The sequence below is a fragment of the Lepisma saccharinum genome, chromosome 14 (genome assembly GCF_977018435.1).
Source record: "Lepisma saccharinum chromosome 14, izLepSacc3.1, whole genome shotgun sequence".
NCBI lineage: Eukaryota > Metazoa > Arthropoda > Insecta > Zygentoma > Lepismatidae > Lepisma > Lepisma saccharinum.
The window spans coordinates 44311710-44440598 of NC_139242.1; the positions used below are offsets into that span (position 1 = coordinate 44311710).

The following is a 128889-nucleotide window of genomic DNA, read 5'->3' on the forward strand; positions in this document are numbered from 1 at the left end:
GAAAATGCTAATGAAAGGTTAGATGTTGACAATTTGTATGCTATTGACCACTAAAGTTGTAGTTGATGCTAGTATATTAATATGTAGGGGTGTGCGGGACAGAATTTTTTTGGTCGGGACGGGAAATTTTTTTATTCCCGACATTCGGGATGGGAAAAATTCGCCATTTCCCAACAAAGACGGAAAATTTCCCGAACCTCTGAAAATCTCAAATTCTACGCGTCATTTACAATTTAAGTGATTGTTTTTGCATTTCTGGAATAAAAACAAACAATTTCCGATCAGTTCTAGACACTTGCAATGCCGAAAACGTCTAGAATTAACAACTATTTAAAATGACCATTCGGTATTTTCAGACTGCTCGGGATCCCAAAAAGTCTGGATCGGGATGGGGAATTCATTTCCCGATCCCGGTCCCGAGTTTTCGGGATCCTGCACACCCCTATTAATATGACTTGATCTGACAGTTGAAAGACAGCCTGCATACAGTTGTGTCAATAGATATGAGATAGTCACATTATAATCAAAATAACACTACGACAATCATATCAGTGATCAACGTGATCTAATTTCTGAAATTCAGATTTTGATGCCTAATGCATGCCAGAACTCAATTTTAGAGACTGTCATATTGCTCTTCGGCTACTTTTTTCCTTCTTGCTTCATAAATGGTGTTTAATTACAGCCTAAAGTGACCAGACATCCATATTAGTTCAGAGTCCCTTTTTTGAGTCTGTCCCAATTTTTTTGGAACTTAAAATGGGATGTCAAAATGTCCCTTTTTTTTGTGGTAATGATAAATTGGAAAACAAGGATTTTTCATCACCATTTATTGTCAAAATGCAGCTGGATATTTAAATACAGAGGAACCTCGATTTTACGTTTTTTTAGGGGACCAAGCTGACAAAAATGTAAAATCGGGGAAAATTTTATAGCATTTTGCTCTATTGGGAGCATGAATGTTGAATGTATAATGCGGAAAAGTGTAAAATCGGGTTCCACTGTAAGTGGATTGTACCCTTGAGAGTTTACAAGACTTCAGTTGAATAAAACTTAAGGAAGGAATGCCTGGCTGAACAGCAATAAAATAAAAAAATAAAAACAATTTCATTCGGGAAGTGGCTCCATTACCTATTATAGATGATACTGGTCTGTACAATGAGTATGTACATATTAAGCAGTACGTAATGCAGAAAATATTGGAAAAACATCACCTAGCGATTGTTGGGTAGAAATTATTTCACAATTTCATGTCAACAATGTGCCATATTCCACTTTTCTTAAAATATTGAGTTTCTTCTCTGTTCACCTGGAACAAGTGTTTTCATACATGAATGGGATGTGGACAAGTGATAAGAATGCTCTTTCAGTACAAACTTTGAAATCTATGTTAATTAATTGGAGGTGCATTCCGAAAGTCTTAACAAAACAAACGCACTAAACGAAAATAACTCTATTCGTGAATCTGGTGAAACCCGTTATTTTACAGACTTATGGGACACACTAGGCAAAAGTGCAGGAGCAGCTTTTTGTTTGGAGAAAGTTTCCACATGGCGTCCAGCGGAAGGAATGTCCTTATGGCAAAAATAAACTCTACTGTGCACACTGTTACTCATTTTAATCACATTCTAAGAACGGTTAAGACATACTCATCTTGTGCATGTCGCTTCATATCGCTATCTGTTAAAATTATAATACATTTTCCGAACTAGTGCAGTTTGAATCCATCAGTACGTGCGTTGTCTGCAACCAGCAGACGATTCTCACCAAACAAACCAGCCTTCTGGCCAGTGTGTTTGGTGAATCTCGTTCTTGCACGAAACGCACAGAATGAGATTTTTGGGACAGCATAATGAAAAACACGGAAGCACTTATGGGACACCAAGTTACCATAACTCGTTTAATGTGTTAAACTCGAGTGAATTTCGGAATGGTCCCAATGTGAACTCTAATCACATGTGTGTGTGTGAACTTTTACAAAAAGTTGTTTGAACAGAAGGATGTACTGAAGAAGATACATTCATTGGCAAAATGTCAATGAATGACTAATTCTGTAGTGCATATCGCACATAGTACAATGCAATTCATTGAATTGTAGACCGCCACGTTCGTGTTTGAGCTATCAGAAGTGAGGCACTCATGGCCATTTGAAGCAAGTGCACAACAGTTTCCGTAATAATTTCAAAACTTGATTTACTTACCAGACTTATTCAAACTATTCACCTTCTGTGCGCACACATTTTTGATACATCTTTATTAAGACATACTACATCGTAAGCTGGTGAAAAAGGAGGGGGTGGTGGTGTAGAAACTGAACAGTTTTTACCAAGGTCCTGAAAGTAGACATGAGACTGAAGTGATTAGGGTCCTTATTTTTAATTGTGGCGCCTGTTTATTAGTCTGGCGACTGTAAAGTGATAGGGAACTTGTTACGTATTGTGTTTTTCTATGTATTCAACTGCAAAGTGTGTTGTGGCTCAGCAAATGTTTCCTACTGCACAGTGTGTATTTATTTATGGTTCATGTGTGTTAACTCAATCAAAACATTAAGTTCAAAGGCAATCTGAAACAAGATTCCCGGGTGTAAAGTTCCATGTTGTCAAACAGTCCACTGGGGTAGATTAAATCCAATGTGGGGTAAGCTAAAAAATGCTGTATACAAGTCAAATCCACACACCCTGGAAGAACTGAAACATAACATCCATCAAGAACATTAATCAACGGGAACTGCAGAGAGTTTTGGGTAACTTCATCAAGAGGTGTGAAAAATGTGTGGACAACGAAGGTGGCCAGTTTTAGCATCTTCTTTCATAAATTGGTAATGTGGTGTTTGCTTATAGCAATTATCATTTTAAAAGCTCCACCACATTCTCCTCGTTGAATTCACGAGGAGTTTTGCGTCAGTGTACCAGACCCTCGGATCTCGATGTCGGGCAGGTAAGGAGAAAGCCACGGCTGCGGGCGATGTTTTATTCAGAGATAAAAGCAGTGGCAGTAGTGGCATACATACGAAAGGAGCTCTCTTCTTCATGTTCGCACACTGGCGAAGGTGATCGGATCCTGGTCTACACATGGATTTGACTGTGCCGTTTTGACTGCTGGTTTCGACATGGAATAATTAAGTATATTTATATAATTCATTTTGGTTTGTGTTAATGTTTTAGTTTCCTATGATTTTCTGGAATAGTTTGAATTATTCATTTTTGTGCATCGAGACTTAATTCATTTATTCCATGCAACCACAGTACAGTCTAAATTCAATAGCTTGATTTCTAGAATATCTCCGACAAAAGAACATAAGGTTTTCCGATCACCTAAACCAGTGCCATGCCAGAATATCTATTTAATATGTGTGCTTATCTTCATATGTTTTAAGGGTACATATGCTAAATAAATTATTTATTACGCATGTGTGTTTTACTATATTCTACGTACAGTTATATTTGTGAAGGCGTCTCTGTCAGTTATTGGGGAAAGTTATGAATTGTACGGGGATTAGACTGTTATAATAAATTGCCACAAAATTGAAGTTCCGACGTTTTGTAAATGTTATTTTTTGTTGATTAATGATTCCATATATATATATATTGGTTTATTCTAACATATACTTTACTGAAGCAATAATGAGGGATTAAGATAAAATCGTAACTATAAACCATCTTGTTCTGTGCATGTTGAGATTGGATCCGTTTTCGTGGCTAGACGACCACGAATATGGAAACCGATAGCTAATCGCGACTGCTCAAGAAAAGTGGAAGGATACTGTATGCTTGGGATCGGGTGCTCGAGATCCACGATATTTTGTGAGTCAGCATAAGGGGTCAAAACTTGATACCTCTGTGGTTATAACTGGATATTATATTTTGGATGAATGATGATTTTGCCACGGAGGTAATACCTATTTCGGTTTTGTTTTTTTTTGCTTCCAAAATTTTACCACTTTACGTCACAGTAAGTAAAAAAATCACTCTTTAAACTAGCTACGGAAACTTGCGCACTTGATTCATGGATAGTTTACAATGCCATCATATGGCTGTGAGCACCTCGATTGCCAATAGCGCAAACACCGATGCAGCCGTCTACACTTGAATGGATTGCTCTGTACTTACTTATTCATTTAAGTAATTGCAAACAAATATTTATGACGAAACAGTTTTTATATTAAAATGGGTATATTTTGCCATCCTCTTTTGTCCCATTTTCCTAATTTTCTTGTTTACAAATTTTGCCACCTTCCTCCAGCCTCGATCACTTTTGAACAGTAACCACTCTATGGAAGAAAAAAAGACACATGTCCTTTACGTATTGAAATAAGTCCTACATGAGTTAAGTTAAATTATATATCAGTTATTGTATGTTTCCATGTTGCTGTATTGATATTCGAAATTAAGTAGTCGCAAGAACAAGAAGAGTCTCATGGAAACAGACTTTTTTTCCCCCACGCATATTCAGCTCATTTACAGAACCACACCATGAAGCATATTGTAGCAAGATAAGCAACTACCCTGATGAAAGGGATTCTTACCAAATTGTTATAATCTGTTGTAGTCAGCTCTTTTCAGGTGCCCCCCAATTAAATTAAAGCTGGTGTCACTTATGAGGGGAAGTCAGTCAACAGAGCCCAAACGACCACCGGAAAAAAATCACCAAAATGAATACAAACATATGGTCTCAGGCAAATTCATACTTCAATCATTTCGCGATCTTGCCCCTACCATGAGTCATCTAGTTACATACAGCAATTAATGTGATTAATGAACTATTTATATTATTCAAGTAACATTTCCAATTTTATATTGAATTGGTAAAATATCAGTTATTGGTAAATGTTATATGGATACTATAGAGATACTAGCAAACATTTCACATTGGCCCATCCTTAAATTTTCATGAAAACCCACAAAAAAAGATACAAGTTCAAATATTATAAAATTTCTTCTATTCTTCTAAGAGCCCCATTTCATCTAGGCATAGGTGCAGGCAGGCAAGTTACGAAAGGAGGTGGTTCCAGAACTCTAATGACCACACACTAGTGGGTTCTATCCAAGATGACTGGTCTGTTGGAGAAGCAATGATTCGTACACAGGTTTCGTTGGGGGTAAAAAAAAAAAAAAAACTCAAAATTATTTTGTATGGATATCACTGAACAAAATATAATGAAAAATTATGCTAAAAATACAAATAATGTAAATGTTACTCATGATTTTTTTCAGATCAATATGAAATAAATTACAGATATTTACCTTACATTTCGTAGAAAAGAAAATGCAAAACAAATTAAATCCTGATATGCTCAATGTTGTTAAAGTAAGCATATCAAGCCATAATAAAGGAAAATGTTTTTACAGACACACATGTACATACTTTAGAGAAAACCTATTACAAATAAAACATAATGGAACAAGGATAGTATGATATGTCATATTAATAGACCCTACAATTATGCCTGACAAGTAGAACAACTTCTTTTTAACACACACAAAATGAAGAACATTCACTCCCACTCAAATTCTCAAGTCTTTGAATGAGCAGTCCATCCTGCAGTCAGGGAAGAGGTCAGCACTTAGAACTGCAAATACAATGCTGATAAAAGGACAAACGTTTCTTCTTATCTTCTGGCTTCACTCACTGATCAGTTGGAGCCATTGCTCTGGCCTGCGCACGAACTCTTTTCTCATACTCAAGCCTGTTCTGGCTGTAAAGAAATTATTACGGATATAAAACTTGATTACTTATTACACAGTTAGGTTATGTTAGGTTAGGTAAAAAAAAAGATCAAATGATCAGAACTGGATACTATTAAATCAGAACGTAATTTAATAATTCTACTACATTTCGAGAGAGCACTTTCTCTCTCATCTTGAGGTAAAAACTGCATTTTTGCCAGTGGTGGGAACCAAACCTACGACACACCCACGAGTTACTACAAATTCAATGTTCAGCTATTCTCATATTTGGATTGTTTCAAAGATGATAGCACACACCAGACAAATTATTACAGGTAACAAAGACAGATCTCTCTTAAGCAGAATCCAGCCCAAAATAATCAGCAGCTTTCAATATATTCTAATTATGCAGGTAAAATCTGATATGGAAAAAAAATACCCAAGAAACACATGCAATGGTAACAATCAATACCACCACGGTATGCCTGGGTGTACTAAATAAAACTTAGATACAGTGGAACCTCGATTTTACGTTTTTGGTGGGACCAGTTAAAATCAAGGCACATGTAGAATGGAGGAACATTTTACAACATTTTGCTATGTTGGAACCATCAAGACTGAATGTATAATATGGGAAAATATAAAATTCGGGTTCCAGTGTACCCACCATACAAGGCTCTGTGCATTGCGACATAAAGTACTAGTACAGAATCTGGACTATAAGGCACAACCCAACAATGCAGTACCACAGAACCTACCTGCAGCAGGAACAGAAGTTAAGCCTCCCCACACAAAGTTAAACACAAGAGGCAACCCAAATGTCACCAAATCTTCTGATGAGAAAACAAGAACCATTCTATCTGTCCTAATACAGTGGAACCTCAATTTTATGTTCCCTGGTTTTACATTTTCCTGCATTATACATTCAATCTTGATGGTCCCAATACAGAAAAATGTTACACAATTTTCCTCGATTTTACATTTTCCCAAATTTTAAGTTCTATCACCTTGGTTCCCTGAAAAACGTAAAATCGAGGTTCCACTACACATACTCTAAGACCTAGAGATTTTCAAGGTGAAATTTCCAAAAATTCAAGGCTAATACAATTAATTAGTATTAACACTTTGCATTAATCATTTACAAATAGTTCTCTTCTATATGGACATGAAAAATCACACTAATGTATTTTATGTGAAGTTCAATAAATCAATATTTGTACTAATTTATTAACAGTAATGAAGTAAAGACTGGAAATTGTTTATGCTCATTCAAAATAATACTTCAGAAAATTAAAACACTTTAAATAATCTCAGGACTCAAGGTCCACATGAATAACAGGTGACTCGTATACATCCTAAAGGAGAATCACACACAGTTCAGTTGAATTTTGGAGATAAAGCAGTTCATAGCTTAGAAGACTTGCAAACATGGTTCTAGCACCATCACATTGTTGTGTCTGCTAGGCACTGAAAAATTATTTGATTTGCAATTAATCTTGCCAAAATAACAATAGAATACTATGTTTTCTAGGTAAAATATAAAAGCAAAACTGTCTAGATTTCATGGGAATTATTTGAATTGCTAGGTGCTGTAAGTATACACAGTTTTCCATGGTGGAAAATCTTTAGGTAGTTGTCTCCATTGACATCCTGTTTTCATCACATAGCGGATTGCGTTAATAATTGTTCTAATATTATGTTTTCTTGGTTTTTCTCTTTAGGTTCAAAATATGGCTCTATTATCTTCCATTCTTTATCACTTATATCACTTGGGTACATTTTAAAATATATCCTTATACCACACTTCTTCTCTGCTTTCTACTCACTTTGAAAACATGCTCTAAGCGCTAGGTCAAGAAGAAGCCTGTATCTCCCATTGGAGCTATTGAAGTAACACCTAAAGGAAATACATCTTCAACAAGAAACTTTTGTTCCGGTACTACACATAAGTAACGGCTGAGATTCCAATCTAAAATCTTAAATGGTGGTATAATAATAACTTTTCTTGGGCTTTTTTCAATAAATTCCAGTGCATCTATACCATCCTGTATACCATCTGCAACATCCCAACCTCTTGGTTTATCTTGCGGAATCTTAAGCGTAACAAGTGATACAACTGCAAGCTCTGAAAGCTTTTTTTTCAGCATTTCTTATCAGTGTCTGTGAGCAACTGAAGTGGTTGACTGTGATGGATGCATCACTGAAATTATTTTTCCAAAATTGTCGCCAGCCAATGAAGCCAGGGAAGTCAGATGAAATAATAGTGAAACCAAGATTCTATGTTCCTCTGTTTTACATTTTCCCACATTATACATTCAATCTTCAAGGTCCCAATAGAGCATAATGTTACAAAATTTTCCCAGGTTTTTCATTTTCCTGCATTTTAAGTTGCACTCTGAATGAAAATGATGACATCAATGAAATTACAAATACGCAGATACTTTTTGATACAGACACCACTGGATTGGCCAAGGGCAAACCTTCAGTTGCCCTTCAAGGGCAACCTGTGTTGCATCAGTCTTAATCCTATCTAAACACAAAACTAAACTTTACTGTAGAATAATAATAATAATAATAATGAACATCTTACCAGTAAATGGTGTATGCCTCTGCCTGAGCAGGATCTTTTATGTTAGGCTCATTGAGCAAGTCTTGGATGCCTAGCAGAATCTGCTTGATTGTTATGGCTGGTCGCCAGTCCTTTTCTTCATCAAGCAATGACAAACACACGGTACCTATCAAGATAAACAAATGGTTGCAAGTATCTGATGTTTAGACATTCATTTATGATAAGGAAGCTTCAAAACATACACGAATGAAAATATTAGATGTAGGAGCACTATCAACAATGTGTGAATGGATGTATAGCAGAACACAGAATATTAAATGCTTCCTGCGAGTGACAATCTTTTTATAACTCAAATGTCTTGAGTTATATACAGAATGAAATGAATGGTTATTTACCACCTAAAACAAATAGCTCTTCTAGCTGCTGTTGCAAAAAGGATAAAGAGAAGTTGGTTGCCTCAAAACTTTTCTTGTGAACTGATGGAGAAATGTTCATTTGGAAGAGTTCAATTTAAACTGTGAATTATTATTATTAAAAAAATTAATAACACACTTTTTTCACATCTTTTAGAACTCAATTGCCACGTGTAAAATCATATAAAATAATTATCAACTTTGTAGCTTTATTTGATTTGTGCAATGAAAAAAAAAATTGATTTTGTGCTGGCATCTATGAATGAAAAATACAAGCTCATGTATGGCCAAGCTGTTCTTATGGCAAGGGTGTATAGTGTATGCATCTATTTGCCATCCTAGAAGAGGGACACTGCCCCAGTCAGAGGGTGCACCGGGATTTTGCTTGGTGGGTCAAGTTCACTACTACCCTTCTGGGAGGACCCAAATTATACAGAAGGATGAGGAAAGTGTTTGGTTTAAGATTGGTGAAAAATAATAATGTTTTCCTTTTATACACGAACAATGAACAATAAGAAGAAATTATTGAGAAATGCAATGGTAACAAAACCTAATTCTAAATAATAAACCACTTACTTCAAAACAACATATCTTCAGAGCACATAGCAGCATAGAACATCCATAACAAGCATATTTTAGTAGCTCAACCAACCCCCCTCCCCCTGGAAACAAGTGAATAGTGGTCCATATCTCAGGTTAACTGTAACCCAATGGTTACACATGCAGATGGACATATTATTATGCACACAAGACATAAGAAATACAATATAAACAAAGTCATAAAGCAAATGTATGCAATGGAGAGAACAAACATGTAGTACATGAGAAAATAATCACATAACGCTTGAGTATTTAGTCACAATTTACACTTTCAATCAAAATTTGAATAATTAATTTTCAATTGACTTCAAAAGCAAATATTCTTAACAGAACAAAGTTGTTACACGTCGACTACCCCATTAAGAAATGTCAATAAAAAAACTAACAGCTGCCACACCCACCTGAAGGGTATACATTTACGTGGAAAAGAGGAGGCTCAAATTTGCACTTTGGAGGGCTTGATGGATAATCGTCCTTGAAGATCATTCTCAGTTTGTACAAACCTCCTTCCCAAGGTGTCTGGAATGAATGTGGAAAATGAGTACAGAATTTTCACTTTTACTACCCAATCAATAGGGACGTGAAGATTTAGTTTTATTTTTCCCTAAATTTCGATGTAATTTTTTATTGCAATTTGGTGTTTAGGTCAAAATTCATTGTTATTTTTGCATGTCTCTTTACTGTTCCTTCCATGTTTAAGATTTTCACATTGTTCAGTTCTGGAAAAGTCCGACAAAGTTTAGTTTTAATGACACAAACATATATAAATTTAAGGCTTATCTTTGTGAGAAATGGCCAGATTTCTTGCATTTGGAAAACTATTTCATCTCATCGACCAGCCACTAAATATATAATAAACACTAAACTGCCAAACTGCAATAAATGAAGGGTGACAATCTCTTTTGAATTGAACATTCACCAGCTAGGTCAGGACTCTCTTTGAACAGAAGAAGTGTTATCTCCAGTTTACATGGCATATTTCACATTAAAGTAAAATTCGGATTTATTCTGAAAAATGGCATACATAATTTGAATTATTTACCAATTCCGAAACACCAAAAATTGCCTCTTTAACCTACCCAAATATATTTTAAACACTTTATTGTTCTTTCCTAAACTTTTCAGTGTTATCGTTAAAACAAAAACTTCACGTCTCTACCAATCAACTATTTAGCAGCATTTCCTGAAAACTAAATATTTACCTGAACATATACATTGACAGTCATTAAAAATTAAAAGTAATTTAAAACAACTCAGCAGCAATAACATTATGTAACTTTCATTTAATGAACTGGTCTTGTGAATAGTAAATGTCATGATCAAAGTAATATAAATCTGATTTTTAAATTTATACAAATAATTGTACAAAACTTGAAACTGCAATTTGCAGATATTATGTAATTAGAACAGAAATTAGAACCTGTATCAAGATATCACAAAAAGGATTATGCAACATCAATAGTGTGCCAATGAGTTCCCACAATGTGCATTTTCTTAAATGAATTTGAAAAATAATTTTATAAATGCACATTATTCTTTTCTTCTATAGCAAAACCCCCTCACAATCACATGAAAGGTTTCTATAGCAAACCCCTCACAATCACATGCATCCAATGAAGGAGATGAATGTGCACATGCAGCACCCCCCCCCCCCACACTCACAGAGAGAGAGAGAGAGTGAGAGAGTGAGAGAGAGAGAGAGAGAGAGAGAGAGTAAGTGAGTGAGTGAGTGAGTGAGTGAGTGAGTGAGTGAGTGAGTGAGTGAGTGTGAGAGAGAGATATAATTCAAATTCTTCACTAAATATTTGACATTCTGTATTGGATTTGTACACTAATGTATCAGTTATCTGTTCATTGGCAATGAATTCCATTCAAATACAGATGAGCAAGTAAAATTGGTTTGTAAAGCAAGAGGAAAACACTGTATCACTTACAGACTTCTTTCCTGGAATGGCGCATTCCCAGTTCATCAGATTCAACGATGCATCTGGATTCTTCATTGGCCTTGCAACAAAACCCTAGTAAAAACGGAAATAAGAATTCAATTATTTTATCACATCACAAATATGATGTATAACATAATATGTGAGCATAACTATAGTGACCACAAATAAAAGAACCTTCGGCCAAAATATCCCTCGCGCACCTTCTCCTTGATCTGTTCACCTTGGGCCATAAGGAAGCCTGCTCCACTCTGCCCCTCCCCTCATGCGGAAGTACGATGCACAGGAGCCTCGGGTCTGCGCAGGCTCTTTTGTCTGCGGTTCCACTATACAAGTGAGTACTTACTGAACAAGAACTCAAATATACCAGTGGATAATATGAGTAAGATGATACGCATAATGAAGTTGATAATTCTCAGATCTATCAATACTGGTACTTCAACATAGTAGCAATATCTTAGTGTGCGTGATGAAAAAAAATATGTTAAACTGCTTATAACAACCATAAGTTAGAAAAAAAAACTCTACAATGCGACAATACATACATATAAGACTTTGAAGTAGGTGTGTACATTAAAAGCAGATCCAAACACAAGTCTCTTAACTGAAGAAAGTTGTAATTCCAAAATATACGTACGAATGGATGGTCCTTCCTCCAAGCTTTTCGTTCTTCAGCAAGCCTTGCAATGGCAATGCCTGACATGTTGGTCCTATCACCTGTTCAGCAATCTGTTCTATTTCACTTCCTGCAAAATACATAAAATCTCCTACACTCTCACAAATCAAATCAAACATTATGTAGCAAATCAGTCTTAACCACTACTGCTGCATTTGAAGAATAACCTTAGACAAAGAGGGACTCTGTACTACGGTACCGGTACCCCTCTCAGATTTTCTTCATATTTGGCATACTCACTAATTGAGGCCTCCTAATCATGAATCTGAAGTTAAAAGTTGTCGGAAACGTCTAGAAATTGCAAAATAAGTTAAAATAAGGCATTAGTTTTCGGAATAGAAACCATCGATTTTCGCAATTTTTTTTGTTTTACAATGAAATATATATATTCCTGATATTACCACGACACCAAATTTTAAGTATGTTTGCCTAACCTAACGAAAACTAACCTAACCACACGTCAATGGTTCGCAATTATTTTGCAATTTCTAGACGTTCCCGACAAATTTTAACTTCAGATTCGTCATTAGCAGGCCTCTATTAGTAAGTATGCCAAATATGAAGAAAATCGGACAGGGGTCCGGTCATCTTAAGTCATACCGCTTTTCTCACGAAAATAATGTCTATAACAGTAATTATTCTTCATCCTTTTTTGGCTTCTGTAACACACAGTATGGCGGGCACAGCATTGTGGATCAGTGGGTGTATGGTGTTTCCAACCTTCTTAAACGAAAAATGCCCCACACACCATTGACGGATAGCCCCAAATACCATTCACGCATAGCCCCAAAAACCATTCACAGATAGCCCCAAAAACCATTCACAGATAGCCCCAAAAACCATTCACAGATAGCCCCAAAAACCATTCATGGTTAACCCCCAAAACCATTCACGGATAGCCCCATGAACCATTCTGGCAAGGTTAGGTTAGGCAAACAGTTAAAATTTTGGGTCGTAGTAATATCAGGAATGTATATATCGTTTTTTCATCTTGTTGCAACACAACAGCGTGGTTGGAAACACTGACAGGAAGTTATGTCATCAAACTTGTGCAACATCCGGCTCTCGTAAAGGAAGGAAAGAACAGCAACAGCAATTGTGTGTTGGAGAGATATTTCTCGTGAAAAACACATGAATTTCCGCTCAAGCACATTCAACAATAAAAGAAAATACCTTCAGGAACTATCTAAATGCTAGAAAAACTCATTTCAGTAAGCACTTTCTTGTGTAAAAATGAAGAAATCCGTTGTTCGGAGATGCAATTGTTACCCTAACAACAATCTTGTACGCCTATTGTAATTGGAGCCAAAGCTCTGTTATAGGTGAAAATAAATAAATAAATGGGTAACAGTATGGTATAGGGAAAACACATTTCTTCAAATTGACAGGAGAAACTACTTACGGAACTGAGTTTCTGTAGACTTTTGAAAGCTCGTGGCAGTGTTTTCTCCCTTCGTTCAACTTATTCAGCCAGTAAATCATGTATTTTTCGACATTAATGTCTCTCCGATGCACAAACGCTCTTGCCTCCATTATGTTCGACTACGTGAACCAAATGTTCCGTGCATTCTATGACATAACCTCTGGTCAGTGTTTCCAAACTCGCCATTGTTTTGCCAGAACATGACAATTTTAACTGTTCGCCTAACCTAAAAGAACCTAATCTAACCTTGCGTGCATGGTTCGTGGGACTATTTATGAATGGTTTGTGGGGCTATCCGTGCATGGTTCAAGGGGCTATTAGAATGGTTTGTGGGGCTACGCATGCATGGTTCGTGGGGCTATCCGTTCATGGTTCATGGGGTTTTCAAACCCGGAAAAAAATACAAAATGAGTAACACAAAAGTAGGTATTTTTCGGTGAAGAAGGTTGCAACACTGCAAACCCACTGATCATCGACAATGCTAGTCAAGATTTCTCCGCCATATTGTGTGTGAGAGGAACGAACAATAATTACTCGATATGTGTAAAATTGAAGCTATTTTCGTGAAAGAAGCAAAATCCCACCTTAAACAATGTTTCGCAATGCATAATAAGTAAGTACGAATGTAAAAAATGACGAAATGAACGAGTGAAATGTTTTTTCTCTATACTATACTGTTACCAAATAAATGTGTAGTCATTCAGATTGTTTGTCCTTAGAATGATGTATGCATTTATTGCACCAGTCTTCAAAAAGGTGAACAATAAACACAGTGGCCACCGTTTAATTTCTCTAGCCACAGTAATCTGCACTCAACAACATCGCTTCATTATAGAATGTTTTAATTTCGGACTTCCTTGACTCCCATGCTTTCATAAATATTTCCATCCTAGTGCATGGAAAAAAGGAGAGCCCAAGTTCCTTTTGTTTTATTGCATTTTCATCATGCTACGAATGCAATTTTTACATGGTTTGATTTCGATTTATGTCTGTTAACACATACTGTGGACTTTTAGCGATCACTTAATATTTTGTTCAATATATGCTATCGTGGTTAGGTTAGGCTGGTTAGGTTTGGTTCCCTTAGCATTAAAATAAAGTCACTAAATGCATTCTACTAAGGTTCCGATTTACTTTTACATTCATTCCCACGCTTCTACGATATTTACTTTCGCTTGTCGACGGAGAATATCTTGTCCATGAGAAGTGCGTAAGGTAATTTTCAAGTTGTTTTTTCAAGATAAGTAACTTTTTTCGAATCCAAACAGCGCTCATTACTTTAAGGAAGGTTCAAATTTCGTGTGACAATGATTTCCAAAATTCTACGATAATTAATCTTTGTGCTAGGAGAAATCATAAAACAATCGGAACCGTTACCTATCGAAAGGAGAATGACACACTTGTCACTTCTTTTTTTGTCAAAAAATATATTTATAGGTATTTTGAGGGAGGAAAAGGCAGGAATTGCTACTCAGATTCCCCCAAGAAAATTTTTGAAAAGGTACACACAAGCATTAAAGTCTGAAGGAAGGTTCAAATTTCGTGTGACAATGATTTCCAAAATTCTACGATAAATAATCTTTGTGCTAGGAGAAATCATAAAACAATCGGAACCGTTACCTATCGAAAGGAGAATGACACACTTGTCACTTTTTTTTTGTCAAAAAATATATTTATAGGTATTTTGAGGGAGGAAAAGGCAGGTATTGCTACTCAGATTTCCCCAAGAAAATTTTTGAAAAGGTACACACAAGCATTAAAGTCTGAAACAATGTTGTACCAATTTATTCCGCTTACTAATGATATAAGGTAACAATTTCATAGATCGGAGATGAACGTTGTCAACCTTGGAGAAACTCATTTGTGTAAAATTTAAGAAATGTCTCTCCGATGTATGAAACTGTTATCATGATATAATACTTCTCAGAGAAAAAAAATGAATACAGTAGTCACACAAACAACCAGACTGGATCTCGCAATGCCAGCGTGTTGCTCGAACTGATTCTTGTATAAAACCTTATGAAGAACAATTAAGCACAGCTACACCAACTCATTCTAGGGAAAGATGCTGAAAGGTTAGGGTGACCATCCGTACTGATTTTCGCAGTACAGTCCTTTTTTTTGATGGGCTGTTCTGCCGAATGCGAAGCCATGTATAAAATTAAGATATGTCCTTTCTTTGACATATGTCCTGCGAAATGTCCTGATTTCTACTCCGGCCTCCGAAGTCCAAATATTTATTTTCTATTTATATTTTCTTTTGTTTTTTCCATGTCAACAGTTTATGCAGTACATACTTTTCTGTTGTGTTCGGGCTGGAGAGAATGAACATCCGGTTAGAACAATGCGTAGTTACCACGCCTGAGAGCAGGTTGTAGACAGTTGCGAACAGAAGGGCCAGGTGGCGCCGATCTCTCCAGTTGTTGCGGGGTGCGTAGAGTGGAAGTCTCGTCGGGCGAAGATGCCTCCTAGGAGGAAATGTGCATTTAATTCAGAACTGAAATCTCTTTATCCATTTCTTAAGAGAGTCAAAAGCAATAGTGATGTTCACTGTGAAAAATGTTCAGGTGAGTTTTCAATTGCAAACAGTGGTAGGTCTGAAATAACACGACATCTGCAAACGGCAAAACACAAATCTGCCGACGCTGATGCTGCTACTCTTTCTACATTTTTCGAAACAAAAATTTTGGGCATAAAGAACAAAAATTGGCAGCAGCAAAAGAGTGTTTTGCATTTCATACAGTGCAACATAATCAATCGTTTCATTCTACAGACTGCAGTTCGAAACTTGTTAAGAAGTGCTTCGAACCACAATATGCTTGTGCAAGAACAAAATGTGAAGCGATCGTAACAAATGTGATAAACCCCTATGCAATTGCAGGGCTTCAGAAAGAGTTGGATCAGGTAAATTACATTACAGTTTACACAGATTCGTCGAACCATAAAGCTACGAAATTGTTTCCATTGTTGGTGCGCTACTTCCTTCCTTTGAGCGGAGTGCAAAGAGATAAGAAAATGATTCTTATCTCTCTGATGAAATTTCAAATGTAAGAGCGTATGCTACTCTTGAAAAACTGAAAGCATTGAACACTGCTCAAATGAGAGTAGATTTAAGATGGGTTGAGATATTCAAATATTTTCAGGAAAAATGTATTTCCTTTTATCGGTATTTGTTATTGTAGAGTTCAGTTTGTGCCTTCCAGCCACAAATGCACCCACTGAGAGAGTTTTCTCATTAATGAATAACATGTGGACTACTGAGAAATCTCAATTGAAAACTGAAACTCTGAAACACCTGATAATAACTAAATATAATTTCAGTTGTACCTGTAGTGAATTCCATGATATGGTTGTGGAAAATACAAAGTTATTACATGCTATTCACTCGAAGCAAAAGTACAGAACCATTAAGGATGATACTTAAATATTGGTACATTTGATTATGAAATATTTGTTAATTTGAAGTTATTGGAATTGTTTTAAAGACCTAAAGTGTAAGTGACATGTTCTCAACAAAATTTTGCTCACAACTGTAGTTTGTTTAATATGTCAAATTTTACATTTAGTTTTCATTTTTGTTTTATGCCACTCATATACTTTGGGGATTCATCAAATAAAAGAATAATTATTTTTAAAACTGTTGTCCTTTATGTCTTTCCTTTTTTGAAGAAAGTTTGTCATGGTATGTGTGTGTACTGTTTTTTGCTGGTAAGGATCTGGTCACCCTATGAAAGGTATAGGAATTGACAGCTTGGTATGGGGTAGTGTCTAGTTCTAGAAGTTCGGAACCTCTTGGTCTCACAGAACAGACTCCATTCTTTCTCGGGTTAAATGTCCCGTTTTATTCGATAACAATTTACCACAAAACAAAACTAAAGAAGATCTACCACACACCAAAGCTAAGAAAATCAAATTTCAAAAATTACCTGTTTTTAATTATCCGTGTTTTGTCAATTCTTAGAGAACAATTTTTTTGTAAATGTTATTTTATTCACAGACACATTACAATAAATCCAAGCAAGTTATTTTAAATGGCACTTGACATGTTTGGGATCTCTGATCTACATCCAGACGATCTCTAAGAATTCGCAAAATCTCCTCATACTTAGCACCGGTGTCCTAATTTCCATTCATTATTTCATTGCTTGCATCAGTGATGGATTCATCATCCCATCACTTTCATCAGTCACTGACACTGATGCGATAAATGTCATTCTAGGCGATTCATGGGGTGTGCTGTGCGGGACCGAATTTTTTTGGTCAGGACGGGAAAAATTCGCAACTTCCCGCAGGTCAATAACCAGGAATTCTTAGTAGGGGGAGCGAAGTCAATCCTAGAGAGGACAAATTTTTAATATATTGTGTTGCATTGGCAGATATAGCAGAATACAGAGGGGAACTTGCCCCCCTCCTCCAAAATTGATAAGTATTAGGAAAGGGATGATATCTTTAAACTTCCACGAACAAAAAAATGTTTCAGCAACATCAAATAACAATATTTCGATAATGACCTTTCGGACTACCAAAGAATACAAAGATAAAGTTTACCTATTCTATGGTTTAACATAAACAGGGAATGTCTCTACTTTATATTTACAGGTCAATAATGTTAATAAACGATTAATATGTACCAACAGCTTTGGGCTTCTCTGCAGAACTGATTAAGGAAGTCATTTATAAATGTTTCCCTCTAGTTTCCAGTATGCAAGATTTTTACGCCCAAAGGAATCTAACGAGAATCCAACATTATGCAAGAAAAATCGAATTAATTAAATAATAATGATTACATACTATCTACACTTTGATGAATTGTATAAAAATTTATAATACATTTCTTGTAGGCTTACTTGCTAAAACATTAAAACATGGGTCCCTTACCCCACCACGGATCCTATTTGCTTCAAATCAAAGACTCTTGCATTACTACAGACCAGGGGCGCCGACTTGTCAAAATTATTGGTGGGGCTCTGATCACTGAAATAAATTAATGAATGACTCTCTCCCTTTTTTAAGTTTTGGCCTCAGTGTTCGGAATCTCATAAAAGCCCATGAATTCCTTAGAAATATCATTTTTTTCACAGTTCGTATGCAAAATATTAATTGTCCACGGATGGATACTATGTCACAAGTTTCGTCAACCATAAAAGCAAAAGATTCAAGACTTTTAATATCTGCTACCACGGAGCGCAAAACAGATCTCCCTAATATATGAATGATCTCGTTCTGAATGTCATGTGAGAGTCATTTGTAGCCCGAACGTCCCATCCACTCTCCTAGTTCATGCACATCGTCTTCTATACTCATAATTACAGTAATAAGTCATGTGTTTTGCTGTCTCTGGTCATAGCCCCCCCAAAGTTAATGGTTTAGAGGTCTCAGCCCCCAAAGTTGATGGTCTAGATTCTAGAACATTTCAAATGTGTATTTAAAGTTAAGTTCCTGTGGCACAATTCAGAGTAAACTTTACAACAGAAGGAAAATAATATATTAGATCCTCTTAAGCAAAATTATTTTGAGCTCTGCCCCCACATCGTTAACATTGGGCGGCTCGACCCCCCCCCCAAGCCCCATGGAGTCGACGCCTATGCTACAGACAATGTTTGCCTACTGGTTACGTTAACCATTTTGCAAAATATTGTGTTGTTGAAATACAGGTGTTTGACACGCGACAAATAGGAATCCCCCGATTAATCAATGACTTCTTGGATTACAGTGTCATCATTAATATTTCATATCAAGTTTTTTAGAGGGAAATGTTGTATCCTCTTTACATTATATAAAATACCTGCCTCCTTCGCCTTACCCGATTTTCGCGGAACAAGGTCTCTGGGCCGCTTATTGCCACCACTTTTTGAGCAGAAGCGTACAAACCCCTAATATCAGTTTTTTTATGCTGATACTGATATCTGCCAGTCACAGAATGGCTTAAGATATATGAATAAAATTAGAAGAATCCACTCCATAGAAGACGATGGTTGGTTGGTTGATTTGTTGTTTTAAGTCCACTTTATGCACAGTAAGGCTAATTGGGACTGGACCTACAGTTTAAAGTGGGATCCGAACCACTTGTGCCTCCACCGGGTATCGAACCCGGGACCCCTTGATTACAAGGCGACGACGCTACCACTGCGCCATGGGGGAGGCCCCCATAGAAGACGAGTTGACATAATTATTTGTCAAAAAATTAGGTTGTGCCTGAGATACTTTAACAGACAACGTCTGCTGCAGACACAATGTAGTAAGAAAATAAATATAATATAATTTGAAAGATTTTCAATCGTATTTATTTCACTGCAGCTTTTTTCTACTTGTCATTTTCTTGGACCTATATTCATAGGGTGCCGCCTGATAACACCGACAACTTTCACAGTGTGTACAGGACTTCAAGCAAAGCAACTTTTCTCAATCACTATTTGCTCGTCTAATTTTTCTTTCGATATTATGGTATCTTCTGTCCTTAATGTATGCAATTCCATTGTAAGCTTCGCAGTTGCAAATGTCATTAATTATTACTGCCGTTTAAAATTCTGAGAGCAATATATAACATGCTAAGGGAACGATATCATGCAAACAGTCAGGGTTAAAACTTAACTTTTCCTTTAAAATGGATATCATAACACGCACCTATGTTGCTTATCATATTTGATGATCTTGCATAGAGAAATGATTCATAAGATTTGAAATTGATGTTTACACTCCCAGGCACGTATCTATAAATATGTTTCGGGGGGTCCGATCCAAGTGTCTCAGGAATAGTAATAATAATAATGTTTAATTGAAAATAATTAAATTAATACTAATTACAATACATAAATTAATATTATGTTAATATTACACGAATAGATAAATAGGCTGTATAAGAATAGAGATATAACAGCGCATATTCATTACGTAGCTTACCTGTAGTTAAGATCGGAATAATTTACATAAAAACAAATGCCCTGGCAATGAAATTAATGTCAAATAATAGACGAATGATTGAATATTTATCGAATAACAAAAATGATGTTACATGTAGTTGGAGAAAAGTAAGTTTGATTAATATTTTATGCATATTATTTTGAGTAGTAGGGTAAATAAATCTTCTTTGTAATGTCATTAAAAGCCCTATGATCCCAATATAATCCTTGTCTTCCAATAAGTTCAGAGGAAATTAATAACCATCGATTTTGCAACAAATGTTAATATTGGTCAGTCTTTCGGGGGGTCTGGACCCCTCGACCCCCTAAATACGTCCTTCCTGTTCTTCAAAGCCGTATGATCCAAATATAATCCTTGTCTTCCAATAAGTTCAGAGGAAATTAAGAATCAAATGCTAAACGAGTATATTTTCATTTCATTTTCGTACTTAATGAATCTTTCGGGTGTGCGGTGGGTCCGAACCCCCAAAATACGTCCTTCCTTTCAGAGTAAATTATACAACAATGCATAAACGAATATATGTTTTCTATTACTTAATTTTAGTACTTGATAAGTCTTTCGGGGGGTCTGGATACTCCCCTAAATACGTTCTTGTACAGTCCATATGATGCTTAGTGTAACCCGTCAAACTACAAATTTCATCGCTTTCTAACCGAAATAAGGTGAAACACTATCCCATTTTCATCGTGTTTGATAATAACTTGAGCCAGTAAGCTGTCCTACATCTTTCACTAGCCGACCTCCATGGTGGGATGGTTATATAACACACTACGAAGCCAGGGGTTCCAGGTTCGAGCCTGGGCATGAGTGTTCTTTGTGAGACGAGAATTTTTATCTAAAGAGGGGAGTTAAGTACCAGGACAAACGTGCCAATAATAATAATAGTAATATAGTGGTGGTACTGGTAGTAATAATAGTAGCATTAAAAGACGTTATTATCGTCGTAAATCATGCAAAAGGGGGTAGAAGTCTGTGCTAAAGAATTTGTGTTTGAACAAATGATTTGAAATATTTTTCCAACACGTTCAATTTCATATTAGCCATATAATAATGGAAAACAAGCACACAAACTGTATTTTTGAAAGACAGAATATGCATGACGAACATTATTCTTTTTGTACATATGACACGTATAACTTTCATGTACAACATATGCAACATGGAGCGACGTAAAATAAGAAAATATATATGCAATATGTTAACTCTATATTGTGTACGTATTCAAAGTTTCTTTAATATATATACATTATTTAAATACATTACATAATCAATTCATCCGCTCCTTTTCCTCAAAAGAATTGTTTATGCATTTAAGCAGCAACAATCTGATCTGGCCTTACTTCTCTCTCGGATAATTTAGAATGCATTATACCAGGTGGTTATAATTAAAGTGACGGAGTTCAGAGTGGTACAGCAGGGGACAGGGACGTCGTTAGGCGGGGGCCTGGAGGGGCTTTGGCCCCGGCAGTTGTAACTCTGGCCCCCGCAAACAAAATTTTGATGGATTAAAAATTATCCTAAATTAATACTACATATTATTTTCTGGTAAATTTGTAGCAGAGTTGGAAACACTGTTCCGAAGAAAATCTTCGGAAGCAAATGTAGGACAGCAAAATTCCACCCTTTCCTTGCTTACCAGATTATAACCAAGGTCATAAAATCTGCCTGCTTCGAGGTTAATACCCTTGCCCTAAGTTCCTGGAAACCAGAGATCCGACCCTTTTGTTGCAAATGACCCTTCCAATACAGATGGAATCAAAGACTCCGCCGTGGCCGAGCGGTCAACAGTAGGTGGTCGAGCGACATAGGCTATGGAGAGAGTTCTCCAGTACAGACATTGTTCTGAGATTTAAAATTGCTGTATGCTTCAGCTTCAGAGCCACAGATTAGCTTTGTGTTCTTGCTTGCGAGGAAGGTCTGCTATCGGGTTCCTACGGTCACTGTGTGTTTGTTCGTGTGTGGGAAGAGTTCTAGCGTTGTTGTGCATTTCCATCTTGAATGGATAAATTTATCAAAACCGGATATTTTAAAACTATCTCAAAACATGTGGAAGATGACGGCAATGAAGAGGGTGTTGGTCCAAATTCTGACGTTCCAACATTAGACAAAACAAGTGAATGTACTAATGTGAAAACAATTACTGATCTTGGGGTAGATAATCCTAGGCAACCACTTTTGCAAAACTATCCAAATACTACGTTCGGAAAGCGAAAGCGGTCATTTCAAAAACACTGGTTTGCATCTGCGCCGTGGCTAGAATATAGTGTGGAACTTGACACATCCTTTTGTTTTCCATGGCGTAAATTTGTCACAGATTCAGGATATGCAGAATCAAGTTTCAGGAAAATAGGGATTCGCTACTGGAAGAAGCCATGTGAAAAAATTAAGGAAAACGAGGAACGTCCTATCATCTAAAATGCATGGAACTGTGGGCGAATTGCAAAGTGAGTAACAATCAGTTTTGTAAAACAATTATATGTGTGTGTGTGTGTGTTCGTAGTTTAACTTAAATAATGAAATATGTATATGTCTGTATATCGAGTGTTCAAATTGAAAAAATGCTGAGGAGAAAAGTCATATCAGCTTCCCTTTTCAAATTTTGAGATTTGTACCTAAAACATACGGACTGATGGTTCAAAGTAAATAACACAAATTTTCCAATCAATGTACAAGAGTTCAGTAATCACAGATGTCGTATCAGTGGACTTTTATTTCATATCAGAATTATTTTTCTTAGAGGAAGGCAAATTAATCAGGCAATATTTTCGCATCAAATACATATTGTAATTTGCAAACCAACAACAGTATTAATTTTAATGTAAAATTCAGTACAGAAACTGACAATTTATATGCTGATATTAATGTAATATTTAATTGAAGTTGAAAGAAATGATTACGTCAAATTCTTAGCAATAGCAAAATATGATCGAGAATATTTAAGAGGAAAATTCTTCACCTGGTCACGAGTTAAATTAAAAATTTCAATTTGAACACTGGATGTACAGTAGAGCGTCGATTATCCGAAGTAATTGGGGGACATGGGTGTTCGGAAAACTGGTTTGTTCGGATAATCGAACTGTACATGTTTATTTGCCAAAAAGAAGTACTGTACAGTAAATTTATTCATAAAAACAGGCATCTCTTTAAGTATGTATTACAAAGTAACGTACAAAGGCAACTTTAGTAGGAATATATAGTATGTGGTACAGTTTATTAAACAAAAAATATGTACATATTACATACGCATTTTGCATGAACAATACACACAGTACACAAAATTAACGTTTAAAAAAATCCTTTATTTTGGTCTGTCTAAGCAAGCCTACACGCTTACGAGCAGCTAAGTCACGTACTTTTTTCATTACAGATATCTGAAAGTGAGCGAGTACACACTTCGGTTAAGCGGTCGTTCGGTTGACCGACGTTCGGATAATCGACGCTCTACTGTACTTTGATTTTCGTTTCCTGATTTTACATTACTTTACTGACACTTCTAGCTAATGTCAAAGATATGCCTGGGTTCGATATCTAGTGGACGCACATAGTGGTTTGGATCCAACTTTAAACTGTACGTCCAGTCCCGATTGGCCTATCTGTGCATGAAGAGGACTTAATACAAAAACTCACGGACTCGAACTTAGATCAATTTGGGACAAAATCGTAATTCGGTAGCTAACGTGCTCAGCCACTGAGGCGGCTAGAATTCAACAGGTTTTCATTTTGGCTATTTTACCTTTTTTCCTACCTCGTAGGTTAATTTTTACAAGTCGATGTGGATGGATGAATGATGGACGGATGGAAAGGTGATGGGAGCATAGACAAACAGAATGAGTCACCAATGGCTGGTGGAGGTTTGAACATGGGATCTCTGATTCCGTAGCCCTTTACGCTTACCACTCCGCCACGAACACTGGAATAAATTAAATAAGTAATGCCATTGTTTAGAATGGATGTCGGGGAGAGTGGAAGCCTAGCTAATAACAATGTACACTAATGCATTGTTGGCATTGCTAGCAGATGTTAACGGTCTACTGATACCTCACACAACGGAGAAATAATCTTTACCTATATTTGCATTGTTTTAAAAAATATATATAGCACTGACGAACGAAGGAACAAAGCTAATCTTTATGGTGTAGAGCAGGAATTTCCAAACTTTTTCGTTTCGCCGCGCCATTAGTGTTTCAAGATTTTTCCACGGCGTCCAAATCAGAATGTAGGCCTATCTAATACTTGCTTTGATTGATTGATTGATTGATTGATTGATTTGTTGTTTTAAGTCCACTTTATGCACAATAAGGCTAATCGGAACTGAACCTACAGTTTAAAGTGGGATCCGAACCACTATGTGCCTGCACCGGGTAACGAACCCGTGACCCCTTTATTACAAGGTGGTGACTCTAACACTACGCCACCGGGGAGGCCCTATCTAACACTTGTAACGCTCTGTTAGTGTTCATAGGTTGCTTTCCTTAAGTTAAAAAATAAACATATATTTCAAATTCCGAAACATTTTTTATGTAAAATGTTCTAAATAAGAACATGTATTTGGAGCAATCATATCAATGACTGAATTTCAGTGAAAATATTGGAACACATCTTGCGGCGGCCCCGTACGCCTACCAGGGCGCCCCAGGGCACACTTTGGGAACCACTGGTCTAGAGATTACAATTTCTGTAAAACTGAGTCCGAGGTTTGAATCCTGAAGGAGATATTATTTTCTTTCACTATTACAATAACTGATCCCATTGTCGTCGTAATCAAAAATAGTTTAAAGTCCATTTTATGCTCAAATAGATTAATTGGAACTGGATTTATAATTTAAATTTGACTCCGACCCATTGTGCAATGCGTCTCCATCGGGACTTGAACCTGGCACTCTAAGTTACAAGGCGACGTGGTAAACCACACCGAGGATGTCCGCCGTGGTACGAGGGTCACTATTTATATTTTGAGCCTAACAATGAAAAAACAGGAATTTGGCATTGAAAACTGCTTTATTGTTTTTCGATGTATTCTCATTTATGGTCAATACACTTTTGCATTCGTTCGAACCATTTGTCAAAACAGTTTTTCCAATCTTCTTGAGACACCTCCATAATATGGTTTTTGAACGCATCAACGGCGTCTTCCGCCGACGAAAATCGTTGTCCACGCAATTTATTCTTGACATTCGGGAACAAGAAGTCATTGGGTGCCAAATCAGGACTGTACGGCGGATGACCCATCGATTCGATTTTTTGACTGTTCATAAAGTCGGTTGTTAGACGAGATGTGTGACAGCTGGCATTGTCTTGATGAAGAATGACCCGACGGCGTTTGTTTGTTTTCCGTATTTGACCGAAGACCTCTGGCAAACAAATTGTTGTGTACCATTCAGAGTTGACCGTTCTACGTTCCTCTAAAGGCACAGTTGCCACATGACCAGTTTTCCCGAAAAAACAGGCGACCATTTGTTTCGATATGCTTCGAGCGCGAACAACTTTTGTTGGATTGGGTTCATCTTGAAACACCCATACAGTCGACTGCTGTTTACGTTCCGGCTCATATGCATATATCCATGATTCGTCACCTGTTACAATCTTATATACGTCTTTTGAAGCACCACGATTGTATTTATTGAGCATTTGTTTGCACCAATTGACGCGAACGTCTTTTTGAGTTTTTGTCAAATTGTGTGGGATCCAACGAGAACATACCTTTCTCACAGCTGAATGATCATGTAATATTTTATATATGCTGGTGGAACTAATGCCTATGGTTGCCTCAATCTCACAGTATGTCACATGACGATCTTGCAGTGTTCGGTTTTGCACAGCATCAATGTTTTCTTGAACAACAACTGATTTTGGACGACCTTCGCGAATCTCGTCGGTGAGCGAATGGCGGCCACGATTAAATTCGTTATAGGGGCTATCCACGAGTAAACAAAAACATATCGAACGGCACAATCGATTGTCGAACTGTAGCACAACAACTTCCGGTTCACGGCGGCCGGGTAATTCAAGCGCGTACTTGTGGCATTTCTTCTCGTTTTGTATACCGGATGAAATGGATCATATAAAAGCACTTGACGACGAGGAGAATAAGAGATATCAGGGCAAAGTAGAGGCCTTTGCATATCAATTGGATGAGCAACTAGAAGTAATACGGCATTATTCCAAGATGACATCCATTTGCTGATCGTCGTTTCATTGGCGATATTTGTAGCCTACATATTAAATAGAAAGTAATTTTTCCTACAGAGCGAGAGCGCTTAAATGCATACATTTATGTTTTAAGTGAAAAAGTACGAGATGTACGGACATATAAAAAACGGAAAAAGGAGCTTCTTTTCTTCTTTCTTCAGTCAGGACGAGTCAGAGGGATGCGATAATGCACACTTGCTGGTTTCGTTCTCGTTTGAACGCAGAAATACAAAACGCTCATTGTTATTTTAAGTCAATTTTCTGCTATTTGTGTTAAACATGACGATGAAGATGAATAATAAACTGGAAAAATTAATGATGGGACAAATACAATGACACACCATTGCCTCACCATGGTGTTCAAACCTAGGACCTCTTCTCCATCAATGTTGATTTGATTGATTGAGTTGGTGTTTTAAGTCCACTTTGTGCACAGTAAGGCTAATCGGGACTGGACCTACAGTTTAAATTGGAATCTGAACCACTATATGCCTCCACCGGGAATCGAACCCGGAACCCCTTGATTACAAGGCGACGAGGCTACCACTGCGCCATCGGGGAGGCACTCTATCTATCAATGTTGAAAAGATTTCCATTACAAAAGACGAAAATTAATAATAGTACCCGCATTTAATTCTCTGGCTACACAAAAAAATATTTCCTCTGGTTGCACAAAAATTTATTTCCTCTGGTTGGTTACACACACACAAAAAAAAATCTGGTTACACAAAAATTTAATACAGTTCGTGTGTACTTCAAGAACTTAACGTGTAACCTATCTGGCCATGACCGAGCATCTTTTGAAAGGAAAAGTAATATTTTTGCTCATATCACCAAAACAGAGAGAAAATCGAGATTTGAATGATTTCTCTTCTACTTTTAATGAAGTGCAAGTGTTGCGGGACGCAAAATTTTTGATTGGGAAGGAAACAGGACGGGGTATTTTTAAAGTCCTGATGTTCAAAACGGGAAAAATAATGCTATTTCCCGACTAAATTGGGAGATTATAGGAGCGGAAAATATTCAACATTACCCGATACTAAAAAATAATAATAATAATAATTATACACACAATTTTACCCTCGGGTGATGATTTATTTTGCATTTCTGGAATAAAAACTGCTAATTTCAATAAATTTCGGACATTTAGTACAAAAAAAAAATATGTAGGGAACGCATAATTTTTTCCGAAGCCTGGATCGGAACGGGATTGTTTTTCAGGTCCCGACTTTTTGGGTTCCTGCACATCCGTTGTCATTACTGCGGAGTCTACTCCTGCTAATGAGCTTCCAATTTTCACGCCTGACAGCTTGAATGCAATAATTTTGGCACCTAGATCTCGAGGAAATGGATGAAGAGAGATCCATGAAAGATTATTTAGCCCTGATCGTAGTTTACATCCTCCTTGTACACACCCATTCGTTCCTTTCATACATGACACAATCTCAGCTCCCTTTAGCGGCATGTTGTGAGCCTACGAACCGGAAGTTGTTGTGCTACAAGTATGGCGTCCGCGCGAAGGCACTTCCTTCCGGTGGATAGCCCCTATACCAGCGTTTCACAGTGGCAAAGGATGGGGCTTCATCGCCAAATGTGGAAGTAAGTTGATCGATGCGCTCTTGTCTTGATAATCCACGTTGAAAATCGTAAACAATCATCGCACGAAAATGTTCACGAGTTAATTCCATTTTATTGTTGTCGCGCAATCTCCAAGGCAACATAAACAACACAAATCAAGCTATTGACAAAACATTTGAAGTACGTTATGGTCAATAACGCCAGACGATTCCATGCAAACGTCAAATTGCGCCTAAATTCAATCATTGTTGCCAAGGCTCAAAATATAAAAAGTGACCCTCGTAAACGTGACGTTATAATAAATATGAAAAAATAGGTGTGAAACTGAAAAAGAAAGGTAATAACAAGTTGATATTTACTACCTATTTTTTGTGGTTTTCGAAGTTGTCAAATTTTGTCATTTTTGGCGCCAATTTACCTGTCTATTTAGCATGCTTTGTGGCTATTATAAACCCGCTCCCTACTGATAACACGAACTCAAGACAGAAATAAACAAGTTTGAAAACACCTACTTCAGTGTCTGTGCATGATACTTGCACAAACCATCAACGTTGTTTTGGGAGAATGCAGGGTGCAAGTTAAGAGGTGCACAATTTTCGAAATTGCCGCAAAAAAAGTGGCACGCATCTATTTTTCCTACTACATCTCGAGGCACTGGTGTACACATGGGGGAGCTGATGCGGCTATAACTCTCCCGAAATTTCTGTCTTTGAGCAACTTTCAAAAGGAAGCTTAAAAGTGGTTAATTATGAAATATGTTATACTGTCTCTCCCCCTCCCCTCTGAAAAAAAAACCTGCACACGTTAGTGTCTAGAGGAGAGTTACAAATCACTAGCATAATTTAAAGTGCTGTTTGCGCTGGAATACTACTAAATGTGTTAGAATTTAAATTTGACAATAATTTCAATCTTAAAAGCGTCATTATTATTATTATTATTAATGTTTTTATAACGTCCTATTATTGTTATAATTACGTCCCTGCCTAAATTCACAGTCAGAAATAAGATTGATTGATTGATTGAGTTGTTTTAAGTCCACTTTGTGCACAGTAAGGTTAATCGGGACTGGACCTACAGTTTCAAGTGGGATCCGAACCACTATGTGCCTCCACCTGGTATCGAACCCGGGACCCCTTAATTACAAGGGAACGACGGTACCACTGCGCCATCGGGAAGGCCCAGAAATTAGAATAAAACGCGATCTTCTTTCTTCAGGAAAGCAACATCTTGACAGGCGGCACCAGCACAAAGCTTGAATGGAAACAATACAACAAGCTTGTTCAACAAATGTTGGCGAGATGGTTGCGGACAACCAAAGGCGGCACTGCGTCCCAAATACTCTCTGAACTGCCCGTCATAAAATGTTCCTGCGAGACCTATTTCTAATCTGTGGTCGTCACTGTATGACTAGACCCCTTTGTGTCGAATCTGACAAATTGCAGGGAGCGGTCTTTCTTGCTTTAAGGGATTAAGGGAAGGAAATGGCAATCAAATGGCAGGGAAGACTTATCCCTGGGTTGAGTTATTGTACCCCTGCTGTTTCAGTGCACCGTTTCTGTAAGGCAATACGCAAATACGGTTAAATTTTCCCTTCCCCAGTAAACCTTTGTTTTCGATTCATTTTGTTCATTCTGCTAGATTTTGCTTCTATCCAGGGTGCCAAGTACCAGAACAGTCCAATGACCTCGCTGCCTTCGAGCAAGCAATAACTTTAGTGAGGAGGTAGGAGGGCTTGGGGAGGGAGGAGGGGCAGATGCAAGAGGACGAAGAAAATGTAGCAGTTTACTTACATGATGACTCGCGAAAGTATTTGTTATTGCCTGTTTGAAAGAATGAAAGGTATGAAATTAGTAATATTTTCCTTGTTCGCTTCGCTTTCAATATAAGCGTTTCTAATAAGTAACAAGTTATAATGGTTACCCCAAAAAACTGTGTATATATGTGCGTGTGCGTAATATGATTTGTTAATGATGACGTACTGGATACCAAATAATGAAAAAAAGTAAAGTAATGTGCTCCCCTGTGCTTTTCGCTATGCCATGAAAGCGTATAGGGATGTGTAGTTAGGGCTCCACACTTTCTTGATCACGGCCGAAGGTGCAGGTGATGTGATCAATCAGCACCACGTTCCTGGCCTCGTTTACCTGCCAGAGTTTCCTCCATGTACCCACTTTATACGTACGACGCTGGGTGGGAACCGGAGCCGCTCGAACAGGTGAAAAAAATCCCGGTATCCTCCAGAATGAATAGGAAAGATCCTACACAGAATAATTTATCAGTTTAGCACTTCCACAGAGGATATAGTTTCGATAAAAAAGAAGAGGTTGTCATTGAGACAAGCAGAAAGTAAAATACATTAAGGAAAACTGTAAAGTAATAGTTTAATAGTAATTACATAAATTGATTTGCTTACTGAAAATTGTTGAACTCTAATTTTTATTTGACCTCCAGTATTCACATATACGTATATTATATACACTTCTTAGTAGTTTAATATATCAATGCACTATATATGTAGCAATATTATAATGTAATATAATATTATATATATATATATATATATATATATATATATATATATATATATCTCTGTGGTGTGTGTATGTGTGTGTGTGTGTGTGTGTGTGTACATTACACACACAGAGTTTTTACCTTTACTGTCTGGAAATATTTACATAGGAACAAATTTCAGATTTGGCCCCCCCGAACTGATCAACCTAGCTACGTCCCTGGCAGGGGATGTAATGAGAGTAGCAGTCTGAAACTTCGTAGATATGCTAATGAAGCAATGCGCTCGCGAATTATGAAAAAAGTTCCAATTCTCGCCACCAGGGTAAAAAATGGCGCTGTAAGCAGTCAAAACTTGGTATAGTTACAGGAAAAAGGCACTATAAATCGCAGAAAACAATACCCTTTGTAATAAAATATCGCTACAATTTCACTATTCGAATTACATGAACATTACTAAATTAAAAAGGAACAAGCGTCACCAACAACAACCAGGGAGCTCACACAATGGTTAGGCAATGTCACCGACTTTGAGGTCGGAGTTACGGAAAATTCCACGTTTTGACTGCTTACAGCGTCATTTTTTACCCTGGTGGCGTGGAACTATTTTTTTTATATAATTCGCGAGCGCATTGCTTCATTAGCATATCTACGCATTGCTTCATTAGCATATCTACGAAGTTTCAGACTGTTACTCTCATTACAGCCCGTGCTGTACCACTCTGAACACCGTCACTTTAATTATAACCACCTGGTATAAACGAATCATATTGAGATCGAAACGAGCAGGAAAATTTTTAGATCCAAATATTTGCAAACCGAAAACAATGTTGGTTTAATGTGGCGCAAATAATTTCACGAAGAGCTATGGCATTTTCTTGAACATTTTTTTCATTTAGATCGTTTTGGCTCCTAGGGCTGACTCCCGCCGCCCCCTAGCTTTGTGTCTGAACTTGGACTATAAGAATAGCAGATATTGCGTTTGCGAGCGAAACGAGCAAGAACATTTTACGAAATGTACTTTTATATGTATAAAATTTGAAATCGAAGGGGCAATTGCCCCTCTGTGCCCCCTGCAAGTGCCTTTAGCCGTCTGGAAGAAAATGCAAGAAACACTAGAAAACTAATTCCATCTTGAGTATCCATTTGTCCTGCTATTACTAGATTCTGCTAGTCATGTTTGCCCCCTAGATTGTACTTCATCCAAGATTGGGGGACAATGCCCCTGCTCCCCCCTGTTGTTGCAGCATTCTTTGTGTCTTCATCAATTTCACGTCATCACTCATTGTCACGAATGTTGCACATGTGGCAGAAAAGCAACGCTAAGTAACAAAAATCAAATATCCACTCCCTCCCCAGTGGCGTAGCGTGATTCTATGAAAGGTGTAAGGCTTCCTTAGATAAACCTGACCTGAATATTGGATAAAGAAAACCCAAAAACATTTTAACTAAATAGAATCTATTTGAATCTAAGCCATGTATGGGCATACTCAATTTCAAACACAAAATGCACACACTCTATGTTAACAATAATAGCATATGTATTACTTAATGAAACTTCTCATTTATACTGTAACCCGATCCGACGATCCATTAGTCTGAACACCTCAATCACGTCGTCGTAGAATCGGGAGTTTCTGGTCAATGTCTTTGGCAGCTCCTTTTCAGTCCCAAGTCAGATTTCCTTGCCTGAGTCTGTGTGCTGCTTTGAAATGTATGAATCCTCTTCAGTGCAGAAAACGACCTTTCCACCGACGAGCTTGAGGCAGGAACAGTGAGGAACAATTCTGTTAGTTTGTACATTTGTTCAACAGCTTCATTCAAATGGGTAGTACGCAAGTACTCATGAAGTTCAAACACACTCTTTACTCGATATTCGGCTTCAGAATAAATTACCTGTAGCTCAACTTTCAACTGGTAGCAATTGAAAAATCTTGCATACAGCTTAGTTTAGGACACAAACTCTTCTTCTGGAAAGGTCATGTCATATTTTTATTCTTATTGTAGGAAACGCGTAGAATACAATTTGCAAATGCAAATGCATTCGAGAATATTACTCATTATCATGGTTACGATATTTGCGCACATTTTGAAAAGCATATCAAGCAACTTAGTGAAAGGAAAAGGTAAAAAAAAATCTGTAAATCATAACGCTAAGTATTATGCGCATGCTTTAACATTACGGGTAACTGGGATGCACGCGCCAAACTTTGCGAGCGCTGCCGGATCTAGGATTGCCAGACATTCCTCTTTTATCGTTAACCTCGCTGCTTCTAATGGAGGTAATATCCAACATTAAACCATCTCGTTTGTGAACTTAATAGTTAGTTTACACATTAAAAATGACACCCGTTTTGTTACACCTCCCGTCAAGCATTGTTGAAAAAACACGGGAGTCGAATTTCCTTGTTCTCTTCCGACCCTGGCAAGCATATGAGTCATACGCAGCGGCAACCATGCCAACGTAAGCTTCGCCTGTCTGGGGACAGATATTCTCGCCAGTTATCACCCACTGGTAATGCGCATTACATCTGGCTCAGAATCGGGGTGTCCTGTCATTGGTTGAGAAGATACTACGTAAGCAAACACACCCGCCATGGGCGAGTCCAAATCATTTCTTCCATTCACCTACACGTAAGTCCTCTGAAGAAGCCTTACAGAGAAACAACTCGAATCAAAACAAGTCCTCAAATATTTCGTTAAAAATTCTACTTGCAGCCTGATATTTCTGTGTGTGTTCAAGCGATAAACACGGGAATGAAATAAGTTTTCTTCAATAATTTCAACTTGTAAGGTGGACTTACAAGCCTTACGTGGGGACTACGCCGCTGTCCCTCCCTCTATCACATGAATCGCTATTACCAAAAGGTAGACTTGTGAAAGAAAAGATTAATGGCCGCGTGCACCAACGCCGATTATTTCGAAGTTCAGATGAACGGGATCAATTTTAATCCACTCTATATGAACTTGGTTTAAAGATTTGCATTGCACCAACGATAAACGACGTTCAGGAGATTCCGTTCAACTGATCCGAGATTAATTTGTAAGGCTATACCTGATTGGTTGGCTAAAACAAATGACAATCAAAACCCAATTGAGTAATGTGATGTGTTAAAGTATCAACATGTAGGAGAAGAACATAATTTGGGCTACAAACTTCTCTGAATTTGAGAGATGTACTAATCAACCTTGTCAATATGTAAAAGGATGTAGTGGAGTGTAAAAAAATAATAATATTAAAAATGAACTGACGGCACAACACAAAAGGACAGGTTTGGCATGTTTAAAACAAAAGTGTTTAAAACACACGGCTTTGTTTTTTTACAAATGTTTTAAACGTTTAAAACAATGTGTTTTAAACATGTTTTTTTACAAGTGTTTAAAACACATTTTGGTGGTAGATATTTTATAGTCTGTGATAATTTCTTTGTTTGGCAACCCTGTTTTTCATTGAATCTGTGTAAATTAATCCGTGCTTTACAGGTCTCACTTATCGCACAACACTTGGGCAACCTTATGTTCTGACGTCACGGGAGAAAGCTTTTTAATCTTAGGCTAAATGCCTATGTTGTTAGGTTAGGCAGGCTAGCTATGTATGCAGAAGGTAGCAAAATTGTTGTGCGACAAGAAAGACCCATGCTTTACTGTAGAAATCGAAACCTCTCAGTTCCTTGTTTCGTATCGTCCTGCGTGGTTTTGATCATGACGTGATTTTTTTTCTTTTGCGATACGATTCATTGGTCTGTATAACTGAATGAAGCGCAGATGCTTACTTTTGGTAACATAATTTTGTACTTCGAAAGATAAATTCATCTGGAGAATCTATTATGACACTGTAGGTTGTTTTCTGCTATATAAACTGTTCAGGCAGCAGAAAATGTTTCACCGTGATTTTTTCAGGACGAGGAAAGTAATTCTATAATATTTAGTTTCTTGAAATTTAGATGAATATAAATCCTAACCTACTTCAGTAGTGGCGGAAAAAGGAGGGCTATTACCCACAACTTTTGTCCCTGCAGTCACGGGCGCCAACTTGTCAAAATTATTGGGAGAGCTCTGATCACTGAAATAAATTAATTAATGACTCACTCTCTCCCTTTTTAAGTTTTGGCCTCAGTTTTCGGAATCTCATAAGAGCTAGGGGTGTGCGGGATCCCGAAAAGTCAGGACCGGGATCGGGAAAAAATTCTCGTTCCGATCCGGACTTCGAGAAATGATTTCCCGAATTTTCGGGATCCCATGCAGTCGGGAAATACCGAATGCTCATTTGAAAATGTCGTTATTTCTCGACGTTTTCTGCATTGTCAATTTCTGGAACTTACCGTAAATTGTTAGTTTTTAATCCAGAAATCATTTAAAGTAAAAATGATGTGTATAATTCGAGATTTTCAGAGCCTCGGGAAATTTTGAACATTTCCCGACTCAGTAGGGAAATTGAAAACTTTTCCCGTCCCGATCCCGTCCCGCACACCCCTAATAGAAGCCCATGAATTCCTCAAAAATATCATTTTTTTATTCACAGTTCGAATGCAGAATATTAATTGTCCACGGATGGATATGTCACAAGTTTCGTCAACCATAATGGCAAAATATTCCCGACTTTTATTATCTGCTACCACGGAGCGCAAAACAGATCTCCCTAATATATCAATGATCTCGTTCTGAATGTCATGCGAGAGCCATTTGTAGCCCAAACGTCCCATCCACTGCCCTAGTTCATGCACATCGTCTTTTGAAACTCTTTTTTAGTAAAAATTTTAACAATACTCATAATTATATTCTTAGTATACACTAGTAATAAATCATGCGTTTTGCTGTCTCTGGTCATAGCCTCCCCAAAGTTAATGGTTTAGCGGTTTCAGTCCCCCAAAGTTGATGGACTAGAAAATTTTAAATGTGTATTAAAAGTTAAGTTCATGTGGCACAATTCAGAGTAAACTTTACAAGAGAAGCAAAATAATACATTAGATCCTCTTAAGCAAAATTATTTGGGGGGCTCTGCCCCCACATTGTTAATATTGGGTGGCTCGACCCCCCCCCCCCCCCAAGCCCCATGGAGTCGGCGCCTATGCCTGCAGTAGAGGTGTGCGGGATCCCGAAAAGTCGGGACCGGGATCGGGAAAGAAAATTTCCGTCCCGATCCCGACTTCCGGAAATGACTTCCCGACTTTTTTGGATCCCAAGCAGTCTGGAAATTCCGAATGGTCATTTTAAAACGTCGTCAATTCTAGACGTTCTCTGCATTGTGGTTTTGTACCAGAAGTGCAAAAACAAGCAGTTAAGATGGAAATTAAGGGTAGAATTCGAGATTTCAAGAGCTTTGGAAAATTTCGAACACATCCCGTCCAGAAAATTTTCCGACTTTTTCGGGAAATTGAGAATTTTCCCCGTCCCGGATGTCGGAATTTAAAGAATTTCCCGTCCCGACCCAAAAAATTCTGTACCGCACACCCCTACCCTGCAGTGTGGTAAACCTTGGGCCCGTTCCGAAAGTCGCACGAGTTTAACGCGTTAGACGAGTTATGGTAACTGGCTGTCCCATAAGTGCTTCCGTGCGTTTCGTGAGTTTCATTATGCTGTCCCAGAAGTCGCATTCCGTGCTTTTCGTGCAAGAACGAGATTCACCAAACGCACGGGCCAGGAGGCTGGTTTGTTCCGTTAGAATCGTCTGCTCCTTGCAGACAAAACGCGTGCTGATGGATTCAAACTGCACTAGTTCGGAAAATGTATTATAATATTAACAGACAGCGATATGAAGCAACATGCACAAGATGAGTATACCTTGGCCGTGTAATTAAAATGAGTAACAGTGTCCACAGTAGAGTTTATTTTTGCCATAAGGACATATCTTCCGCTGACGCCATGCGGAAACTTTCTCTAAACAAAACGCTGCGCCTGCGCTTTCTCCTAGAGTGTCCCATAAGTCTGTAAAATAACTGGTTTCACCAGATTCACGAGCCCAGTTGGTAAAATTTTCGTTTCCCCAAAACGTCTTTTTTCAATTTTATAGGAGAAATTACTTACCGAAATGCGTTTATTTATACTTTAGGAAGGTCTTGGAATTTTGTTTCTCCCTCGTTGAATTTTTTTTGGTGTTAAATCATGTAATTTTCGACATTAATTTCATTCCGATGCACGAAAGCTGTTCCCTTGCTGTCCGTCTACTACGTGAACCAAATATTTGCGAGCGTTTCATGACGTAACAACCGGTCAGTGTTTCCAAATACGCGGTTTTGTAACTGTGTAACAGTTATAGAACGTAAATAAACCTGCTTTACTGTTCATCATTTGTCATAACGAACTTGCGACACCATGACGTGCAAAGGATGCGTGGTGAAATTCGATGGGGTTCAAAATCCAGTACAATTTGTAACTCAACATGGAATTTTAAGGAGGGATTTGACAATTCCGGGAATTTCTTCATTTTGTTTGAAATTCGGTATACTCACCAATTTTGGCCCCGTAATCACGTATCTGCAATTAAAATTTGGCGCTCACACGTGGAAATAGCAAAATAATCTCAATGAAGTTCGTATTTCCACACCCTCGATTTCCGAATTTCCCGCCGGTTCCGGGCTCGGCCCCTGGGGTAATCGACTTACCGCCCCCAACCGCTATCGCGGCCCCGCCTCCGCTCCGTCTACCCGCCTGTTTCTATAGACTCCCTGTTAAGGGCATGTTAGAAATTGGCCGGATTCACCTGCACCCAAATAAGCGCCAGCAGTTAAAATTTGGCGCTCACACGTGGAAATAGCAAAATAATCTCAATGAAGTTCGTATTCCCACACCCTCGATTTCCGAATTTCCCGCCGGTTCCGGGCTCCGCCCCTGGGGTAATCGACTTACCGCCCCCAACCGCTATCGCGGCCCCGCCTGTTTCTATAGACTCCCTGTTAAGGGCATGTTAGAAATTGGCTGGATTCACCTGCCCCCAAATCAACGCCAAATTTATACGTGAGCGCCAAATTTTAAGTGCAGATTCGTGATTACGAGGCCCAAATTAGTAACTATCCCAAATTTCAAACAAATCGGATAAATACCCTGCATTTTAACAAGAGATTCATGATTAGGAGGCCAAAATTAGTTAGTATACCGAAAATTAACAAAATTGGAGCCTTTCTCTATATTGTCAATTCGCTCCGAGTAGGTGGGAAAAAAATCCAAAGTTCGTCAGACTTTTTCTTTGACATCAAATGAGAGTACGAGACGTGTATTACCTATTTCACATGGCCGTGTGCACGAACGAAGATCAAATTTTAAACTCGGATCGGGAAGGGATCACTGGAAAATTCCATTGCACGAACACGGTTCAACACTTGATCGCGATCTAGGAACATCAAAACGAGTTTATCTTCTGATCGGCCATTCGCGACCGTTTTGGTGTGTGATCCTGGTTCACGGTACTGACGCGTCGACTGCAGGCAGTTGTTTCTTAATGTAAAAACAGCGGAAAGTGATATCGAGGGCGTGCAAACGCTAGAGATCTTGGATGGACAACGCTGATAATTCGAGAACTATGTAAACTGAAAACTACCAAAATAATAATAATAATAATTTGTAGTTCTGTGGTGCAAATTCGTAATGTTTATAAATACTTTACTTTCTATCCCAGAACACAAAACATATATAAATGTCATATCATGCAAGGTAATTTAGAACACAGCAATGTTTACGGTATTGCTACATGGTGTTGGAAATATGATTGTATAAATTTACGAAAATATATGTTACTGGCTATTTACACGACACGACAATATAAATATATAAAGAAATGAAAAATCAAATACTTACCACAGTACAGTAATAATAGAAATAATAATAATAATATATCTTTATTTGAGCGGGCGAGGATCAACGTACGCTGTTCTCTCATGCATTTCGTAAGGCATAAAAGTCCCGTAGAAGAAGGTTCCATGCTTTCTCCTTCTTTTGTATTGTACCGTCAGTTCTTTTTTAATATTATTATTTTTTAACACTCCACTACATCCTTGTACATATTGACAAGGTTGATTAGTACATCTCTCAAATTCATAGAAGTTTGCAGCCCGAATTATTTTCTTCTCCTACATGTTGATACTTTAACACATCACATTACTCTATGGGGTTCATGATTGTCATTTGTTTTAGCCAACCAATCAGGTATAGCCTTACAAATTAATCTCGGATCAGTTGAACGGAATCTCCTGAACGCCGTTTTTCGTTGGTGTAATGCAAATCTTTAAACCAAGTTCATTTAGAGTGGATTAAAATTGGTCTCGTTCATCTGAACTTCGAAATAATCGGCGTTGGTGCACGCGGCCAACAATCAGTTGCTTTGATTTATTTCAATCACTTATCGCACAACACTCTTGCTACCTTCCGTTCTGACGTCAGCAGACTCAAGTTTATTTTTAGGCTAAAGGTCTATGTTGTTATCAATATCATTAAAATTTCAGTAACCACCAAACGTCTCTAATTCCCTTATTTTCGTATTTTTCCCATTCATACTTAAGTATTCTGCATACTAGAACCTAGATATTTTGCTATGAAGAAGATCGCAACACTGCATAACCACTGATCATGGACTACTCTATACCGCGTTTGGTAGAACCTGTCCCGCTTCCCGCGCTAGGGAGCGCTCAACAGTTTCCGTGCTGGGGAAAGTCAAAGCCAGGCAGCCAATTAAAATACGCAACGTCGCAACAGCGTCTACGTAAACGCCTCTCTTCTGGCTTTCATTCGCTCCTCGCTGCCCAGCAGACGATTTTTTCCTCGTTTCTCATTGACACCGAAACTGTTGAGCGCTCCCTAGCGCGGGAAGCGGGACAGGTTCTACCAAACGCGGTATAGTCAAGATTTCTCCGCCATATCGCGTGTAACGCAAGCAAAAGCGAACAAAATAAAAATACTCGATATTTCGAAAATTGAGACTATTTGCCTGCAAAAAACGAAACGCGAAATAGAAGAATCCTTACGAATGCAGAATATGTGAGTATCAATGTGAAAAATACGAAAATAAGGGAATTAGAGACGTTTGGTGGTTACCGAAATTTTAATAAACTGTCCTTGTCGCCATTGTACTCATAAAAATGAGTATTTTTTTTATAACAACTTTAACGACTTTAACTATAATTTACTGGGAAAAGGTTGAATTTGTTTTGTTATAACATGTTTAAAACATGCTTTTTTAAATTCATGTTTAAAACAAAAAAACATGTTTTAAACAAAAAAAACAGTTTGTTTTGTTCTTTTTAAAGAAAACACAAATTTTGCCAACCCTGCATAAGGAGTAGAAAGCATGGAACCTTCTTCTACGGGACTTTAATGCCTTACGAAATGCATTTGATTTTGAGAGAACAGCGTACGCTGAACCTTGCCCGCTCAAATAAAGATATATGATTATTATTTCTATTGTTACTGTACTGTGGTAAGTATTTGAATTTTTCATTTCTTAATTCTTATATATTTATATTGTCGTGTCGTGCAAATAGCCAGTAACATGTATTTTCGTAAATTTATACAATCTTATTTCCAACACCATATAGCAATATCGTTAGCATTGCTGTGTTCTAATTTACCTTGCACGTAACATATGACATCTATATATGTTTTGTGTTCTGGGATGGAAAGTACAGTATTTATAAACATTACGACTTTACACCACAGAACCAAAATTATTATTATTATTTTGGCAGTTTTTAGTTTACATAGTTCTCGAATTATCAGCATTGTAGGCTACATCCAACATCTCTAGCATTTGCACGCCTTCGATATCAGTTTCCGCTCTTTTTATATTAAAAAACAACTGCCCTGCAGTCAGTATCGTGAACTAGGATCAGACACCAAAACGGTCGCGAATGGCCGATCAGAAGAGAAACTCGTTTTGATGTTCTTAGATCGCGATCAAGTGTTGAACCGTCTTCGTGCAATGGAATTTTCCAATGATCCTTTCCCGATCTGAGTTTAAAATTTGATCTTCGCTCGTGCACACGGCCATAAGCAGTTCAAACTATAGCAACACATCAACACATTCAAGAAAACATCGAAATACATGAGGCACCTTTAATACAAGACTACTCAAAATGTCACAACTGTTCTAGATACTGAAAATTGCGAAATCATTTTCCGAAGTCTGAATCTGGAAGGGAATTTTCCCCCCAATTCTGTTCCTGTGTTTAAAAAAGGTGATAAAATGAACTGCAATAATTACCGTGGAATTTCTCTACTCTCAACAACATATAAAATATTATCTAACATTCTTTTAACAAGACTAACCCCATATGCTAATGAAATTACAGGTGATTATCAATGTGGATTTAAACGTAACAGATCAACTACAGATCAAATTTTTCACATCAGACAGACACTTGAAAAAAAGTGGGAATATAATCAAAATGTCCATCAGCTATTCATTGATTTCAAAAAAGCATATGATTCGGTCAAAAGAGATAAATTATATAATATATTAGTAGAGTTTGGAATACCTAAGAAGCTTGTTAGTATGATAAAAATATGCACCAGTGAAACAGAAAGTAAAATTCGTGTGGGTATTAATATGTCTGACAAATTTACAATTCATGATGGGTTAAAACAAGGAGATGCATTATCTCCATTGCTCTTTAATTTTGCCTTAGAATATGCTGTTAGGAAGGTAAAAGAAACTAAAGAAGGACTAAAATTAAATGGTGTGACTTAGATGTTAGCATATGCAGATGATGTAGACTTACTGGGGGATGTTGTGAATACAATTAAGAATAATGCTAAAATATTTTTCAAAACTGCTAAAGAGATAGGTTTGGAAGTTAACAAAGAGAAAACTAAATATATGCTTACAGGCCGAAACCAAGGGTTAGGGAATAATCAAAATCTAATTATTGATAACAACTAGTTTGAACCAGTTTCCAAATTCAAATACTTAGGAGTAATATTAACAAATGAAAATTATATTAAAGAGGAAATAAAAGTAGGCTTAATTCAGGAAATGCATGTTACTTCTCTCTTCATAAACTTTTGTCTTCTCGTTTAATATCTAAGAAACTAAAAGTTAAAATATACAAAACAGTAATTTTGCCTGTAGTATTATATGGATGTGAAACTTGCTCCCTTACATTGAAAGAGGAACATAAATTGAGAGTATTTGAAAATAAGATCCTTAGGAAAATCTTTGGACCTAAAAGGGATGAGGAGACAGGTGAGTGGAGAAGGTTACATAATTTAGAACTACATAATTTGTATTCATGTCCAGATATATTAATAATAATTAAATCAAGAAGACTTAGGTGGGCAGGCCATGTGTCACGAATGGGAGAGGAAAGAGGAGTTTACAGGATTCTTGTTGGGAAACCTGATGGTAAGAGACCTGTAGGAAGGCCAAGACGAAGATGGAGGGACAACGTTGAGATGGACCTAAGGGAAATCGGTAGGGATGGAAAAGAGTATATAGAACTTGCTCAAGATAGGGAAAGATGGAAGGCCTGTGTTGCTGCAACCATGAACCTTCGGGTTTAAGAAGGCTAGGGAGTTAGAGTTAGTTTTAATTCTGATACGACATTATACGGAATCCCACACACCTAAATAAATCACAAGATCCATAAATGTCTTTCTTATGTTGCTAGTGTAATACAGGATATAATTGTTTAAATTAGTGAGAATTCCAGGTAGGAATGTGTTCTGTATTTTTCACAAAAGGCGCAAAGCATGCTCTCAGGGGGGGCAGTTGCCCCCTGCCCCCCTCTAGCTCCGGGCCTGACTTCCCGCAGAAGTGGAGAAAGTTTCGGGACGGGGAATGTTCGAAATTTCTCGCAGGTTAAACCATGACGTCATCATTTTACACCGGTGATTGGTGTTGAATTGTAGGCAATTTAACAAATTTTTCTCTTGCACCGACTGTGCTGGATGCTGCTGCCATCTAGCTAGTTGTACTTTTGCAGTAATCTTGTGTGCTTTGTATTAGTGATGGGTTCAAGCCGTTCATTTGTGCGAGTCGACTCATGAGCGCTCGCTCACTGAGAAGAGTCGTTCAAATGAGTCGTTCAAAAGAGTCGCCAAGCTTCTTTTTCTCGAAACACATGCCTGAAGAGGGGGAAGGGGGTAGGTGGTGTTGAAGCAGATGATTGTATTTAAGTAAACGAACACAACGTACGTCCTTCAAGATTAATAAATTGTATTGCATTTTTGTGTATGTGTGTGTGCGTGTAGCCGACTAGAAGGCCAAGATTCTGAAGTAATCGACATTTGATCTTGCCACAGAAGTTCCCGGGATCTAGTCCCGGTCTGGGCAAGGATATTCTTTACGAGTGTCCCTTCATCTATATCATCACGCATCATCCTCATCGTCGCGATTACTTAAAATTTGAAGAAAAGCGGCATAAAATAAGAAAAATGCAAATACGATTCTGTATGTATGTGAATTGAATATACATATATGTGTAAACAGTAAACACACACACACACAAACAAAATTTATACTTTTTTTTATACACATACTTGTTTTCATTACTCTGCCTCATGAGTGAGATTTTCTATATTTGTATCTTGTTTCAGTTTACATTTCATGCTGCGGATAATGCAAATTATGCAGTACGATAGCATACACAGAAATGCTATATAATTATATCAACCTTTTATTAGTAATAACGTGCATTTACATATTCTTCCTTTTTTGCATTCGATCACTGGTTTTAATATCGCAACAAAATGCACTCCAGATCTGCGCTGCGACACATGCTTGCATTTCCACGAGCATCGCTCGTTCACGACTCTTGAAACAGCACGAAGAGTCACAGCACAGTCCCACGACTCTTTCCCCATCATTCGTTCACGACTCGCGAGTCGGCACGAAGAGTCATTAAGCACCTTAGCGACTCTTCTCCTCCCTCATCGTTCACGACTCGCGAGTCGGCACGAAGAGTCATTAAGCACCTTAACGACTCGCTCGCCTTAGCGACTCTTCTCCTCACTCATCGTTCGCTCGCGAGTCGCGAGCTCTCTTACACAAGGCGCGGCGGTGGCAGTCTCGCCAGCAGACTGGATCTACAGTTTAAAGTAGGATCCACCCGCTCGCTCTCCGCGGATGGCTAACAGCTGTGTTTAAGAAATATATATCGCTCTTGAACATTATCCATGTCCATCCCATATCCATGTTTTTGTTGTTCTACAGTCATTCAATATAAGTTTCTGCCAATATCATAATGTATGATCGAATTTCTATAAAGCGGGCCAAATTATACGTATGTATTTTTTTTAATGTTGCTTTCTACTAGTAAAACACCTTAACACGTAGGCTCACCGCAGATGGCCAACAGCTGTTTATATCACTCGTGAACATGACCCATGTCCATCTTACGTAGTTGTTCCTAATTCTGCAGTCATTCAATAAAAGCTTTTTTGCAGTATCATGTACGATGAGATTTATGATTAAACTTCTATATTTATTCTTTAATGCTGTTTTCATTAGTAAAATATTTACACGTTAATGTTAATGAAATATTTCACGTCATATGAAAACGATTTTGTCAGACAATGTTTAAAGTTCACTTTATGCTCGGGATTGAAGCTACATTTTAAACTGGGGGTCTAAATCACTGGGCAAGGTGCCTCCACAGAGGATCGAATCCGAGACAGGAAGCGATTTCCTTACCAGGATTTAACAAGGAATGAAAGGATGGCTGAATAACATAAATAAAACATACTCCATGGTGCATGTTCTTTGTTTCTTGGTTTCTATGTTGGCCAGCTTGAAATAATCTTGGAGTGACAGATAAGTGGTGTCGGCCTCCTCAAAGTAAGCCTATTGACACCGAAAGTTCCGGGTTCGAACCCCAGCCCAGAGATGAGTGGTAATCTGTATTTAACCTCTTGTCAATTACTCTAATCACCATCCATCCTCCGTCGTTGCCTTGTAACGATACCTGGTGGATCCCACTTTAAACTGTAGATCCAGTCCCGATTAGCTTATCTGTACGTAAAATTCATTCATCCTCGCTGTCAATACTAAGTAATTAGGTATAAAAGATGCATAAAATACAACAAAGCGTGTTAGGCAGTTAAAATATTAAAACTGAATTAATAAATTATAAAATATAATTACTGCATGCTAATTTATAAGAAATTATAGCATTTTAAAATTTGTTTGTTCCTTAATGGGAAAATAACTAGTAGCTTATTTCTTCTGTTCATTCTCATGTTAACAGATTTGTTTTCTTGGATAAATAAAATTGAACGTGTAAATTAAAAGGTTTACATGTGCACGAAGCGGAAGAGCAACTCGATCGAGTATCGTGGTGAGACAAGATGACTTGGCACATCGTTTCAACTCGTGAATGAGAATGCATATCTTGTTCGTGATTTGATTTCAAGTTAAAAACACCTGTCAGGTCTTGTTCGCTTATCGATTTCAAAGCATAAATCGGTATCGTTACTCCAATGAGACGAGATTCTCGGACAGTACATTTTACACAGAGTGTCTCTCATCATCTCACCAACTTTGGAAGGGTTGGCCCTGTTTTCATTGCGATTTTGTAATGCCCTGCTACTTGTGAAACTGATTCACTTCCAACAATTTCAGTCGCCTCTGTGGAGGAGTGGTTAGAACAGTGCGCTAAGAGGAATCTCGGAATTGTGTGTCACTTCATCAATTTCATTATATCATCACTGATTTTCATGTTCGCGATTAGCCAAAGTGGCAGAAGAGCAAAGCCTGGGCAAAAGTGGTATCCCGAGCCGCTATGTGTTTCCACCGAATATCGGCCTCAGGATTCCCTGCCCTCGTGCCGCGATGTGCTAACCACTCCGCCACGGGGGCCGGCCCTCCCCATCACATCTCTGTTTTATACTAAAGGCTATGATTGAATATGAATGTAAAATTTTGTGTGCGTCACTTAGGCTATTTTGCACCCTTCACTTTATACGGGATCCAGCCCCTTACCAGAACTAAAATAACATAACTGTAATGTCCTGTAGTAACTAAAATATTAAAATAATCTGACCGGTTAAAAGCTGAGGCTGTAAAGGCACTCTGCACACATAAGGACAAAACACAGGACAACACACACACACACACACACATTCCTACGAAAATTATACTGGCCGTAGGTATAGACGCCAGAGCCTCGTTAGTCTGCAAAATGCAGTCCAGGGTGTACTATGTGGAAGTGAGGTTGACAATTGGGTGTACTACGTGGAAGGATCATCCCTTACATCCCTTAAACTATATTTCTCGAGACCCTTGATATGCTAACCACGCCGGCATACATTATAGAATACTTGAGTTAGTTTTGTCAATATTAATTTTATTGATTGCATTTTTGTTTTGCAATGATTTTGCGCACTGAATTTTCATATTTATCTTTGCTTTTCATTTGTGTTTTACTTTTATTTTGTATATAATGCTGCGTTTCTATTGGTGTAAATTTGTGATTCGTCTCTAATAACGTTATCATTTCAATGTGACTTAAATTTTAATCTTCTAATCTCACGTGTATAATATATAAGTATATGTATGTACACATGCATACAGAGAGAAAGAGAGGGAAATTGCATGATATGATCGTTAGAGGGGAAATTCCCACCGTTGCCCGCATAATTTCAAATTTGTTCCTTGTATTACACAAAATATATTAAATTAATGTTATAACAAATTGAATATCTATTATAGATCGGATTATAAGAAATTATGTATAACTGCGTGTGTGAGCGTGTGTTTGTCTCTCAGGTTCTTTATTAAAAAATCAGAAAAACAGAACATAATGTAGTATTCAAATATAAAAAGACCTTCATTTCACGAGTCCACTTATAATTAATTCATTATCATGTGGTTTGTTCTATTAGGTAATTCTTAACTGAATATAAAAAATTGTAAGTTATAATTTTTGTTTTAATACGTTTGTTATTTTCACTAAAGGTTTATCATTTGAACTTGTGCTTGCTGCTTGTATTACGTCATTTTTGGATTTGGAGTAACATAAAACAAAAGGCGTTTATTGTCTTTGATCTTGCTTTAGAAAAATAATGATTGGTTGATTGATTTGGTTTATTTTACTTCGCCTTTCTGTCACTTTTTTTGGGTAATCGCGAAGATCAAGATGAGTAATGAGGTGTACTAATCACTCCACCATGGAGGCCGGCGCTTTAGAAAATAATTAAAAGTAACAATCGCTTTCCACACTAAGTATTTTGTGTTGCAAATTATAAATTACTGCCTCCCTTTTCTGATTCACTTTAATAGCATAGTGGTTAACGCTGTCATGTATTAAAATGGTTTGCTTGGCAAAAATTGTTATAAGTCCACTTTTATGCTCCAATAGGCTAATCGGGTCTCCCCGATGGCGTAGTTATAACGTCGCCGGTAATCAAGGGGTACCGTGTTCAATACAAAGTGGATGTTCGGATCCCACTTTAAACTGTAGGTCCAGTCCCGACTATCCTATCTGCACATAAAGTGGACTTAAACAATAACAACTCAAAATAGGCTAATCGGAATATTGTAATCAAGAGGTCTGTGCCTAACACCTTCCCAAAATCTTTACAAGACTCCCCTAATATTTTTTACTAACATTTAATTTCTTGTAATTTTAGCGCTAATGGTTTGGCCGAACTTGAAACTACAGGACAAATTTGTTGGCTGTTCTTCGCTGCCCGTCATGGGCTGAGGTTGCGCGCTGTCTCTCTCTGCAAACAACACTCGCGAGTCGACTCTTTCCTTCGTTCAAAGAGTCGCTAAAGTGTGCCACGACTCTTTGAACGAAGGAAAGAGTCGACTCGCGAGCATACTCCTTCCCCTCTCATCGTACACGGCACGTTTCAGCCAGCTTTACTCAACTAGGGGTAGGGAAAAGGAACAGAGAGGACCCCCCCTCCCTCTCCTCTCCAGTCCCCATTTGCTGCCTGCAGAATCGACTTGCTTTCTTTAAAAAAATTCCGGTCGCCAGGCGAGTATACACTTGCGCATGCGCCTTCCTCGCAAAATTCGTGGAAAGGAGAGGGAATAATGGAATAATAGTTGCTTGGCGGGCGGAGGAGTCGTGGCACACATACGACTCTTTGAACGTGTCGTTCAATTCTGGTGAACGAGTCGTTCACCGCTCACAAGAGAGAGTCGTTACTTTTGAACGACTCGTTCACGAACGACCCATCACTACTTTGTATTTTCGTCTCGATCTTCTAGGTTCGATTTAGTTTACAAGAGAATGTTAATTTTTGCAATTCTTCCTAGTTCAAATATTACTGTACACTAAGAATAAGTAAGTGTTTTAAAATTAGTTCGTATAGTATTGCTACTTTGCAAGTTGTTCCTATGTAAAAAAGGTGAAGGGAACAAGCTTGGCGCGTTATTTTTTGGCATGTTAAATTTTTCAGTAGTAATTAAGTATAGAGGAGCAAACGAAACTAAACTAATACACTTGTCTGTTACTGATCCAAGTTTGTTCATTTTTCACATAGTTCGATTTCTATTTATATCTGTTAACACATGATCGTTTAGTGCTTTCTTACTGCGAGTTTTTTGGAAATTATTTGAAATTTAGCTCTCCGTTGATTGCTTTGTAAAGTGGGTACATATTTTTTTGGTAACAGCGATTCCAGGGGCGTAACAAGTCTCGTGGGACGGCCCCCAGTTACTGCTATTAGTGACTATCTAGGAATATGAAAATATCGTAATTTTACCAAACTTCGGTATGGTCCCAAGACCTCTCACTCGTTTATTTCGGCATTTTTAACATTCGTACTTACCTATTCGGTCACCTATGCATTGCGAAAGATTCTTCAAGGTGTTATTTTTCTTTGTTCACGAAAATAATTTCAATTTGTGACATGAGGAGTAATTGTTGTTCTTCCTTTTTTGCGCTTTCGTAAGACTCAATATGGCGAGGCAGCTTGACTAGCGTGGTAGATTATCAGTGGGTATGCAGTGTTTCCAACCTTGTTAACCGAAAAATCCCCACGAACAATGCATGGATAGTCTCAACGAACCATGCATGTGTAGCCCCACAAACCATTCACGGATAGTCCCAATTCATGAATAGCCCCACGAACCATGCACGGCAAGGTCAGGATAGGTTCGGTTATGTTAGACAAACATAGTTAAAATTGTCATCTTCTTGCAAAAAAAACTGCATGGTTGGAAACACTGACAGGGAGTTACATCATGAAACGTTTGCAACATTTGGTTCACGTAGTGCAAGCAAATGAAAAGCAACCACAATTGTGCGTCGGAGAGATATTTCTGTTGAAAAATACATGATTTCCCGGTGAAATAGATTTCACGATGAAAGAAAATACCTCGACAAACTTCTACGAAAGAAAATTCCTCGACAAACTTCTAAATGCTACAGAAACTCATTTCCGTAAGTAGTTTCTTGTGTAAAAATGAAGAAATCCGTTGGAACCATTCCAAAGCTTTACATTTTCTTTTTTATGAAGATTATGTGCTGCTAATTGTAAATAATATAATTCTGGAGCGCGGAAATAAGTATTTTCAACTGTACAGCCATTTGAAGTTAAGACGTAGTGCGAGGTGGTTGATGTGTTCAAATTTCCCACCGAATCCAGGCTGCACCCCTGGGGTGATTAAGTTACCGCCCCCTTCTACGGCCCTGCTTCCGCTCTGGCGCTCTGACTACCCACTTTTCTATATAGAGTCCCTTTTGAAGGTATGTTAGAAACTGGCCGGAGCGATGGAGGTCATGAACATGGTTTCGGAAAATGATTTCCAGCACGGTCTCCAGCAATGGAAGATTCGTATGGAGCGGTGAATCGATAGTGCAGGGGAGTACTTTGAAGGGGATAATGTTCATATTGTACAAAATAACCACTAAAGGATTTTGTAGCAACAGTCCGGTTTTTTTTTCTAGCCACACCTCATATGTGGTGCAAAGGGATTTTGTAGTTAGGTTAGGCAAGTCTGGTTTAGGGCTTTTAGTATTCTAATATCATCTATAAATACCTTAGTGTTTTAGCATTACAATAATTATCCTAAATGCTTTCCAAGATCTCATGTTGGTGCTGGTCTCAAGCACAATGTACCTCTGAGCCTTGTGTTGGCAGTATTCTGTGAACGTCTTCTGAATGGGGAGTGGGTGTGCTTTTCATTGATAAATAGGACTCTTAGGAAGTTCAAACGATGGTAAATACTTTCTGAAAGCTTCCAATTTACTTTCACAATAATTTCCACTATTCTAGAACTCTTTGTTCTATGAACAAAAAATGTCTTGTCAATGAGAAGTGCGGATGATTGCATGAGGTACTTTTTACATTTTTTTCCTAATAAATTGCACTTTTCAGAAGTCCAAAAGTAGTAATTACTTTCACCAAGGTTCAAATTTATTGTAACAAGTATTACTACAATTCTGTAATTCTTTGTCTTTCTCCTATGAAACTTTTAAGAAACAATTAAACAAGCGGAACTGCTACTGAGTGACTAGCTTCATTAGGTGGTGAAGTTATCTTTTTTTGAGCTAATTTTACCAGCTTTTAAAATGTGGATGCACACATTATTTAGTTGTTGGCATGTATCAAGTTTATGCCTGTGTTAATTTATGTGGGTAACGGGTACTTTTTCCTCTGTGCACTGTGGAGTTGGAAAAATACCACAAGGTGTTCCATAAAGAAGAATTTAATTAATTTGATCATGTAGTTGCACAAAAGGGATACTATTGGATTAATATTTGTTAATTAGGTTAATAATTAACATATTTGGTAATTGACAACGAATCACACATCCAACCTCCATGGTGAAGTGGTTAGCACAGCATGCTACAACACCAGGGGTCAGCTTTGAACTGGGTGTTCTTGTGAGCATTACATCATCAGTTTCATCATATCACTCATCCTCATCGTGAAGATTACCCAAAAGTGGCAAAAAAGCAACGTAAAGTATCTTAATTCAGTCAATTAGCCATGTTTCTCAATAGAGTTTCTTCACTTTACTTTATTGCAAACTTCTTTCCCATATTCTTGCAATAAATTTTTCTACATTTGACATATTTCTTGCTCCGATTCATCGTACCTTCCTCCTGCAACTTACAAAAATAAATTTCTTGTTTGTAGTTGCAGAATTGTACACGTTGACAATTTTTATTAATTTTTTTTCTTTCAGTTTAACAATTTAATTTTTCAGAAGATTTCAGAACCTAGGGAATCTGGTTACACATTGAAATTGCATGAGCATTTACAGCAAACATCAAGTATCATGAGATAAGCACCATAGATTGTCTGCAGCAAACCTCCCATCCAAGACTTTGCCAGTGTACATCATCATGGCCATCTGTTAACACTGTTGGAATGTAAACACTAGAGTATTGCATAGGACCATTTTGCTTGCTCATACTTGTTCGATTCTCCCACGCTTGAGTGCATACAATGTTGTAGAATCAAATATCATTTCAATGTGACAATACTAATAGAAATATATATGTAAAAATCCACCATGTTAGTCTCAACCCATAGTCCACTATTTCATTTTCATATATCGCTATGTATAGGGGCTATCCACGAGTCAACACAAACATATCGAACGGCACAATCGATTGTGGAACTGTAGCACAGCAACTTACATTCATGGTGGCCGGGTAACTGTAAAAAAATGATTTTTCTCTCTTTGTCTGCATTAATTTGCACAACACTGTAGTTGAAGAAATATACTGTAGAACCCAGCATCATGTTAATAATAAATGTTCATTTGGAATATGTGCACACAAACATTTTTGTAATTCTTAAACTACTGTGGAGTATGTGATGAGGTCTCTCTTTTTTCTCTCTCAAGGAAGTGGCAGGGAGCACTTGAAATCATACTATTTACATTATGTGCCCAGAAACTCATCTACCTCTGTAGATAAATGTTTCTTCACTATGGAAACATTTACACACCAGCTCCTAAACAGAAAGTTGAAAAATGTTCAATGTCGATGTGCAGTATGTATGTATTTTGCCCCTTGTGATATTTGTTTCATTCCTAAATTGTTTCTGTTTTGCAGGAATTTTAGTACAGCATATCACTGAACAAGCAAAAGAGTCATTATGTCAGGAATTGCCATAGCCAGACTTGCTGAGGAACGAAAAGCTTGGAGGAAAGATCATCCATTTGTAAGTGTATGGGGTGGTTGTAGGGCGTGTACACAAAAGTATTTTTAACATCTGCTTTAGTCTGGTGCCATCAGAGATATGTTGTTGCTTTTTCACGCATATCATAATATGCTTGAATACTAAAGAATCTGTATAATACATTCTACATACAGTGGAACCTTGATTTTAATGTTCCAGATTTTACATTTTCGTCTATTATGCATTCAAACTTGATGATCCCAACATATCAAGATGTTTTAAAATTTTCCCTGATTTTACATATTCAACTTGGTCCACTGAAAAACTTAAAATTGACGTTCCATTGTATTCATTTAAATATTATATTTATTGAATCTTTGTAATATTCAGGTAGAATTTTTTGATACAAGTGTAAAACTATCTGTCCTGGTCACAGGAAAAATGTAGCCATTGCTATATCTGATATAAAGAAAAAAGAGAAAGTTGCTGAAGAACTCATTGTCATAGAGATATTAAATGTTTCTTTTTTTTTCGGAATGAAAGGGCTTTTAGTGGAGGTGAATGAAATTTATACAGTAGACCTCCCAATAATGAAAGTTAAAGGAAATAGAAGATATTCAAAATTTAACAAAGAAATTGGGATTAGGCATACCCCTGTGGCCACTTGAATAGACCAAGTGAATGAAAAATGTACAGAGCATTCCCCAACATTCACTGCGAGACTCGGTGGCAAGCGGCCCGGCATCAGTGCTTGTCTTTCCTGGTGAACGGTCTCCGTGACAGTCGCTAGAGTCGGCTATTAAAATTACAATTTTCATATTGTGTACTAACCTTGACTACAGAAGGTGTTGAAAATGATGTCCCTCTGCTGCAACACATTCCTGGCATCTCTGAAGGAAATTTGCATTTACACGTGCAAGTTTGTCTACTGTAATTCTCCCAATTTCTCATACAATACTTTCTTTTAACTCACGGATGGTGTGCGGATATTCTTTGTATACCCGAACTTAAAATCGTGAAAATAGGTAGGTTGAAATTTTATTTTTATTCTCGTATATAGGCCTACATAATATTTCACAATATGGGCCTCTTATTTATGCAAATAAGAATGAAATTCTTGAAATCCTTTCCTTACTAACAGTGCTTGTACATTTCCATGTTTAATTTATGAGGTATATATTTTTAATCAGTCAGATCACTTCAACTTGCCACCACCAAATGAGTTAAAAATACAAAAACACTCCCACCAGCAAATATTTGTCCATTCGAACACTATGATATGGTGCGATAGCCCAGGTTCTTAACCCAGTATATGCCACTGTTTTCAAGAAATGGCATGTTAATTGCTGCCACATGGTGCTGGTAAGACTGTCTTACCAACCGTCCAAATCGGCTTACAAGTTCTTGTAAGATAGTCTTACCAACCATCCACTAAATTTTAAAATACAATGATATTCAAAAAGAACTCTACAACGTAGAGGAAAAGTAAGTAATTAAATCTTATTTATAACTGTGGCCACCCAGGGAGATTTGCCGATCTTATGCGAATGGATTTCTTCCTTTTGAGAGACAGTGGAGAAAGTTTGGCCTGAATTTGTATGTATGGACTTACGTGTGAAGCACACACTGAGAACTTGTAATTGTAAATTCTCTGATGTGTAAGCTTTCATTTGATACCTATTTTCATTTAAATAGTTCCAAGTTCTTACAGCAAACATTTAGAGTTATCACTGTTATAACCCTGTATAAATACATAGTATTAAGTAGTTGTGCACATAAATCTTAATTTGTCCATCAATACAAGCAGTCAATTGATTGATTGATTTGTCATTGCATGTGGCAGTAAAAGCTGCATTCTGTTGCATTTGAAATATCTGTAAAAACATGATGCACCCAAACTAGCCCTTTAGTATGTTTATGCAAGTCATCCTGCTGATATTACAATCCAAGACTACATAATAGTGCATCATATAGCATCTCTGTGTCTTGTTTGTAGGAAACGTAGACCTATTGAATGAACTTACATAATACAGTTGAATGAGAGTGATAGCATTACTACATTTGTATTTTTTCTTTTCCAACAGGGATTTGTTGCAAGGCCTACAAAAAATGGAGATGGAACGTTGAATCTGATGAACTGGGAATGTGCCATTCCAGGAAAGAAGTCTGTAAGTGGTACAGTGTTTTACTTTTATATGTATAAATAGTTTTGCTTGCTTGATGTGTACTTTTGATGACATACATGAAAGCTTAAATTTTTTAATGCAAATTGCAAAATGCTCGATTCTTTTGATTGATTCATTGAATTGATGTTTTAGGTCCACTTTATGCACAGTAAGGCCAATTGGGACTGGATCTACCGTTTAAAGTGGGATCCGAACCACTATGTGCCTCCACCGGGTTTAATTCTTTTGACAATGGCACTTTAGCACACCCAGATCTCAACTTATCACTGTGTAAGAACTGAGGGGAAATATTAATTAATAAGGTTTCGATTTTCATACATTCACATTTTCTTTCCTGTGTGTGTTCATGCTTATTGATAGGCTAAAAATAATGATCTATCATTTAACCACTCGAAAACCCTCTTAAGTGGTACTATGTTGAATTTGTTACGTTGATTTCAGAATAATTGATGGTATGCATGTTCCCATTTGCCCCAGTTTTTGTCCAATCAGTATTTAGAAGTAGTAGTACAGAAGAGTTGGAACACAGAAGAAAGCCGCTCTTCCATATTTCATAGTTTGAATCCAGGACCTCTGGATCACAAGGCACTGTTACCACTACAGCATCAGGAAGGGCTTGTTCCATGTTGTAATGTATTTGAAACCCTGGCATGGAAGAATCAATGTTGCTAGTTGAAGTAATGGGAAGCCTGTAGTTTGTATATTTTCAGAGTTCTCAGAAATCTTGGCGTTATTAGTGTCATCATTGTGTCCTACGTGTATATTTGAATATTCCACCATGATATAAGGGAGCTATAGTGTAACACATGTGTGCCGCACATGTACAAATGAAAGGCAGAGTTTGATGTTTAATTACCGAAGCCAACTACCTCTGGTCAGTCTGAATGTATCTTAATAATCCCAGCTTTTTATGCTGTTAAGTCCTGTTGTTAAGAAAAATGAAACTGCACGTTGTAAAACTGAAAGCTAACCTTTGTAGAGGAGTGGTCATCACACTGTGCTATGCCAGAGGTCCCAGGTTCAAATCCCAACCTAGGGCCTCCGCATTGGCGCAGTGGTGGCGTCGTCGCCTTGTAATCAAGGGGTCCCAGGTTCGATACCTGCTGGAGGCACATAGTTGTTCGGATCCCACTTTAAACTGTAGGTCCAGTCCCAATTAGACTTACTGTGCATAAGTGCACTTAAAACACCAATTCAGTCAGTCAGTCAGTGTTGTTTGTGAGCACCCTTCATCATATCATCACTCATCCTCATCATCGTGATAACCAAATGTGGCAGAACAGTGAAATAAAATAAACCAAATCAATAAGCAATATAACTGAAAGTAACATTTTAGTTTATGAAATGTATCCAAAACTACTTAAGTAATAATCTTATATCATTGCCAGACAATGCAAGTGGGAAGCTGGCGAAACATCAGATTTTTAAGTTTTCTTGATACATATGTCGAGTTTCTTTTTTGTGTTCCTGCTTACACAGATAAAACAATGTATTAACCTTGCATTGACAAAAGGCAGCTGCAGCGAAGATGTTGCAAAACAACACCCGTCCAAATTCATTCTTTGTAAATCATAAGTTAAGCTAAAAATAACAATTGTGTTAAAATGTCAGTATTATTTGGACAATTCACTAATGCATTCATATCAGAAAATTAGTTAGTTCAAGCCTTACTAAAGTATCCTCCTAGTACTAATATAACTGACTTTTTCTTCTTTTCCAGACACCTTGGGAAGGAGGTTTGTACAAACTGAGAATGATCTTCAAGGACGATTATCCATCGAGCCCTCCAAAGTGCAAATTTGAGCCTCCTCTTTTCCATGTAAATGTATACCCTTCAGGTGAGCATGCAAAATGTTAATTTTAGTTAAATCCTTTGAAGGGGTGAATTATTACTATTTTTGTTGACACTTATGTAAGTTGCACTATGTTAATATTTTAAAGTACTATGTTGTTTATTTCCTATTGCTACTTGAGTCACTTGTGCTGCTAACAAATTAGGCTCTGTTTGAAAGGTAGAAAGTACAGACTTGAGGTCTGGTCTTGACGGAAGTGACGTCACCTAGTACAGTTCGAAAGTGCCAAGCACAGAAGTACACAGCTCACAGCGCAGTTCGTTGCTGACTAGGTCACGTGATTTTCACACTTATTGTTCATTTGTTTAAAATCACAGAGGTAGAAAGCCAGCAACGCAGGTTAAATATACGTTATGGTCCAGCAAGTTGTTGGTTAAAGTTTTAATGTGTGGAAATGTATTTGTAAGAACATTTGAAAATGCTATGTGATTTCTATGGTGAAAAACAAGTGTTTAAAACTTGGAAAACCAACATGTCCTCGGTTATACCTACTAATCGTGTTTGGCGCTGCAGTCGAAGTGCAATTCGAAAGACTTTCACTTCCAGTCCACAACTTCAATACCATGCTTGGAGGATGCTCACTTCAAGTACAGTCTTGCACCTTTCAGACACAGCCTATGAGTACTAATGCTATCTAGCATTAATGGTATTGTCAGAGGGTCAAGCCATAAGCACAAACATTTTGTAATGATCCTCTGAGATCATCCTAATTTGTAATGCTAATCTTTACTTTGTGTTATTTGTAACCATTGTTATTAATATCAACATTATTTATTTATTTGTTCAATGTTACATGTGTTAGTACAGTGAAACCCCGATTTTACGTTCCCGCATTATACGTTTCTCCGCTTAATATGTTCATCCAGTCAGGCCCTGGCAAAAGGCCATGTTAAATAATAGGACGTTCACCTCGATCTTACATTCGCTCTAACTCCAGTTTCCCGCTTTATACTTTCTCAGAGCCGTGAGGATGTTTTAAAATTTGCCAAAAACATGTTCTGTTGACCACGTGACTTCCCTCCCTCCCAAGTTGATTCTGCTACGTGAGGCAGAGAATGTTTTCTCTATGCATATTGCGTAACTCGTATGTTGTAAAGTGATGGGGCCAGGAAAAATGAGTGAATAAACGAGGGGTGCAGCAATATTTTCTGAGAGCAGCCAAATTTAGTGCACATCTAAATGCCATTCAAATGCGTATTTGGGCCAAAATAGCAAGGGGGCTGCGGAAGCATGGCGCTGATCACATCACCTTTAAATTGGCAAAAATCGAAGAATATGTGGAGTAAAGGTGGCCGGACCATGGTGCTGATCACACCATCTCCAACATCCCCCTATATATACCTATGTGCGTCAACTTTTCTCATTTGTATTTGCAGGGTGGGGGGGTTGCTTTCTCATGCCCCCTATGGTATCATCACTAGTCTTGTAATTACTGAAAAGTGACAAGTATTTCTACCTCGATTTTCTTGCTCGTGTGGAAGTGAGATCCCCTTACACAAGACATCTTAACAAATTATCATAATGGCGATAAACGATAATCTTTCATCTTCCGTCTCCTTTCCTCGGACATCTAAAATTACGTTGTTGCTTTTGAACCTGAATAACACATTCAACAAACAAGGATCATACGAACAACAAAGGAACATAGCGTAGGGCCAGTAAAAAGGGGAAAAAAAGCCCACCTTCCCACCACAGGAGCTCATTAATCTGCCACTGTGCACAGTTATGCAGTAATTGAAAGATTCAACCCTTTTCTCTTTCTCTAATGGCCAGCGTGGGATATCTTGCTCATATGTATTGACATAACAGCATGAAGAGCATCTAATCAGTGATCTTTCTCCCTCCTCCTTCCTTCTTTCCATCTGCAACTTGGCCCGGAATGAGCCAACTGTATTTTGGCCGCTCCACCACCTGTTTGTCTCCGCTTCCCTCATTATAAACCAGTCAGAGGGGTGTCTGCCAGCAGCTGGCAACAAGCGCCAATGTTTTGTCTCAAGGCTCTAGAGCTATGACTGAAGGAAAGAAAAACTGCATTGTTTTGAATCTTGCCTCCCAAGGTTGTTTTGCTTTGATGATAGGAAACACCAGCACCAGATACAAAGCAAGGAGTTACAAAAAAAGACAAACCTATTTTTTTTTCCTTGTTCTTCCATCTGATAAACACCTTGAACAAAGAGAGCAGTGCAGGAAGGAAATGCACATAATGCTAAGAATAATATAATTGCCGCATCGGAATGATTCAGGTGCTGAAAATGGAAGACAAAAAAAGAAAGAAGGAAAAGGAAACATGTTATTTACGGGGAAACTATTGATGGAAGGGGTGTTTGGCCCTCTGCAAGACTTGTAAATCCAATAATAAATCATCGATCAACATGGATGTAAATAATAATCAATGGCATGCCAAAAGGGGGTTAATGGGTTTCCCCCCCACCCCCTCTGGCCAGCATTTTTTTTAAAAAAAACTTCAAAGGCAGGAAAAGAAGGCATGGTAAGGACTGACTACTATAAGAAGTATACTTAATCCCATCTTTCCCTTTCGAAAATCCTGGGGGCATCACTGTTAATTTATTGCGACGTCTCAACATGCGTGAGTTTGACAAAGCTTGTTTTGTTCACTTCATGCTGTTGGGCTGATTAGGACTGGATACATATGCAGCTCAAAGTGGAATCTGAACCATTCTGCATGTCTTCAGGACACTTTGATTACAGTAAAATAAAGATGCTTGGCGTCCAGCTATAAATGATACCCCCCCTTCCAATTACCCGGGACTTCTGAAATAGCAACTAATTAGCAGTTTATGGAGTAAACAGAGAAATCCCACAATGAGATGCATAAACTGAACCTAATAGGTGGCAGTTAGAAGCAGTGATCCACCCGTCCCTAACTTCGAAAGTGGGTCCCGTTAATCTGTCATTGAGTTTCACAGCACGTCTTGCTTTTTTCCTTAAAAATTCATTATCATACTTCTTTCCCGTTGTTAAATAAGTTTTGACACAATATACCCCATAAAAAGTCGATTGGGTAGTCCTTTCTTACTGACACTTGAGTTTCACCCCTCCCTTATGCTTTCCTACTTTTTACGTTTTTTTATTTACAGGCCCCTGAAAAACGTAAAATCTGGGTTTGACTGTAACTCCTTTGATAATTGTGTCATGTACTCTGTTTATCAGTATTAACTTATTATTATGCTATGTTATTTCGTTAATATGGCCCTGCGAGGGCCCAAAGAGTGTGCAGTATTGATCTTATATTTTTTGGTTTTAACGTTTAGGACACCTTTAATATTACAATATAGTATGTATTTATCCTTTCTGCCTGGAGCACTTGGTTCCAAATCCTGTTTTGCTACATACTGCATACAGTTCAATCTACTGCCGTAGAAATGTCATTGCCTGCTCCCACATAGTTTGCATGAAGCAGCGCTAGAAGTGCTAGTGTAAACCTTATTTCCTCACTTGGTTTTCAGGTATATTCACGATAAGATCTCTCCTATAAACTGATCTGGAAGAAAAGTGTACTCTGCTTTTCCGAGAGGCTCGCACACTATAAGACATGTTATACTCCACTGAGGACAGCATGCGGTTTTTGCCAATATAAGCCTGCGGTTCTCTGCCTGGGGTTGTGGTGCCATGTTACCAGGCAACCACTTACAGTTCTGCTTTCAAATATTCATAAAATCACCTTAGATAACCTTTTGATCATAAAATCAATTTCTCACCACAATGTTTTTACATAAATATTGAAAGGCATTGTGCATAATTTCCAGGATATTCAGACTCAACACACGCAGATTTTTTTTGCAGACACCAGGCTTCTGAAAATCATCTGCTGATATCTGAGATTAAATTGCAACCTACTTTCCAATTCATCAGTATTAGGTCAGCTCTATTTCAAATTATTACATCAGACTACACTCCCCCACTGAAATGAACTTTGAAATAGTTGAAAATCTATTAGATTGATTTATTTATTGATTTATTTTGTTTTTAAGTCCACTTTATGTATAGAAAGATTAATTGGGACTGGACCTACAGTTTAAAGTGGGATCTGAACTATTATGTGCATCCATTTGGGTATCGAACCTGGGACCCTTTCAATTTGATAAAAGAGGAGGGTTTTTTTTTCACACATCTTAGGCATTCTAGCAAAAAACAAAAGGGAAAAAAAGGAAGTATACAAAGTTATTTCAGCATTCTCTCTACATCCCCTCATGTGCTTTCGTGGAACCAATGTGCATGGGGAACTTTATCTTTACCTAGTCACTAGCTGTGCTTATTGGGGTTAATAAACCATACAAATGCCCTGTAGTACATTAATGTCTTCATCGTTTTGTAGGTACCGTGTGCTTGTCATTGCTTGATGAAGAGAAGGACTGGCGACCAGCCATAACGATTAAGCAGATTCTTCTAGGCATCCAAGACTTGCTCAATGAGCCCAATGTGAAGGATCCTGCACAGGCTGAGGCTTACACCATTTACTGGTAAGGAGTTAGCTGTTCTATACAGGATATCTGGGAGAAGGTTTTGTGTAAAAATTGTAGTTTGTCGTGATCTGTGTGGCAGTCTACCCGTTTGGCATTTCTGTGCTATGAATTTCACATAATGGTAACATACTGAATACTGCTCTTGGTGTATGAGGGGGAACAGAATTTCAACTAGAACAAGGTTTCCATTGAACTAGAAAAAAATCAGTGATTATTTTTTAGTTGCCAGGATTTCAGAACGAGGCAAAATTCCACATTTTATTCGACACTCTTTTCGATGGGAGATACTCTAAAAAATGTGTTTATAATTTTTGTTAATTTATTGAAGAAGACTTCTTCATAGTGATTTCAAATAAAATGAAACAATTTATTATTTTTCCATTGCATTAATGAACCTGGTGGCATTTCAACTGTTCACTCCCAATAAGCCCGTCCACACTGGTACTGGAACTGCAACGACATGTGATGCACGACTGACACTACCACTGGTTTGAGAACTAATAACACTCTTCTGCACACGTTTTGTTACAGAAATGAGAGTACCCAATCTTTACTAATATGAGGATGCTGATTACGGAAGTGTTTAAAGTGGAGGAAACAAAGTTATGCTTTCCCCCAGTTAAGAGAATTATCATAAAGCATCACCAGCGTTAAGTTAATTTGCATCTGTCTTTCACGGCATCTCTCATCTGTGTTTTCACGCTTTAATATCAAAATTTGAATTGTATTAATTCTTCCCAAGTACCCCATGGCCTCCTTTTGCGGGCACTCTTAATATATTTATTAAGTTATGCCCACATTGATTATGATTAATTGTTATGTAACATGAATTATGCCATAACTCAAATTAAGAGCCAATCTTAGAAAATTAAATTCGTGTTCAGGAGGTCAATTTCAGAAAGAAAGAGCTACTTTCCTTTCTGTAACAGAAAAAAGTGGAAATTTGTAGAACAGTGTAACTTGCGAACGTGTTAAACAGCGACAATTGGACCACAAACACTCCTCCTTAAGCAGTATTATTGCCTCTCTGTGATGGCAGACAGTCGGCTGTCTTTGTTGTACATTTACAAACGATGCCGGCTTCCGCAACAAGAATAAGTAGTACATATATTGCCACCAGACAATAAGCCACGTGGCTTTTTCTTTTGTTATGAACTTGTCACCCATCAAAACATACAAATTTTAACACACACACAAAAAAAAACCAACATGCATCGCATTAAGCAGCAAAAATAACAACTTCCATCATACAATTACTACAAGCACATGTGCCGGTGACGAGGGTTGAAATGCTCATGCATCCACATAAATTATTTCTTTTGAGCAATTCTAAAGTGATGAAATATGAACAATAGTACTCGAGGCATTATGGAACTTAACGTTCACTAACCAAACACATGCACTTTCACTTACACACACGCAATACACGCACACAATGTCAAACCAGTCAAATACTTAAAATAAAAATATGGTGTTAGAATCCAACAAAACTCAGTCATTTTGCCTTTCTCCTTCCGTAACAGAAATAGTGCTTAATATTTACATTTGGCAACACTAGTCACTAGCTAGCCAATGAACCTGCATAAAAGAAGCAACCACTACACCATGCTATATTGCCACATTACCGTCCCTGCCGAAGGATGTGAACAGCGAGCTGGAGCACTATTCAATTATATTTGCACGAGTGTGTCCAGGAATGGAATGCCAATATGGCAACAATGGCAAAGGTTGGTGAGCAGGGTAGAACAAGTGATGCTAAGAGAGAGGGAGACAAAACGAAAATTTGTATCTGCGCAACGGCAAAGATGTGTGTGTTGTACTCTACCAAATATGGTAATTCAGGATGATCATTAATGAGTAGAGGCACATATTTTTGGTAAATAAAGAAGCAAAATTTCGGTACAAAAACTGAGTCAATTTCGGGTTCAAAAGTGGTAAATAAAATAAAATATCGGTGTTATAGCGGTGAAAAATTGGATGAAAAGTGGTATATAAAAAGACATTTTGGTTTTAAAATTGTGAATATAATCAATCCTAAATTTGATTTAAAAACTACACTTATTCCACAGAATTAACATTTCACTTCAAATAGCACATTTATATAGTTATCAGAGTATTAAGTTTATTTCTGTGTAAAGGAGTCCATTTTTGCTTCTCCAATATTAAAAGCAGAATTACTCAATTTTCCGGGAATTGCATAAGTCTCAGGATAATTCAGACCTCAGAAGGTGTTGCGTCGGTGAATAAACCCTAAATTTCGTGTTTAAGAGTTAATTTCGCTTTTTGCAGTTCATTTCGCATTATTTCGTGACAAAACATGGTCACAAAATGCATCTCGCACCTTTCAAAAACTGAAAAATGAACACTACAATGTGTTTTTTTCAAATTTCGTTTTTTCGTCAAAAACGAAATATGCATGCCCCTATTAATGAGTGTGAATGGTTCTTTCACCTCTTTAATTAACCCTTAAATGCCATGTCACATTTATGTTGAGGTTGCTAATACTGATATGTAACATGTGTGTCAAATTTGGTTTTTTTCACCTTTGGAATATAGTGCGACTCTTAAGGTACATGTTTTGAGTGCTACACAAGCCTTGAAGCATTCTATTACGTAGTAATGTTTCATTTGATATATTTTGGGGGAGTGCCATGATTTCTACCCATGTCTGTTTTCCACATGACTGCTTACTATGGCTGTTAAATCCTGTTATGAAGTTTGCCCCAACCCCCATCAATATACATTGATATTTTATTTTGTCACAAGCGAGAAGGTTGTTGTGAAAACTAAACTTAATAGAAATGTAATTATTTTTAAATTGTTCTTTCACAGCCAGAACAGACTTGAGTATGAGAAGAGAGTCCGTGCACAAGCCAGAGCAATGGCTCCGACTGATCAGTGAAACTACAGTATAAAAAGGAGAGCTGCTTCCGAGAAGTTATTTGTATGTGTAATGTGAAATTTGTAACCGTGGTTTTATGTGCAGAGTTTTTGTGACTGCTGAGAACATTTCAGGGCCAACTGTGCCCACCTACAAGACTTAAATATCTGATAGGAAGTGAATGTTTAGTTGTAGGAAGGAAGAGAGCGAACCTAGGCTCCAGTTACTCTCGACAAATACAACTTTAAGCAGATATTAATTAAAACAAGTACTTACTGAAGGCAATTGGAATTCAGGTTAAGTTGACAAATTGTATCATGCTTATGTTTTATGCATAAATATTCTGATATGTGTATGAATGGGGACCTTTTTGTCTAGTGGTGTGGTAGGTTTACCTTGACTGGTCCAATGTTAACATTTTATTTTTACTTTTTTTTACGAGATGTAGAAATTTATAATCATAATTTATTCTATATGTATCTGAAAATTTACCATGCGTAACATGTACATCATAACTGTATTTTAGCCTAATTTTCTTTGCTTAATGAAGTCTGAGTGAAAACACTTCGAATACTATCTTTTTCAACAATACCCCTTCATATCGTGCATGATGGATTGCTTAGCTGGTAGATGTGGAAGAATCACAATGAAGAAGATTGAGATTTTTGTAGCTTCAAGCTTCCTAAATTTAATATTAAATGGGTGCCCACTGTTAAACTGTGTTGATATTGACTGATTCCAACACAAGATTTGAGATATTGAAGGAACTGAAAGACACAAACAATTGTGGTGAATAAAATATCAGAATTTCAGTACCGGTACAAAAATGGAGGATGTTGGTTTATAAAATTGCATTTTGGTGTTATACTGGTAAATGACATGTCAAATTTGATTCAAAATTTAAATTTCTTAAACAAAATAAGAATTGCCATTTTAATAGCACCATCTGTGTGAAAATGCAGAGAACAAATGCCTTAAGTTTTTGAAGTTTTAGAAAATGTATGCTTCAGTGAATATTGGCTGACTATCGGGGTTACAGGTTCCACTGTGATGAAGTTTTATTAGGTTAGGTTGTGTTTAAAGAAGTTTATTTTCCCATCCCACTTCTTCCCCACAGAATAGTCAGTTGTATGGTTTTGCTCAACTCAGGGTAATTCACATCATAATGTCCAATGGTGTACTTTTCCTATCATTTTTTGTTATGAAATTAACAAACCTGTCTCTTCAGCATTCTGTGCCACTCAGCTCCAAGTTAGTCTTTGTTTATCAACCATTTTCTCGTAACCTTATTAGAAGAAAAAGAAAATGGCCACCATCAGACTTGGCATCCTTGTTATCTCACATTCCAACTGAAACTCTTGAAATGTTGCATTAACACTTACTTTGGAGGTACAGCAGCGACGTTCAATTTCTGCCGGTGTCCTTGGCTGCTATATCACGTGAGAGACAGTCGGCGGGCCTACACTGGATAGGCATGTGCAGTAACACGTAGTCACTCGGAAACATTGCAATGTGTCGTATCTGCCTTCTAGCTACGAGGTGTTAGCTGTGTGTAACTGCAAATAATACTGTTTATTTATCGTACAGAAAGTGTATCTGAGTAGCTGCAAGTTTCTGGGCAAACAAAATGCCACCCATGAACTCCATTCTTGGGTCAAAAATGCTTCAGTCAATCTCGCGAAGTTGTGAATAATGTACATTCCTTTGCAAAACGTGAAGCAGGTTCTGGAGGTATGTTAATACCATTGAAAAAGATTGGCAGCAGCAACTGGGGTGCCTGTGAGAACATTAAGAAACATAATTAAAGAAGGGAAACAGTGTGAGGAACAAGGCACCTCTTTTCGAACGCCTGGGAAAGTGCATTGTGTACCGAAACGAATCACCGATATTGATGACTTCGAGAAATGTGTCCTATGATGGACAATTAACAATTTCTACATTGAGGACAAAACGGTGCTAACTGTCGAGAAACTGCTCTCAAAACTGCAAGACAACATACAGTTTAGAGGAGGTAGTACACGTTATATTACGGGATATGGGACATAAGTGGAGGAAAACCAGAAATAACAGAGCGATATTAGTGGAAAGGCATGATATATATTTACATGCAATACCGATATATAGGGGGGAAGGCAGACCAATCATATACGAGGACGAAACCTATATCCACAGCATGTCACAAGACCTAAAAACTGGAGTGATTACAACAGTTCAGCATTGTTGGCTCCCATTTTAAAAGCACAAAGACTGATTTATTATTCATGCTGGGTTTGTGCCTGGTGCATTTATGATGTTTAAATCCAACACCATGAGATGAATGCTGCAAATTACAAAAAGTCGCTAACTGAAAAGTTAATTCCAAAGTTGCCCCCCCAAATCAGTTTTAGTTATTGATAACGCCCCATACCACAACGTGCAGTTAAACAAAGGTAGGTCCTAGGAGTGCTAGCAATAAATGTGTTATGCAAACCTGGCTAACAGCTAATAATGTGCCATTTCATGACAAAATTCTGAAGGTCGAACTTTACAGTCTTATTAAAGCTCATAAGCCACTGCATAAAGAATATGTAATAGATAATCTACTAGCCCTATATGGACGTACTGTTCTCAGATTACCACCTTATTTACCAGAAATAAATCCAATAGAACTCATTTGGGCCAATATTAAACAATGGATAGCCAGTAACAATACAACCTTTAAATTGATGCTGTAATGAATGTGTGAACAGAGGGTTAATGAGATTCGGAAAGAAAAGTGGGAAAACGTTTGTCAACACGTGGAGACAATAGAAAAGCAATATATTGAACAGGAGGGAATTATAGAGGATGTTATTGAGAACTTTGTTATTAACGTTTGAGATAGTGATATTAATAGCAATGGAACTGATAACGAAATGTCAGATGCATAAAACACTTGATTGTAGTGTGTTAACAATGAACTTGTGTGTGTAAATATGTTAATATGTATATTATATACATTTTTTAAAAAAGTTGTTTTGTTCCGTTATGTTTGTTCATGTAAAAATTTTATTTTTTCATTTTTTAATCTGGTGTGTGATGTGATTAAACTTCGAAACTCCAGCTTCAACGTCTGTTCGTGTGTGGGCGCATTGTTTACATTCCGTACAACATCGTCATCCACATCGGCCAGTCACGTGCTCCTTGAAAAACTCTCCTCACAATACGCACAGTCAAGGACACTGGCAGAAATCGAAGGTCGCTGCTGTACTGCTCTCACATTAAGTGTAAGAATCACATATATTATCTATTCCAGTCAAAACATCTGAAGTGCAAAACACACAAGTAAATCATATATTTGTTAGATGTTATATAATGTATTTTCATTAATTGATTACTATAGATGAGACTGGATAGTTTATATATTGTAATTGTACACCACGATGACTATGTTACCGCTATGCCATTGGAAGAGCTCCATGAAACAAGATGTCAAAATAAAAATATGTTCCTAGTGTGGTACACAATAACGTACTACCAGGTGTTTTGCTCGCAATTGTGGCAGGAGGTCTGTGTGACGTCATAAATCCAAGATGGCTACCGCTTCATGCACTAACTAAGAAAATCCATCATGACTCCTTTAATAGTGGTTTTGGAAAACTTTTTATAGATACATGTTTTGTTCAGAATTGAAAAAGGAACAAAATTGATTCTTACAGTTTTCTTCATATCTTGCACTGTTATATGATATGTCTAGTGAAACTATTTCGTACCCTTTTCTGCAACGATTCTATGCATATTTTACACTTTACTTGACATTCTGGCATATAAAGGGGGAAAATTACTGCCTGTGATATTTTGTTGATGCCTACTACTGTGGCGTGTTGGCTGTGTGACATCATACATCCAATATGGCTGTCACTGCAGACATTAACAAACAAGAACGACCATATCTCCTTAACTCCTTTACGAGTAAATTTGACCATTTGTAAGTTTGTTCGCGTTTTACACGAAGGGAAGACGTGTGTATAGAGGATGTTTTCATTTGGAGGCATGCAATCATGTATTACAATGTGTCCGAGACCATACATGATGTCTGAAATCCGAGATGGTCACCTTGGAGGTTCTACACAAGAAATACTGTCCATAACCTGATTTAGAGTTAGTTTATCAGATTTTTCCAGAGGCATTTTCTGTTAATAATTAAAAAGTGAAAAATATTATTACAATTTTTATAACTACAGTAGTGTCCAAAAGTTAAGCATAACTAAGATATGAGAAACTGTTTTATTAATGAAGTGACAGAACTGCATAAAACAGTGAAAATTAAAACGATATAGGGTATACAATAGAGTAGAATACATGACACTAACAATTGTTTTGTAGCAAAAAGACGCATGCAAAAAATAAGAAAATAGAAGATACTTCCTTGATGAAAAAATGCATGTATGGGGTGAGGTTACCACTAAACAGCTACACAACATTGCAACGACGTAGAATGCTATTTACAAGGTGGTTCAAGAGTTGTACAGGCAGCTGGTTCCATTTCCCATGAAGAGGAGTGCAGAGCTCTCGAATTGTCTTTGGTGGAAGGTCGCGAGCTAACTCGTCTCCCTAAGACACTCCAGGATTTATGTCTGGGGACCTTGGTGGCCAGTCACCTTCAAGACAGTCATCCACCAATTTTTTTCGATGCACATATCATCTTTTCATCCTTGAAGTTGAAGTCTGAGCCGACTGCGCCTATGAAAAGTCACACATGTTGTTGGGAGTACCTCGTTTCTGTGCCTCTGGGCAGTAAGAGTACCTCCAGCAGAGACATGCAGCTCTGTACGTCCATTGAGCATGATGTCTTCCCATACCAGTATTCCATCTCAACCAAACTGATCTCTTTCCATGATATTCCTTGGATGAAATCGTGATTGAAGTTCTCTCCAGATAAATGTGCAATGGAAATAATTTTGAAAACTGAATCTGAACTGATCTGTGAAAAAGCACGTTCCTCCATTCAGGGTTCAATTTCGATGATGCTGACTCCACTGTAAGCGGACCCTTCTGTGCACTGGATCAAGCGGGACACACATATAGACCAGCTGTCCTGAGTCTTCAGTACACAGTTTGGCGAGAGAAACTCTAACCTCAGAGATGGCTGCAAGGTCTGAGGACAGTTGTCTTGCAGGAATCGTCCGGTTTCGTCGTGCAGTTAAAGCCATATATCGGCCCTGTTGTGGTGTTGCTTCTCGTTGACAACCTTGTCCTGGCCTACCATGAACATCTACTGTGTCTTGGAACTGTCGCCTAAGCCAGAAAATGACCGTGGCACAGTAAACGCTGCCGTGACTTTAGTCTGTGTTTGACCTGTTTCCAGATGTCTGGTGATTCTTCGCTGACGTCTTTGTGCCATGTTCTTTCTCTACATTGAACACTTTACCAACAGATTGTCCTCTGATCCCAATGAGCATTCGATACAGAATGAGGCACACTTGTTCTGATATGTTGTATTTTGTTTACCTTTCAATCACGGGCCTATTTGACACTAGCAGTACTGTTGCCTATGGGCGTAAGGTGAGTTACACTCCTTGATGATTATTGATGGTGATCGTGCAGGTCTCCTCCTTCCATTTTTCTACTTTTGTCCACTACCGTATTTTGGTAAAGGAGTGATGACGTCGCCTGTGACTTCCTCATTCAATGTTCTCTGGAGGTCTAGGCAGTGACAATATGACAGGAATGATCTTCTTGTCATCCTCGTTTTCTCTTTTCCCATCAACAGCCTATTGAGATGGGTAGTTTTGTATGATGCTTTTCTGCTTTTATTTGACTCCAATACTTGGAAATAACTCCTCCTGATAAAAAGTGTGAGGGTAACTTTGGTTGGAGCAAGACGCGAGACTTGAACATCCCTTTTCGCGAACAGATACCATCGTAATTTGCCGAAATATTTGATTTTGGTGTCATGAAAATCCTGTCATCATATTCGGTGTGTAAGAGACACCCAAATATCAACCCCACTTCCACAAAGTACGCCCTGGACTTCATTTTGCAGACTAACATTACTCTGACGTCTAGGACCTCCCTGATGGCACAGTGGTACAGTCGTCGCCTTGTATTCAAGGGGTCCCAAGTTCTTTACCCGTTGGAGGCACATATAGCGGTTCAGATCCCACTTCAAATTGTAGGTTCAGTCCCAATTTGCCTTACTGTGCATAAAGTGAACTTGAATAAAACACCAACTCAATCAATCAATAAATGCTCTGGCATCTGGACTCATGAAGTCCTTTCATCTATTTCATCTTCTTTGAAATTAGCCAAAAATATCAGAAACAAGAAGTAAAATACATCAATTCATTCTGCATCTTGTTCATCGAATCTAGGAGAACTAAGATTTGCATGAGATTGAAGCACATCATCTTCTGCACCAACAAATGCTTTCAACAACCACTTTTTTGCCTTCTTTGCAAGTACAAACACAAACTGGAATACCATTAATAGATAGTGTGAATGCTGCTGCCGAAGTGACCCCCACACCTTTTTTCAGGAGGAGTTACTTCCAAGTTTTGGAGTGAAATAAAAGCAGAAAAGAAACATCCAAATCTACCCAGCCCAATAGGCTGTTGAATGGAGAAAGAAGAAAATGAGAATGACAAAAAAATCATTCTTGTTATTGTTGTAATCCCTCTTTTACCAGGGATCTGAGGTCACAGGGATGCTTCAATAACACATTTAGGTAGAGCTTAAATATACTTGTGGTGTGAACCTGCTCCAACTAAGAGAAAGGAGATATGGATGATTGAATTTGGGTTTTTCACGCTTGTTCATACCTGGTAGACGAATGATGTTTCTTGTCCAGATGCTTCTTGCTGACCGTATTGTGACTGACACCAAGGTTCGAGATTGTGACCCTTGGCTCACTATTCCGAGCAATCCCGCACGAATGGCTGCAAGGCTTATTATGAAGCGCAAGTTCAAATTGGGTTTCGAGATCTTAAGAAATGCCCCTGGAAATTTGAAACTCAAATAAGATTCAAATTTTATTAAACTGACATCGAGGAACTGAAAATCAGATTCTCGATATCTGTTGCAATAGGACCAAAATTTTACAGAAAACCCTAGAACTGCAATCGGTAGCACTAGTAGCGATGTCAATTGGACTACAGTGAAACGAAGTTAACAATACCCATCCTTTTCAAACAGTCAATTTCCTCATATCTACTCCTCAACAGAATCGCCCCCCCCTTTTTATACCACATTACCACAACGCCCCCAGGCTGCCATCATACAACCTGAATATGCCCTAACCTATAGTTACAGCTATCCTTTCCCACTAAACCTTTCCCCCCAAGCATGGAAACAACAACCCGTATTGACCAGAGCGAAACGTACACTCCCCAACTGAAAAGGAATATCAGCATTAAACACAGAAATATGTACACAATTTACACTATAAGAAAATCATAAGGTTTAAATCGCAAAATCACGAGTCGATAATAGATGTTTATTTAACAACAAGCATTTATAGCAATGTCAATTACAATTTTATAACGGACCCTGTTTATCCTTGAAGTAGGCCACGTACTACAATTGCGTGCCTGCAATTTCACAACTATCAGACAAGAAGTGATAAGTTTCAACGAATAATAATGACAAATCCATACTCAAGATTATAAGCAATAATGTCTTTCCTTTATGCAGGCAACACGAAAATAAGTAAATTTACAATATAAAGAATTATAATGCAATTCAGTATTTTATGAATTTGTACCTTTTCTCAAAAAATTATCCTTAAGGATTTATGCTTGCACATGTATATTTTTAGATTAACGGAGCATAATACAGTCCCCGTTTAACATTCTACTTAGAACATAAAAGGCCTTTCTCGGCAAGCTAGTTGCACTGCATACAGATACTGGTAAATACGAAAATTGATACTCTTTTCTCCACCAATGTTTTTCTAAGTAAGCAAATGTATAACGTAATGACTATGATCCATACATGATGGAATATTGTTGCCTGAATTAATTCAAAGATGAATCAGATTCAAATTTACACATTCAGTACCCTTTAGCCATCATTCGAGTTCCTTTACAACATTTTAACCAAGATGGCTACGCGACGCGCAAATTTTCCCGCCCAGTCTAACGGAAGCACAACTCGCGCATAATGGCCATTATCGAACACACGAATGCTAGCATATGAATATAGTTGATAAATTATTGAATATTTCGTGTTCCTGGTACACTCACCTGATTATTGCGCAGGTATTCAAAGAGATGTGTACTTACACGTGATCAGTCCTCCGGCCGGATATGTCACCACAGAATTCAACTTATAATATCCTTTTCCACACTCACTTTTATTTCGAAACTTATTGAGATTCGTAAATCGCAACCTTTTGGGAACATGTCCAACCATATGGATTCACTTATAGTTTTCATTCAGCGCGATTTCCAATGATTCTTTTTCCGCCCGTTGCGTTTCAACCACCATCCACATGTCTCCTCCAGGACCGAGTCCATGATCCGTTCCTCCAATCACCAGTTCTTGCATCCGATTCCATTCGTCCAAGCCCCTTCGTTTTTTTACTAGGCCAACGGGTTCCACGATCCGTTCTTTGGAATCAGTTCCTGTTGAACGGTACCTATATTCCGGCTTCATGGATCTTTCTTCTTTATGCAAGTTCGTAATAATCAATACAAAATAAGTCTGCATTCCAACTTGGTGATATGTTATTAGTAAACAATATCGCTCTTTGTATTAAGATCTCAATCATAATTAAATTAATAAACAAAACATTAATTTGACGAATTTAAATTCAGGGTGCACTGAGGACATCTATTGAGAGTCCTTTGAATCAAATATCAGCTCTGTCGGCTGATCTGTATCCTACTGCCATCTATGGGCAATTATAGTACCCAATAGACTTCTATGTTATCAACCAGGTTAAACCACATACATCAACTTGTGAGGAACGCTTATGACACCTACCGTCATAACTGGCGCCCAACTAAAGGCCGAACCCCGTACAAACAATTCCATCTTTTAAACAATTTACAAATAAACGTTACACTCCAACATACATAAATATAGCATAAGACATATACTCTCTTGATACACGTAAGTCCCAAAGAATTATTTACACTATTAACAATGTATTGGTATTTACAGCGTGATTACTGAATGAATTCCTCAGAAAGTGAATGTCCATTTCGCTCTGGCCACCACATGGTTGCATGTAACATCAGGTCATAAATGAGTCAATGACCACCCCAGCTGCGCGTTGTCTCGCCGCAAAACCTTGCCCACTTGGCTCCAAAGCCCGCCGCAAGCAAGATTCCACTTGGACTTTACGACCACAGAATCCCGGATGTTTGGCTCATTAAATCACTTCCCTGATCAAGTCAGTACAGCAAGTCTGAACAGAGGCAAACTAGGAGCCAAAATGACCCAACTAACCATATTTGTAAGGCTGAGGAAAACAACAGAATTAAATCCCAAAACTGCAGTCCGCCGCGAAACCACACCAACTTGGCTATCATGCCCGCCGCAGGTTTGATATCACTTGACCTACAAAAGATTTATCCTGCCAAATTTCAAAGACTTTCGTGAACATTCTTAACCCCTGCCCTGGCATTTGGTTGCTCACAGGAATCGATGAGTATCGGCAACAACTCGTTCACCCCGTCCAAATTCAACTCCTGCACCCTTTTGACCCAAAACAACCATTTGTCGCGTGAACATAACCACAATTTGCAGTTTTCGATTGACTGATTATTTAATCTTTCTCCTGATAAACAATCAACTAACGACAACGTCGAATTCCCGTTGTTCTCAACGCACAGATAAGGTCCTACAAACAGTTGACAGTACTTTTTTATTATTTTATCTTTCAGACCACCTGGGTTTTGGTTTTTAATGAAGACCAAATTACCCACTTCGACGGCAGGATTAGCCATCTTTTCGGCATTGAGCCTTTTTAATCTTTCTTGCCTTTTACTAAAACTGTTGAGATTTGACATCACCAGCTTGCCATCCCACGTGACGTTATTTTCCCCGTCCCTAAGCGGAATATCCGTCAGTCTTCTTGACATGTTTAACCTAAGCTCGGAAGGAGAGTATCCCGTCTGAGTCGCAATAGAACCATTTAAGAGGTATAACGCCTCTGCTATGTGTTCCGGCCATTTGTTATGATTAGAACAACACAGCACCCTCATCAATCGATTTAACTCTGAGTGATAGCGCTCGACCAGGTTTGAGCTAGGATGGTATACCGGAGTATACACCAGTTGAATACCCCATGTTTTCATAGCCTCTTCAAAAATTTTTGACTTGAATTGCGGTCCGTTATCAGAAACTATCTGTTTCGGGACACCTAAGTGCACAAAATAAATCTGAGTTAACTTATTTACTATCGTCTTGGCATTACTATTAACAATGGGATAGGCAACCATATACCTGGATGCAGCATCTAAAACCGTAAATAGGAACCTTTCCCGCTTCGGACCCAACGTGAACGGACCTTGGAGGTCAATGAACAGTAACTGCCCAGGTTTGTTCATGACGTGAGATTTTGCGACGAATTTTGCCGGATGTTTATTTGGTTTGGTGCGCTGACAGAGCTCGCAATTTTTTACGTAAGACTTTACATGCGTCTGCATCCCTTTCCAATAAAATACTTGGTAAACTTGTGATAGGGTTTTCGCGACACCGAAATGTCCCAAATCATCATGACATGCGCTCAATACTTTTTCAATTAACTTATCAGGAATACAGATCCTACAGCGAGAATCTGTATGGAAATCTTTAATATACAATACATCGTTATACAAACTATACATTTGGTTCCAAGTTCTAGATCGAGGATTGACATTCACCATCGTGCCCCTTAAATGATCTATGATTTGTTTCAAATTAGTATCCTGACTCTGAAACAAGATCAATTCTTCCCTAGTGACAATTTCCTTAACCAAGGGTGAGACAGCTGAAATATTAACTAAAAATTGTTCATTCAATACATCGGGAAAATTCCTGCTCAGTGTATCAGCCAAAACATTGTCAGCTCCTTTACAATACTGTACCACAAAAGAATATTGTTGCATTTGGATGAACCATCTAGTAAGTCGAGCATTCCAAGAATGGGCCGACTCTAGCCACGTAAGGGATTTGTGGTCAGACACGACTACAAACCGTCTACCTTTGAGAAAGGTGGAAAATTTCCCTATAGTAAACAGGATAGCTAAAACCTCAATTTCAGTCGAGGTGTAAGACTTTTCATATGATCTGAGCAGTCTACTAACAAATCCTAAAGGTCTCATGTTTCCCTCTACGATTTGAAAACAATAACCCCCTATTCCCACAAGAGATGCATCCGTTTGAATATAAAACGTTGCTTCAAAATTCGGAAAATTCAGTGTCACCTCTTGGACTACCAGGGACTTTAGTCGCTTAAACGCTTCATCTGCTTCCTTGGACCAACGCCATTTGGTCTTCAATTTCAACAATTCATATAAAGGATTCGCAATGATGGCATAATTGTGTATATATTTAGCCAACCAATTGAAACTGCCTAGAATTTTTTGTAGTTGTTTCAAATTTTCTGGTTTACGTAAGTTGACTATTGAGTCCACGTAAGCTGGATCTTTGGTGATACCCTGCGTGGAGACGATATGTCCCAGAAATTTAAACTCTTTAACCGCGAATTTGCATTTTTCCAACTTCAATGTGAAACCTGCACAGCTTAGCCTTTCCAACACCAAAGCTACGTGCATTAGATGTGACTCGAAGTCCCTAGACTTGATTATTATATCATCCACATATACAACCACAAAATCCAAGAACGAACCGAGCACTCTGTTCATCACGTCAACAAATACCGCTGTGCCGTTCACCGAGCCAAACACCACCCGCCTGAATTGATACAAAATACCCTCAAATGCAAAAGCAGTGTACCTGCGACTGTCCTCATGCAAAGGTACCTGCCAATAGGCATTTCCCAAATCAAGTGAAGTAAAAAATTTACAGTCTAAAAAAGAAGTCAATAGATCATCAATTTTCATTGGAGTCAGTTGCATGGGTTTAACATGCTGGTTGACTTTCTTTAGATCGACGCACAGGCGAATTTCCCCATTAGATTTCGGGACAACTAACAACGGCGAACGGTATTCTGAGTTTGATAGTTCTATCACCCCCCATTCCAACATTCGATTTAATTGTTCCCTCACCTTGTCTCTGTATGCATAGGGAATAGGGTAGTTCTTTGCAACGATCGGGACCTTTGTGTCAAGTTCCATGCGATGGACATATTCTTTACACAACCCTGGCTTATCCGAAAAGGTCTGTTCAAACGAGGTTAGCATCCCCAAAAACCTTGAATTTAAATCCCCATCTAGATTTAGAAAACCTTTTAATTTGTCTATCCAATCTAAGGGTTGATTTTCTAATCCGGGTGAATTCAAAGATACGTTGGATATTGGCACCTCCGACTCCAGAGTGTCGACTTCTTTAAGAGGAGTAAACTTTAAAAGAGCCCTACCATTGGGTGTTCTATAGAAAAAGGCCTCCTCGTCAAAATTGAGTTCCCCATGAATCCCATATATGACATCTAATCCTAATAACACAGGAATATTTAAATTTTTCACTACGATAAAACGCACATAGAAATCATAGCCCCCCAAATTGATCATTACCTTCGCAATTCCCTCTACTGATTTTGCTTTTGAGCCGGAATAATCAATCAATTTTATGCCGGAAGCAGGTTCCAACCTTGGCCTAGAGATTAATGATGAGATGGATTTCCAGACGCTCATTCCCAATAGGCTCGCCTCAGCGCCACTGTCGCAGAGGGCAACAAATGGTTTACCTAAAATAGCAATTTGAATCAAAGCAGAAGCGCACCGTTTAGAATCAATATTTACAGGTACAAATAAATTCTTCGAATTATCAAAATCAGTTCCTTCCCCGATATCATTAATATTTACATACATAATGGCAGGATGTTCTACCTTACTCTCACCCCCCGCCCGTAGGTCAGAGCTTCCCTTCGGTTTTCCGAATTAGGTCGTTGCATGGACGGTTCATCAACCGCATGAATCTCGGCTTCAACCACAATCTGCGAATTTGGTTCAGTAGCCCTTGGCTGCGATTTTCCTAAGACTCCTTTTCCCCTAAGGAAATTGAGCACACACACCATACCTTCCCTATTCCAGTGTACCCGATCCATTTTTCCCCGTGAAGGATTACCTAAGAAGTCTTCAAACAAATTTACTCGTATATCGCCCTGACTGCTGAAGAACAGCGAAGAGATGTCATGTACCTTGACATTTCTATCATTGTGAAGTGAAACTATGAACTCATTGATCCCTTTCCATTTCCTCCAAACATATGAATTTTCATTACGCATAATGCGTGCTAAGGGAGGTAGGGTCAACCAATTAATTTCTTTTGTTCTGTGCGATAACAGTTCCAACGTTTCTAACATGTTGCGCTTAACAACTTCTTCAGATTGGAAGTTAAGGATGTCATTCGTGCCAATCATGAGAATTACCGAATCGGTCAACTTTGAACACGATCTTAATCTACTGTTCAGCTGCTCCGTGGTTTGCCCACTCACCGACAGTCCTATACCCCGATTACCTTGCTCATCAACATTGAGTTGACTGTTACAAAACTTCTGAGCAAGCCTAATCAACATGCTATCGCCGATCAACTGTTTTCCTTCCAATAATGGTTCACAAGTATTTGACATCTTAGCTACATCCCTTTGACCTTGCCGTACTACTGAGGCGATCCCTTTACCAGGAGGATTATTCCCAAACGAGCTCACATCACCTCCTTCGATGCGAGTCGATCTCCGTTTCCCGACGAAGAATCCTCTACAAAATCTCTGTTATTATGCCATCGCCGTTTGGTCTTAGGACTCGAACGAGTGCCCTTCCCACCATTCATAGAGGGAGTTGTCAATGTGGGAATACACGACTTGTCCTGGATCTCTGAATCCTGCGAAGCAACCATAACTTTGTTAATCCCGGCCTTAAAACTCTTGCCCCTCAGAGGAGGAGCTAGGTCTCGCTTGACAACTGCCTCTTTCAGCGACTCAAAATTTTCTATTGCGTGAGTTGCCTCAGCGAAAGACGAAATGTCCTGCATCACCAAATGTTCTCTTAATTTGTATGGTAAGAGAATACCCAGCTGAGCTACAATATGCGATTCTTCAGCTTTGGGTTGGATGGTGCGAAGCAACTTAAAGTTCTTAGAGAAGAACTGTAACACGCTTTCCTCAGATGTTTTTTGATAAGGCGAATTTAATACTTTTGCCAGGCAGGTGCTACGCCACCTTGAGCTTTCATAATGATTGATGAATTCGGATTTGAACAAATCATATGAGACCAACCGAGCCTTTCTTTCGGAAAACCAGATCTTCGCACTCTCAGTCAAGAGTTTTGGCACATATTTAATGTATTGAACCTGATCGATACCATACAACTCCAGAAGTTCCTCCACTTTTTCGAGGAATTCAGTGGGAGTTACATTTGTAATCAGACCATTAAACTTTGGGAACTTCAACAAATCTTGAGGCTTTATACTGAACAACTTCGTATGAGCCAAGCCCTGATTCCCCTTAAGATCAGATTGTTCCCCGTTTCCCAGGCCAGCACTCTTCAGAGCTTCAACCCTTTCTAAAGACCTGCACGGTTTAACCCTTCTATGTCTGGTCTTTAAATAACTTTTCCCTTTCAACGCAGTCAGTCCCTTCCCAGGTCTTTCAGTTTCCGTAGAAGACTCTGCACTAGAAACACAGTTGCAAACAAACTGTTTTGATTCTATGATTGTCCGACTATCTGCAGCGTCAGAATTATCCGTAGAGGTGGCCTTATCCTTACGACCCACCCCAGTGTCCCCAGAGACCAAGTGACCAACATCTTTACTCTTAACTGGTTTACCTAGATTAACTTGCAGACGGTCTACTTTACATGTACCTTCTCGACCCCAGCTATCCAAAACCTTGCTAACTCTACCCATCGAGTCCTCAAGGGACCTCAGGGTCACCATAACTTCTGCAGGCACGGTGTTAACAACCCGAGCTTCATTAGCTTGATCCTGAGAAGAAATATTTTTCAACTGCTGAGAAGGTGAAGAAACTTCCTTCTTTACTACTACCACCTCACTATCACTAACAGATTTTGCTAATTGAGGACGTTTTGGAATTTGACTCTTCTCTATATCCCTACCTGCCAACTTATCCAACACCCTTTCTACTATTTGCCCTTCCAAGGATTTGAAACGATTTTCATTAAGAATTTCCATCTGGTCCAAGGATTTTTGCACACCCTGTACTTCAACATCCAATTTACTTGCCAGATCATCACATTTCTTATCAAGCCCCTCTGCCCTGGTTATGCATTCAATTCTGTATTGTGATAACGTAAGCGTAAGTTCTTTGATGCCCTCGCAATTCCTGACCAGGTTTTGCTGCAAATTTGATATACATTTGTTTGTATCATTTAGGTCAGCCCTAAGGTTACCCACCAACCTACTGGAGTGCTCAGTTAATTCAGACTTCAACTTCTGACTGCTCTCCTTAAGTTCCTGCTTGAGCAACTCCGTGCTCTCTTTGGACGCCTGACTGCTTTCCTTAATGAAGGAAAGTAGGGTGTCCAAAGTCACTGGTTCATTTTCCGTACCCATTTTTTTTTTTTTTTTTTTTTTAAATAATTAGAATTAGAAACAAAATTAATTTGTTTAACGCCCGAGCAAATCCGACCACTGCAGTCACCCTGCCATTGAGTCCTCGTAATCTTATGAAGCGCAAGTTCAAATTGGGTTTCGAGATCTTAAGAAATGCCCCTGGAAATTTGAAACTCAAATAAGATTCAAATTTTATTAAACTGACATCGAGGAACTGAAAATCAGATTCTCGATATCTGTTGCAATAGGACCAAAATTTTACAGAAAACCCTAGAACTGCAATCGGTAGCACTAGTAGCGATGTCAATTGGACTACAGTGAAACGAAGTTAACAATACCCATCCTTTTCAAACAGTCAATTTCCTCATATCTACTCCTCAACAGAATCGCCCCCCCCTTTTTATACCACATTACCACAACGCCCCCAGGCTGCCATCATACAACCTGAATATGCCCTAACCTATAGTTACAGCTATCCTTTCCCACTAAACCTTTCCCCCCAAGCATGGAAACAACAACCCGTATTGACCAGAGCGAAACGTACACTCCCCAACTGAAAAGGAATATCAGCATTAAACACAGAAATATGTACACAATTTACACTATAAGAAAATCATAAGGTTTAAATCGCAAAATCACGAGTCGATAATAGATGTTTATTTAACAACAAGCATTTATAGCAATGTCAATTACAATTTTATAACGGACCCTGTTTATCCTTGAAGTAGGCCACGTACTACAATTGCGTGCCTGCAATTTCACAACTATCAGACAAGAAGTGATAAGTTTCAACGAATAATAATGACAAATCCATACTCAAGATTATAAGCAATAATGTCTTTCCTTTATGCAGGCAACACGAAAATAAGTAAATTTACAATATAAAGAATTATAATGCAATTCAGTATTTTATGAATTTGTACCTTTTCTCAAAAAATTATCCTTAAGGATTTATGCTTGCACATGTATATTTTTAGATTAACGGAGCATAATACAGTCCCCGTTTAACATTCTACTTAGAACATAAAAGGCCTTTCTCGGCAAGCTAGTTGCACTGCATACAGATACTGGTAAATACGAAAATTGATACTCTTTTCTCCACCAATGTTTTTCTAAGTAAGCAAATGTATAACGTAATGACTATGATCCATACATGATGGAATATTGTTGCCTGAATTAATTCAAAGATGAATCAGATTCAAATTTACACATTCAGTACCCTTTAGCCATCATTCGAGTTCCTTTACAACATTTTAACCAAGATGGCTACGCGACGCGCAAATTTTCCCGCCCAGTCTAACGGAAGCACAACTCGCGCATAATGGCCATTATCGAACACACGAATGCTAGCATATGAATATAGTTGATAAATTATTGAATATTTCGTGTTCCTGGTACACTCACCTGATTATTGCGCAGGTATTCAAAGAGATGTGTACTTACACGTGATCAGTCCTCCGGCCGGATATGTCACCACAGAATTCAACTTATAATATCCTTTTCCACACTCACTTTTATTTCGAAACTTATTGAGATTCGTAAATCGCAACCTTTTGGGAACATGTCCAACCATATGGATTCACTTATAGTTTTCATTCAGCGCGATTTCCAATGATTCTTTTTCCGCCCGTTGCGTTTCAACCACCATCCACATGTCTCCTCCAGGACCGAGTCCATGATCCGTTCCTCCAATCACCAGTTCTTGCATCCGATTCCATTCGTCCAAGCCCCTTCGTTTTTTTACTAGGCCAACGGGTTCCACGATCCGTTCTTTGGAATCAGTTCCTGTTGAACGGTACCTATATTCCGGCTTCATGGATCTTTCTTCTTTATGCAAGTTCGTAATAATCAATACAAAATAAGTCTGCATTCCAACTTGGTGATATGTTATTAGTAAACAATATCGCTCTTTGTATTAAGATCTCAATCATAATTAAATTAATAAACAAAACATTAATTTGACGAATTTAAATTCAGGGTGCACTGAGGACATCTATTGAGAGTCCTTTGAATCAAATATCAGCTCTGTCGGCTGATCTGTATCCTACTGCCATCTATGGGCAATTATAGTACCCAATAGACTTCTATGTTATCAACCAGGTTAAACCACATACATCAACTTGTGAGGAACGCTTATGACACCTACCGTCATATTATGCAGCCATAAACTTCGTACACCGTTGTTGTAGTTCAGTTCGTTGTAAAGTGTATGAGTAAATAAGAGAAATGAGAGCGAACTTGCTTTTATAATCTTTTGCCTCGAAAGGTTATTACACCTTTCGAACATGCTGGATCATGTTAGATCCACGTATTTACCTCTCAGTCAATGTTCTGAGGAAATAACGATGCGTGCACATTCTTGAGATTGCTCGGCGGTTGGACAATTCCAGTGAATGAACAAGCATAAAATAATCTCTTGACGAGTTTTTCTCGTACTTTTAATCACCATGTCTCTACATTATATTCACACTACCTAGAACTTCAGAGAAGATTACAGTTGACATGTGATTGCAGAAAGAGGAAATGTTCATTCATATGCCGGGACCAGTCCCTGCGACGCACTGAACTGAGTCTTTGTAGTGGAGATGAAGAATAGTGTGAAAACCATAATTTACAGGACAAAAGACTCTCATCAGAGTGACGAGGAATTTGAATAAAGTGACTATATTGATGACATGATATTTCCCAAATGATTACATTCTCAATCTTGATGACAGGTGAACTGCTTAAATTTCGAAAGACAATATGGAATTCACAGGCGAAGTTATTACTTCTTTACTGTAATATTTATAATAATAATAATATTTTTCGCTTGTTATTTATTAACCAAATTCCTCTGAAAAAATCTGATGAAAGAACTCTAAATCAGGTTATGGACAGTATTTCTTGTGTAGAACCTCCAAGATGGCCATCTTGGATTTCAGACTTCACGTATGGTCTCTGACCCATTGTAATACATGATTGCATGCCTCCAAATGAAAGCATCCTCCATACACATGTCTTTCCTTCATGTAAAAACCCAACAAACTTACAACTGGTCAAAATTACTCGTAAAGGAGATATGGTCGTTCTTGTTCGTTAATGTCTGCAGTGGCAGCCATATTGGATGTATGATGTCATACAGCCAACACGCCACAATAGTAGTCATCAACAAAATATCACAGGCAGTAATTTTCCCTCTTTAAATGCCAGAATGTCAAGTGTAAAATATGCATAGAATCTTTGCAGAAAAGGATATGAATTAGTTTCACTAGATATATCTCCAGAACAGTGCGAGATATAAAAAAAACTGTAAGAATCGATTTTGTTCCCTTTTTCAATTCTGAACAAAACATGTATCTATAATTTTTGTTTCAAAACCACTATTAAAGGAGTTATGATGGATTTTCTTAGTTAGTGCATGAAGCGGTAGCCAACTTGAATTTATGACGGCACACAGGCCTCCTGCCACAATTGCGGGCAAAACACCTGGTAGTATGTTATTGTGTACCACACTAGCAACATATTACCGGAAGTAATATATTCCCTTCATTCAAAAACCTACGGGGTTACAAATGCCCCTGGACTATTGGTAGAAAGTTCCAACTGCAATTACTGTAATTCCATTCAGGTTACTGGTGTTGATATAACCTGCAAACAGATGTGTTCTACTAATTTCTCTATTAAGACTGCTGACTTCCAATCAATAATAATGTCCTGCTTGCCCTTCAAGTTACTGAAATCCAATGTGGTTATGTATGCTCCCAAGGTTATGACTGGCTGATAAACTCGGTAAAAGTGTCCTGCACATTTTCAGAGCACTTTCTAAAGGTATGTTCAAGGTACTGAATCAGTTACAATAATGTTTAAAATATGATTAGTATAAGAAAATTTAGGTTTCTAACATTACAGCATGCGTTAATCATTATCTTAGTTTAGAAACTGGGTTTTGGTATTACGTGTTCTGAAAATATTATTTATTTATTTAATAGAAGAGTCCAAATACAGCGTTAGCCATTTTACATTGGAACGATTTTATAGAACATAAGGACAAAAATAATAAGATAGAAAAATTACATGTGGTTAAGAGACTTACATACTTTTAGTTAACTTTCTTCTAGAACGGTCCAGATTTTCAAAAATGTCTATTTGGCTTCCGAGATTATTAGATTCACTGGGCAGTCTATGGAACAGAGAGCGCTGGATGAGGCACAATCTCGGCTTCCGAGAAGCAAAAAGTTGAGTGCTTCTTGTTGAGTGGGCAGGCACACGAAAGTGAATTTCCTGAAGAAGGTGGTCACTTCTGATGTTGCCATTCACTATTTTATGTAGAAATATATGGTCAGCCAGTCTATGTCTCTCTTGAGGAGTTTGGATATTTAACATTTGCAAGAGGATGGACTTTTGCAAGTGTTTTGTGGATGGAATTCGGTGTCTAACAATGGCCAGGAAGAAATTTAGTCTATCTGAATTTGAGGGGCATGCCATAGACCAGATCGGAGAATAGTATTCAATTTTAGGTGACACAAAAGATTTGTAAAATGTGCTGAGGGCAGTCAAGTTGTTTATTTTCGTGAAACGATAGAGAAGACCCAGCATACGCATTGAACCCTTGTGACTGCAGAGATGTGATCAGAAAAGGAAAGTTCCTTGTCAAATATGATGCCCAGGTCCTTTTGTGCGACAACTCTTTGAACACATTATTTTTTATGAAATATTTAGTATTAAATTGTGTTTTTCTTTAAGGAGAAGGTCATCATGATACATTTTTGAGGGTTGAGTTTTAAGTTCCATAATTCACACCACTTTATTAGAGAATCTAAATTCTTTTGCAGAAGTGTCATGTCACTGAAATTGGAGATTTTACTATATATTTTGCAATCGTCAGCGAACAAGACAAGGTTTTTGCATGAATCGGAAAATTATTCTGAAAGATCATCAAGGTACAGGATGAAGAGAAGAGGTCCAAGAACACTGCCTTGAGGTACACCAGAAGATACAGCTTGATAAGAAGAAGAGATTCTGGAAAGAACAACTTTTTGTTGTCTGTTCTGGAGGTAGTGCTTGAGCAGAGAGAGAAAGTTTCCATGAATATTGAAACGGTGGGATAATTTATGAAGCAGGAAATTGTGGTTTATAGTCAAAAGCTTTCAAAAAAATCCAGATATATTACATCCAGTTGAGAGTTTTCAGATATAGAGTTGATAGCGTCAGATAATAAAATGCTTAAGTTGGTTAAGCAGGAGCTGCCTGGTAAGAAGCTGTGCTGTATTTATATATGGAGAGGTAAATTTGCAGAGTTGGTCCTTTATTATCTTTTCACAGGCGATAGAAAGTGGTGAAAGAAGGGAAATAGGCCTATAAGAAGAAACAGCACACTTGTCTCCAGATTTATATAATGGTACCGCGTTAGCATTTTTCCATGAATCTGGAAATGTACCCTCATTGAAGCATCTGTTTAATAAAATAGAGAAGGGAATAGCGAGAGAAGAAGCAGCATTTTTTAGGAAAATAGAAGGGATTTCATCAGGACCATTGGTACGATTTTGAGGCATTGAAGATGTATTGCACTTCTTTTTGAGACGTGGAGAGAGACGTTAGAGAGTGACAGCAAACTGGACAGAGATTGGGAAGGGATGAAGCCGGTGTATTCGAGGTGCAGGGTTCCAAACCAGCCTTCTATAATTAAACTACTTCAGGACAATAACTATTATTTTGGTGCCAAAGTTGACAACTTTGTGGCCAAATAATTGAACAACAAAAAGTCGCATGTGAAACCTAGTATACAGGAGAGACCACAATTTGATGATCAGACAGCAAAATTAATACAATCTCATTTATACAAAATATTCCTTTATTTTCGCATCATTCCCTTTGTACTTTTCTAAGATGGAAAATCTTGTTCAGCATAACCCTTAAAAAACTGTCAATGCATCACACTTAAAATACTTCATAGTGTGGGATTGCAAACTGCAATTGGTGCTATTTGTCTAAATGTCTTGGATGTGAATCCAGTTCAGGTAATGTTTGTGGTTGTTTAATTCCAAGTATTCGTTTACACTTTATTGAACTCTAAAACTGTTTGGCAAAAGAAGTTTGAAGAAAGTTGCCCAAAAACTTTCGTAGTTGTAAATTTCTCGTCATAAGGATCTGAATTGCAAAGTCCCCAAATATGGCAACTTAATAGATTCAGTTATATGCAAACTAAAAACTAGTCACATTTTATCACTTGTAACCACTGGGTAGCTGATTCAATTTTGAAGTTAATTCTTCTTCTTCTTCTTCTTCCTGCAAGAAGATTCTGATTACTCATCTTGCAATATGTATTCTGTATACCTTGATACTGACATCACTATCATAGTAGAAAAGATTCTGTTCAGGAGTTTCATCCTCAATGAAAGAAAGACTAAATTTCTCTGAAAACAAAAAGAAAAAAGCTTTGTAAATAAATGTATGAACAAAACTGCTAGTCTAGGATACAACATATGAATTTGAAATTCAATCTTCATTTCCGCTTTCATTAACACAAACTATTTGCATACTTTCCACCAGTGACAGCCGGGGGCAACTATGATTGGTAGTGCCAACGTGATCAAGAAATCGAAAAAAAAAAACCTCCGGCCCCCTCCTTGAGGTTGCGCCACTGATCAAGTTGTTTATTCTGGTTTGGTAACGTGGAATACAACGTGTGTTTAAGTAATAACGTACGAATCTGATTCATCTTCACTCACTAACCTATCTTTATACACTACAGGACACTTCCTTAAAAATATAACAATTAGAAGAGGAAATGAAAAAACAACTATCACCTTCTCCTCCCCCATGCACATGTATTCTAACTGGAAGTCGAAAATATCTTTGTTATGAAAAGAAATTGTCGAAATGCCAAAGGAAACTCACATTATCATAGGATTTTTTACTTTTATATTTTAAAAAACGTCTGGATGTCCCTCTTCGTGCATCTATCTATTATCAAAAATGTTCATTTAACTTTGGAAAAATACTAGGTTTGTTTCTCCAAAAGGGCAGAAATTACTTCCCGTCTTACAAATCAGTCATATTTAGCGACTTTTCTCTGAAGGTGGCAACTGTGTCAACACTGCAAAAGTTCCCTCGCTGTGCGAAGCAAAGACGGGCACGGTTCCTTATGAGCTAACCCTGCCCCTGCCACTGTTCTCGGCTCATGGTGGAAATGTTCATCGCGGAGACTTCTTCAACCCTCTGCACGTGTGTCAACTTGGTTAGGCCAGCTCATGGGTGGCACAGACTGTTGCCTCGCGAGGGTACGAACGAAACAGCTGGCGTTGCAGTGAGGAGGTTGGGGCGGTCGTCACGTCAGCTTCACCGATTGCAAGATTCGAATTTCCTTGTCTGTAAACTATCAATGTATTAATTTAACAACACTCGGCGAGGTATACGTTTCTTCTGAGGGTAGTGCCATGGCACGGCGGCTCTACCCCTTCAACCGCCGCTGCTTTCCACATAACAAATTTATAAGTAATATAATAATTTGTTCAGTTGGAATTATAGATTGATTAGCTCATGTGATTTATACACAATCACTTTTTTTTACCAAACATAATTATTTTAAAATTGGTTCAACTTTCATATTGCATGCATATCAGGGAAGGCACACAGACTAGAGTTCCCTAAAAATCACTTCCATTATTTGACTTAACCGAAACACCACTTCCTTTTCGCCAAGCTAGCTGAAAATTTTGACTCTTTACTGTTGAGTATCTTGAACAGAACACTTGTTCCTTATGAATGAAACTAAAGTTAACCTAAACAATTAAAAACTTACCCAAGCTATGTAAAAATCCAGTAATAGTTTCTGGATTACGAACAGTGCAGAGTATAACAGCCATACAGGATGGGTGCCCATGCTTCAGTAGACAATGCAATGCCTCACATAGAGTTGGGAACAATGATGGGTCATACACAACATCTGAAAAATATCAGTCTAGTGCAAAATGTGATACAATGTATGTAATGGGTAAAATCCAACCAGTTTCAAATAAATTATTGTTTTGCTAACACAAAACATAAGAGATCAAATTAGTTATCAGTGAAAAGATGTCATAAAATAAGTAGTAACATAAGAGAAATTGTAACCACAAGGTAAAACTATGTGCATAAGCAACGGATGTGTATCAATAAGGATGGGGACAAGACAAGAAGACTCAAAAATATGCTGTTCTGGGAATCTCTGGAGCAAACAAACGAAAACAAGTCCTCTGCACAAACAGGACTCGAGAGGGCTCGACAGATGATCACGTGAGAGGAATAATGAGTGCATGGAGGAAAGAACGCGTGGATACAGCTACCAGCAGTTTTCAACACCATGCACTGCTTTGGTCCATCCACTCACTTTCTCCCCTTTTCTACCATTATGCATAACTTTACTCCACAGATTCCAGAGACAGAGTGTAGGTATACAGAGAGAAATTGTCAATATAAACTGAAATGTTGTGATACACTAAAATCACCCGAGACCATTATGACTTGCCATGTAGTTCAATCTATCTTGCAGTATCCTGTTATAACTATGTGAGATAAGAGGTACCATTTCGAATTGACAGGATACTGATGCCTATCAGAGGCATCTCATTTCAAACACTGAGAGAAAGGGGGAGGGAATGAGAATTGTTGCATTTTCATATTGCTCAATTTAAGTAGTGCAATCTTCAAAGTATTTTCTTCCAGGTTTATCATTTTTAGTGTTATTAGCAGTATTATTAAAGTTATTAACACTACATAAACTGATAATTCACAAAGCAATATCAACAGGAAACTAAAATACAATAACATGCTGTACTGTAGCCTTCTTGTTTACTTTGTACTTCGTACATGTCAATTTGTTATATTCAGGGGCATGCATATATAATTTTTGATGAAAACGCAAAATGTGAAAAAAAATAACATGTTGTAATGTTCATTTTTCATGTTTCTGAAAGGTATGAGATGTATTTTCCTAGCTTTTTTTGTCACAAAATTATGCGAAATGAAAATAAACTTAAACATGAAATTTAGGGTTTATTTACCGACACAGCACTTTCTGAAGTCTAATATATCCTGCGAGTTATGCAATGCATGAAAAATTTATTAATTCTGCTGTAAATATTCAGGGTGTCTACAAAAATTAAGTCCAAAATTCTTGATTTTTTTTTCATTTTTCCTAACCTTTATTTGTAGGACTCCTACTTAGGTAAAGTTGGAAATTAGCAATTAAGAAAATTATTTAATGAAAAAAAACCTACCAAAAGGCAAATTAAGATGAAAACTGAAGCTGTGTTTAACAAGAGAATTAGACTTGCTTTATCTACTAATGCATGCTGGACTGCATTTGGCACACTAGCGAGGCTCTGGTGTCTGGACTCGCAGCCAGCATAATCTTATGTGGGGTTCATGTTGTACCTACATATTTGTGATTGTCCCTTCATCCATCTTTCCATCATTCATCCTCATATTTGATATTTGCCAAAGGGGCAGAAAAGTGAAGTAAAATAAACTAAATCAATTAATCAGTCATTGTGATAGCAAAAATTCTTGATGGGAAGTATAATTTCTCAACCTACTTGTTGATGTTTTTACTTTTTCTTGACTGGTAAGACACCCTGATACAGGGTGTCCCACGAACGGCGCAACTGGGAATTAAGAGTGGCGTTACTTTGTAACCGAAACCTGTACATACATAAGTCATACACCAAATGTTAGCCCTGTCCAAGTAGATATTTTTAAACATAGAAACAACAAACGGGGTGCAGTGTTGTTCATGCAGTGTTGCCAAATGTAAGTGAAAGTGTAAATTTATTTTTCCACAAAGCATGGAAAATTGCATGTCAAACATTCGTACGGAAATTTGGACGTCAATTTCCACCTTGGGTAGGTGGACTATTTCGCCATCTATAGTTCAAAGAAGAAAACCGATTGTTTTTGCGTATAGCCAATCCTGAAATGCCTCGTAAAGGCGTACCGGTCCAAATGGGTGTTTTAAAAGAATTATGAGGTACAGTGGCAACACTGTTGATGTTTGAAGGCAACAAAAGGTGTGTTTAGTGATGGTCTATGACATGGAAATACTGGAAACAGGAAAAAAAAGAAAATGAAAATTATGGTGAAAAATGTATTACTTACCTACTCCTGGCAACCATGCAATGCGATAAGAGCACCCACCGAACGAGAACAAAAGAATCAGTTAGTTGTGTACTCAGAACTGTTTGAGCCGTGCATTTCGCATTGTTCGTAGGGGAAGATTAGAATTGTTCTGTGAAATGAAGTACTCTTTGGAAGAGAGGGGTGTTCATTGTGGAACATTATTTTTGTTCAAAATCGTACGCTAGTGTAAAAACTGTGTTTCGCGAGAAATATCCGAATAACAGTGTTCTAGAAAATTCGACGATATATCAACTTGTTTCCAGATTTCGTGAAACAGGATCAGTTAATGACAAACCCTACCACAGACAACCACCAGTTTTGACACAAGGTGTGCTGCAGGATGTGGAGCAGAGAATATTACAATCTCCCAGGAAATCTGTTCGTAAACTTGCTGCACAGTCAGGTGTATCAAAAACAACAACTCACCGAGCTTTAAAATAATTGCACCTACGTGCATATAAGGTACAGGCTGTGCAAGAACTGAAGAAAGCAGACAAAGGTGCACGTGTAAGATACTGCCAGTGGTTTAGAAATTTTATAAGAGACAATGGTGTGAATATTTTGGATAAGGTTTTTTTCACGGATGAAGCATGGTTCCACTTAAATGGATATGTCAACAGTCAACATTCTCGACACTGGTCAAGTAACAATCCCCATTTGTTACATGAACAATCACTTCATCCACAAAAGATCGGTGTGTGGTGCGCGATTTCGCGGAGAAAAATAATCGGTCCATTCTTTTTCAACACAACAGTTGACGGAATAGTTTATCGTGACCTTATCACACAGTTTATTTCTGTGTTGGAACGTGATGAACGTGATTGTTCGTTTCAACAAGACTCCGCAACATGTCACACGTCTAATGAAACTTTAGACATGTTGGCAGAGTTTTTTGGCAATCACATTATAAGCAAAAACTTATGGCCCAGTCGCTCCCCGGATCTGACATCTCCAGATTTTTTTCTGTGGGGTTATTTGAAACAAACAGTTTACATTAATAACCCAAGAACACTTGATGATCTAAAAATAAACATTTGCACAGCCATTAACAATATAAACCAATCAACCTTGCATAAAGTTGCTTCCAACATGATAAAACGTGTTGATGAATGCCTCAGGGAAAATGGTTGTCATTTTCAACATCTTTTGTAAAGCTACACTGCCTGTTACGTGCATTGCATGGTTGCCAGGAGCAGGTAAGTAACACTTTTTTCACCATAATTTTCATTTTCTTTTTTTCCTGTTTCCAGTATTTTCATGTCATAGACCATCACTAAACACACCTTTTGTTGCCTTCAAACATCAACAGTGTTGCCACTGTACCTCATAATTCTTTTAAAACACCCATTTGGACCGGTACGCCTTTACGAGGCATTTCAGGATTGGCTATACGCAAAAACAATCGGTTTTCTTCTCTGAACTATAGATGGCGAAATAGTCCACCTACCCAAGGTGGAAATTGACGTCCAAATTTCCGTACGAATGTTTGACATGCAATTTTCCATGCTTTGTGGAAAAATAAATTTACACTTTCACTTACATTTGGCAACACTGCATGAACAACACTGCACCCCGTTTGTTGTTTCTATGTTTAAAAATATCTACTTGGACAGGGCTAACATTTGGTGTATTATGTATGTACAGGTTTCGGTTACAAAGTAACGCCACTCTTAATTCCCAGTTGCGCCGTTCGTGGGACACCCTGTATTTGAGAAGCAGAAATTGACTTCTTTACACAGGAATAAATTTAATACTCTGATAACGATATAACTATGCTATTAAGGGGGAAATGTTCGTGTAATAAGTGTAAATTAAATTTTAATATCAAAATTCCATTTTATATTCTGTTTTTGATTCCAAAATGTGCCCAGTTTTTGTATCAAAATATCAATCTTTTAGTCACCATAAATATGTGGCCCTACTTATATTTAATTACAGAAAGAATACAAATTAATCAGATTTCATAACTCTTACCCCCGTATGGGATAGCATAAATTGTCTTTTGTCGTCATAAGGTCTATGGTACTGCAGTGAGCTTTTACACTGAATCACGATTTACCGCAGAGAAATATTGTGCCTCCCATCCCCTGGTTGAAAGATTGGATTGGATTGATTTGTTGTTTTAAGTCCACTTTATGCACAGTAAGGTTAATCGGGACTGGACATACAGTTTAAAGTGGGATCCGAACCACTATGTGCCTCCACCGGGGGTTGAAAGATTGACCCTGATTTTGGCAAGTATTGCAATGACTACATAAAAATGTTACCCTTTGCCACTTATGCGATACTACAAACACTTTAGCACAGTAAGAGTACTGACATAGAAATGTTAGAATGTAAAAATATATCACTTCTTGGCCATGGAAATATAATGAAATAGAATACAGTGTAAATAAATATAATTGCTAACGACAATTCTATAAATACTTAAATGATAGAATATTAGAATAATTGGCACTTTTATATTTTTTTGATATACGAAAGTATGTAGCAGCTAACAATTCAAAGAAACATTACCTGATGCCAAAATAACATCCACAGGCTTCAGCTTGTCTGCAATGCAATGTGAAACTTCTTCCCACGGAAGCCTTACAATTCTTACATCAGTTCCATCCACCCTGGCATTCAACAGTTCATTTTCATCTGCATGTTCTACACTTCCATTGCCACTAAAGTGTTCTTTGAGTACATTTGCAAAGTTAACTTCGACATTCTGCTGGAGCAATTTCAACACTGACGGATGGCAATCTGAGAACACATACTTGGATGGGTTGCACAGTTGTATTGTGGCTATACCAGTTAGTCCAATTCCTGAACCAAGTTCAAGAACCAACTTCCCATCTATTAGGTCTCTGTGCGACACTGCCCACTCCACTGTTGCTTGTGCAGCCTGTAAAGTGACATATACTTTAGAATGAATTTAAATTATGATTAACACTGAGAAAAGAATTAATGGAAGGAAGGGGGGGGGGAGGAAAGAAAGAAAATATTTTCTTTTTAAAGAGAAAAGAGATACAGCATCCTCATAATTCTACTCGGAGCTGCTGTTTGTAAAAGGACAAGATTTATTTGATACATAATTTACCAGTTACACGGTATGAAATGTATTGTCTCTAAATGCACCCAACACATTTCAATGAATTGAAATTGAAAATGAGAGCATCCATGACACTTTTTACATACAATTTGAAACTGGTTTTTAAGCCTTTTTCACAAAAATGAAGCTTGGTGGAACCCTCATAACTCCCCCCCCCCCCCCACCAAACAATGACTGAGGAGGTGGGTCACCACTCTGAACTTTGGGAACTCTCTCATGAACTTCTAGAGGTATATACCTGGACATTTGGGGTGAAAACCTTTCTTGGTGAACACTTTCTCATCATTGCTGTCTCGATTTTAGTTCCCTCTGCTTCTTCAGTTGTGGCATCAGGAAATGTCCAGCACTCCACCAGTAAGCTCAAAGTCCAAGTTCTTCATAAAGTACCCTGGACATTGATCATTGTGAAATGTTGAGCTCCTGTGCCATTATCACCTGCTTCCGGATGGGATTTCAACGGACACGAACCACCAATGCTTTAACAGCCGCCACTGTTCGTATAGAGCAAAGTCGACCAACTCTCAGTTAATCTCTGGATTGTCCGATACACAAACCTATTGCTGAGCTTCAGGTTTTTAAGGTCTGGAAATTCTCAGTAAGTGGCTTTCCAACCATATGTGGAGCAATTACAGCTACTCTGTTTTCATATTCTCCCCGTCTCCATGCTAAGCACAATAAGATCACGCTTACTCTTTCACACTTGACACACAATGGTCAGGAGGGAATTTCAGCACAAGCATGGTTTATGAGCTTGTCAACCGTATGTACAGTCCAAGCTGAAAGTTTGTGATAGTATTTATGGCTAGACTAGGTAACATACGATCATAAACTTTAGCCTTACAGGTAACTTAGTTCATTGTGCACAGAGAAAATTTAATTTAAAAATGTGAAGTTTGATATACCTGCCAACTGCACAGCCCAGTGGTTCCTTCTGAGATGAGATTGGAGTTTTCCTTTAGAATCACACAGGTTGATGGAGAGAGAACATAATGTCTGTATGATAACTGATCCTTATGCTCTGCATTCAGTAGATTGCAATATGCTGTGTATAAATCTTCTAACACTTCTACACTGCAACTTTCCAACTGAGGAAAAAAGAAAAATAAATGCCATTCTGAAATTCCTGTAAACAATATACCATCAAGTGTGACTATTCAAAGATATTTTTCTCATCAGTGTTTAGTTGAATTATATATAAACTAGCATGCTTTCCATATCTTGTATTGTAGTTCTACGGGAACAAAATTAATATTATAACCAGGGCTCGAAAAATCCCAGTCGCCAGGTTGCCATGGCGACTAAAAATTTCAGCCTAGCGACTGTGATCTTTTGCTGTAATATTGCCATTCTTTTAAGTTTGCATGTACGAAATTTTGAAGATTCTAAGTTCAAATTGCAGTACAGCGTAAGTTAGCAAATGATTTTTTTGAAAAACTCAATATGCTGCCCAAGGCAGAACTTCATTTTATTTTGAAGCATAAACTAAACGTAACGTTTCAACCTTCTAGCAAGGTCTTCTTTAGACTCTGTACCAAATACAAAAGACCTTGCTAGAAGGTTGAAACGTTACATTTAGTTTATGCTTCAAAATAAAATAAAGTTCTGCCTTGGTCAGCATATTGAGTTTTTCATATCATGGAGACAAGGCTTAATGGTGTTATGATTCTTTTATCAACATTGTGAACATTTCATAGAAGCAGTAACTATTCCTTACTCTTTATCCCCCAAACCCTATTTTCCACTTTCTCACATGATTTAGCAATGTTTTGAATATGGTGATGCTCAACTTCTTATAGTATGCACAATAGCCAGTAGGTGATTTCCTGGTGCCTGAATTTCAGAGCTGGTGGCTAGCTTTGATGAAGATTTTTCGAACGCTGATTATAACTTGGGAGAGAGAATCTCATGATAATCTGTTACTGGTCCATTATTTTAACTTTTAAAAATTATTATCAATCATTGCTTTAAACTAGCAATAAAATTGCCAACTTTAGGGCTACTCACAAAGGCTATTTTTTTTTTAAAAAAAATGGCAGTTAACCTTTACAGTTCCGTGGCGCTTATGCAGTTTTTCCCCGAGCATTTAAACGAGTTTTGTAAGGTTTAGCAAAAATCTTTACAGCTTTCTTCCTATGGCAGATAATTTACACATTTTACTAAGAATAAAATGTACTTTGACATAGAAAAGACGAAGTGTTGCTATCTGTATGTATTTGTTATTATTCATGGCTTCAAATGTGAAAATTGAAAAAAAAAAAAAAAAGAAAGAAAGAAAGAAAAGACAAAATTTTGCCCCTCCCTGTTGACACATGGGACAGGAACATAGATGTCCTATTTTCAACCACATGTCTACATTATAATTCAATATTTATTTTGTTCCTAATGCCTTTTGCTGTCCGAAGGGAAAAAAAACAAGTGCATGAGTTTTTCTTCGACAAGGGTTGGCAACACTTACAATGAAGTGCATGAGTTATTTTTGACAAGGTTGGAAACTTGCACAATGAAGCGCAAGAGTTATTTTTAGCCCCCATCCTACCTCTTACCTCCCCACCCCTTTCTTTTTCCTTACGAAGAAGGAGTGGTTGTCTTCTGAAGCAAGCATTGTGCAAAGAGTATTTCACCCGCTGAAAAGCTATCGTTGCAAAACCGTGCCAAATCACTTGTGTGAGCTTTGTCATTCGATGCCTCTTTTACTGTGCCGACAAGGAGAAGGTGTAAATTTAGCAGCAGCTGCTGATGTCATTAGGGAGTTGAAGAGCACCAGCGTCGCTGTCGATGCATATCAACTCTTGGTTTCAAGTTCCATGCACTTCGAGTCATGAGCATAGAAAATGAACATGGTTGCAAGGCTACGAAAAAAGGCTCTGTTCCATCGATCAGCTCATGATCGATCGGGACTGTGACCAAAAATTCCACTGAACAGCATATGATCGATCCGGACTTAAATACAGTTTTTCTCACCTGACAGGTCATTTCATCTTGCTCCCTTGATATATTAGGTGCATCCAGAAAGTAAGTTTCCCACTTGCCCACAGGTGGCAGGCCATGCGTATTGAAAAAAAGTCCATTTACTGGGATGTAGATTAGGTATCAAACAAATGTGTGATATAAGCGAGAAACATTGGTTCCATTTCATGGTGTATATACAGCAGTGTCGCCACTATTAAATCTCCAACCCACATAATATCATAAATTTTGCTTTATTCACGTATCTTACATATTGTTTCAAAAGCAGAAATTTTACACTAGCTTGATATACTAACACAAGTTAAAAAAATTAATAAAATAATAAGAATAATTGATAGATATCTGGAAATAAAGCAAACTTTTTCTTTTGGAAACATGTTAATACTAATAAAATAGACCTAGCTATTGCAAACACTAGCAGTACATTTGTGGCAAAATTACACCTACGACGAAAGCCTTATGCTTAATTTGTGTACAGAGACTTGAACAATGACAGAGAGAGACAAAAGAAAGATGCAGGCAGTGGAGATGAAATTTTTAAGGAGTATATTTAAGAAGACTAGAAGGGTTAGAATGAGGAATGAGGAGATCTGACAGACAGTGGGGGTGGTGAAGTTTCAAACAATTATTCTTAAATACGGGGAATGATGATGACATTTTTTTGTTTAAAATTTGTCTATGACAGGTTCAAAAAACAACACAAGTTACAGTTTTTCATAATAAACCTTTCCCTTATCAGTATCCCATTTCTTGTGTATGGCATTGATTTTAATTTCAGTGGGGAAATATGAGACCTCATTTGTAACATTTAAAAACAAGATGACCAGGAGATAATGTTAGCAAAAGTAGCGAAAATTATTCTAGCTCTGGCAATATTTAGACTAAACGCACGGCCATGAAAATAGGTGGCTGGGCAGAATTGCACTGGTGCAACATATGGAAAAAGCAAAGTGAGAGCTGGACAAAAGTTGCTGGTTCCCGCGCACTGTGTGGCAACAGCAACCGGGCTGTGTTGCATAATTCAAGGGTCAGACCGACCTCTCTCCGGGGCACTTTCGAGTCTCATTTGATACACACCTGGTGATTGTGTGAATTTAAAGTTTGTTACAGGCCCCAGAAATTCAGTTCCATATCTACAACTCTACAATGAGATCTTTCATTCTTTTAAACCTCCAAACGTGGCAACAGCACAAACTTCCGCCACCCACCTAATTTCATGGCTGTGCGTTTAGAGTCATTGCTACTAATTGTGTGTATGAAGGTGTCTTTCACGGTCGAGTCTTCCGTGGCGGCTATTACACTGGGCAGCGAGAGCACGTCTGCTAGCAAAGTGGATGCAATATCCGTGTAAATGGAACTGCTAGCTATGTAATGAAATAAGCTCGAACAATTACATGGACAGTTACAATTAAAGTGAGCATGTACAGTCATGTTCAAAAAATCTGTCGCATGGATTTTTTCTAAGTCCAACGTCTTACGAAATTATGTTGGTAGCTCTGAAACAAGGAAGTGTTGTGAAATATACGATCCTCCAATCAGAGTGAAGTTCGATTCGGAGGAGCAGGAGGCGTGACTCACGGTCTTGTCCACAGGAAGTTCAACCAATGCAGCATTTACAAATATGAGATAACGTCCCCATTGGTTAAATATTGTTTCAATAATGCGAATCGGCAGAAAGATTGCGCAAAAGTTTACTTTGTCGTTTTAATGCTTCTAATCGTTTCAAATTAGTATTAAATTGTCCCAATTATAGTTCATTAGCTTAATATAATGTATTCATGTATGTGTTTGACAATCATATATCACTCATTAGAACAATTTTCACATTGTTTTCACTACGTGAGATGACATTTCATTTACATTTACGATAAAATAGTGGTTTGGGTGTAATAACAGTTTTCATTAATTAATTTAGAGATGCATTTTTATTTGTTGAGTTCATGATTAGGTTAATTCGTCATTTCTCACGAAAAGAGGGAACCACAGCTGAAAGAAAATACACAACTTGAATTATTGAGGTCAAGAGTTTGTTTTAAGATCACTTTTTGCACACATAGGCTAATCACGACTCGGGATACATTTAAATTGGAATCTGAAACATTATGCGACCTGACTGGAACTCGGAAAAGGACACACCGATTACAAGACGTCGATACATTACCACTTGGTCTAGCGAACGCCAATAACAATGAGGGGTTGTGGGAGTGGAAGAGGGGTGACGGAAAGTAGAAAATAAATAGTATTTTTGGGGGTATTTAATGTTATATTTATACACATACAAACCTAGGAAAATATTTATTTTGATACGTGTGTGGGGGGGAAGGGGGAAAAGAGAGGGACAGAAAGATATTGGGAGAGATGGGACGAAGGGGTGATTGTGGGAAATGTTTTATTTTACGTTCAGTAATAAAAACAATCAAATCAATGATGATTATCTTATAAATACCATATTTAATGTAAATTTGTTTTAAAAATGGGGCGGGGAGCTGTTTGTTTTACGTTCAGTGCAGGATAACATGTGGAGACACATAGTGGTTCGTATCTCACTTGAAACTGTAGGTCCAGGCCCCATTAGCCTATCTGTGTATAACGTGGATTTAGAATTCAGTAGAAAATAACGTCGATCTAGTGTTTTGGATTTTAGATGCGTTGAGACCACTAAAATTTCCAATTCTTATAATAAGAAACCTGTCCTCATATTACCATTTTGAAAGAGAGAGAGTTAATTGTATAATCTTTCGTTGTTAGTTTCAAAGAAGACTAATTCAAATAGTAACAATGGGAACGAATAAAGCTTACGAAAAGTTTTTGCCACCGTGCGGATTTGAACCTACGACCATTAGAGTGACAACCCAGTGCGATAACCACTACCCCACGAGTTAAAATAATAATAATAATAATAAATTCTTTATTTCCGTAGACCCATATCCATGGGTGTGGAAAACGTCATACAATACTAAATATTACAAAAGGAGTAAGATTACAATAAAAATAATAAAATGGAAACACAAAAATACAAATAAATCATATGGGTTAAACATAAACAGTTATAAGTGTCACATACTAAACTTGTAAAAGAGATAATTCAAATATAGGAGACATACAATATCAAAAGAATTTAAATGCTTCAATTTACTAATCCAATTTAACTATTGAAATTCATTGAGATTATATAGAGGTATATCTGTTAAATACTGTTTAATTGATTTCAGTTTCTTGTGAGTTTCTGTAATTTCTTTGATGTATGTGGGAAGTTTGTTATGGCATTTTATTCCTGCAACATGAGGTGATTTGTCTGAGAGAACAAGTCTGTGTGCTTGCATGTGGAAGTTCTCTTTTTGACGTGTGTTGTGCTGATGGATGGTCGAATTCTTATCTAATTTACGGTGTTTTAGTACATATGCAATTACTTTGTAAATATATAATGAATATATGGTCATAGCTTTATTTTCTCTAAATAATTCTCTACATGAGTTTCTAATTGGTATTTTGAACATATACCGTATCGCTCTTTTCTGTAGAGTAAGCAATCTTTGAGTGTATTCCTGCGCAGCTCCTCCCCATGCTATTATGCAATATTCTAGGTATGGATATACAAGTCCATAGTATAGATTTGTGTTTATTTCAGACACATTATATTGTGTTAGGAGTTTTAGGAGATATAAGTTTTTCCCTACTCTTTTGCATACATGGTCAATATGATATGTCCATCTTAACTTGTCATCAATAACTAGACCTAAAAATGTAACTGGATTTTCATAATTGATTTGATTACAATCTATTTGTAAGTTTATATTATCAAAATTGGGTTTATTTCCAGGATTGAAAGCCATATACATTGTTTTTTGATAGTTTACATTCAAGTTATATGAATTTAAGTGCTGAGTTATTATATTTACTGATATGTAGGTTTGTCTTTCTAATTGTTCTTGTGTATTTACACTGCATGTTATGGTTGTGTCATCTGCATATGTTAAAATATTTGTATTATCTGGGGCGGGTAAGTCGTTCGGGCCTAGTATAGAGCCTTGAGGGACTCCTGTTTTTGCATATTCAGTGTCAGATATAATTTTGTGAACCACGGAGTTTTCAGTATGTAGTATCTGGGTGTACTGTGGTCTATCCGTGAGAAAAGATTTTATCAGTTTGTATGTATTTCCTCTAATGCCAAGATTGTATATTTTTTGCTTGAGCATAGAGTGGTCTAAGCAGTCAAAGGCTTTGGACAGATCCAGGAAAATAGCACAGGGCATCTATAATTATCTCAATAAATTGAGAAGTAGCTGTACTTGTCGATTTACCCTTTTGGAAACCATGTTGTAGTGGACTAATTATGTTATATTTGGCACAGAATTCGTATATTTTGTTACAAATTATTTTCTCTAACAGTTTTGAGAAAGATGATGTGATCGTTATTGGTCTATAGTTTTTTTTATTTCTGTCTCTATTCCTTTCTTGAGTATTGGTTTAATTATACTTTTCTTCAGTACTTTTGGGAAAATTCCACTATTGATAGAGGCATTTATAGCATACTGTAGTGGTAATGTTATGTATTGAGAACATTTTTTAATTAGATGATTTGACCAACCATCTGGACCTGCTGATTTCTTATTATTTAAATTTTTTATCGTAGTTTCTAGTTCATTTAGGGTTATTTCATCTAAGTAAATGGAGTTCAGTACAGTATTTGATTCAATTTTAGTTGTTTGGGCACTTGTGGGGTCAATGGGACAGTTTACATAGGAGTTTGAGAAATACTTATTGAATGTATCTGCAATGTGTTTAGGGTTAGTTATTTCTACTTCATTTCAAATAATGTGGTATTTTCATTACGCTTATTGGGTTTTCTGCCTCGTTGCTCATTTATGATATTCCAAATTGCCTTTGATGTATTACTATTATTTCTGATATTATCTTTGAGGTGTTTGGATTTTTCATATCTTATTAGTTTCTTATATTCATTTTTTCTTTATTCTATATGACTCACAAAGTTTGTTTTCCTTAGTTATGCACATTTTGTCATAAATATCTTTGAGGTCATTCTTTTTGTGTATTATTTCATTTGTGACCCAGGTTTTGGTTTTTTGTTTGGTTGAACATGCTTTATTTTTAAGGGGCATGAAAGATTTATGAAGTAAGTTAGTATGGTCATGAACTTCTCCCATATGTTTTCGGTTTCACTTTCTTGAAATACTAGAGCCCAATTCTCTTTACCTAACAGGTGTAACAAATAGTTTACGTTGTCTTCCCCCATGTTTCGGCTTTCTATTCGTATAGGTTTTTTTGCGTTGTAATGTGGTTTGATTATACTAACTTCAACAATTTGTGCTGTGTGATCAGATATTAAGTTGTGTATCACTTCTGCTTGTATTGAGTCAGAGGGGAGATTGGTGATAACATGATCTATTAGACTTTCGGAGTTACATGTTATTCTAGTTGGATCTGTGATTATCTGCGAGAGTCCATAGGACCTAAGGAGATCAATGTATTCTGTGTTTTTATTATTGCTCTTGAGGAGGTCAATGTTAATATCTCCCAGGATAATGATTTTGCAATTTGATCTTGTTATTTTTGTTAACATGATTTCTAGCTTTTGATAAAAGAGTCTTAAGTCACTATTTGGAGAACGGTATAGGGTTATTATCTTCACAGATAAATTTCCCATATCAATTTCTATGCCTGCTACTTCAAAGACCTTTTCGATGCATAGTGATTCTAACCAGTGTATTTGTTTCCATCCAATTAGTTTTTCTTTAATGAATATGCCTATACCACCACTTTTGAACTCTTTTCTTGTAAAGAATGAGATCAATTTGTACACTTTTAACCTACAGAATTCTGTTTGTTCTTCATTGAGTCCATATTCAGTTACAGTAAATACATCTGGTTGTAATTCTTCTAGACACATGATTATCTGATCTAATTTGTTGGTAATGGATTGAACATTGTTATGCATAATTTTTAAGGAAGTGTTATATTTGCTCATTTGTTTACTCTCACTTACCATAAAAAAGAGTCCCTTAGTTTGATTGGTTTTTTTATATTCCTTTTCAAAGGCCTGTCCGTGACACTGACACTAATTTTTTCTTCACCTTTTACCGTATCATCATTTTTGTTTGGAGTTACGAGGTTAGTATGACACTGCACTTCACACACTTCACTTTCTGGTTTTTCCTTAAGAGGGTACACTGATTTCTGCGAGGGTGGTGTATTAGTAAATAGTGCATAAAGATTATCACACAGAAGTGTTTTCCCTTTTCCGTTCAGATGTTGGCCATGGTTTGTGTGGCTATCTCTTCCAATTTCACTAACGCTTAGCATTTTTGCTGTGGGAGGGGATTTACAAACTTTGTAAATTTTAGAGTTCACACTGTTCATTTCTAAATTTACACAGGAAGTTGGTATTAGGTCGTATCTGTGTGGAATGGCAGTAATGACGACGTTGGTATGTTTTGTTGTTTCAAGGCAGTTTTTAAGTACTGAGATTACCAATTTTCCTTCATTTCTTGATATATCATTGGAACCACCCATTATGATCACATGGTCGTTTTTTCCATAGTCCTTGCACATGTCAGGTAATGATTTAACAACTTCTGTCAATGGGGCGCCAGGTTTAGTAAATCCAGATACATTGTATTCACTACACTTCTCGCCCAACTTAGAAGCAATACCACGACTATGGCTATCACCCAAAATTAAGACATTACCTTTGTAACTTTTATTGACTAGAGTGTTTTGGTCGTATTTATTTGTGTCAGGACGTTTACTTGTTTTGTGTCGATTTCTCATTTTGCTGATGTGTTTCAATGGGAAAGCATTTGCACTTGATGTGTGAGCCGATGCAGTTGTTATGGAGCTAACTTCTGCATTGTTTAGCACTTCAAACGGGTTTGGATACACAACTGTATTTGATACACTGTGATTGGCTGCATAGTTGTTGGACAAGTTTATCGCGGACTTCTTGTTTATGTTTCGTTTGACCACATCTGACCATATACCATTTTCCATCTTCTCTTCTCCTTTCCGGTTTAACAGTTCTAACTTGTCTGCTTCGAGAATTTTGATGATCTCATTTCTTGTTGATAGTTCACGTTGCAGTTTTTCTATTTCCAGCTTTGCTTTGTAACAATTACAACAGCCTGGCATTTTTATGATTTTTCCTTAAGTTATACCTAATTTTCACCTGTTTATCACTACACTATGTCCTGAGATACTTACGAGTTCGTATCGTCTGTGTGGCAGGTTTTCAGAAGTTTTTTTCAATTATCTACAAGTATTTTCCGACGAGCACAGTAGCACGTATAACTCAACTTGACGCCATTTTTTTTTTTCGTTCCTTCTTACGGCATGATTATGAGTTAAGACCAATTCGTTCAATATGCATTATAAATATAATCCCAAGGGTCCCGGGTTCGAATCCTGGTCGGGCTTGGTTGTTTGTGAATGTCCATTCATCAATTTCATCATTTCATCAATCATCCCCATCTTCGCAAATTAGCCAAGAGGCACAAAACGCGAAGTAAAATAAACTAAATCAAATCAAATCAAATCAAAGAAATATAATCCCCACCCTCCTCTTTATAAACAACACACCCAAACGCTCCTTTGTAGCAAATGAAATAAAGGTGGTATGAATGTCACAAAACATTTAAGCAAAATCTACTATATTTACGACGCAATCGTTTTACATGGAGAGGCTACAGCTTCGAGAATTGAGGTTGTGACGTGGCTTCTTGTAGTGGTAGGGTAGATATTCATATGGCAAGGTTCCAGCGTGCACTAGCCAGTAATTTCCGAGAAAAAAAACTTCAATTTATTTTATGATGGTAAAGTGGTTCGGTGATAGGCTATCAGTATTACACGCCGAAGATTATAAGTTTGACTTCTGTTCGATTACTCCTATTATTATTATATATAGCAACTAAGTATTGTATTTTATTAATAATTGAAAGAAATAAAAATGTTATATATTTTTTTTAAAAAAATAACACTCCTTTCTAATGATTTTTCAATGTTATTTTTGAAAATAATTTTTCAGAATATGTTTTTGAATTTCTCATCATTTTACTAGGATTTGCATAAAAATGATCCATGTGTCATATTCGACGAAATGTCATGTACAGCAAAAGTTATACATTTTCATTTTAGGGAAAATTATCAAGAAACAAAACAAATAAATACTATTGACATCCTTTTGTGAATAGTATTTATATTACATTATTTTTTGTTCACCATGCATAGTTGCATTCTTGTAAACAGCATGAAAAACAATATATTCTCTACATTTCGCAAAGCAAATAATATACGAATTTTCGTAATAAGTAAAATGCAATAAATAATTTTTCGGTTTAATAAGAAATAAAAATCGCAGAGTTAACCGAAATGTGAATCGAACACAGAATTTTACAACCCATAAAATGCCTTGTAGCCTTTGCAATGAAGTGATGTAGATTCAAGTAATAAAATTTCATGCAAAATCGTAGGTTATAAGATTGTTCAATTATATTAAATCAATGTGTCCATAAGTTATTATACTGTCAGCCATTTTGCACATCTCGTTACAAAATCGCAGCACATCACCATTCACTAGTTAATCGAATTGAATATTGATTCACTTCACAGTTCAATGTGCAACAATAGTTTCGACTCATATCACGTGAGATGTAAACTCAATTCAATTCCCTCATTGTATGTAACTTGTATGTTGAGCTCATGTAGAAATATCAATTATGAGCTCTAAGCTAAATTTGATGCTATAATCGCTTGATCAACTCTTGCGTCTCGCTGCCAGACATTCTACGTTCCTGTTTGCTCCAGGTCGCTTCTGCATTTCATTATCATTGTTTTTAGCTCTGTTTCATTCTCATCGTCGTTATAAACCTACGTAATTTCTACTGTTTACAGTAGACAGAATCTACTGTTATCAATTGTAGTACTCTACTGTGTCTCTCGGAAATCTACTCAAAATCAATGATTTCCTACTGAACACTTTCAGTAGGCCTAATGTGTAATTACAGTTGAGGAACTACAAGTGAAATATTATCTTCAGTACTACATAAAATATTGCATGTAGTGTGTTTGAATTTCAATTTGAATTCAAAATTTTGGGTGCGTCAGCACTTAGGCTATTTTGCACCTGTCACTTTATACGGGGTCCAGCACCTTACCAGAACTAAAATAACATAACTGTAACGTCGTGTTGTAATTAAAAAATTAAAATATTATGAATTCGGTTAAAAGCTGAGGCTGTAAAGAGGCACTCAGCACCCACAAGGACCAAACACAGGACAACGCAGAAAATTATACTTACCATGGGGCCAGTCGCCAGAACCTCGTTCGTCTGCAAACTGAAGTCCAGGGTGTACTACGTGGAAGCAATAATTGGGTGTACATACTTCGTGGAAGGTCATCCCTTACACCCTTGTAGTGTGTTTAGCTCAGCATGTTATCTGTAAATATAACTTTTTATTCCTCCTCACTAACAATTTGTTTTTATATCTATTTAAAATTTAAACCAACCTCACTTCCATGTAGTACACCCTGAACTGCATTTTGCAGACTAACGAGGCTCTGGTGACTGGACCTACTGTTAGTATAATCTTTGTAGGACTGCGTGTGTGTTGTCCTTGTTTGTGCTGACTGTCTGTCGCTTTACAGGCTCAGCTTTTAACCCAGGTAAGGATATTTTAGTTTTCAGACATGCTTTTATTTTTGTCATGATAAGGGGCTGGACCTCGTATAGCGTGACGGGTGTAAAATACCCTAAGTTTTCAGGCACACAAATTGTAATTCAAATTTAAAAATCTTAACATAGATGTTTCAAAACACTTATTGATCTACTGAAACCAGTACAGTAGAGAATCTGCAAGTGAAATTAATTTATTCAGTATAGTGTATAATATGTTAAGTTTAATATTTTGGCTGCAAATATTAATTTCATACCCCGTTATTATTCTTTTGTATTTATATCTTTTTGAAAATCTGAACACAGTAGATGTTTCAAAACACCTATTGATCTACTGAAAACAGTAGACAAAAGTTTCATTGGAGTAAGTAGAAAAGAGTCATGAAATAATACCCAAAGAAGTCAACCATTATGAATTAATGTTACATACTTTTTTTATTTAACTTTCCAAAACCTAGGAGCTCAAAATAATACATGGCATGCGATTTACTAGACAGCCTGCTTTTCTGTGATTGATTCGTCGTGCCCAGTCGGGGATAACTTCCGTTCAAGGTAAAAGGGGAAGGGGAAGACATCCACCACAGTACCACGACGTATGAAGTAACATGTTCCCAGGCATCCAATGCAACTGATAAGGGTTCACCTGACCTTGGAAGTGTGGGAAACACGTTTGACGCTGGTTTCCAGATTGCTGTGGCTAAATCTGGAACTAACGGTGGAATAAGAAATAGTTTCTAACATTTAACAATGACATTTTGCATTTACAAAATATGAGATATGTAGACTTTGATTTATTTATTATATAGTAGTAGACGGTAGAGAATTACTTACCACGAAAGTCAAGTTCTAAATTGCAGACATCAAAATGTACTCCAGGTTGTAAAATACATTTGTGATAGACAGCAGATAGGTTAATAAGGTTTACAAGATTGCTAACGAATCTTAAGACAAACATTCAACGAAGGTTGTTGAGTGAGAAAATGGGAAATTGTTAAAAATAGCGGCCTAGTTGAGTGAAGATCGAAGGTTCGAATCTGTTATAGAACCGGCTATTTTTTTACACTAATTTTTGGTGCGTAATATATTTAATGTATTGTCGACATTTATAAAAAACAAAATATGAAAACTCTCCTCCTCCGTAACGGTGCAGTCTAAGACTCTGTGCTTTGGATTCCGACTGCAGCGGGGCGGCATGGATTCGAGTCGTCCTGGGTTCTCGGCCTGTTATCTGTATAGGACCGGTGGCAACCAACCATCGTGAGGAAATTGGGGAGCTACGAGTGACTAGTGTAACCTGGTTTCAGATATCTTCTATAACGGCTGAGGGTTCGACGTGCTGACCAACGTCACCTCGCTGCCAGTTGAAGATAACTCTAGGTAGGATTGTGGAAGGGAGACTGACAGTCGGGAGATAGCCTATGGCCCTTCGAGGTTTTAAAATATGAAAACTATTCCTTCCGTAAATCTAATTTCTCGTCATTGTCACGTGAGATTTCTTTTCAGTATGACTCCTGCAATACTAATTAGTTCCTAAGTAGGATAATGAGATGGACAGAGAGATATTAAATTATGAGTTCACCGTTTAAAAAATTAGCATTAACACATTTTTATATTCACATACCTCTTTACAAATTCCTGAGCACGTCACTACAAATGGACCAATCTAGTGCACACTAGAGCCTTGGCTTATCGATACCTATGGGGTATCCTATAATTACAGTCAAACCACAACCTCAATTCTCGAAGCTGTAGCCTCTCCATGTAAAACGATTGCGTCGTAAATATAGTAGATTTTGCTTAAATGTTTTGACATTCATACCACCTTTATTTCATTTGCTACAAAGGAGCGTTTGGGTGTGTTGTTTATAAAGAGGCGGGTGGGGATTATATTTCTAATGCATATTGAACGAATTGATCTTAACTCATAATCATGCCGTAAAAAGGAACGAACTCGTGGTGTAGTGGTTATCGCACTGGGTTGTCACTCTAATGGTCGTAGGTTCAAATCCGCACGGTGGCAAAAACTTTTCGTAAGCTTTATTCGTTCCCATTGTTACTATTTGAATTAGTCTTCTTTGAAACTAACAACGAAAGATTATACAATTAACTCTCTCTCTTTCAAAATGGTAATATGAGGACAGGTTTCTTATTATAAGAATTGGAAATTTTAGTGATCTCAACGCATCTAAAATCCAAAATACTAGATCGACGTTATTTTCTACTGAATTCTAAATCCACGTTATACACAGATAGGCTAATGGGGCCTGGACCTACAGTTTCAAGTGAGATACGAACCACTATGTGTCTCCACTTGTTATCCTGCACTGAACGTAAAACAAACAGCTCCCCGCCCCCATTTTTAAAACAAATTTACATTAAATATGGTATTTATAAGATAATCATCATTGATTTGATTGTTTTTATTACTGAACGTAAAATAAAACATTTCCCACAATCACCTCTTCGTCCCATCTCTCCCAATATCTTTCTGTCCCTCTCTTTTCCCCCTTCCCCCCCACACACGTATCAAAATAAATATTTTCCTAGGTTTGTATGTGTATAAATATAACATTAAATACCCCCAAAAATACTATTTATTTTCTACTTTCCGTCACCCCTCTTCCACACCCACAACCCCTCATTGTTATTGGCGTTCGCTAGACCAAGTGGTAATGTATCGACGTCTTGTAATCGGTGTGTCCTTTTCCGAGTTCCAGTCAGGTCGCATAATGTTTCAGATTCCAATTTAAATGTATCCCGAGTCGTGATTAGCCTATGTGTGCAAAAAGTGATCTTAAAACACTCTTGACCTCAATAATACAAGTTGTGTATTTTCTTTCAGCTGTGGTTCCCTCTTTTCGTGAGAAATGACGAATTAACCTAATCATGAACTCAACAAATAAAAATGCATCTCTAAATTAATTAATGAAAACTGTTATTATACCCAAACCACTATTTTATCGTAAATGTAAATGAAATGTCATCTCACGTAGTGAAAACAATGTGAAAATTGTTCTAATGAGTGATATATGATTGTCAAACACATACATGAATACATTATATTAAGCTAATGAACTATAATTGGGACAATTTAATACTAATTTGAAACGATTAAAAGCATTAAAACGACAAAGTAAACTTTTGCGCAATCTTTCTGCCGATTCGCATTATTGAAACAATATTTAACCAATGGGGACGTTATCTCATATTTGTAAATGCTGCATTGGTTGAACTTCCTGTGGGCAAGACCGTGAGTCACGCCTCCTGCTCCTCCGAATCGAACTTCACTCTGATTGGAGGATCGTATATTTCACAACACTTCCTTGTTTCAGAGCTACCAACATAATTTCGTAAGACGTTGGACTTAGAAAAAATCCATGCGACAGATTTTTTGAACATGACTGTACCTTGTTACAAGAGGTATTGTAAATGATGTCCTCCTTCATCCACACAATTACGGCATATTTATAGGAAATTTTCGCTAACACGTATCAGTTCCTCTTCTGAAATTGCTTCAATTTCTTTCCTGATACTTTCTTTCAATTCTTTTAATGTATGGCTTCAGTTTTATAAGTTTGGTAGCTCGCCACGCACATGTCATAAAAATTCCTGTTTCTTGTGCAAAGCGCTGAAGGAATTTTTGATTGCATATCAACGTTGTCTAGTTTCTCTTCATTAAGCACATGTTGTTTTACCATTCACTTATCAAGAATAGACCCCGATTACCTACATCACAAGTATCTGAACACTGTACCTGTGTGAAACAAGAACATCTGGGAATTCTGCTGCAAAATGTGTTCTAACTTCCTTACAAGAATTCGTAATGACAAAAGAGTTGTGCATAAAAATGTGTTGTTCAAAACTGTATGCATAGCGTGGCATTATTAGACTGCAGAAAAGCAACAGTAATATGTAAAATAAAACAAAACAATCTAAAACACTTGTTAACACCTTAACACTTCACAAAAACATGCAAAGTAAAGTAAAGTGTTCCCCTGTGCTTAGCACCACGCCATGAAGGCGTATAGGGGGTGTGGGGGTAACGCCCCACACTTTCTTGATCCGGTCGTGAGTGGGGGTGATGTGATCAAAACCATGCCCCTGACCGCCTTTACCCCCCAGGTTTCCCCAGGTACCCATGTTATTCGACGCTGGGTGGGCGCCAGGGCCGCTTCCATCGTTAGAAAAGTTCCCGGATTTGAACCGGCCGGGGATCGAACCCGGGACCTTGAGCATGGTAGTCAGATGTGTTACCGACTGAGCCACCGCGGCCTCTCACAAAAACATGCAAGTCAGAGTAAAGCTGTGGGTCTAAATGCCGGAAGATGCCCTCCCTCCCCATTGCTTCATGGAAGACTCGACAGTGAAAGGCACTGTATTATATATTAAAACAACATATAATGTAAACTTTTACAAAACATAAAAACATATTGTAGAATAAAGGCAATCCTGTAAAAATAACAAGTCTGGCAGGCAATCCTATGTGATCAGCACCAAGTTTGAGCTGCCTTTACCATCCCCTGCTGCCCAGGTAACTGTGGATTAGAGGCAGCATGATCCCCAAAGCCACTTAATGTAGGGACGCTGCAGGAAAATTCTCATCTGGGATCACTTGCCCTGGGAATCAAACCCACGTTGCAGTCTGATGCTTAACAAACTAGACCACTAAACTTATAGTCCCATTATTTTAAAACATATTCATTCACAAGAGTTAAAACAAAACATGGCTGATCTGTTCTGTAACTGTGCAGTGTCTATGCTACTATACACTCTGCTGTGACTATTAACATAAGTAACTAAATCTTAAAAAAATACTTACAATAAAATAATACATTATTAGAGGAAATAAGCACGAAAGAAGAGGAAGGTGATTAAGTATCTTTAGCATTGAAGTCAAGTCACCCTCTTTGTGAACCTATACTTGGATGTGTCATACTTGTGAAGTCCAATTTGTAAAATCTCTCAGACATTCAAAAAGTCGGGGAAGAGGCAGGAGCTACCAAACAAATACTTTAACTAATATGCAGAGATATGTAGTACTCACCTTGTTTATAATAAACTTTAAAAAAGCTTTCTGATAACTGTACTTAATGGGATATTTTATAACCGTTGGATGATTCACAGTGAGATTTAAGAGGTACTTCTGGCATTCACCTGCATCTCTGTCACGCACAAGGTTTTCAAATGTTTCCTGTAAGAAAAGAAAATAAATATCATTGGCCTTATTCATACTTTTGCATGATTGTATGTTTCCTGAATAGATTCTGTGTTCTCAGCATTTTTACACACATAGAAGACAGACCCTTCTGTATCAACAGTCTGCTGTATAATTGCATGTTAAGGCTAGATGCAAAAACTAGCTGAGATCATTGGTAAGACTCACAATATGCAGAAGGTGATGGTGACCCTCCGTACACCTGTGAAAAACTTTTAGTGGATTGAGAAGATTATTATTCATATAAACGTTTTTCGTTGTTTTTAGCATGCGGAGATGCATTACAAGCTAATAATTAGTGATTATGTGGTATGATTTATGACGTTATGCACAAGGAATGCCTACGTTGTTAGGTTAAGTTCTCTTACCATAAATATTGTTGGGGTGAACACCACAAGTGGAAAGTGTACTAACAAACATGTCACATTGTTCTAAGATATTTCAAATTTATGATTTCTTCAATATAGAGCATGCCGCGTATATCCATGAGTTGCAGATGGAAGGTTTAGTGGCCCAGAACAAGAAATGTGTGAAGTGTAGCAGACGTTATTTTAAAAAAATCTTTTTTTTTTCGTTTCTGAATAACAAAAATTGATTACAATAAACAGTGAAAGTGATAATTTACCATTTTTGTTACGTTAGGATGGTTACTTTTCATGCTGATAGTAATTACGCGTTATCCTTCGATATCTGCTGTTGATTTCTTGCATGTATGGTGAAAATTTCTTCAAATAAGTGGCGAAAGTGGTTAGGGTTGCGAGAGATTGGATGTGCCGAGGTCACATTTTGAGGATAAATATCTTGCTTCTTTGTGTTTTCCACATGTTAAAATCACTTTCAGGCATCTTAAAACATCGAAATGTGCAGGTTGGAAAGATAAAATGTTGGAATTTTCAAGGGTGTACGGTCGGTCACCAGCCCCAAGCAGAAGTCTGGTGTAAAATATGGATGTTTCTTTTTGTCTTTTTATCCACTTTATGAATTTTCTATTGTTCATCATTGCAATTACCTAAAGATATAAAGCAATATAAATAACTGTACAAAATATAGTAGATCTATAAACTCTGAGGAGATGTGGACCATTTCCTTCAATGTCTTAATTTTCATCACAGCATAAAATTTATTCTGATATCCTAAAATGTTTAAAAAAAACAAACTAAAACTGGCGTTCTAATTCATTCTCCTCAAAGAGGAGGTTAGTAATTTTTTGTAGGCTAGGTGAATTCCAAGTATGATGTTCCAGATTTACTGCATGCAAGATATTTTGATAATTATGCGATATTGTCCAAACACCTCTCACTCGTTTATTTCGTTAATTTTAGCATTGATACTTACCTATTCTGCATTGCAGAAGATTCTTTAAGGTAAAGTTATGCCTTTTTCCATAAAATAGTGTCAACTTTTCATATTACGAGTCATTATTTGTCTTCCTTGTTCCGCTTGGGTAACAGACAATATGGCGTGCACTCATCATGGATCATCGTGCGCCGTGCTTGTGTTTTGTCGATTTGGAGTGGGTATGCAGTGTTTCAACCTTCTTCACCGAAAAATACCTACTTTCGTGTTCATTATGTCATCACAAACCATTGATGGACAGCCCCAAAAATTATTCACGATAACCCCACAAACCATTGACGGATAGCCCCAAAAACCATTCACGATAGCCCCAAAAACCATTCACGATAGCCCCACAAACCATTGACGGATAGCCCCACGAACCATTGATGGATAGCCCCAAAAACCATTGATGGATAGCCCCAAAAACCATTCACGATAGCCCCACGGACCATTTCCGGCAAGGTTAGGTTAGGTTAGGTAAGCATAGTTTAAAAAAAAATTCTCGTAAGAAAAAGGCACGTTTGGAAACACTGGCGAGACCACGTGACTATCGACGCTCGCGCCATCTGCAGGTACATAATGGAAACAATGGCAAAATGTTGTCAGAAAATGCAAGTTCCTTACATAAAAAGTGATTATTTCTTGTTACTATGCTGAAGTTTTCAGATTCCACGAAAGAAAATACCTCAAAGAACTTCAACAATGCTACAGAAACTGATTTCAGTAAGTAGTTTCTCCTGTAAATATGAAGAAATCCGTTCGGGCGATATCGCATATTTACCGATATTTTTTTCACAATGTACAGGAAGATGAGGAAAGTGATCCAAAAATAGAAAATTGGGCTTGAATAAAATTCATGAGAAGGCATTGGCCCAAGTTTCTTTTTCATTATTGCGATTTCAACATGGTTCAATTTTGATTTACTTCTTTTAACATATACTGCAAAGTTTTAGTAATTACGTAAGATTTTGTTCAATATATGCGGTAACATTATCGTATGGGTAAAACGGATTCCTTCAAATTTCCTTCAAATTTACAGGAAAAGTGCTTATTTCTTGTTGTGCAAGCATTCTATAGAAGGAGAAAATACCTCCACGAACTTTCAAAATGGTACACAAACTTATTTGCGTAAGAAGTTTCTTCTGTAAAAATGAAGAAATGTGTCTCCGATATAACACATTTACCAAATATTCTTCCCAAAAGTAGATTGCAGAAGTTGCAGCTAAACAGAAATCCTTCCAAGATCACCTGTAAAAATGCATTACCTGAAAAAGGTCGTCTTGCCATGTGCCAAATGACTAATGCAACAAACGGAAGTATTATTAATTATTTTATAATTGTGTGAGTTGTGTAGTGATACAGGCAAAAACTATTACGTTATTTAAATTCTAGTTGTGTATTTTGTCACTTTATCCTGGTGTAGAGAACAAATATTACACTTTCACCATGGGTGGACCATTCGTTATCTAACTTCTTCCACTTGACTAACACAACATAGGTTAAACATAAATATATGGGGAAAATAAGGTACGTACGTTTCGAATCAATCTGCCGAGGGGAAAAGATGCAAAAAATTGCTTTTGAATTGTAATGAAATCGGAATGTTCTGAATTAGCACAACTTATTTCACTCATAGTTTCGCTACACAACAGTGATAGGTTCACCCTATGGGTTCACCATGTCTATGGGTTCACCCTTCATAGTCCACACAGAACATTCAATTCAACATAAACAAGGGTGAGCTAAAGGTAACAGACAACATCAACAGTTCAGCAAGTGCGTTCACTCAACCCTGCTTCAACGTTGTTTGTACCTGGAGGCGCTCACTTAGTTACACGCTATACAGGGTGTTACTAAAGTTCGTTTCCAAAGCGTAAGAGGTGATTCTACAAGTGAAAATAAACACAAAAGTTAATGTGACGAAATGCCGAAAACGACACCCATTTGGAGTTATTGAAGTGGGAAAAAGTGGGAAAATTATGTTTACAAGGAAATAGTGACACAACGGCCAACCATATGACCGCGACGAAGGACGTTCCACGCACGTGTCAGCAGTAAAAATAAGCTTCAAATTTGCTCCTGCCACGTAATTCGTCTGCTAAGAGGATGTTACAAATCTTAAGAACAGATTGAGACGAGAGAAATGCAAGTTTATGATTAGTGGGAATGAATGTACAGGTAATTTAGACCCTTTTTCTTTAGAAAGCATTTAGCGATATTATTTTAATGCTAACAGAATCTAACCTAACTACGAGAGCATTTAGGTTTATATTAGGGACATAATCTTTAAAAAAAATGTGAAAGTAATCGATACAACTTCACAGTATGTGTTACAGACGTAATTGCATATATAGCATCATGAAATCACGATAAGACAAAGGCCGAGTCTGCTGCCACGCGCATCTTTTTTGAGGTTCCAGCAGAAAAAGAACGTGGCAGCAGACACTGCCTTTTTTTAAAAAAAAAATGTGCATTTCTTTTTAATGCTAAAAAGAGATATAACAACTTTCTTATATTCGGATTTGGAGCTTTTGTTCATGTAAGGACATGTTTATTATATTTATTTTGTGATTACACGACAACATGTTACAGGTGGACCATTAGTTCCTGTAAGTAATATACGGAATTTTCCTTGCACTTGAATAGCCTACGTTGTGAAATGTAAAATGGGTTTGCGTTTTCCCGAATGGAAATAAATATGGAAACAACAGCGACGCTTGTCCTCTCGGATGTAAATTATGCACAAAACAAATAATATTCGAAATAAAATATGTGTAATTTATATATCGGGAGAGAACGCTTTACCAACTAAAATGCAACGTGCTCGGTTCATAAAGCAGTAGATATATACACTACAACCAAAGTTACATGATCTGTTCCATTCTGCGGACAACATTGAATTGCAATAATACTTGGCTGGATGCAGTAAAGCGAAATGGTAATATTTTTATACTCCCTCTTCATCCCAACGCAATTTTTACAATGATATCATATCAACAAGAAAATGTAAGCGGGTCTATTTTCGGTTTGTATCAACACTCGGTTGTTCTCAAGTTACTTTTCTCTGATGGTGCAATTAAACAATGTTACAATATGCTCTTGCAGCCATTTAAGGCAAATTTCAAGGAAAATAATACATGGTATTTCAAACAGTAAATAACAATGACACACGATATATGGAAAGAAAGAGAAATGGAAGACAGATTTATCATTGTTCACCTCGTTGTGCATGCTTCTTCTTTTATTATTATGGAAACAGGATTTTATGAATTGATTCTCCCGTCTTGCCGCATACGTTCACTTGCAACACATTTTACAAGCAAATATTCGTTTGTACAGCCATGTTACAACAGCTGATCTACGGTCAATGTCTGCTGATCGGAGAAAAATCGCGGATCAACTTTGATCGCAGATCGCAGGGACTGAATCTCAGTTTAACTTTTATACAACACAAAATCGGAGTTCAGCGTGACTGCAGATCAATTTTATTGGTTAATCGAGGATCAACTGTTTTATACAATCGGGCCACGGAAAGTGATATGTGGAGACTGACAACTAAGAAGAAAGCGAATATCCGTAGTGGACATCACCATTACGTAGAAAAACAAAGATGGTGTTGGCGCTGCGCTAGGTTGCATATGTGTCGACATGTTTACTGTGTGCAGAGTGGAGGTGCCGAGGGAACCACATCACAGACGATGTTCAAACTGTCTGCCATTAACTTCCACGCAGAGATGACAACGCCGAATCAACGATTGTCTAGTGCGATGTCCAATGCACATACAGCAGAATTCTTCTACAGGAGAATTGCACTTCACAAAGTGACTCGTTGTTTTAAGAAGATTAATTTATTCCAACGTCATGTTTATTTTGAAATAAAATTAAACTCTTCGAAATAGTTTTTTCGTCATATGATTGATTATCTTATGTAGTACAAGGTGGCGCAAAAGTCAGCACCTGATTTTCTTAGACTATAGCTTGGGTTTTAAATTAAACAAAGTAGGTTTTTTGGGTTAAACTTTTATTGATACTTGGTAAGTTTTATGTCCTCAATTTTTAAAGATAACATCCAATAACTGATCACCATTCGAATTGATGCAAATTTGAGCTCTCTTTATTGCATTTTCCATGATGTTGGAAATCTGCGGGGAAATGTTTTCAATTTTATGCTGAATATTGTCCTTTAGTTGCTGTAACGTCTCTGGCTTATTCACATAAACCGATTACTTCAAATATCTACAAAGGAAAAAATCTGGAGTGGTCAAATCGGGGGATCTGGCCGGCCATGGCCAATAACCAAAACGGGATATTACTCTGCCCGGAAAAGTGTCACGCAAAATTGTCACAATTTTTTCACGTTCTTGTGGGGTATATTTATTCATTTTCGCACACAATAAATCTCGTGAGTATCTTCTATTTACCTGACAATACACTACAGATATAAACAACAAGATGTCAAAATAAAGGTTAGTTCAAATAGGATGATGACTTTTGCGCCACCCTTTATAACTTGAATATTTATATCAGCAGTTTCATCTCAAGAAAGACGATTAATTATAAAATTATAAATGTCTTCGAATACTGAAATAGGCCAGTAGAATCAACGCTACTTGCTGCAGTTCCCACGAATAAAGAAAATAATTAATGCCTTTATTAAAGTGAATCACATGGAGATAAACTCGCAATCAAGAAGTAAAGTCCACTCTAAATAAAGGACAAACACAAAACACCGTACATGAATATAATAATAATAATAATAATTATTATTATTATTAATAATTTTATTATAAGCATTATTACTATATATTTATGTATATTATATATAGGCTATGTAGTGTTTTCAGATGTTTTAATGTGACTGCCCCCAACAATATTTTGTCGCCCCCTCTCCGCCCTCCAGTCACTTTTCCCTGACGCCGTCACTGCCTGACACCCTGCTTTGGGTATAATGGTAAAATCTAGCATTATCTGCAAAGAGTAATCTGGGAGAGGTAAATCTAATTCAAAGGAATATGCTTTCAGAAAATTTCTTCTACTTCACCAGTGGACATGTTTCAAATAAAGGAGAGTGTGCCTACACAGCGACAAGCTTTTTGCGACCATCACAATCCATCCTCTATCTTTTGTATATCGTGCTCGATTTTGTTCGTGAGGAACGGCGACTCAGCGACTTGACCATATTGGACCAAGTATCTATCAGTAAAAAAAATTGGAAGCAAATATTCCATCTGGTGGTTGTACCCAAGGCTATACAAGGTATACGCCGTATCAGAGTGGCCATATACCCTCTGGTTAACCTTACTTGTTAGCGTATACCGTCCGACTTACAGTGCATACTATATCTTCTGCATACGTTTCGTTTTTTTATATACGTAACTTGGCCAGTTAGTAGCGGCTCCGCCATGCTCTCCCTCTATGCCCCTGCATAATTATATAATCCCAGAAATTCAACAAATAGTGTCGCTTGTATAAAAAATCGATTTAACACAAGTCTGGTTCCCAGTAAAGTATCATACGACAATGTCTACGATAATGAGCAAGGAGAGAGAGAGAGAGAGAGAGAGAGAGAGAGAGAGAGAAAGAAATATCTCTCTTTCTCTTTCTCTCCCTCATGAGAGAAGGAAATAAAGAAAGAAAGAAGGATAGAAAGAAAGGAGAGACTAGAAAGAAAGAAAGAAAGAAAGATTGATACCCCCCTCTCTCTCTCTCTGTCTCTCTCTCTCTCTCTCTCTGAAAAGAGGAGACAAGGAAAGAAAGAAAGATCAGAGAGAGAGAGAGAAATATCATTCTTTCTCTCTCTCTCCCTCATGAGAGAAGGAAAGAAAGAAAGAAAGAAAGAAAAATAGAAAAGGAGGAAAGAAAGAAGGAGAGAAAGAGAGAGAGAGAGAGAGAAAGTATGATGGAGAAAAAGAAAGAGGGAAAGAAAGGAAGAAAGAAGGAAAGAGAGATACCTCTCTCTCTCTCTCTCTCTCTCTCTCTCTCTCTCTCTCTCTGTCTGTCTCTCTCTCTCTCTCTTTGTCTCTCTGAAAGAAGGAGAGAAGGAAGGAAAGAAAGAAAGACCAGAGAGAGAGAGAGGAAAGAAGAAGGAGAGAAGGAAAGAAAAGGGAAGAAAGGAGAGAGAGAGAGGAAGATAGAGAGAGAGGGAGAGATTAACTCTCTCTCTCTCTCTCTCTCTTACTCTCCTTTCTCTGTTTCTTCTTTCGAGAGAGAGAAAGATAGAGAGTAGAGAGAGAGGGGGGAGCGTACTCGCTCAGCCAGAGGGGCCCGAGGAACTTGACATATGTGTCCCCTCCGAATTACATAATTAACTTACTTGCTCGCAGTTGGCCATCGATAGGAAAAAATCCCTCATAGACATTATTATTGTCTACAATAACAATTGTCTACAGCTATGATTCCAGTAGAAATATTCATTTGCTCAACGAGTCAGTGTCTTAATGCTACACAATATAATTAATTTATGAATTTATAGTAGTTTTATGTGTTATATTTAAAATGTAACTTCCCACCAAATATTTTCAAGGAGGCCCCAAGGCTTTCATGTTTAAATAAGAACTGATATAAATTTACCACATTGTCCACACCTCTTACACGTTATTTCAAAGAGGCCAAAAAACTTAGTAGGAGGAGGTGCGGGGAGGGCAATTATCTCTTTGCCCTAAGGACCAGTACACTCTCTTCTTTCCTGCACTACAGGGTATACGTCGTATGAGTTAATGACACCAATAGTTGTGTCATTTTTCTTACACGCACACACACACAGACAGAGAGAGAGAAAAATTTAAAATTTTGCCGGTTTGAATCATAAAAACCCTTGTACATTGCCAAACGTCCAACACCAGACAGACGATGATCGAACCTTGACCGGAGCGAAATACCCCTGACCTGGCCTGAGTGTTGAACGCTAGATGTGAATCAAGCATGAGACTATCCCCCCCCCCCTTCCGCCCCGCTAACAACAGTTACTACCAAATCCAAATGCATTTATGAAGCTGCCCTGGGATTCACCCAGCCTCCATAGAGGAAACGGCATAACTTTGTTACCTTCCCACCATAACAGCAGACGTTGTGACGCAGTGGAGAAGCGTCTTATGATAAGGCACAGAGGATGGTCCAACGCCAATATATTTGTTTATGTACGGATTTTGTTACTTGCAATTTAATCGACATTTAAAACAAGATAACTGAAATTCTAGGTCTCATGATAATTACATTTCCATCCCTGACCGCCACTCAATATTCAAGCTAATCCGGACTGAACCTAGAATATAAAATAGGATTCGAACCAGAGGGCTGCACAGCGAACAGAATCGCTTACTAGGCCCGCCTGGCTGGTCGGGCGGGCGAGTAAAATTATGTACCTGAGTTTTGACCCGTCAAGCATCGAAAGCCCACGGGTAACTGGAAGGCCTTGCAAGACGAAGCTGGCTTATCTTCAGCTCATACCGGTTTTGCACCGTCTCCAGATACATGAGTCACGCAGTCACCGTTGCCAACTTTTAGATTCTAAAATGGTCAAGGAGCACTTAAAATGTTCATCACTTTTATCAATTTGACATTTATTCCTTGCTAGAAAACATTTGTATCACTCACATCCAGTGGCGGCGATTGGGTTCCAAAACTAGGGGGCCAACGTACAAAAGTAGGGGGGGCAAGGACAGTTTAATTTCCCTTGGTATATGAGGTTAGCGTGGTGCAAAAGTGGCAAAAAGTGGGGGGGGGGGGCAACTGCACTCTCTCGGTCCCGCCCCTAATTGCTGCCACTGCTGTCACCTGTAAAGGAGTACGAACCAAGTCTCGCAAAATGTGCCATCGTAAATATTTTGTAACTTTCTGTGACAGGTGGTGGTTCTACATTATACTTTTGGGGGGTCCTCCCCTATGGTGCAGTGGTAGTGTCCTCGCCTTGTAATCAAGGAGTACCGGGTTCGATGCTCGGTAGAAGCACATGGTGGTTCGGATCCCACTTTAAACTATAGGTCCACTCCCGATGTTCTTTAGGCAGTAAGACAACTGAAATATCCTTAAATGTGCTAAACGTTTTTTAAAAAAATCAGAAATACAAAGTAAGAATCTTGAAATATAAGCTATATATTATTTAATAAGTCCTTCTTTGTTTCCTCATTTCAAAGTTTGTAAGATGTAAATGTCACAAACCATGGATTAAGTAGAAAATATCGAAGGACGCACATAAAATGTCGGTGCTTGATAGAGCGGGGGAAAAGGGGTGCGCTAAACCACAATCCTGTCTAGGGGCCCAAAGTATCTATCTACAAGCTCTTCGACACAATCGGTTTCAACATCTACAAATCTCAAAACGATAGTCATTTGCACCATAAGTGTGAAATCTTTGGTATATTCAATTGATACAGCTAATTTGGCTTTGTTGCACATTAATTGTAGCAGTTAACTTTGAATTTTAGGACTTATAATAATAATAATAATCCTTAGCGCGACAGCCCATGAAGGGCCTTGGCTTACCTACCGACTGCCGGTCTCCCTCCCACACTTTCCTTCGTCACCTCTAAGCGTGGAGACCTTCAACCAGTATTGGAATAGTCGGGGGGTCGGCCCGACGTATTCCCAGCCGTTATAGTAGGTCGTCTCGACCGGATTACGCTCACTCACTCGGAGCTCCCCAATTTCCTCACGATGGTGGGTTGCCACCGGCCCTATACGTAGGCCGAATAAATTCCGACCAGAGCCGGATTCGAACCTACGCCGTCCCGCAGCGAACGATCTCAAGGCGAGTGAACGCCTTAACCCGCTCGGCTACCGAGGAGGACAATTTTAGGACTTAGATAATAATAATAATTGTGAATGTCATTTTGTTGTTACGTCTTAATGTTCTTGTAATATTAAATATTTGACGCAGTGGCGTAACAAAATCGTAAAGTACGCGTTAGCAAGAAATAAATTTGGGTCCCTCAAGTACAGTCATATTCTTCCAGAAAATTTATGTAATTACTTAAAATGGCTGGTTGTGGCTACACTTACATTGATAACTATACAAATCGATGCTCTAACTCTGAATTTTCACATATTACAACATATCTTTCTTTGACATTTATGTATTCAAAAGAAGAAAATACAAATACTTACTTATCCCTTCCCCCAAAACAGCAGGCGGTACAGGATACAGAGAACACTGGAAGCTAGTGTAGAGCTATCAAGAAGAATACACTTTCCCAAAGCACTTGATTTCAGATTTAAGCACATTCCTGAAACGTAGAACTTGCATCAGGAAATTCGGAAGATAAATAATCTTCGTGCCCGTTGCAGAGGGCAATAGCTACATCTGACGTTGTAGGAACGAAGGAAGAACTGCTAATATTATCCATACCCTTCTTCAGTTTAAAACACCGGAAGCATTTAAATGCCACATACTTTGCTCCGTGGCAGTTTGAGGTGCTTTACCGTTAACATATAAAAATCGGGTAGGCTATGCAAGGTCACGAGACAGAAGAAAAGCCTAGATAAAGTGCTTTTTATTCAAGAAAATAATAAATGGATAAAAATGTCCAAGCAATTTTTTTGTTGATGTTTCACATGAGAAATGATAATTATTTTGACTTTTTCGGGGCCCCTTATGGTTAGAGCTCCCGCCCGCCTCTGATTTGACGTATTCATTCAAATTATAACGTTAAACTAGAATATAAAGCCAGATAAAAATGTCTTAATTATATTGGCCACAAAAATTAGCCTTTTCTACCCGGGTAATAGAAAAGCCTGGCAGGCATCGATGCCTGTGCACAACTGTTACATGAATCTCGCTTGCGCGATGTCGAACACCTGGGCTTGACGTGCGTGTTGCATATTCTTGTAGGCGCGCCTCCTCGCAGACGGGTTTTTTCCGGGTCTTGTGCAGGTCTCTGATTCGAACCACTATGCAATGTGCCTCCACAGGCAAGGACGTATTATGGGGGGGTGTCCAGGGGTCCGGACACCCTCCCCACCAGAAAGACTTATCAAGTACTAATATTAAGTAATGAAAAATATATTTGAATGGCTTATTGCAGAAAGGGACCTGAGTCACATTTTTGAGGTATCGGAGTTAATTTTTTCATCTCCACTGTGTCTAGCAGCATACTGCAGGGGGGTGCATTGAGGGTTGCAAAATTAACTATTCATTATGTTGAATATTTGAGCCAACAACGGCACATTTCTTTCTTACACTATTAATATTATACGATTTTTCATTGTTTTTCTCAGAATTGTGCAAAAGTGACTCAGGTCCCTTTCTGCAATAAGCCATTCATTTGTTTAGCCTTTGTTGTATTATTTCCTCTGAACTTATGGAAGAGAAGGACTATATTGGGATCATATGGCATTGAAGAACAGGAAGGACGTATTTAGGGGGTCCGTACCCCCTCCCCACCCGAAAGACTTATTAAGTACGAAAATTAAATGAAATATAGCCTACTCGTTTAGCATTTGTTGTATAATTCCCTCTGAAGTTATTGGAAAACAACAGGCACGTATCTAGAAATATGTTTGGGGGGTCCGAAGAACCAAGTGTCTCAGGAATAATAATTGTTATTATTATGATAATAATAATTATTATAATAATGTTTAAATTAAAATAATTATATTAAATCAAATTAATACTAATTACAATACATAAATTTATATTATATTATTATTACACGATTAGGTAAAAAGACTGTAGCTATGAATATATATATATATATATATATATAGCATATATGTATATATATATATATATATATATATATATATATATATATATATATATGTGTGTGTATATATATATATATATATATATGTATGTATGTATATTCGTTACGTAGCTTACCTGTAGTTAAGATCAGATTAATTTACATAAAAACAAGTGCTCTGGCAATGAAATTAATGTCAAATAGATGAATAATTGAATATTTATCGAATAACAAAAATGATGTCACATGTAGTTGGAGAAAAGTAAGTTTCTGATTAAAAAAAGTTCAGAGGAAATTAATAACCATCGATTATGCAACAAATGCTAATATTTTCATTACTTAATTTTAGTACTTGATAAGTCTTTCGGCGGGCCCTGACCCCTGGACCCTCCTAAATACGTCCTTCCTGTCCCTCAAAGCCCTATGATCCCAATATAATCCTTGTCTTCCTATAAGTATGGAGGAAAGTATACAACAAATGCTAAACAAGTATATTTTCATTATTTAATTTTCGTACTTAAGTCTTTCGGGTGTGTGGGGGGAAGGGGGGTCCAGATCCCCTAAATACGTCCTTTGTGTCCCTCCCTATGATTTCAATATAATCCTTGTCTTCCAATAAGTTCAGAGGAAATTATACAACAAATGCTAAACGAGTATATTTTCATTATTTACCAATGTTCGTACTTAGTCTTTCGGGTGTGTGTGTGGGGGAAGGGGAGGGGGTCCGGATCCCTAAATACGTCCTTCGTGTCCCTCAAACCCTTATGATCCCAATATAATACTTGTCTTCCAATAAGTTCAGAGGAAATTATATAACAACGGCTAAACGAATATATTTTTCATTATTTAAATGTAGTACTTGATAAATCTTTCTGGGGGTCCGGACCCCCTGGACCCCCCTAAATACGTCCTTAGAAGACAAGGGTTATATTTGGATCATACAAAACAGGAATGACGTATTTTGGGGGTCCGGACACCCCCTTCCCCACCCGAAAGACTCATCAAGTACGAAAATTAAATGAAAATATTCTCGTTTAGCATTTGTTGCTTAATTTCCTCTGAACTTATTGGAAGACAAGGATGAATATCATATGGCTTTGAAGGACAGGAAGGACATATTTAGCGGGGGGTCCAGGGATCCGGACCCCCTCGAAAGACTGTCCAAGTAATGAAAATATTAACATTTGTTGCGTAATCTATGGTTATTAATTTCATCTGAACTTTTTAGAATGCAAGGATTATATTGGGATCATACGGCTTTGAATGGCATTACAAAGTATATTTATGTACACTACTACTCAAAATAATATGCATAAAATATCAATCAGAAACTTACTTTTTCCAACTACATGTAATATTATTTTTGTTATTCGATAAATATTCAATTATTCATCTATTTGACATTAATTTTATTGCCAGGACACTAGTTTTTATGTAAATTATTCCGATCTTAACTACAGGTAAGCTACGTAATGAATATGCGCTGTTACATCTCTATTCTTATATAGTATTTTTACCAAATTGCGTAATAATATAATATTAATTTATGTATTGTAATTAGTATTAATTTGATTTAATTTAATTTAATTATTTTAATTAAAACATTATTATTATTATTATTATATTATTATTACTATTCCTGAGGCACTTGTTTCGGACCCCCACCGAAACATATTTCTAGATACGTGCCTGTCCACGGGAGATCGAACTCGGACCCCATGTTTACAAGGAGAGAGCGTTGCAACCCAGGGAAGACCGGGACATGTTTGCTTATACAGTGTTTTTATCTGAGCAGAATTGAAAACAGCGAAGGAAATTGAGGTGTGATTTAAGGAATGTCTCGAAAAATTACGGTGATTCCCCCTTTACTCACGCCCCCTGTTTATACCCTGAGTACAGTCATGTTACGTGAAGGAAAATATCCTGCGGGAAAATTCAGCTTAAAGATGAAATGAGAAAGATACATTTTATGAAAAATAGCAAAATTATTGAGAAACTGGAAAATAAGATGCTCACATATTGGATTTTAAAAACTTTCAAGTCTGAAATATATCTTTCTTTCCTCGAGTCACGGCATGTTCTGACCAAAACAATACATAATTTAAATTTGGCTTGGGAACAGTGGCACTTTTTGCCTCCGCACTATGACCTATTAATGTTAAGCCTTGTCTAACAATAGAAAGTAAATTTTCCTTGCCTCCCCCTTCCCCAGTTTTGGCACCCAATCGCCGCCACTGCTTGGGAACATTCATAATCTTTCCAATATCTAACTTAAAATTTTAATAATTTGAAAGGTTATGAATAGTCTTCATTTTATGTTTTTTCATTCAGTCAATCAATCCATATTTTTACCATGAATTTATTTTTTCTGTGGGTTAATTAATGTTAATAATATCCGATCTTGAAGTTTTGTGATAAAGAATTTCAAAGTAGCATATTTATAAGAATGAATAACGCTGCCTCAATATGGATAGCTAATTTTTAGCTGTTGCTATTTGGAAATGGTTCGGCTTTCATTGCATATTCTTGCCTGCAACTCAATGGTCACTAAAGCGAATTCTTCTCACTTGCGGAGGTAGGTTGAGGAAAGTAACCAGACACCTACTTACTTCCTTCTCGCCATTAAGTTTCTTCTTCATACATCGTGCGAAGATGACAATACCTATGAATAGAAGTACAAAATCAACACTCGTTGTTTTTCTATTGATTTTTTTTTTAATCAGTCCTCACAAGGATACAGATGTTTTTATCTCTTGAAGAACTCTTCTTAAGAATCCTTTGACTGAGCTTGTATACTTCTCTCCATCAAATGCACGCTTTCCCATAACTCGGAGCAAAACAGCTCTGGTTCTTCGAATGCCGCGAAATGGCCGCCTCGGGGCATTTGACTGACACGTACCAGATTGTGGTATTTGTGCCTCAAAAACGATTCCGGCAAGGTAATCAATTCGTTCGGATAACTAGCACAAACTGCAGGCACGTATGCGGGTATACTGAAAGATAGGAACAAATAGTTAAAGATAATGCATTCTTTTAAAAAAAAATTATACAATATTGTTTGCTAATGGCTGTGTGAACTAACAGAAGCGATGTGCAAAATGTGGTTTTATACGCAATTAGAAATCAGAAAAAATAACCATTAGCGCACAATATCTTCAAATATAGTAGGAAATTATGAATTTTTAGATGGTGTTCATCCATTGGTTCATGACAATTATGGAACTGGATTCAGATTTTCTCCATTATTGTACATAAGTGTTTCAGAAACCGATTTATACTAAACTTTAAGATTTTATTAGATTTTAGAGAAGTTACAAAGACAATAAGAAATTAGCCAGACCAATGAACATAGGCTATAGTTCTGACACGTCCGTATTCTTTCAATAAATAGAGAAGATAACAATTCGTGTCATTTTCCAACTTTTCGCACAGATGGTCAAACGTCGATTTAAATTAATAATTTTATTAGAATACATTACAGTTATTACCGTCTGATTTCCGAAAGAAAATGTTACTGTGGTTTTATGTATCTCTTTTCATTGATAATTAGAGCATAAAATTGACAATAATAATAAAGTCAAATTAAGATAACATGGTGATATGGTAATTTAGAATTTTTTTAAGTGGAATATTGAATAGACAAACTTATTACTGGTGCAGGATTCAATATAGTGCCACTAGCTACATTTCTACATTAGTTGACATACGCAAACGTAAACAAAAATATAGGGTCTAATAGTAATAATAAATTCTCCTATTTTTTTGTACTTACTTGTCTAAATTGTAGGAGATGTACTTATGGTTGAGAGTCTCGCTGTAGATCCTGAGGGAAGTTGTGATGGATCCAGTGACCCAGTAGATCATCACGTTGTCCAGCAGATTTGTCAGCTCGTATTTCTTGGTCAATCCTCCATCTGGAAGGTTTTTCCAGTTCGGGTCGGTCCAAGTGGAGAATTTTTCCAAAAGATATGCTGCCAAGCCTATGGGGGAATCTCCAAGTGCAACACCTGGAAAAACAGAACAGCCAAACTTTCTTATCATTGAGTATTTGTTTTGAGCCTATTTTATGCACAGAAAGACTGTTCAGGACCGGACCTACAGATTTAAGGGAAATCCGACCTACTGTGTGCCTCCTCGGAGCATCGAACTAGAGACCTCTTGATTGCTTTCTTATCATAAGAGCTACAGTTCGATGGTAAGTGTTAGGTTTCTACTAGCCTTTATGCACAAATTTGACATGCATTTTGTCGTCGCCTTGTAATCAAGGGGACCCGGGTTCGGTAGCCAGCGGAAATACAGAGCGGTTCGAATCCTAGTTTAAACTGTACGTTCAGTCCCGATTGGCATATTTGTGAATGAAGTTGACTTAAAAACTAACTCATATTATAATTTAATGCAATTTGTCGCAAGAGTCACTAAAACTTTATAATGTTTATCTTCAGATATTTACCTATAACCTTTACCGAGTGAGAATGCACCCAAAAGTCACCCTTACTTCCATATAGCACACCCTGAACTTCATTGTTGCAGACTAACGTGGCTCTGGCGTCTGGACTCACTGCCAGCATATTACTAAAATTGGCATAAAAGCGAAGTAAAATGTAGCACACCAATCAATAAAAAACTTCATAACCTCTACGATTTTTGATGTTGGTCGAAAGCTCAGTGACTGAACATTACTTCGATAAAAGTACCTCCCCCATTTTTACTACGAGTATACTTCGATAAAAGTACCTCCCCCATTTTTACTGCGAGTACGCTTTCAAATAGATGTAAACTTGACATCTAGTAAAGAGATAGTTCAATCATAGCAGAGTCGGCGAGGGTGAGGTCTTGCACACAATGAAATAATCTTTAGGCAATCTCCTATTCCAGCGAAGATTTGAACATTTTCCATGTAAGCTTATGCGGTAACTTTGGTCACGATTATCTCGAGAACCTGTCGACAGAAAATTTTCAAACTTTAACTGATCACCGAGAAAGGATGTTTCTAGAGAACCACTGATTGATATTTTCATTTTCTGCATCAACATCCCGAACATTAAATAATTCGTTTTACACTTTAAATATCGGGCAACCTGCTGCCAGCCGGCGGGCTCACTGCAGCTGCTCGCCGTCGCCTAATGACCTTGTAGAAAAAGGGTTCAAACACGGCTGGTGGTTTCGTCCCAGCATGCAATGCTTTAGAGAATGAACAGATAGAGCCAAGCCTCTTTAACTTCTATTGTTTTAGTGTTTAAGCCCACTTTATGCACAGAAAGGGGTAATCGGGACTATAAAGTGGGATCCGAATCACTATGTGCCTTCTTCCCACCAAAACAGCCACAGAAAAGGCATTGCCACGCAACTGTAAGCATATCCTATGTATACTACACGTTCTTCAGTGATTGCTTACCGACCGTATCAGGCTTTGTAGCTTGGAGATGCAAGTATCCAGTTTCCTCTAGAGCGAAGGACAGCGTCTTCGAAATTGGATACAGCCTTTCAGCTGTCCATGTGTCCATGAACAAGGACGGCCAGAATTGTCCAAGGAATAGCTTCAGGTGAACGCCTATGGTGTTGGCAAAGCAGAAGTTTGAATGTACACCTCGAACGCTGCAAAGATCAGTGATGGATGCACGTAAATATCAGGATATGCGTAGCCCTTTATTAGAGTGTAATTTACTTAAGATTACGAATCGCATATAATAGTGCTTATGGAGAAGGTTCAACCAAAATAATAATATTGTACTGATCCACCACCGTATTTGTACGAGAGTAGTGGCGTTAGTGCCGCATGTTTAAAGCACTTGGAAGCATCTTTTCGCATCTTTTCCGAGGGCAAGTATACTGTGGTGCTACAGTAGACAACGTGTAAGTTGAGAGAAATTCACATTTAGCCAAGCTTTGTGGCAGAATGGTTTCGTAACGTGCTACGAAGCCATATGTATTGTGCTCGTTCCATCACCAATTTCATCAGTCCATCATTCATCGTCGTGATTAATCCAGGAAGCGACGTAAAATCACCAAAATACTCGTAGAATAAAAAAGAGAGAGAATTCCGATTTTAACTTAGTAAATTAACTACTACATTTTCACAAACAGAAGAAACAAACACATGCCGAGCATTTCTGCAATTAATCTTGAATATTGAAATTGTAAAACAACCTTTTTTATGTACTTGGAGCAGTATAGTTCATGAATTACTCATACGTTAACAATAAAACTTTAGAACATGATAAAACTGTAACAGAGCAATTTTTTTTCGTTAAATTTAGTAACAGTTATTCTAGATTTTTTTCTTAAGTGAGATAAATCATGGAAAGCCGTACTCAGGATTGATCTCTACGACAAAAACCTTCAAACCTTCTCATAGGTATTTTAGAACTTACTGGTCAAGATCGACCATCAACAAAACAACCTTTGGCCAAAAGTCTTCGCGCATCTTCTCCTCTATCCGCTCTATAGAGTGGAGCAGAGAATCCTCCCCTACATGCGCGAGTACAATGCACAGGACACGCCGTTCGGGAGGTTCATTTGCTTGTGATTCCACTATATCAATAGGAGTAACTTTTCAGGGATTACCAAGCGAATGATAGCGCCAAATACTAACTTTTGTGGGAAGAGTGTAGCCATATGGGTTGCAATCACACCTCCCCAGTCACCACCTTGGACATAGAACTTCTCAAATCCTAGCCTGCTCATGAGAGTCCTCATCATAACAGCTACTTCCGGCGTCCCGAGTCCTGGCTTGTGAGCACCCTCCGAGAACCCATATCCTGGAAGTGAAGGACATACAACTTCAAACACGAAGTCCTTACTCTGCTGCTTCGTGAGTTTTGGGATGACCTCGTAGAACTCCCGAACCGAACCTGGCCATCCGTGCATCAGGAGCATCGGAAGTATGCGGACAGATGGCGTCTTTACTTCCGGTTTGACGTGGATGAAGTGAATGTCCAGTCCAGAAATTTTGGTCTTGAACTGTGGAAAGGTGTTCAGGTATTCCTCGCGCTTCCTCCAGGTGTATTGGTCTCTCCAGAAGTCAAGAACTTTGTCCAGGTACTTTGTATTGAATCCATAATGGAAGTTGGAGCTTTCCAGGGGGGTTGTGAAGTTCCCCACCATTTCCAACCGGTCTTGCAAGTCATCCAGAATCTAGAATAAGAACATAACACGTTATTCTGCTTCTCCTCTAAGATTCGCAAGAAAACTAAAGCGAGTGGTTGTTTCTGTGGGAGTTTCATAACT

The 128889-nt window shown here is 37.7% G+C and overlaps 4 protein-coding genes across 6 annotated transcripts in view; 1 reads left to right on the top strand and 3 right to left on the bottom strand.

Annotated features, from left to right (window-relative positions):
• Positions 1 to 5128: 5128 nt before the first annotated feature.
• Positions 5129 to 17375, bottom strand: LOC145998508 (SUMO-conjugating enzyme UBC9-A). The gene is made up of 6 exons (XM_083134930.1): positions 17217 to 17375; positions 11829 to 11937; positions 11183 to 11266; positions 9650 to 9767; positions 8257 to 8401; positions 5129 to 5695 (listed from the first exon to the last, which is right to left on the bottom strand). The coding sequence occupies exons 2-6, from the start codon at positions 11892 to 11894 to the stop codon at positions 5626 to 5628; spliced, it is 483 nt and encodes a 160-aa protein (XP_082991056.1). The 5' UTR covers positions 11895 to 11937; positions 17217 to 17375; the 3' UTR covers positions 5129 to 5625.
• A 30205-nt stretch (positions 17376 to 47580) lies between these two features.
• Positions 47581 to 63470, top strand: LOC145998509 (SUMO-conjugating enzyme UBC9). Its single transcript, XM_083134931.1, has 6 exons — positions 47581 to 47705; positions 51435 to 51543; positions 53586 to 53669; positions 55408 to 55525; positions 59877 to 60021; positions 62857 to 63470. Exons 2-6 carry the CDS (start codon positions 51478 to 51480, stop codon positions 62924 to 62926), a joined length of 483 nt encoding a protein of 160 aa, XP_082991057.1. The 5' UTR covers positions 47581 to 47705; positions 51435 to 51477; the 3' UTR covers positions 62927 to 63470.
• A 21329-nt stretch (positions 63471 to 84799) lies between these two features.
• On the bottom strand, positions 84800 to 112781 carry LOC145998830 (protein-lysine N-methyltransferase EEF2KMT-like). Its single transcript, XM_083135488.1, has 6 exons — positions 112519 to 112781; positions 109475 to 109621; positions 92681 to 92863; positions 91199 to 91571; positions 86328 to 86471; positions 84800 to 84939 (listed from the first exon to the last, which is right to left on the bottom strand). The coding sequence occupies exons 1-6, from the start codon at positions 112615 to 112617 to the stop codon at positions 84833 to 84835; spliced, it is 1053 nt and encodes a 350-aa protein (XP_082991614.1). The 5' UTR covers positions 112618 to 112781; the 3' UTR covers positions 84800 to 84832.
• An 11584-nt stretch (positions 112782 to 124365) lies between these two features.
• LOC145998510 (juvenile hormone epoxide hydrolase 1-like) overlaps positions 124366 to 128889 on the bottom strand; it is a 10000-nt gene continuing 5476 nt past the window's right edge. For all 3 annotated transcript variants that reach the window (XM_083134933.1, XM_083134934.1, XM_083134935.1), the window contains exons 3-6: positions 128255 to 128796; positions 127058 to 127257; positions 125435 to 125669; positions 124366 to 124655 (exon numbers count right to left, since the gene is read on the bottom strand). In XM_083134933.1, coding sequence (XP_082991059.1) covers positions 124430 to 124655; positions 125435 to 125669; positions 127058 to 127257; positions 128255 to 128796 — 1203 coding nt within the window. In that variant the 3' untranslated portion in view covers positions 124366 to 124429. The remainder of the gene's footprint in view (positions 124656 to 125434; positions 125670 to 127057; positions 127258 to 128254; positions 128797 to 128889) is intronic.

What these genes read in the sequence shown, in the direction of transcription:
- LOC145998508 (XM_083134930.1), bottom strand. Translation starts at nt 11,894, where the DNA reads ATGTCAGGCATTGCCATTGCAAGGCTTGCTGAAGAACGAAAAGCTTGG. An exon ending in GGAGGAAGGACCATCCATTC is followed by an intron (nt 11,267 to 11,828) that starts GTACGTATATTT and finishes CGTTTTTACTAG; the next exon opens with GGTTTTGTTGCAAGGCCAAT. An exon ending in CCATTCCAGGAAAGAAGTCT is followed by an intron (nt 9,768 to 11,182) that starts GTAAGTGATACA and finishes CATTCATTCCAG; the next exon opens with ACACCTTGGGAAGGAGGTTT.
- LOC145998509 (XM_083134931.1), top strand. Translation starts at nt 51,478, where the DNA reads ATGTCAGGAATTGCCATAGCCAGACTTGCTGAGGAACGAAAAGCTTGG. An exon ending in CCATTCCAGGAAAGAAGTCT is followed by an intron (nt 53,670 to 55,407) that starts GTAAGTGGTACA and finishes CTTCTTTTCCAG; the next exon opens with ACACCTTGGGAAGGAGGTTT. An exon ending in GAGGCTTACACCATTTACTG is followed by an intron (nt 60,022 to 62,856) that starts GTAAGGAGTTAG and finishes GTTCTTTCACAG; the next exon opens with CCAGAACAGACTTGAGTATG.
- LOC145998830 (XM_083135488.1), bottom strand. Translation starts at nt 112,617, where the DNA reads ATGAGTGAAATAAGTTGTGCTAATTCAGAACATTCCGATTTCATTACA. An exon ending in CTGGGCTGTGCAGTTGGCAG is followed by an intron (nt 91,572 to 92,680) that starts GTATATCAAACT and finishes GTCACTTTACAG; the next exon opens with GCTGCACAAGCAACAGTGGA. An exon ending in GGATGTTATTTTGGCATCAG is followed by an intron (nt 86,472 to 91,198) that starts GTAATGTTTCTT and finishes GATATTTTTCAG; the next exon opens with ATGTTGTGTATGACCCATCA.